The 144,179-nt window shown below is 36.2% G+C and overlaps 11 protein-coding genes across 17 annotated transcripts in view; 7 read left to right on the top strand and 4 right to left on the bottom strand.

Moving 5' to 3' along the window:
* ttc39c (tetratricopeptide repeat domain 39C) overlaps window positions 1-143 on the top strand; it is a 17,637-nt gene extending 17,494 nt beyond the window's left edge. The window contains exon 15 of the mRNA XM_058760737.1: window positions 1-143. This exon is cut by the window's left edge and continues 977 nt beyond it. The gene's annotated coding sequence lies outside the window, so the exon portion shown is untranslated.
* A 3,151-nt stretch (window positions 144-3,294) lies between these two features.
* osbpl1a (oxysterol binding protein-like 1A) lies at window positions 3,295-24,216 on the bottom strand. Its single transcript, XM_058761395.1, has 29 exons — window positions 23,862-24,216; window positions 21,231-21,356; window positions 21,060-21,145; window positions 20,869-20,943; window positions 19,482-19,593; window positions 19,308-19,393; window positions 19,067-19,211; window positions 18,787-18,854; window positions 18,556-18,600; window positions 18,363-18,436; window positions 16,834-16,897; window positions 16,627-16,728; window positions 16,423-16,545; window positions 13,089-13,170; window positions 12,893-12,999; window positions 12,383-12,545; window positions 10,654-10,846; window positions 9,144-9,219; window positions 8,895-9,029; window positions 8,248-8,345; window positions 6,908-7,090; window positions 6,588-6,695; window positions 6,408-6,497; window positions 6,204-6,330; window positions 5,970-6,077; window positions 5,299-5,422; window positions 5,065-5,155; window positions 4,652-4,672; window positions 3,295-3,989 (listed from the first exon to the last, which is right to left on the bottom strand). The coding sequence occupies exons 2-29, from the start codon at window positions 21,352-21,354 to the stop codon at window positions 3,887-3,889; spliced, it is 2,913 nt and encodes a 970-aa protein (XP_058617378.1). The 5' UTR covers window positions 21,355-21,356; window positions 23,862-24,216; the 3' UTR covers window positions 3,295-3,886.
* Window positions 24,217-24,465: 249 nt separating this feature from the next.
* On the top strand, window positions 24,466-27,812 carry trmt13 (tRNA methyltransferase 13 homolog). The gene is made up of 11 exons (XM_058761381.1): window positions 24,466-24,607; window positions 24,749-24,798; window positions 25,394-25,460; window positions 25,594-25,653; window positions 25,739-25,808; window positions 25,911-26,017; window positions 26,109-26,276; window positions 26,380-26,452; window positions 26,540-26,614; window positions 26,694-27,099; window positions 27,174-27,812. Exons 1-11 carry the CDS (start codon window positions 24,473-24,475, stop codon window positions 27,376-27,378), a joined length of 1,416 nt encoding a protein of 471 aa, XP_058617364.1. The 5' UTR covers window positions 24,466-24,472; the 3' UTR covers window positions 27,379-27,812.
* lrrc39 (leucine rich repeat containing 39) lies at window positions 27,568-39,631 on the bottom strand. 3 transcript variants are annotated; one of them, XM_058761384.1, is made up of 9 exons: window positions 39,423-39,631; window positions 39,081-39,267; window positions 38,544-38,649; window positions 28,942-29,098; window positions 28,716-28,852; window positions 28,468-28,613; window positions 28,203-28,355; window positions 27,831-27,973; window positions 27,568-27,689 (listed from the first exon to the last, which is right to left on the bottom strand). In XM_058761384.1, exons 2-9 carry the CDS (start codon window positions 39,206-39,208, stop codon window positions 27,619-27,621), a joined length of 1,041 nt encoding a protein of 346 aa, XP_058617367.1. In that variant the 5' UTR covers window positions 39,209-39,267; window positions 39,423-39,631; the 3' UTR covers window positions 27,568-27,618. The 3 variants fall into 3 exon arrangements, with proteins under 3 accessions (XP_058617367.1, XP_058617365.1, XP_058617368.1); XM_058761382.1 differs by having other exon boundaries at window positions 39,081-39,250; window positions 39,423-39,630; XM_058761385.1 differs by lacking the exons at window positions 38,544-38,649; window positions 39,081-39,267; window positions 39,423-39,631 and adding exons at window positions 29,226-29,300; window positions 29,374-33,255.
* Window positions 33,295-37,429, top strand: LOC131530888 (uncharacterized). Its single transcript, XM_058761386.1, has 2 exons — window positions 33,295-35,126; window positions 35,740-37,429. The coding sequence occupies exons 1-2, from the start codon at window positions 34,821-34,823 to the stop codon at window positions 36,133-36,135; spliced, it is 702 nt and encodes a 233-aa protein (XP_058617369.1). The 5' UTR covers window positions 33,295-34,820; the 3' UTR covers window positions 36,136-37,429.
* A 208-nt stretch (window positions 39,632-39,839) lies between the features above and the next one.
* LOC131530889 (dynein light chain Tctex-type 5-A) lies at window positions 39,840-41,716 on the bottom strand. Its single transcript, XM_058761387.1, has 2 exons — window positions 41,709-41,716; window positions 39,840-40,622 (listed from the first exon to the last, which is right to left on the bottom strand). The coding sequence occupies exons 1-2, from the start codon at window positions 41,712-41,714 to the stop codon at window positions 40,110-40,112; spliced, it is 519 nt and encodes a 172-aa protein (XP_058617370.1). The 5' UTR covers window positions 41,715-41,716; the 3' UTR covers window positions 39,840-40,109.
* Window positions 41,717-42,301: 585 nt separating this feature from the next.
* On the bottom strand, window positions 42,302-51,895 carry dbt (dihydrolipoamide branched chain transacylase E2). Its single transcript, XM_058759403.1, has 11 exons — window positions 51,765-51,895; window positions 49,328-49,448; window positions 49,175-49,250; window positions 48,918-49,099; window positions 48,717-48,844; window positions 46,309-46,567; window positions 44,774-44,940; window positions 44,620-44,697; window positions 44,351-44,542; window positions 44,170-44,241; window positions 42,302-42,916 (listed from the first exon to the last, which is right to left on the bottom strand). The coding sequence occupies exons 1-11, from the start codon at window positions 51,813-51,815 to the stop codon at window positions 42,749-42,751; spliced, it is 1,494 nt and encodes a 497-aa protein (XP_058615386.1). The 5' UTR covers window positions 51,816-51,895; the 3' UTR covers window positions 42,302-42,748.
* A 1,211-nt stretch (window positions 51,896-53,106) lies between these two features.
* On the top strand, window positions 53,107-58,864 carry rtca (RNA 3'-terminal phosphate cyclase). The gene is made up of 11 exons (XM_058762235.1): window positions 53,107-53,510; window positions 53,662-53,762; window positions 54,386-54,529; window positions 54,653-54,776; window positions 54,859-54,917; window positions 55,009-55,150; window positions 56,193-56,314; window positions 56,403-56,461; window positions 56,674-56,768; window positions 57,814-57,918; window positions 58,000-58,864. The coding sequence occupies exons 1-11, from the start codon at window positions 53,466-53,468 to the stop codon at window positions 58,096-58,098; spliced, it is 1,095 nt and encodes a 364-aa protein (XP_058618218.1). The 5' UTR covers window positions 53,107-53,465; the 3' UTR covers window positions 58,099-58,864.
* A 9,700-nt stretch (window positions 58,865-68,564) lies between these two features.
* On the top strand, window positions 68,565-120,167 carry cdc14ab (cell division cycle 14Ab). Of its 5 annotated transcripts, XM_058760171.1 has the most exons (17): window positions 68,585-69,209; window positions 70,159-70,249; window positions 70,875-70,950; window positions 73,305-73,352; window positions 75,777-75,869; window positions 80,760-80,839; window positions 87,573-87,639; window positions 92,234-92,296; window positions 92,833-92,920; window positions 94,138-94,368; window positions 95,264-95,402; window positions 96,064-96,217; window positions 100,649-100,749; window positions 103,413-103,460; window positions 108,495-108,629; window positions 112,523-112,892; window positions 117,871-120,167. In XM_058760171.1, exons 1-17 carry the CDS (start codon window positions 69,113-69,115, stop codon window positions 117,898-117,900), a joined length of 1,911 nt encoding a protein of 636 aa, XP_058616154.1. In that variant the 5' UTR covers window positions 68,585-69,112; the 3' UTR covers window positions 117,901-120,167. The 5 variants fall into 5 exon arrangements, with proteins under 5 accessions (XP_058616157.1, XP_058616156.1, XP_058616158.1 ...); XM_058760174.1 differs by lacking the exons at window positions 112,523-112,892; window positions 117,871-120,167 and adding an exon at window positions 108,811-110,158 and having other exon boundaries at window positions 68,565-69,209; XM_058760173.1 differs by lacking the exon at window positions 112,523-112,892 and having other exon boundaries at window positions 68,572-69,209.
* Window positions 120,168-121,869: 1,702 nt separating this feature from the next.
* gpr88 (G protein-coupled receptor 88) lies at window positions 121,870-124,241 on the top strand. The gene has a single exon (XM_058761494.1). It carries the CDS (start codon window positions 122,991-122,993, stop codon window positions 124,035-124,037), a length of 1,047 nt encoding a protein of 348 aa, XP_058617477.1. The 5' UTR covers window positions 121,870-122,990; the 3' UTR covers window positions 124,038-124,241.
* Window positions 124,242-126,277: 2,036 nt separating this feature from the next.
* Window positions 126,278-133,390, top strand: vcam1b (vascular cell adhesion molecule 1b). Its single transcript, XM_058761493.1, has 10 exons — window positions 126,278-126,425; window positions 127,171-127,443; window positions 127,849-128,154; window positions 128,288-128,548; window positions 129,192-129,467; window positions 129,732-130,007; window positions 130,733-131,044; window positions 131,121-131,396; window positions 131,613-131,873; window positions 132,714-133,390. Exons 1-10 carry the CDS (start codon window positions 126,383-126,385, stop codon window positions 132,869-132,871), a joined length of 2,442 nt encoding a protein of 813 aa, XP_058617476.1. The 5' UTR covers window positions 126,278-126,382; the 3' UTR covers window positions 132,872-133,390.
* Window positions 133,391-144,179: the final 10,789 nt, after the last annotated feature.

Below are 144,179 nucleotides of genomic sequence, written 5' to 3'. Positions count from 1 at the left end.
TTTGGAGCCAGTTGTATGAATAATAGATATTTTAAATAAACAAATGTTAATATTTTGAAAGAAAATTCTATATAATAAATATGTAATCATATTTCTTAATTATACAATTATTATTTTAGATATAATTTTCAGTAAAATTATTACATTTTATGATAGACATAGTGGTATTAATAGTGTGTATATATATATATATATATATATATATATATATATATATATATTATACCAGTGGTATTAATAGTATAGTATTTGAAATTATAAAATAAATGTTAATATTTTTAATGAAAATTACATATAAATCATTATTAAGTATTACTTATTAATCACATATTATTATTTAGTATGTATGTGTAAATATATGTGTGTGTGTGTGTGTGTGTATATACATACATACATACACACACACACACACACACACATATATAATATATATATATATATATATATATATATATATATATATATGTGTGTGTGTGTATATATATATGAACAAAAGGTTAAGTTCTGAATTTTGTATTTTTAAAATGTTATATTTTTACTGGAAATCTTATATAAAATATAATATTTGTATTTCTTTGGTTCTTTATTTATAACTACAAAGTACCACTTTTTTTTTTAAGCAAGCCACATTGATCAAATATTGGACGTTGAATCAGTCTGTCACTAGTCAAGTTGAAGACACTTTTGCAGGTTAAACGCATTGCATTCAAGGTTGGCTGTTTTTATTGTATGTATTGCAAAGTTCCATTTTTAACACTAAACCATGTGTTCCCCTTGTAATACGTCAGGGGATATAGAACATATTTCATCTGTTATTCTGTTTATTATGTTCGAGAACAGCAGCATAACTTTGGTTCTCATGTCCTCTGCTGGTCAGCAGATATTTTCTGAAGTGAAAACCATGCACAACTACCTACTGGTCTTCCTCCAGGCCAGAGGAGGTCATTTCATTTTGGACCTTGTTTTTGACGAGCCGTATGTTGTATTTGTTTTTTTGTGCCAGATGTTCTGTAATAATATTTTTGGCCCAGGCTTCTCACTTGTAGACTTTTAACAGCACATCAGTATCTCCTTTTGATAATGTCGCCTCTGAATAACTTGAATTGATTTGAGTTGAGTTGGTGTATATATATCGTGAAATTGTTGTGAAACTTGCACCTTCTTATTTTCTCAGCCCGTAGCTGTAACGTTTATTCACTACTGTACATGATTCCCTCTGGTCTCTCTGTCAGTAACTCCAGAGGCTCAAAACATGTCTTCACTGTGAAACGTGTCAATATTGGATGTTCAGGGTATTTATACCTTGTGAGGACAATAGAATTAGGAAATTTCAATAATAAAATAACGAAACTTGCCATTAAACTTTGTACGTGAGTTCAGTGTGTTTACTGAATTATGATGGTTTGCAGAACTCAGATGGTAAGTTTGATTTTCTGAAGTAAAAGTGAGAGAAAAGAGGAAAAATCTGTCAGAATTTGTCTCAAATGTTGACTTTGTCAACAAATTTAACAAGGTGGATAGGTGGGAATGTTATTTATTTTTTTTTCTAATATATTTTTGATATCTTTCTCTTTTTGCATAAAGACCTAAGAAAGCATGTCATTTAGATAAAATAGTTTTTTTTTTTTTTTTAAACATTTGATGCCAGGGACCCCCATTTATGATGATCCCCTTGCAAAATATCCCCATCCTAAATTAAAGGCAGCTATAAATTTTAAGAATTATTTATACTTGAAAAATGGTACATGTGATATTGTGAAGGACAACATCAATGAAATAATTGGCATTTTATGTTGTCATTATACTACAAGAAATATATATGGAAAAACTGGAAAATATAAAATGATTTTTTTTATAATTATATTAATTTATTTTAACAATTCATTTGTATTGAAGATTTTGCCACAAATATTGGTCCATTTTTCCCCCTGAAATTTTCTGTGGACTTCCAACCCCTTTGATTTAGAGAAGACGACAAAAACAAAAACAAAATATCGGTATGAACAGAAAATATCGGTGATTAAAATAGAATAAAAACTGATAATAATCCTAATTTTATGGAAGAAACAGGGGCATCGCTAGACCTTTAGTTGTGAACCTCAGTAAAAATATTATTGATAAATCCTTAAGTTTCAGTTAATTAGGATTACCATATCGAGCTGATAATAATTTACTCTGATAATATTTCATCAATGAAGTCATTGCGTGTTTTCTCTCAGCTTTTTAGAAGATTTTTGCAACGCCAGATTTGTGAATGAATCACTCATTTGATCTAATAATGGTCCAGCGGGTTTGCAAAATGTTTGATTCATTAGGACAGTTCACTCACGTGCTAAATTGTTTCTCAAAAATAGTCACAGGATATTTTGTAAAAAAAAAAAAAAAAAAACGCGCTGGATGAAGTGGATATTTACCCACAGTCCACTGGAGGAAACAAAACTTGCAAATGTCTATCGTTTGCCAAATAACAAAGTGGCACTTTACTGCGTCTTCAGTTTGTGAAGGACTCTGCAGGTAAAGGTGATTTATTTCCATATATATCTAAAACCTTTATATTCAGAAGGACAAATTTTTAATAATACGACAATCATGTTTTCATTCTGCACTGCTGTTTTACTTGCATGTCTTGTTTTTGTTGTGCTGTGGTAACTCATTCATCTTAACGTTACGGTCGTAAGCGCATGCGTATATTGATCTCTTTAATAAACAGAGACTAGAACCTTCCCTGTTTGGGAAAAATGGGTGAAGGAAAAAGTCCTAAAACGCCCATATTTATAGGTATAAATGAGGGCATCTTACACAATTTATAATGTTCACGTTTATATAAAAATAAATAAATAAATAAAAACAAGATTAAAAACAGTGTTTCTGTCTTGTTTTTGATATAGCATAAATTGTTCATACACCTCTTTTTTAGGTTTTTATTTTTTTTAGATGTAATCTAAATACAATATTTAATGCCTTTTATGCACAGAATTATTCTGCTTATCATCTGTAGGCATTTTGTTAGATAAATCTAGAAAATATACACACAAAAACATGTAACACACACAAAATAAATTGATATGGGGTTAAAAATAGATTGCATGAAGTGATCAGTACAGCTTCATGTTCCTGACCAACTTTATACTTTAAAATAGACGAATAATTAACTCATGATAAATACATAATTAAAATAAGATTGTTATATTATAATATAACAAAAGACATTAGTCAATATATTAGTGACACCAGAGGCATCTATCAAAAAAAAAAAAAACAACATCACCACAGAAAGAGCAGCAGAAACAGACACACTGTCATAATACTGTATTGTATGTGGAGAATATGAACTCTGAATTTTAAAAAGTTAGATTCCAAATGTGTAACAGTCATTTTCACAACCAGTTGTTTTATACCACATTCCATACTCAACACAGTGGGAATGTTCCAACTTAAGAAATGCCAAGTTCACTTTTAAGCCGATGAACTGAAAACTAAACGGACTCAGACTTGAGCCTTGGGGGACACCCAAAATCTACCATTGTTAACAAATCTTTAAAAAAAAAAAAAAACTTTTTCATAAGACTAAAACAAAACCATTATTGCTAATACAGTACACTGATATTACTTTATCAAGCCCAACTTGTGATTATTATCTTCATGATATATCACAATCTGTAGTTCCCAAAACCCTCGACTGCATATATATATATGCATCAAAATATGAAACAGTGTAAAACTAAATTCAGATCAGTGAGTTTAAAATAAAGTTCTCTCTTGAAACAGAATATTATTTATGATATTTGAAATGTTCACCTGGCAAACCAGCCCAGGGTGCATAGTTTTATATTTACGTTACGGGTAGTCTTGATTATACAATTTATCGATGTAAGGTTCCTGTTGGTCAGTAGATGTCCGGTACTTGAGAATAATCACGGTCCCAGTAGCCATTGGAGAACAGCCAGTCCTGAGAGCCGTTGTGTGGATTTGGACCTTGATGAAACCACCTGTTTCAGGCAACAAAAAAAGGTTCAGTTTGGCAAACACGTTAAACATTGATTTATAATGGGATTGTTCTAGTTTTGTCACGTTGAATTTCTTGGGGTCAGTCAAACATGCGTAAAAAAAATTTCGGTGACCCCCATTAGAATCTTATTCTTTGTTGAATAGACTCGGTGGACCATTTGGCTGTAACACTTAAACCAGGTGTAATGTTTCACCCTGCTCTCGCAGTAGAAGGCCAGAGAGCTCTGTTTACATTGTCTTATTCCACATTAAAAATAGATTGTCTAAGGGGGACATAAAAAAAAAAAAAAAACCACATTCCTTTGGTGTTATGTTCCATTTACATGTGACAAAAAGACTGTAGATAAGACATACATTTGGTGTAATACTAGTATTAAAAGTTCTCTCGTTGTTTTCCATCATACGTGATTGAATTTAAGTAGTCTTTAAAAGCTCATAATGGGGAACCCCTTTAAACAAAACAAATGTTTTAATATCATTATGTAGGTGACTACTGTTACAAAAGTTTTCTACCACAAACAACCCATCCTTGTGCTATATTTACAGACTGTGGATAGATCCCAGTAACTCAAGGCAATTAAATTACTATTCCGGAGTGAAACAGTTGAATGCAAAAGACAGCGCAACAAAGCAAGCGTCAAACCTGGGGCACGAGGCGACGTTTCTGCTCACCACAGCAAAGTCACAGGACAGATGATAATGCCAGAAGAAATGAAGGGGAAAATGAGGTTAAATGCAAAGGACAGTGACCACTGAACCAGGACTAAGAGTGCTGTTAAACATCAATGAGTTACTTAAGTAGATAACTGTTAAGCTATGGATGAAAATGGTCTAATAAATAAATGACCAAATTTAGTAAACATAATAGAACTTGTTACGCAGTTAGACATGCGCATCTTAGTTACTAGTTATTTTTACTGGTATTTTCCAACGTTCATGAAAAAAGTACTGTTTGAAAGAGATCTCATATTCATTTATTATGCTTTTTGAGTATTATTGTAGTAACTTTTTGAAAAAGCAAACCGTGAAATGTAAAAATACAAAATAATTCTGCACCTCGTCTTCCACTCATCATCTGACTTAGAGCGGTTCTTACGTGCCGCCCTCTGTTTCTCCTCCAATCTCTTCTTCTCCTCACTGGCCAGGTCTACGGTGTTCAAAACAAAGTTATTCAACCTCTGAATATTTAAATGTAGCTCATTTGTTATAAGTTCTAAGGATATTAAGTAAGGCTTAGAAATATCATCAACAACAACATCAATGGCACCAGCAGTACATGGAAACACATACCGATGTCTCCGTTCTCCATGGCTCGAATGTCCGGCCTCAGTCTGCTGTCCGTTTTCGGGATGACCACTTCAATCTCTTTGTCCAGCTCATTGAGCTGCATTGCGAATGTAGTGAAGTTGTACATCTTTTTATATGCAAATAAAACCAAAATAGAGAAAATTCTGATTTCAAAGGATGCTAAAATCAACAGCATTCGTGGCATATTTTGATTACTACAAAAATAATTTCCAATCATCCTGCGGTTTCTTCCAAAAAAAAAAAGTGGAGGTCATGGTGATGCACTTACAATGAGCCAATTTTTGCAGCATACGATTTCATCAAATTAACTGTAAATGTTTAATTAAAAAAAAAAAAAAAATGTATTACATTACAAATTTATAGAATTCTTTTAAAATTTCTATTAATTTTTCTTTATTATTTGAGCTGTAAAGCTGCAATTTTAGGGTTATGGCATTGTCACTGTTTACAAGTGTAAAATTAGCTATAAAATTGGATATAACTTTAAACGAAAATAGCATTTTTTTTTGTTAACGCTCATTTTGTTCAAGTTTTGTTGCAATAAAATTGATAATCATTTAATTATTTTAACACGCCATTCACTTCCATTGCCTCACTGTAACCCAGATTTTTTCTGGGACAAGATTTCCCAGAGCTCATGTTCTGGAACAGACCTGGGCAGAGTTGACTGGTCTAGGTGCTATTCTCCAGAGCAACTGACTTCCTGGGATCACCTCCAGTGAATCTCCACCTGGTTGAGGTGTTTCTTCTGAGTCTGATGACTGAGAAACACCAAGCAAACTGTTATAAACTGTACAGTGTATCTCTTTCCTTTAGACCTGTCGGACTGGAGCCATTATAATTGACGGGTATCTAGACTAATGTTATATGGAAACTTTCAGAAACACCTGTTTACTGCTTTTCTTGTCTTCTGATGCTTTCTTATCATTCTTCCTGTGAGTTTCAAATGTAGCTGGGTCGACTATGTACATGCACTCCGTCCATTTCCCATAAAGATTGTACACTTTCTTTTTGCTGCATGGAATACACAAATGATCAATGTAAAACAGCAACAGGAAGCCAGGAAGATTTATCACTCTCCAACCGCTGACCTCTTGTCCAGGATGTAGCCTTCAACCTTATGTAATTCTTTCCCAAAAAGGCCACATGGTTTGAAACTTAAACAGCATTTTTCACCAGTTCTGTTGGCAAATATAAATCAAAAGGGAAGCAATTAGTAAAGTTTGTTAAGTTTAACCAGAACTAGTACATTTACAGTGTCTTGTTGACACCTGTGGTTGATGACCTCCACATTGCCATACTGTTCGATCCACAGCTGTCCCACGATGATGTTGTGCACACAACACGTTGGGTTCATCCATGTGTATGCCTCATTATGCCTGCAACGAGTTTATTATTAGACAATGGGTCTCAAACAATGGGAATAAACAGCAAATCTGTGTACTAACATTTTCATAAATCATGATTCACCAATGACTTTCATGCTAAAATGTATTCTAAATTTACGAATAATGGATAGGAACAACTGAAACCACACAAAACAATGTGTGGATATTAATAAAGCGTCTTCACACCAAGAACAGACGCTTACTTGGGAAGTTCTAGAGTGATGATGCCCTTGGGTTCGGCCTCCACACTTTTGCCCCAGAACTTCAGTTTGGGGTAGATGGAGCCATGAAACACAAAGTCCTTCTCCAAACCCTCGGCGTGAAAGGCGCTGACGGGAGGATGGTGGCTCACTTGTTCTGAAATCAGCCGGAAACCAAGATCATCCCTGAAGGTTGAGGAAAAAACATGGTAACTATCCCCAAGAGCACAACACATTGATAGATTGACTGAAAAAGCACATTTGCAATGCTAAATGCTAACAAATTAACATTCAAAAAAGCAAAACATTTCAACTGCTAACATTAACCCTCTGACGCTGTTTGAAAAATTCTATGTGTTTTTTTTTTTTTGTTTAGAAGAAGAATTACTTTATATGAATGGTATGAAACTTGGTAAAGGTTTTGGCATTTGCTATGTGAACATAAAAAAAGTCATGGACATGATTTGAAAAGAAATGAAAAAAGTTGTCACACTTGTAGTGTTCATGGTCAAAAATGACTGCATTGGAAACGAATAGGAAGCGAATGTCATCTAGTGGAAACGTTTGGTACTGCGCACAAACTAAATCCTACTGAAACTTAATTTTTTGAGATATCAACCTCAAATTTGGAACTTGTTTAGATTAAACTTGTATTTTTTTTTCTTTTAGTTTCACTTCAACTTTTTTTTTTTTTTTTTTTTTTTTACAGCCAAAACTAAGTCTGTGCTCCAAAGCATTCAAGATTTCTGACAGTTTATAAGTTGAAAATTTCATTTTCAGGTATATGGCTCAAAAAGTGGTAACAGGTAATAAATAGATCACAACTAATCCATAAATATAATTTTGTACCATAAAATCCTATAAAATATATATATATATATATATATATATATATATATATATATATATATATATATATATATATATATATATAAAACATTCAAACTAATATATAGTACATTCATCTCATTGAAAAACAAAACAAATGTGCCACGAGCAGTACCATAGGGTTAAAGATGCAGTCACATTAGCAAAATTCTAAAGGCAAAAAGGTCCATTGTCAATAGTGTAGCGCTGCATGAAGCACAGCTCACACAGAAGTCGCTTTCAAACCAAACATTTGTTGGTCAACGTGCAATTCACATGGCTGACTTGAATCCGATGCGAAATCTGTGTGGGTAAATCTATTGCCCCTCACATGAAAATCACAATCGGCTGAATTACTATTGAAATGACTGGATTTCGCCTACAAACATTAACCAAACATCAATAAATGTGACCACACCTTAATGCTAACGTCAAGGCTAACAAATTAGCATTCAGCTAGGGTCTGAATCTCTTACCTGACTAACTCGTATGTTTCTCCTAGCAGGGGGTTGAAGGGTTTACCCGTCCTTTCCCACTGAGACGCCACGGCTGATACGGCAAACGCGGCCACACACTGGATAGAAAACACATGTATTCGTTTACTTAGAAAATACACATTAGAAAACGACAGCTTAGACTGGTTTTCACCCAGGCAGCTAAAAGAAGCAATTTGATAGGATTCTGAAATCCTTGAATCCAAGAAATAGCTGTATAAAATGTGTCAAACAGCCTAATAAAAAGTTAATAAAATTGGAAACTTTGGTGCATGGACATCGTAGTTATTTTTAACTACAATAAGTAATAATTATTAATCAGTATATATGGGTTTTTGTCCAATTTCAGGGCAATGTAGGTGATCACCAATATATAGTATGATATAAAATAATAGAACAATTAATGATTTACTAGTATATGAAAGAAAAAAAAACCTACCAAATTTATTAGACATTTATTACTTACAATTTTACAAAATATTTTATAAAAAATGTATTTAACCAAATTGAACAAAAATTTTAAGTCAGAAAATGTGAAAACTGGCCAAAGAGATTTGGCAGATTAATTGGTCATATTTCATAGCTTTTTGGCATGCAAGTGTTTTGTATGTTCATATACTTTTTTTTACCTTCATTCTCTCAATAGAGTCCTCTAAAGCATTGGCCTGATGGATGAGGTACGTGTGCTCCATATATTCTGTTAGTCTTTGTAGAAAGCTCAGCGGCTCATTAAAAATAACAGGCATGGTGATCTTAGACAGCTCCTGAAAGAAAGATGGAATCAATCAACACATGGTGCTAAATTTAGGTGTTTTGACTGAAAAAGACTGAAAAAGTAAAATTGCAAGTGAGAGGTTACATGATAGTAAAAAGCTCACCATCCCAATGCACTTCCTCAGTATGCTCCAGATGCTGAAGTCATTTCTGGAGAACATGGGTGCTGGTAAACTTGTCCTGTGGAATAATTAAAGGTAACTGAGCTGTGCCTTGTCAGCATCTGAAAAATGTCTGTTTACATTGAGAAACCACTAACAAAAAAACGAGCTAGTTGTTTCCATGGAAACCGTTTCTGCTGTTGTCATGCAGACGGAACACGTCTAGACTGGCGTTATCAGTCAGGTAACGGAAGCTTTATATCTTATTCAGCAAAGCAAGGCCAGTGTCCCGATCAGTTTCCAAGTGCTCAAGATACACAGAAACCTGCTCTTTTTATGCTGTACCTGCTGAATGTAAACGCAATAATAAAGAGATGTGGTTACTTGTTGCTTTTTTTGCATTTTATATAGTATTAATATACAAACAGTACATGTATGTATATATATAATATTTTTTTTAAATTATAATAATTGTGTGTGTGTGTGTATATACACTTATTATTTTTAAAATATTTTATATATTAAAAATTAAATACAGTATTTCATATATATACACATACATACACACACAAATATTATATATATATATATATATATATATATATATATATATTTTTTTTTCTTTTTTTTTTTTAAACAGTGCTGTAACGGATTACAAATGACATGTTGAAAATCGTATTAAGTAATGTAATCAAGATTACTCATTTTAGGTATATGAGGTATATTTTAGGTGAATATGTTGTACAATTATTGAAATATTAACGATGAGTTTAATTAATTTAGGGGTTTGACTGACAAAAAGTTTGTGAATTCCTGCATCACGGGAAAAAAAAATAGGGAGAATCAATAAATTATGAATAATTTATTGTCATTGTGTAAATAATTTGTAATCTTGTAATCCATAAAGAAACTGTAATCTGATTATGAGCATTTACTCAAAAATATATATGTTTTATTATATAAAAATATAGATTTATAAAATGAACATCAACTTGCATTTTCTAAATACAGTATTATAAAATACAGTTATCCAGTAAATAAAAACAACTCTCTGTAATTGGCTGCAAAGTCAGTCAACTATTCGTCAACGGGCCGTCAATCAACATGCCGAGCCTTAAAAGTTCAAATTACGGCGTTAAACTCGGCTACCTCATCAATCTTTTACCGTTTCATTATGAGCGCCTCTTCTGGCCTCGGCTCGCTAAATTATTTACCACAAGGTGCAAACCAAAACAAAACAGAGAGAAGTTGCGTCTAAGAAACTAGACAAATAACAACAAAGTGACACTTAAAACCAAACAGAGCTGAATGTTACGTCTGAGACATCATTTATTTTTATACTCGCATGTTTATTTGTACAAGTTTGTTTTTATTTAAAACGCATTGGGAATTTCTAGCTATTTTTAACGTTCAAATTTTCAAAAACGTATTTAACCAATGTTGTTACGCAAGAAATATCTGGCACAAAATAGTTGGTATGCTAGTTTATAGTTTGTGTTTTAGTTATTCCCACCTGTGCTTCCTCACTCCGTTCACTCTGGCCACCTCATCATCGTCCTCTTCATCTCCACGACGGTCTTCCCGGGACATCCTGCCGCTGAGATTACTTGAGATGCTGCAGTAGAGCTCGGACTTGAAGTCCTCTGCGTCTTCGTACGAATGGCCGGCTGTCTCACAACCGCTCAGCGAGGGCTCAGAGTCCGAATCTGCGGCAACAGAGCGCAAACAGACATGGCTTAGAGGGACAATGAGTGGCCGACGGCAACAGGCTCTCACAGGAAACCTGAGCAGGGGATCAGGTGGCGTTTAATGGAACCGCACAGTCGGAAGTGACTGGACACGTCTCTAAGAAAGGTGCCTCATACTTATGAAGCTCATTCTGAAGATTTACTTGTTACTGGAACAGCAATTACACTGCAGGCTCTGATATGGCTGATGAGCTTTACATGGGCTTTTAGTCCGTAATTATACTGTACACCATGGATATCATACGAAAAATGATAATCAGGATGTGATAATCTTAAATTGATATACTTGTAAAACTTAAAAGGTGACATTGTTGAGCCTTGGTGCTCATGTGGGAAACACAGGTTTGAATTTGATCTACAGTATGTGGTTTTCTGATCACATTTTCCGTCTCTCCTCTTAATAATTTTTTTGTCACTCTACTATTTTATTCGATAAAAATAGGGGAAAATGTACATCTGAAAACGTTACAGAGATTTGTAGTGTATATTTTATAATTAAAATGCTACAAGTAAATGTGACATTAACTTTATTCATTTTAACTTATATCTAATGTTTAAATTATACCCTTTCACTTTCTACTACTGTATCTGCACATTAAAAAGGCCAAAGTCCATAAATAAAAAATCAAATAAAAAAGTAAAGTAGAGTAAAGTAAAATAAATTCAAATAAAATATGATATTTGGCAAAATACTTCAGTGTAATTATTCAAAGTGTTCTGGGGTAATTGTCAATAATTATTTATAATGTCATGGCTGATTTTAAAATATTGTACACTTCACACAACTTAAAAACATACACAAGTTTAACTTAAAAGCATTATAAGTTTATAATAATACATACATTGTGCCATCACAACAACGTAAAAGATTTGGAAAAAAAAAAAAGATTTGTGAAAGATGAAATGTTACAACAGTCTTATTAATTTATTTGCGTTTTTAAAGATTAATTTTAAGTAGGCTAAGTGTTAGATGACAAAGTACACTACTGTTATTAAATATTTTTGAAAGACGTCTCTTAAGCTCACATTTATTAAGTAAAAAATACAGTAAAATCAGTAATATTGTGAAATATTATTGCAATTCAAAAGAACTGGTTTCTATTTAAATATATTTTAAAATGTAATTTTCAATGGAAAACAAAATTTTCAGCATCATTACGCTAGTCTTCAGTGTCACATGATCCTTCAGAAATCATTCTAATATGCTGATTTAATAACATTTCTTATTATTACTGTTGACAGTTTTGCTGCTTAATATTTTTGTGGAAACTACATTTTCTTCAGGATTGTTTGAGGAATAGAAAGTTCAAAAGAACAGTATTTATTTGAAATACAAAACCTTTGTAAGATTATAGATGTCTTTACTGTCACTTTTGATCGATTTAATACACCCTTGCTGAATAAAAGTAATTTCAAAGCATTTCAAAAACCGACCCCAAACTTTTGAACTGAAGTGATTGAATGTTTTGCTGTGTTACTCTAAAGCATACGAACCGGACACAGCATCGTAGAACTCGTCTTCGCTGAGGACACTGCGGGGCGACGATCCATTGACCACCGACTGCTCCAGCTCATGATGTTCAGTGGCCAGCGTCTGCAGAGCCTCCGACAGGATTTTATTCTTCTCCACTTCCTGCTCCAGTTTCAAACTGCGTGCCTGAAAAAACAGACACATACTTTAAAATCCACTATATAAAGACATATTTTATACTTTCCATGTATTTGTGATCATTAACTATGATTTTATGAAGTTATTTTGGGGGTTTTAGCCTCTTTATTTAACAAATATAGGAAATGGGGACATAAAATTGTTAGAAGGAGTGATCATGTTGCAGCCAAAGTCGAACCTGTGTAGTCAAAGTGAGCACCGAGGCTATAAAAAAAAAATGTTTTTTTACAAATGCGTTAAACACTGTGCCAGGGCTTAGTTTTTAGCAGGTGCTTATAATAACCTCTTCAAGTAGCTTTATAGCAATGGATGTGTTCAGTGAAATGGGTACATACTCCTTCCTGTTTGGAAAAAAGCCCCAGACACTGGTGCAGTGAGGAGCAGGTTTCACTGGAGGCTTCACAGACCTCCTTCAGCTTCTGAACGACTGTCGCAGGGAATCCTGCAAGAATATAAAAATGCACTGTGGCTTAGCAGATCTGCATATGTGGTTTTGGCCAATCAGATGCAGCGGATGATTTAAGTTCTTACGTTCCGCCAGGCCATCTTCTTTCACCATGGACAGGAGGGCCAACATCTCTGTCTCCAGTCTCTGATGGCATGCCTCGGCCCGCTGCAAAACAAAAGAGGAACAAGAAAACACATAGAAATAAAAAAGGATACTGTGAAAGAGAAAGGCTAAGAGTGTAAGAAAGGGTCAGGGTTAATCAACTTTACCACTTCCTGTGGTTAGACTAGAGCAAAAAGGGAAGTCAGAACTCATTTTCCTTTGAACTGCAGAAATATTTGAGCATGAGACATAACACTGTCTATTTATAGTTCATTTTTATGGTGCATAAAAAGTTGAATAATTTTATAATTTTATTATAATAAAAATGTTTGTCATTAAATAAAATAAATAATTAAAACTTAATTATATTGTATTTTAATTTAATTTATTTTAGTATTCAAGTCATATTAATCGCGAAGATTAATCACAATTAATCGCATCCAAAATAAGTGTTTGTTTACATAATGTGTATATATTTTGCAAAGATTTACATGTATATATTTATATTCATATATATTTAAATTATATTAAAAATAAATTTAATATATAAACATAACATATTTTTCTTAAATATATACACATATATGTGTGTTGTCTCTACAAAGTTTCATGTAGACAGTTGTGCCATTATTTTCAGCAAATAATATTAATATTAATTAAATCATATAATGTAATGTAATATAATGTATTTCTGGTATTTTAGTCCACGTTTTATAAATATTTATGCATGTATGTTTGTATGTATGTATTTTTTCAAACTCTTTTTAATCTTAAATATTCTTTAAAAATGAACAAAAAATAGTTTTCACTGCCAGTATTCATCTTTGTTATCGTTTATGTAAACAATACAACGTTTTTCACCTCATAGATAACACTGTCACATTATCCAAACAACAAAATAAAAAAAATTATTTCAACTTTAATTTTAGGATTACATAGCCTCATTGTCTGTACTTGTAAAATGTTTGTAATATATATTATAAAGTTTTCAATGTATGTTTATACATTGATTACTATAATAATTTCAGGATGCGGGTCACTTCAGGGTCAGAAACATCAGACTGGCATTACATTGGGAAAGGAATAATAACAGGCTGTACCATCTCTGTTATTCTTTTCGCTCTTGCCATGAACATGGTGGTCAAGTCAGCCGAGGTGGAATGCAGAGGGCCCTTAACCAAGTCAGGCGTACGACAGCCCCCTATAAGAGCTTACATGGATGACCTTACCATCACAACGACATCGGTCCCAGGGAGCAGGTGGATCCTAGAAGGACTTGAGAGACTCATTACCTGGGCAAGGATGAGTTTTAAGCCCTCAAAGTCAAGGTCCATGGTGCTGAAGAAGGGGAAAGTGGTTGACAAGTTCCGTTTTTCCATCTCAGGAACTGTCATCCCAACCATCACGGAGCAACCTGTCAAGAGTTTGGGGAAGCTTTTTGACTCCAGCCTGAAAGACTCTGCCGCCATCCAGAAGTCCAACAAAGAACTTGGAGCCTGGCTTACCAAGGTTGACAAGTCCGGTCTGCCTGGTAGATTTAAAGCTTGGATTTACCAGCATTCCATCCTGCCCCGAGTCTTGTGGCCCCTGCTGGTATACGCAGTCCCATTGACAACAGTTGAGTCCCTAGAAAGGAAGATCAGTGGCTTTCTTCGGAAGTGGCTGGGCCTTCCACGCAGTCTTACCAGCGCTGCACTGTATGGGACGAGTAACATCCTGCAGCTGCCCTTCAGTGGCCTCACAGAAGAATTTATGGTGGTACGCACCAAGGGCTCCAGGGACTGCAAGGTGTCATCAGCCGGCATTGAGGTGAGAACAGGAAGGAAATGGAAGGCTGGGAAAGCAGTGGAGGTGGCAGAGTCACGCCTGAGACAAAAGGCATTGGTGGGCACAGTGGCAACAGGCAGAGTTGGCTTGGGCTACTTCCCAAAGACCCTGGTGAGCCAAGCCCGCGGCAAGGAAAGACACCATCTACTTCAGGAAGAGGTCCGAGCAGGTGTGGAGGAAGAGCGAGTGAGTAGGGCGGTGGGACTACGGCAGCAGGGAGCGTGGACTAGGTGGGAGAGTACACTGCAGCGTAGGATCACCTGGGCAAACATCTTGCAGGCAGATTTCTATCGGGTCCGTTTCTTGGTACAAGCTGTCTATGATGTCCTGCCAAGCCCAGCGAACCTCCATGTCTGGGGGAAGAGCGAGACACCTTCCTGCCTTCTTTGCTCTGGAAGAGGCTCTTTAGAACATCTCCTCAGCAGCTGCCCAAAGGCTCTGGCTGATGGTCGCTACCGTTGGCGCCATGACCAGGTGCTTAAGACAATTGCGGAGAGCTTAGCCTCAGCCATCAGCACTAGCAAGCACCATCATGCTCCAAAAAAGGCAGTCCCCTTCATCAAAGCTGGAGAGAAACCCCGGGCGTGCCCACAATTAACAACAGGCCTCCTCCACAAAGCCTCGGACTGGCAGCTGCAGGTCGACCTGGGAAAACAGCTGAGGTTTCCTCAGCACATTGCAACAACAAGCCTCCGCCCAGACATGATAGTTACCTCCGAGGTTTCAAAACAGCTGATCATGCTGGAACTTACAGTTCCCTGGGAAGAGCGGATTGAGGAAGCAAATGAGAGGAAACGTGTTAAGTACCAGGAACTGGTGGAGGAGAACCTTCTGCTGGAGAACCTTCTAAGAGCCTATAGAAGTCGGCTGTAGAGGCTTTGCAGGACGTTCATTTTGCAAAGTCCTCAGTCGTTTGGGCGTTACAGGGGTGGCTAAGAAGAGGGCAATTCAATCTGCAAGCGAAGCCGCAGAGAAGGCCACAAGGTGGCTTTGGATTAAGAGGGCTGATCCGTGGACTGCTACTGGGACGCAAGTCGGGGCTTGATCAACCCCGGCTGGGTCGCCTGGGCGAGGGTGTATGATGTTGCGAGACCCGAAACACCCAATGATCCCAGGGTACATCACTGAGGATGCGTCCCAGGGCATCCATGAGATGTTTCTTGCATAGTATATATATATATACACACACACATATATACACATACACACACACACACGTATATTTTTTTTCTCCAAACATTACAATAAAAATTACATTTTCAAATATGGATTTCTTCAACTTTTTTTTCTGCCAGTATTTGTCTTTGTAATTGTTTTTGTAAATAATACAACCTTTTTCTGCTTATAGATAAATTTGTCACATGATTAACAGCTACATAAAGAAGAAAGGTATTCTTTATGTACCAGTCTTCTTTATGGACCATGTGCATTTTATCAGCTGACGTGATTGTCAAGATACGACTTCAAGATGCAGATATCATTTCTCACCTGAAGGGAGTCAGAAAGCTCATGTACAGACACAACGTTGTCTTCCTCTTCCTCGCTGTCTGGGTCTTGTGAGCAGTAATGAGTGCTGAAGGCTGAATGTTCCTCTATGGCCTCCAGCCACCTCTGAAAAATAACACACATTCACACAAACGTACATAACACACTCCGGTCTGGACTATACAACAGAGCTGAAAGGAATCTCACTTTTCTGGTGGCTTCGGGGCTGTTCTTCTGTGACACTTTAAAATGGTGAACACTGTCGTCAAAGCACTTGATCGTGAAATAGCTTTTATCTTTCGCTTTAATCTGACAGTTGGAAAGAAGAGCAGTTTGGGAAATCCTGTTAACAATCCCACAAAACATGAATCAGCATCTTATTCATTTCTATTCATTTCATCAAATGAATCTTACCATGCACTGTGCTTGTGTTAGCTGTTTGCAACCTTGCCGGTGTGCGTTTGAATCTGCATCTGACCTTGATGAGTTAAAAAAATAATGAAAAGTTACTAAAAAATTACAGTTTCCAAATATTTATTTCTGCAAATTTTGCAAAATAAGTTTTTAAGTAATTTTGGTACCATTATAAAGTATTATATATAATGACCTTGATGAGTTGCACTACAATAAAAACAATTCAAATTTTGCAAAATAAGTCTTTAATTTTAGCAATTTGTTTATCATTAAATTTTATTACATATTATGACCTTGACGGTTTAAAAAAGGATAAAACTTTTTCACATATTTATTTCTTTGAATTTTGCTAAATAATTCTTTAATTTCAGAAATTTTACTGTAATTATATTTTATTATATGAAACGGAGTTAAAAAAGGATGAAATATTACAATAAAAATTAGCTTTCAAAGAAAATACGTTTCTAATTTAAGCAATTTTGCTATCATTAAATTTTATTACATATTATGACCTTGAGTTAATATAAGGATGGAACACTACAATAAAAATGACAGTTTTCAAGTTTTTTTTTTTTTTTTTTTTCAGATTTTGCAAAATTAAGTCTTTTATTTTAGCTAGTTATTTTTTATTACATTTTATTACGTTATGAACTTGAAAAGGATTTAAAAAAGGATAAAACTTTACAATAAAAATTACAGTTTTCACATTTATTTCTTTGAAAGTTTGCTAAATAACTTTCATTTTACTGTAATTATATTTTATTATACGAAATGGAGTTGAAAAAGATGAAATATTACAATAAAAAATAGTTTTCAAAGAAAAATAAGTTTTTAATTTAAGCATTTTTGCTATCATTACATTTTATGAAAATCGCAATGTTTAATCGCAGCATATAATCATTGCAGTAGTGTTCACCGTCTGTTTGATTACGTGTAATTTGTAACTAACTGCATGATTCTTACTGTACATTTCTGCCATAGTCACCACTAATAACCTACTCCTAAATGTAATGTAGAAACTTAATATTTTCTGTAAAGCTGCTTTGCAATGACTGGTATCGTGAAAAGCGCTATACAAATAAACTTGAATTGAATTGAATATAAGGAAGCAACATTACAATAAAAATTACAAATTTCAAATATTTATTTCTTAAAATACTCCAAAATAAGACTTTAATTTCAGAAATTTTGCTATCGTTACATCATCATATATTATGACATTGAAATAAAAAATGATGAAAATGAATTGAAATGATTAAATTAAACTTTGTTTGATTTTCCAAAATGAGTCTTTAAGCAATTTTCCTATCATTACATTTTATTATATATTATGACCTTGATGAGTTGAAAAATATTGTAAATTTACAATTTTACAGTATTTATTTCTTCACATATGAAAACAATTACAATTAAAATTGAAGTTTTAAAATATTTATTTCTGTACATTTTACTATCATTAAATTCTATTATATAATATGATTTTTTTTTAATTAGAGCATCACATTTTTGGAATAGAGGCGGATACTCACTGTTTAGGGTACCATGACAAGACTCCATCCTGAAGCACTACCCAGTAGGAGCGCCAGCCGAAAAACCTTGAACTCTGCAATAAAAATAAAAAAGGAAATTGAAATACAGAATAAAAAACAAATAAAGAAAAAAATAAATAAAAAATTATTTTCAAACATGCATACTATAGTTACAGATTTCGATAAAACATACCTTCCAAAGAGGCCCCTCGAACATTTTAACATGTCGCGTCAAGCCCTACAGAAATCAGTGTTGTAAAAACGAAACAAAATTCAAAAAAAGGCACACCACTGTAAATAGTGTAACATGAGCAATATATCAGTGTTATGATATGATATGGTGATAGACAAGGTTTTTTTTTTTTAAAATACATATATTTGCATAAATTTGTGACATCAGAAATGTCCAGATAAGTTAACCTACTTTCATAACATTTCCAGTAATGATCTGCTTCATTTCTGCATCGTTAGCCAAATCAAAAACAGTCTGATCTGAAAACAAATGAGAAACAAAATGCAAAAATTAACATCAGCATGTTTCAGGCGACCACAATATTTGAGGTCATTCAAATATAAAAAAAAATCATGCACTGTTATTTTGTTCTGTTGTACAGCAAATTGAGAAAATATTGACCTGGCGAAAAACGCAACAGTGTTGAATGCTTTAAAAAAAAAAGAGGCTACAGTAAGGTGGAGCTCATTACCGATTTTGTTCTTGATGTTGGGGTTGGCCTTGTACTGCAGGAGTTTGACGGCACACTGTTTCTGGCCTCTGTAAGCGGCGCAATGCAGTGGTGTGTTTCCCAACAAGTCCGTGCAATTTATGTTCGGGGGTTTCTTCATGTTTAGCTACATGAGGAACAAGAAGATCAGATATTACGGTTTAAAAAAGTAGTTTAGAAACAGTAGAACAACAAAGCCCCTCAAAGTAGTTAGCGAGGTTACCAGTCTTGTGAGGGTAGATATGGCTCCTTCTCGAGCTGCCTCCAGCAGCTGCTCCTCTAGTTTCCTCTCTTCAGTCCTCTCAGCAGCTAGAAGATAAAAATTGAATGGCAATAATTTAGTAATCATTCAGCAGACTTTATCCAAAACGCATTCGGTACGATTTCATGCACTTACCCTCCAACATGCTTTTAATCTCAGCACACTGGGTAATGTCTTTAGGTATCTGGGCCATTCCGTTGATGACAGAAGCGCAAGCGTCGAACTGAAGAAGCAACATTACAACCTCCTAAACAGCAAAATCAGCATTCAGCATTCAGTTAGTATTCAGAGTCCAATCAGTGTTCGGCTTTCAGTATCCAATCAATATTCAGCATGCAGGTGAGTAGTTATGTTTGTGAAAAATGAGGCTGTATACATTAATATGGCTCAGCTGTATACCACTTATGCTAGTGATCGCCTGAAATAAACTGATAAGCCAATGTGCAGAACTGATTTATAATACAATAATAATGATAATAATAATGATAATAATAATAATAATAGAGTAATCAAATAGTATAATTAAAGTGTTTCATAAAATGTAACAAATAAAATAGTATACATTTACAGATTTATGAAAATTAATAAAGATGGAGTTATCTGTTTTTGCAAATAAACTCTTATTATTTATTTATATATATATATATATATATATATATGTGTGTGTGTGTGTGTGTGTATATATATATATATATATATATATATATATATATATATACACAGTCACGGCCAAAAATATCTGCACCCTTGGTAATATGATCAAAGGCTGTGAAAATAAATCTGCATTGTTAATCCTTTTGATCTTTTATTTTAAAAATTCACAAAAATCTAACCTTTCATTGGATAATAAGAATTTAAAATGGGGAAATATCATTATGAAATAAAAATGTATTTTAACATTTGTTAAAATATTATAATCATATATATATTTCTTTCTTTTCTTTTTATTCAATTATAATTTTCTTTTCAAAATTTATTCTAACATTTCTTAAAATATAATTATTAAACTACAATTTAAAATAATACATTATATGTTATTAATATATTAAATAATATATTATTACAATATCTAAAATGCTTTATTAATGTTATTAAAATGTATTCAAATAAAAACTTAATATTGAATTAAATAACATATATTTAATATAGATTAATATATTCAATGTATTATGTATTCAATGTATTTAATCAAATCAAAACGTTACTAATTATTTATTTTTTATTAATTATTTTAATTATTAAATGATAATATACATTTAATAAGAAATTCAAATATATTTTAATATTATAAAATGTCTTAAAATATTATTAATATATTTTTTAAATTAACAGTAAAATCTATCATTTATGATTACTAAAAATCATTTAATTAATAATAATTATCATAACAAAGTTTGCAAAAATCTGTAAATCCAATACTTAAAAACAAAACTTTAGGTAAAAAATGAAAATTCAAACTGTGTATCAGTCTGTCTCAAGCTAATATCTATAGTCTCAGTGCATGAACATATACGATACATACTTTTCTCCCAGTGAATGCTGCTTTATGGAGAGGCGTATCTCCGACATTATTTGGTAAATTGGCATCTGCTCCAGCCTGTAAGATACACAGATGAGCTAAAACTAGACATTAATATACTGAGCACAAATTCTACTCAGAAACACACCAATGTACACATGTATGAGAACATAAAACGCTGAGACGATCAATACCTTCAGTAGGGCCTCAACAACATCCTTGTGTCCAAAGTAGCAGGCCAGATGAAGAGGAGTCCAGCCATGATTAGATTTGCTCTTGCCTGAAACAATGTAATGCTGTTAGAAGTACTCCAATATGTCTAGAAACATACGAATGGTCAATAGAAACCTAATGACGTGTTCTACCCTTGCAGTTGATGTCGATTTTGGCCTCCTCCTTTATCTTGGACATCAAAAGCTTCTGGATCCCTTCTATGTTCCCGTTTCTGGCATCCCTGAGGAACTGCTCCTCTGGATCCAGCTCCTCCATGACTTCACCAACAAAACAAAAAAAGCATTACAAACCAAAAATCAGTCCTGAGTAACAGAGTAAGTGCAGTGTATCTAAAAGGCATTGAATCTTCCAGGAAACAAATGAAGGCGAATTCTTTGAGACATCTGCCATGTGATTTCCTTGTTTAAACTGGAGGAAAACTATGAGCGTCACATGACTCTGCTTTGATTCATTTTCATTTAAAAGCCATGAACAGAGCAGAACCTTTAGAGATGTCATCAGAAATGCCCTTATAATAAAGATCTTGTCAAAAAAGCACCAAAGAAAACCTGACAATATAATAAATCCTTAACAGGTTAACCCTATAAAGCCTAGTGTATCGTATTCGATAAGTTATCAACATGATCAAAACTACATGCCTTCTGCCATGTGACTGATCGTTTATACTTTTTCAGTGAATAAAAGGCCTTTTCTAAAAATGCCCATTCTGAAAACTTCTTTCAGCTCATGATATATGTGTCTTTTTGCGGTGAAATCTTTTCTGATTTTTATATTGTAAGAGAAACTTATATACTGTTAACAGTATTTCAAAATGAACACTCGCTGGACTGAAGCAACTTAGGTTTACCTGATTATCCATTTTAGAAAAATCATGTTAAAATGCGAGTATCGAATATACATCATGTTTTTGAGAAATATTTAATCTCTCAGTCATCTTTGTATTGCATTGAATTATGTTTTTCCCCTCACAATAAATCCTGACAGAGCTTTGATCATATAAAACTAAGCATTTGAATATCACGAAATATATAGTGACAAATGATATTTATTTGTGTTTTAGTGCTGTCAAACGATTAATCGTGATTAATCGCATCCAAAATAAAAGTTTTTGTTTACATAATATATGAAGAGTTCATTTGCAAGAACAGATAACTCCGTTTTTAACAATTTTCAAAAATCATGTTTTTTTCATTATGCAATCCAATTAATCTCAATCAAACTGCAGTTGGGTTATTTTGATTAGGTTAAAGTTAGCTAACTATCACAATAAAAACATGATAACATAATAAAAAACATGATTTTTGAACATTTTAGAGTTATCTGTTTTTGCAAATAAACTCTTCATATGCGTGTATATACTGTGTATATTTATTATGTATATATAAATACACACACATGCATGCATATATTCAAGAAAAATGTTATATTTGTATATAAATATGAATATATACATGTAAATATTTTCAAAATATATACTGTCTGAGTGTGTATTTACATATACATAATAAATATACACAGTAGCCTACACACACACACACACACACACACATATAAACAAAAACTTTTATTTTGGATGCGATTAATCGTTTGACAGCGCTAGATGTAAGTAGTCTGTTATTAAGATCTCGTTGATTTACATTAGCTATCAGAATCTCATCGTACCATTTTGGCCACATAAACCTCAGCAACTACAGCAAATGCAATGTTTTTTTCTCCCTCAAGTATGAGGTCCACATCCTCATAGTGATATGAGCCATAAAAGCCTATGAAAGATACTCAGCGAAAACACATATGAAACTTTTAGATTCTGCCTAAAGTTTCAATAAACTGTTCCACTTCAAAAAACACTGAATATTATTATTTCATATGTCAGGCTTTACAGGGTTAATATGTCGGCCACTGAAGCAACCAAACAGGAAAAATGTCTTGGTATGCAGATTGGCAATGCCACTTTTAACGCAAACCATAAAGCTTTCTCTGTGCTGAATTTAGGTCAGTACGCTAAAAGAAACGTGTAATATATACGTTTAAGAGTCAAACCAGGTCTAAACCACAACTGAACTGAATAAAACAGGTTAGAAATCATGCGCATTAGTGTTTCCAAGACCAGCTGAATGCATCAGATTCCAAAAGCTGTCAATCATTTCCTGGAAAGAACACAAAGTTGTTTGCCTATTAGGCTGTCAATGGCTTGAAGGAGCTTATGGAAGATAAACTCGTAGCGTACAGCAGTAAAGTCGATTTGTACTGTCATGTGACTTTCTGGACCTCTTAAGACTTGATATACAAACTCGTCTGAGCGAAACATCACCGGGATTGTTCAACTTGATCAACCTGTCTTCATCTGATTGCTTCATATCTGTTGGAGGAACTTTCTGGGAACTGACACTTAAAACGATAAAAGTAGCAAACCATTCAGAAAGGTAGGCTATAGAAGATACACTGAATCTTTCAGTTTATTTACATGCGAATACTGGAGACCTTCATCAGGATGTGGGTTTATCACTTAATTAAATGAGAGTTCAGAAATAAAATATGCAAAGCAGGAATAATAAAAATACATAAAACCATCAAATATATAAAACTAATTTATATCATATATAAATTAGTATAATATATACAGTACATATCTCTCTCTTCTTTAACACTAATAAATCATAAAATCCAGATGCACCGCACATGTCAAACATAACTTGAAATGGAAATATATTTGCATAAGTTCTAACTTAAAAAAGAAAAAAATATATATAAAGAAGACTTGCCTGTTTTTAAAAGTTAAAGTATGACTTGAGGTTCGAGACACGCTACCATCCTTGATCCAGAGTCACTCCGCAATAAAAACGTGAATGCATTAATTAACAAAATATATATATCTATGAGCATATATTGTGCTTTATCATAGATTTGACAGAGCATGTGATGCACTCTTCCTGTTTGTGAAACTCACACATGTGAGTCTTTGCTAATAGCGCAAAGCTCTTCGCAAGCATCTTCAGCAAACATCTTACAATCTGTTGTGCAACTCCACACAGACTGCGCGCGTGCTGCCGCTCGCGAAGTCAACGCAAACACAAACTAACATCATACGGCAATATGTAAATAAACAGCTGACTGACAACGCGCATGATTACGATGCACTTCCGGTTTCGATGACAGCCACGATATAAGTGAACTTCTACTGCTACTACTACTATTAATAATAATAATAATTATTATTATTATTATTATTATTATAGTTTTAAGAAACGTTAACGATTATACGGACAAACAAATAAATAAAATGTATTCGTTATTTATTTATTTTTCTCAGCTCTGTTGTTATTATTATGGCTCTTAATTTGAAAGGGCTTGCGGAAGTGAGTGAGTTATCGGTATGGAAGGGTCTGTGGCAGACGGCGTGTTAGCGCCTTTATCTGGACGATGTGCTTTTTATGTAGCAAAAAAGAAACGATACTGCAAGATGATTGTTGGAAGTGGGAAAACCTTCTGCGGGGAACATGCAAATGCTGTATGTGAATGAAAATACGTTATAATGTCAATGTTATGCTGCTCCGAATGGATGCATGCACTACTACTTACCTTGCCCATATTAAAATTAGTTTATTAATAAATTCCTGTTTGCTCAAACTTTGATATAATTTCCTTGTAGGGTGAAGATAGTGAGAAAAAACGAATACCCTGTCCTTTGGACCCCAAACAGTAAGATGTTCACTCTTCTAACAAGTTTGAGAAAGTTGCAGTGTTTAAAAGTGAAGAAGTTCAGTCCAAACTGAATCAAAGAAGAGTTTTCTCGAATATTTTTTATTAAATGAATTAATATGATAATTGACAAATCTGGAAGTGAGTGAATGAATGAATTATGACTGGTGTCAAACTGTTTTTTAGCTACATCAGTTAACTTAAATTGCCTCAGTCAGATAGAAACTATTAACAAAATAGTCATATTTAGCATTTTAAGGACTTTGATATAAATATATGTAATTGTGTTACTTTAAAGACATATTCGGAACCTAAAAAAGGTGTATTTTAAAATTAAACACTGTATCCTTCTGTCATATAGTCAATATGAAATATTGAAGTACGGTCTGAGGTGGTTTTAAAGGTCATGTCGTTTTTAAGAAATCAAATTAAACGTACATTTGTGTTATGAACATTAGTGATAATTTCTGGTTAAAAGTTACATTTGGATTATTCCTAAAACTTATAAACAGTAGAGGTTTGTCCCATGTCTCAGTGGCAGACTTTGAACTTTTATGTTGCTATATTAAAAAAATGTCTCTCCTGTTTTAAATAGCACTGTATATGAAGATAATTTGGCTAAACACCTGAAGAAATGTAACTCTAAGGAGAAACCAAAACCTGTATGTATAAATAACTCCACTTACCCTTATTTTTTGGAGCAATGTTTTTCTATACCAAAAAAAAATCCATGTGGCATAATGCAATGCTTGTTGTGTGAATGACACTGCTATGTTTGATTTGTTTATATATTAGATTTATTATGTGAAAGACATCAATGCTGGTTCTGCAAGTGAAGATGAAACCATAGAGGAGGTGATCGTATTGCTTATGAGAGCATGTATATCTAAATTTCATGGCTTTAAAGAATAGATATGTGCTTAATGATGCATCAATGCAGATAACCATTGCTGAACGATCTAAAGAGGAACTGGATGAGCTGATTGTGAAACTCAAAACTGCACTGAAAGGTATGCCACTGTCACTTGAGTTTTATCACATGACTTAAACCTGGTTATATCATCTTTTTATATAATTATAAGGGGTTCGTACATGTTTACCTGTTCTCTCAGGACTAAATACCAAACTTGTTGAAAACACACTCTCACATTCTGCTCTACATGAGCCTCTAAATGACCCAAAGAATGGAGATTCTGCCTTTAAACACCTCAAGCAACAGGTAAATCACTCCAGATCTGCCAAACCACGCATACTATATAAGTAGTCTTTGTTTATTCTTGTTTTCAAGAAATGTTACCCGGTTTTCACAGGCCTCGATTCTTGGAAACATGGAGGTTTTGGAACTGCTCAGCCCAAACAGATGCTACATAGAGTTTGGAGCAGGGAAGGGAAAACTGTCCCACTGGATTCACATCGCTCTTAAAGCAGCTGAAAATGTCCATTTTTTACTTGTGGAAAGGTCCAGTACTCGCTTTAAGGTGTGGTGTCATTCACCTGAAGATATTCTTTCGTCAAGTACAGGAAAAAATATTGTTCTTTCTACTGGAAAGTAAGGTTACATTTCAATTTCATGTCTTTAAGGTAGATGGCAAGCACAAAAATGCAGACTCAACTTTTGATAGGCTTCAGGTTGATATTCAGCACCTTGATTTACGTGAGTTAGCTTCTTAAACTAGTCCTAATGGTCTTAATCTTAAACTTGATCCTCTCATGAATAAGATTTCTTCTTTGTACTTTTCAGGGAAGGCCCCTCTTCTGAGAGAAAAAGGACTTCCTGTTATTGGTGTTGGGAAGCACCTGTGTGGTGCAGCAACTGGTAGACAAGATTTGAAACTTCATAAAGGTCATTATGGTATCAGTACTACAAGATTGAGTTTTGCAACTTGTCTCCACAGATCTGGCCCTTCGGTGTTTATTTGAGCACAACTGCTCTGATGAAGATGATGAACCTCCAACCAAGCGTGTAAAACTCCATCATAATGAGGGTGCTTGTGATGATATTAAGCCTGTTCCCTCAACCAAAGGCAGGGAAATTGGTAAAAAGCTCATAGTGTCAGGACTGGCTATTGCTCTTTGCTGCCACCACCGTTGCGACTGGAGACACTATGTGGGAAAAGAGTTCTTCAGGCAGAAAGGTCTTGGACCGGAAGAGTTTGCTGCCTTTCAGCGCATGTCGAGCTGGGCCACATGTGGGATGAGAAAATTTGGCTCCAAGATAACAGAAAAACCAAACGAACATAAAACCAATGATGAGGAAGAACATGAGATGAGCGAGGAAGCTTTACCAGATACCCTCAACGGGTGAGTTTTCTGGTGATCAGCCAATACAAATTGCATTAAGATCATGATCTCATTTGTAAATGTTATTCTTGCAGTTTGATGTCAGTTGAAGATCGGGAACAGATCGGACGGCTTTGTAAACGTCTGATTGACCATGGCAGATTGTATTACCTCCAGCAAAAAGGCTTTGAAACCAGCCTGAAATATTACACAAGCAGAGACGTTTCATTGGAGAATGTGTTACTAACTGCCGTTCCCAAAGCCAATCAGAATAGAGATGAATCTCAACAGCCTTCTTAAAACAAACAAACAAGTGCAGGACACATATGCTTCATTTTATTTGATAAATGTTTATGGATTTTTGATTTGAACTCATCCACAAACATTAGTTACAGCATACTAGCAGGAAGCAGCAACTCCAACAAACAGCATATATGACAAGACATTTAAAAGACAAGAAGTGCTCTTCACAGAACTTGACATGATGGACCGGAAGATCAAGCCTAATGGCGGACGAGCAGACAGAAGCCAGCATGCAAGTCACAAAGACGATGCTGTCTCTGACACGCCATCCAACGTCACATTTAGCACTGATGTGAAAGTTTGGGATCCTGCAAGAGACATTTAATGCAAAAGTTGGTCATTAAGAGGCTTTTACGGCTTTAATTTCTTGTCTGTTTTATTTATGCAACATTTTTTAATAAAGTTCTGCTACTGGTTTTGCACGCAATACATATTGAGTATGGCGTAACCTCTTTTCCGGGCCTCTTGGATATAGAAGTGCATGAAGTCACGACCAAACATCTCCCTGTCGTTCTCTTCTTCCTCTACGTCCTCTTTTAAATCAGGAAGCATCACATCGTATGTCAAAGGATTGTCTCGGAAATTCACGAACCTGCAGAATGAGTATTTTAAGCTTTGTAATTGTAGTAATTTGTAAAATGCGCAAGTATGCGGATACAAATGCTTCACTGGTGTTTTGCAACTCAGTCCAAGAAGTATTTGCATTCCCATACTTGCGTGAAATAACTTTCAGGCTTTCCTGTATAATCATTGTTTTGCTTTTAGCTTTTATTGATCCCCAAAGAAGTTCTACAAATTGAACGCAGGACTTTGGTGCTTACCTGAGGTTACTCATGCCCTCCATAAGTGGAGGAATGTCTCGTAGTTTATTTTTGCTCAGAACTAGTGTGTCCAGACTTTGCATGCGACTGATATTGTCTGGCAGGTACTCTAGTTCATTTCTTGGGAGCCACAGGGTGTGAAGTTTCTCCATTCTATATTAAATTGGGACATAAAGTTCATAGACTTTATTACAAAATCTTGGTTCTATTAGTAGTACATTGAAAGAAAAAATTATCCGAAGTTGCTTGTAGTTTAGTTTTTTACCTGTGAATATCTTCTGGCAAACTTTCCAACCTGTTGCTGCCCATGTCTAGCCACTCTAGAGAAGGAAGGTTGACCACACAATCTGGAATGGTGGTGAATTGGTTCATGGAGAGGTCCAAGTGATATAGCTTCTTTAGATTGCTAAACTAAGGAAATTAGATCAAAGCAAGCACAGGTGGTAGGTGTATATATAGAGTTTTAAAGACAAAATATGAAGCGTATATAGACGTGGGCAGTGTTATTGATACCTGAGTAGGCAGCTCATCCAGATCTTCGTTCATTGCAAGTTCCAGTTTCTCCAGATTTTCACAACAGCCAAGTTCTTCTGGTACATGGCTTACTCTGTTATAGCTCAACAATAGCTCTCGTAACCGAGTTAGTTTGCCTGTTATTTAGAAGAGCGTATCTGAGAGTTACTTCAGCTAAAGAAAGTCAAAGTTTGTACAGGTGACATCCATTTTTTTTTTTACTGACCAATCTCTTTGGGAATCTCAGTTACTGAATTACGAGACAAGTCCAAGACTATGAGGCTTTCAAAGCTTGAGATGAACCGTGGGATTTTTTGAAGTCCTATTCGGTGTAACTGCCATTCTTGGATCTGTGAGAGTTGGACCAAAGCTGGAGGAAGAGTCTGCAAACAATGGAAACCAAACACCCAATACAAAAAAAAAAAAAAACTCATTAAAGCCGATAGACCGTTAAATCTGCAAATATGTGAGCAGTTTGATAGATGTTTTTAGCCAATTAAAAGTACTAACTCTTTCTCTTTCAGAAGTCAGGGGTATCCAATCCTGTTCCTGGAGGGCCACCCTCCTGCAGAGTTTAGCTCCAACCTCCATTAAACACACCTGAACCACTTAAAGGATAGTTCACCCAAAAATGAAAATTCTGTCATTAATTACTCACCCTCATGTCGTTCCAAACCCGTAAGGCCTTCGCTCATCTTCGGAGCACAAATTAAGATATTTTGGATTTAATCCGAGAGCTTTCTGATCCTCCCCAAAGTCCCTTTCAAGGAAAGTCCATTCACTCGGCCGCCATATTTGCAACGCCTCTGGGCAGCTTAGACAAGACCAAGTCCTATCTAAATGAATGGGGGAATCCTGAAATCTCAAAAAACTGCTCGCTGAACTCGCGATTAAATTACATATTTAAAATCAGCAATAAAATCTGAAATGAACTGCCCCATGAATGTTATGCTCAAAAAGCTTATTTTTCAGGCTAGACCAGCCAATGCGCATGCGTAGCTCCAACGCGCTTATGACTGTGCATCAGTGTTGCCAACTAATTTTCAGAGAAAGTTGCTAAAGGAAGGTCGATTTGTTGCTAAAAGTCGCTAAATGACGTTATGATGTCATTGCGCAATGACGTCATTGCGTAATTACGACACAAAATTGTGTCACAACATCAAATATTTTATATATGTTAATTTAGATTTGTTTGTAAAATAATATGCATAATATAATATTAAAATATAAATAAAATTAATTTAATTAATTAACATATAAAATATATTTTTTGCTGAGATTTGATGTTGTGACACAATTTTGCGTCCTTATCCATCTTAACATCTCTTCCAAACACTAGCTCTCTCTATTCTAATTCTATTTTATCTATCTGACCCTTTTCTTTATAAAAACAAAAAAACACTTCCTACGTGCACTGCGCTAGGCTAACCAAGACTTGCCATAGCGTTTGCATATCATTGCTCTTTTGTTGGTTATGATTGCTTCTATTGTCCTCATTTGTAAGTCGCTTTGGATAAAAGCGTCTGCTAAATAACTAAATGTAAATAACTGTATTTTAAAGACACTGAATTATTGAACAGCTAGTAAACTAGTAATACTACACATTCTCAACAATTATGCTTTAAGCAGTGTATTAGTAGTTAGTTAGTATGTTACACTCTGGGTTATAATGTTTACTGGGTTATAATGGATAATGTCCTGGAAAATTACCAGTATCTTTTCTGTTTTTCTTAGAGTGTACTAACTGATCAACAATCGCAGGTACAAGCTACTAACAAAGTGTATCATAAACGAACAATTATTAAATTATTATTATCATTGAATTGAACAATTGCAAATAGCAGCTAACTCAATTCACATGATGTGTGTAGTGCTAGGCATCTTTGGTTTCCTCTTTTTGTGGAATTTGGATGGAAAATGTGTGTTTTATTGTCTGAGTCACTTATCAAAAGTTGCTAAAAGTTGCCAAATAAATTTTAAAGGTCACAATTTACATTAGGTGGCCTTAATTACTATGTACTTACATCGAAAAATACGTACAATGTACTTATTGTGTTCATATTGTATTGCAAAACAATACAAAACTGCTACTACTGAGGTGGGATATGGGTAAGGTTAGCGACAGGTTAAGTGGTATGTGTATTTATGGAATGTAATTACATAAAGGTATTATTAACAATATAAGTACAATGTAAGAACATCAAATGATTAATTTAAATGTAAAGTAGTTAAGGGCACCTAATATAAAGTGGGACCATTTTAAAAATTGCTAAATTTGTTGCTAGGTGCTTTTGGAAGAAACAGTTGCTAGGGTAGTGTAAAAAGTTACTAAATTTAGCAACAAAATTGCTAAGTTGGCAACACTGCTGTGCATGCGCATCGGCTGCTCCATGCTGTTACGTACTACTTCCCTAACACATCTACTACGTATGCAAACGTTGATCACACTACAGACAATACAAAACTATAATGGTATAAGAAACAGAAAAGATTAATTCATTGTTTACCTGGGTCTTTAGTCTATGAATAGCTCACCTCACCTCTTATCTGACAAGTCTTCGGGTTTGAGTCGTTCGTTCATCCTCATCCTCAGCCTCATTAACTTAATCAATGCAGTCTGAGCCGGAAAGAGAATTGATTAGTTCATCTCTCGAGTCTTTCGAGTCGTTCGTTCTTTTGTCACGTGACGTGACAGCATTGGATAGATAAATAAATTAATTTACAACTTTGCTTACAAACGGGTGCATAGGTATTATTATTATTATTATTATTTACTCTTACAGTTACATGATGCGTTTCTGGTCTCGAATTGTAGCTTTTTATTTATTACAGTTTATAAATGTGTGAATTTCTGTCATGATGGTTCTTTTCCATAACACTGAATGTGGTAACAAATGTAATAAACTAAAGAGTTGGTTATTATTATTATTATTAAGTCTTTTTCCCTCAGACTGCATAGGTTTAGCTTATGAGGCTGTCACGTGATGAACGAACGACTCAAACCCGAAGACTCGAAACAGGTGAACTAATTCAGTGCAGAACCTATAGGATGTTGCGCATGTGCGACTGAACGAATCGTTCAAGAATGACCCATCACTAATTTCTATAGTCTTTGTCCTTCCATAGACAGCAAGGGTCCTTACACGTTTAAGACCCAGAAACGTACCAAAAACATCGTCAAAGTAGTCCATGTGACATCAGTGTTTCAATCAGAATTGTATAAAGCAAAATTTTTTTATAAAAAAAATTAAATAACGGCTTTATTCAACATTTTCTTCTCTTCCGCTTTTTTTTTTTTTTTTTGTATCTCCTTCCTCTAGCTTTTAAAAAAAAATTTTTATTAATGCATACAATTCAAATACAAACTTTAACGGCACATTTCAACAACTAAACACAAGTTATTAGTGTTGATACAGTAATTTGAAGGAAAAAAGAAGGGTATGGGTCTCATTCTATCAACAAAAACGAGTTTCTGGGCGTTTCTGTCCTTCATGTAATAAAGAGACTTAGCAAATATCTTCAGTTCATTCTTCCATCCGCTTAAGTGAGGCTTAGTTTTTAAATATTTATATCTGTGAATAAAGTGATTGGATAAAATAATTAAGTTATTTATCAAAAAGTCTAGGTTCTTATCTTTCAACAGTACTCCAACTTTAATTGAGACCACAGACAAAGGGTGTATTGATATATGTTTAGAATGAAACCAGTTTTGAAATTCAAGCCAAAAATTCTGTACAAGTTCACATGTTCTACAGTTTCAATGTCCTTCTCACAAAACCCGCATGAATTATTCTCCCAATTAAATTTTTCATGCAAAAAGTTATTAGATGGATAAATATCATTTAGAATTTTGAATGTCACTTCTTTGGCCTTAGGAAGTATTGGATATGCTAAATATCGCTTCTTATTTTCTTTGCCTCTTCTTCACTAAATTCTTGAAGAACATATTTTCTTTTAAGTTGACTGGGGAAGTACACTTTGGATAATACCTTTCTAATAAACTTATTTGTAAACTGTTTGCTCTTTAAATTTGTACCTTCAATACAGAGTGATCTCATTTCTGGTATAGTACTAGAGTACAAAACAAACTGCTGAATCGTTGTTTTCAGGGGTGCCAGGATGGCCTTCATTACTTTGTTGTATTCTCTAATTGAGCATTGTAGATTAAATTTATCACACAACCCTGCTGAAAAAAACAATAGAACCCTGCCCAAAACACAATAGAAAATGTAATGGTTTTAATGGTTATTATGGGAATTGTATTGGTTTTAATGGAAACTATAATGGTGTCTACTGGTATGTGATGGATTCTATTGGTGGGAAGTTAAATCCTATTGTAAAAATGCCCAAAACACACTACAAAAATGAATTTTGTAATGGTTTTACTGGAAAAAGCTAATGGTTTATAATGGTATTTTAATGGAAACCATTAGAATTTCTGTGATGGTTTCTACTGGGCTTCAATCACTATAATATAACAAATTACCAAAATTATCCATCAAATGCGATATTGCCCATATTCCTTTTTCCATCCAAGTCCCTAAAAACAAAGATTTTCAATTACTAATAATATATCTTTTGTTCCACAGGTGTATTATGTGGGGTGAAATTATGTTGAAATATTAAATTCCAATATCTAAGAACCTGCTGGTGGAAATCTGATAGTTTCACATACAATTTTTGTAAATCATAATCGCAGCGCAATAAAAAAATCAATTCCACCCAATTTTCCAAAAATTGCATTGGGGATGTTAAACCAAGGGCCTGTTCCATAAAACAAGTTTACCAAATAAACCAGGCTTATTTCAGTAATTCTGACTTATTTTCACTTGATTTGGTTTCTGAAAGCAAAATTACCGTAGCTCAAGCTCAGTCACTGTGGCAACTTATGCTGGCAAACTAACCTGGTCAGGAGCAGGCTAACTGTCCGGCTAAGCTGAGCTCCTCTAACACTGACCAATAGGAATGCACATACAATTAGTTCACTTTATTATTAGTCTAAAAATAAAAATAGCCTATACAGAAAATACACCTTAAATAATCAAAAAATAGGCTACAACCAACTGTATTTAATGTATTGTGCCCAAAATAGGCTAATGACATTTTAACATAGTTGCTACTTGCGCATTTAGTTGATCAGCAGTTTCTAGCCATGCAGCCTTTCTCTCTGAATTTATGACAGCTGCACCTTTTATGGTTATTAGAACATTAAAACATTGCAATCTAAAATGGCTCTTTAAAGCATTAAAAACACTAAATCAAAAGTTAAAATCACTGATTTAAAAATTAAAATAAATAATAGAAATCAGACTACATTTTAACTGATAAGAGGAACACACATTTAACTCATTTGAGCTAGTATGGCTGTATTAGCCAGCTTACATTTGATTTACAGTTACTGCTATCATAAAAATACACTTATAAGTAGGATTAAAATTCTATGCGTCACATTTAATGTCCAACAACAAATATTTTAGCAGAATGTATATTGTATTCGGAATTCTTGCGCTATTACGTCTGTGTAACGCGCATGCGCGCAGCAGTGCTCGCTAAGCCTCGCCCACTCCTGACAGCAAAATGGATATATTTGCATGACTTTCTAACATTTACAGATGAAAAATATACCTGTGACGTGTCAGTTATACACGGAGGAAAACATAACGTCTCAAATGCATTAAACAACACAAATATTCGCTGTTTGTCACGGTGGATCGATTTGATCCACGATCGACATTAAGGGCTGCTTAAGAATAAGAAAATGCAAATCAAATCATCCCGACTCACTGAACCTGGCTCGAATTAGTGAGATTGTGTGAACTTAAATTGTCGTTTATGAAACCACTTTAGTCCCGATTGATTTGTTAGGTTATTTCAAGTCAGGTTTTGGACTTCAATCCCCGCTTTTCTTAGCGTCTTTTATGGAACAGGCCCCAGAAGGAGTCCTTATGACTAACAAAGGATCCGCTTCTGTTTTGGAGGCGCGTCCACGAGAGCTTTTTTTACCCGGTGCGCCGCGCTTTGTTTACTGTCTGAGGAAGACGCACGCTGTATGCAAGCTATTGCATTCTCCATGGACCGTGTTTTGGTCTTGGTGTAGTCTTTAAAATGGTGCAGAAGTGTGCATTTACCGGATGCCCGAATCGTCGGAAACCAGCGAGACTACGTAAACGTGCAGTACCAACAACAGATGAAAGGCTTTCCTTTCACACTTTCCCAGTAAACGATCCACAGCGACTTCAGCTATGGCTGCTATCTGTTCAGCGATATGTTGATTTACCGCTTGGAAACGTGAGTCAAATGAGATTGTGCAGTGAACATTTTTCACCAGACGACTTCAAACCGGGTCAAGGAAAGATACGACGAAAACTGAAATCAACAGCTGTGCCCAGCCTGTGTTTACTAAACACAAAGGTATGACTGGAAGCAGCATGGGGAGGTCGTCGAGCGTGTTACAGTTACGATACGATAAAAATCATTTTTAAAACTTTGTTTAATGCTTTGCATGACACTGCAAATTACATCCAAAATCACAACACTACAATGAAATGTTTTAGGAGACTCCAAATGATCCATCTCAGTCAGGACCCCCAGTCAGAAGGTCCATATAAGATCAGTCAGGACCCCCAGACAGAATGTCCAGCACAGGACTCTCAGTCAGCAGCTACACTTCCTACCAGTCAGCTTCCAGTAGTAACTGAGAAAGGTGGGAATTTCAACCGCGTGTTTAGCTGGTGTTCCCCAGTCAACCCCAGTGAAACCATATCGCAGCCAAAGTTCTATGCAAGAACCTCAGGATTCGGTGTCAAGACTTCAGTTGGTGCGATCTACTGCAGAGTCAGCTAAAGACATATTTCTATAGTTGCTATCAATCAAATCTGAACTATGTGAGGTTTAAAAAAGTACTATATAATGTATTTATTATTTCACATTCAAATTTGTGTTTGTTCTGTAGTTGTGTTGTAGTTCTGTAATTTGTTCTGTAACTGAAGCACTACACTTTTAATCAGTGTTTTTCTTTATGTAGGATGAGCAAACACTTGCTGAAAACCCATCTGAAGACCTTACTTTGGATGTCAGCATGCTTTTCCTGGATCCTTCATCAGACAAGAAGGACCTCAGTTTTGTTCCACTAAGTTCTACTTCTACATCAACTCCAGCTACAGAGGAAGATGAAGCCAATGATACATACAAAGAAAGAAAATGGATGGTAAATGAGTCGAATTTGATGGAGCTGTTTAGCAGATGCCATCTATGTGGAGCATCGGCCATTGACATTAAAAAAACAACGCTGGGTAGCCTCATTCGTGTTCACTGGGAATGCATAAATGGTCATGAAGGAACGTGGAAGTCGTGCAACGAAACACGAGGAATGCCAGATAACAACCTTCTTGTGGCCAGGGAAGGTTCTAGACCACAGTAACTGGGGGGGGGGGCAGACAGGGGCCACTTGTGCTTTTAGGGGGCACAATTTTTAAATTAATCTTAACCTACTTTAATATTGTTCATTCAGTCATTTTTCACCATGTCATGTATCACTGCAATCTCTAGAAGTAATCTATAACAGTTTCAACTAAAATTAATGTTTCTTCATGTTTCATTTATTTGACAAATAATTTAGTATTGTAGTGTCAGGGGCATCATGCACTCATTTTTGAGGGGGCACAAGTGAGGGCTCTCATGCTTGACACAGCAGCCACAATACCACTGTATAATTGATATAGGCTTATGTCCCAACTGAAAAAAAATCCAATAAAACCATCACAGAAAATTGTAATGGTTTCCACTACAAATACCATTACAAACATTACAAACCATCAACTTTTAACCATTAAAAATATGTTTTGGGACATATTCCATTAGGATTTATTGGTTTTAACAAGCCACCAATAGAAGGCAACCAATTACCAGTAGAGACCAACAGGCACCATTACAGTTTCCAGTAAAACCACAAGTCCCATTATTACCAGTAAAACCATTACTAATTTTGTAATGGTGTCTATTGTTTTGGGGTTTTTTCAGCAGGGGTTTTATTAAATTGTTTAAATTTTTTATTCGATATATCCCCAAAATATATCATGAAATATCTCGATTCTCAAATGTGTAAGTAAATGCGTTTTGCACCTTTATAGATTATGTTAGTTGATCTATAATGGGCGATGGGCAAAGTAGCCTAATACTGTAATCTATTAAGTACCAGATATGGGTGTCATACCATAAAATACTTTTAATATGACTGACTTTGTACTTAATGTGAATTTAATTAAAACATTGTAAGTTACTAATTAGTCTATAACCAGTGTTGGGCTAGTTACTCAAATAATGTAATGTATTACTCATTACTAGTTACTCCTTTCAAAAGTAATATTGTTACTTTACTTATTACTTTCTGGCAACAGTAATTAGTTACACTACTAGTTACATTACTTTTTCTTCACGCCCCACAGAAGTTGTAACTGTGTATCTTCCAGATAAAATTCTTCAAGAATGTTACTAACAACATATTTCTGCCTCATCATTTGACCAAAATCCACATTGGATCGCAGTCAGAAGTTATTATAGTCAGAAGCGAACACAGATTTGAATTTAGCAGCTGGTGATGTTTTTCTTTTTTTATATATATATTGTTTACAATATAAACAATATTTCTTTATCAAAGAAAGAAAAAAACAAAAGCCATAATATGGACTTTTGTAAATGCTGTGATACTGTGATGCTCAGATACTGTGATTTTCTATTCACGTTGCTGATTTCACCATTAACAGCTTATGTTGCTGTATATGGTATCATTGTAATCCTTGACCATCAAAACAGGGGTAGACATCACCTTTTCTGTGTTATCATGTTTGGTTCAGGAGATATAACACAAAATACATAATTTGGTTATGGCAGAAAGTAAAATGGTCGCCATGGCAACCACGAGATGTTTTTCCAATGGCTGCATTTCTGAAAATGTTTAGGGCCACAAACTATACAAGTGTACCAAGTCTCATGCTTTTATGAAAAAGTGAACATTATTTTCACATATCACCTGGACTATTACAGGTTTGGATCGGCATGAGGGTGAGTAATTAATGACAGAATTTTCATTTTTGGGTGAACTATCCCTTTAATCAAGGTCTTCTTCAATAGGTCTGATCGACTTGAAGCTGTGATGTGCAGACTGATTGGTTTACGACATCAAAGTACCACAAGAGCGATTCGAAAGCAAGCAGCCATCTGCCCTCTATAGCTCTCATGCTACTTTGATGTCCTACACTGATCGGTCTGCGCAGCGCTGCTTCAAGTCGAACACACTGTAAATACCTAGGCAGGTGTGTTGGGGTAAGTTGAAGCTAAACTTTGCAGGAACCCCAGAAGCAGGATTGGACACCTTTGCTGTAAGTCCTGCCCCAAACCATATCCTTAGCCCAAGGGGGTCCAGTCCTGTTCTTGGAGGGTCAGTGTCCTGCAGAGTTTAGCTTCAACCCTAGTTAAACACACCTGAAAAGTTGTTTGTTGTTGACTGAAAAGTCAAGGTCTTCAGGAGGTAAATTCTGCAGAAATGTGGCCCTCCAGGAGAAGAATTGGACACCTGTGCCAAGTGTAGGGCTGCCTTTCCCAAAAGCATCATAAGCCTAAGTTGATCGTAGATCCATTGGTGGCATTACTTTGCTTTTGGGAAACGCAGCCTCCATTCATCGCCCCTTTAGGACAAGACCAATATTTGTATTATCAAGTCAATCATGCACCTTCCCCTCTAGATGGCAGAATTGTTTTTTGGGGGTTTTTTTTACTTCTAATTTGAAAGTGGCATCAAATTCACAAAGTACAAGTCACAAAATGCTTTACCTTCCACTCCTCCTTTTCAATCCGCAGGATGATACGTCCTTCCTCTGTCACGACTTTTTCCTTTAGCTTGGCCAAAGTGATTCGATCCTCCCAGGCACCTGCCAACCTATGCCAAAGATTTTGAACCATTCAAAAACTTTCTTTATACTAAATCTGTCTGTAAAGTGGTTCTCATCTGATTGTGCTTCAGAATCCAGATTTTACATTAGACATCAAGTGATGACCCAGCGTGGTACCAAACCCAAAAATGACATTTGATGTAATATGGTTTGTATCTTTTTACTTTGCATAGTTTAGTTCATGGTTTTTAAGTGATGAGCTCATGGCAAACAACTTTCCAAATTGACTAGCTTCTACCAAGGAACAGATTCTTGACCTTTGATGTTTAAAAGTATTGTGCTATCCTAACTATTCATGGTTTTATAATTAGTATTTGCACTTGGAAACCTGCAACCCTTTTTTAGGTCATGACCAACCAGTTGAGAACCATTGCTTTAAAATAAGTCGTCATGCTTCCCATGTCAGTAATGAACGTACCTACCCACTTCTCTCCTGTCTCTCTGCTCACTCTCCTTCTTCAGTTCATCTTTGCTTTTCTTTATCCTGGTTTCCCACAGAGCCTTGATAGAGTTTACCGTCCCACAGCACACCGTGACCCCCGTCATGATGATACAGAGCCCCAAATATCACCTCACACACACAGTATGCTAGGGCAGCAGATAAGCTATTTTACAGGCCAGGAAAACGCATGTGCTGCAGAACTATTAATCTTGTTTTGGTTTGATATGATAGGGCACATTTGAATTAGCACTATGTAGATCATAAGCTGTGATTGACATTGAAGAAACTGTGAGAAAGTTTGAATTAGCTTGTGCTTACCACTCTCATTGGGTCATATTGTCCTTCCAGCACTTGTACCATGTTTTTACTTGGTAAGCTCCCATTTGATATGGAGACGATAGTCACCAATGCTGCACCAATGGTATAATTCCTCTGACAATTTCAATAAGTGTGATCTGTGTTGAAAGAATATGCTTTGAAGTAATTATCCGCTCAGTGTTTGTCACAGGTTTTCCCTCTTGAAGCGTAACTCTGGCCAATGTCTATATTTAACCCGAGACAACACTGAATAGTGTGGTCACATGTTAAAGTTGGCACAAGAGCAGCTGTCCACTTTTGCATACTTTACTACACCAGACATGCATTTAAGAATAGAGCGACATAACCTGATTAACAATGATGCCTAGGACCATTTCAAAACATTGCTGTTAGATATATATTTGAAAATTGTGGCTGCTGCTCTAGTAGAACGTTTTTTAATGTTATAGACTGAAATAAAAAATGGTGTACATTCAATTTTCACTCAAGCTGCTAGTAAATTTGACAATTAGAAACAGAAACAGCAAGTAACACTGAATTAAACATGAAATTCTGAAGCAGAGAAAGACTGAAATAGTATTTTCATTTCATTTTGACATTTAAAATGTTCACATTTTCCAGAGTATTTACTATAACTATACATATGTATAGCTTACTTTACACTTTAATTCCAGTTGATCAGTTACACTACTCTTTATACACTGCAAACAAGATGCAAACAGCAAATAAGGATCTGTTTTTATAGATATATTCAGTGAACGTGTCTGAACTTGGACTCCAGATGGCTCTACTGGAGCAGTTCACCACCGAATCCTTCAGCTGCCCGATGGCCACATAACAGACCAGCTTATATCGATCGTACAGCAGCTTCTTTACAGCTGTCTTAATGCAGTCAGACAGTTCCTTGGAGATGTCTGAGCATGAGCAGCTGTACTCGACAGTCTCCAGTCTTTCATCAACAATGTGTTTGATTATTTCATGAGCTCGGTCAGTGGAGAAGCGTCTTTCTGGGATGGTCTGGCAGTGGATGAGCTGCTCATCTCTTGGTTCCTTCTTAGTTGTCCAGGTTGAGGTGCATCTCCTCGGGATGGGGATCTGTGATGATGTCCTGCTCTTTCTTTGAGGGTCTTCCTTGGACATTTTCCATCTTATGGTACTTTTGCTTTTCTTTTGGGGTCCCTTCCACTGTTTCTCCTCTTTCTTATGTGAATGGATAATTGAATTTGTTACTGCCATTTGTCAAATTGAAAAGTCAATATACAGTATGTATTTGCTTTTTTTATTTGATCAGGAATACAGTAAAAAGTAATATTTTACTGTAAAAAAAAAAAGTTGAATAAATTGTGCTGCTCAATATTTTTGTGGAAACCTTGATACATTTTTCAGGATTCTTTGATAAATAGAAAGTTAAAATGAACTGCATTTATTTGAAATAGAAATATTTTGTAACATTATAAATGTTTTTACTTTCACTTTTGATTCAATTTAATGTGTTCTGAATAAAAGTATCTTAAAAAATTAAAATCTTACTGACCCCAATGCATATTAATTACAGATCAAATAGGTTTTTATTGGTTAATTTGATTGATTTTACTAATAAAAGATTGGATGAAGTCAGATCCTGTTAATTAAAAAAATAAATAATTAAATAATGTTAAATCTTATATCTGCTGTTGTATATACTAACATGTTTTTCTACTAATTTATTTGCACCAAACCTTAAACCATATGTGACCCTGGACCACAAAACCAGTCTTAATTGTAAAGTTTTTGAAATTGAGATTTATACATCATCTGAAAGCTGAATAGATGTATGATGTATGATGTATAGAATGATGTATGGTTTGTTAGGATCAGACAATATTTGGCCGAGATACAACTATTTGGAAATCTGGAATCTGAGGGTGCAAAAAAATCAAAATACTGAGAAAATCACCTTTAAAGTTCTCCAAATGAAGTCCTTAGCAATGCATGTTACTAATCAAAAATGAAGTTTTGATATATTTACAGTAAGAAATTTACTAAATATCTTCATGGATCTTTACTTTAATATCCTAATGATTTTTGGCATAAAAGAAAAATTGATAATTTTGACCCATACAATGTATTTTTGGCTATTGCTACAAATATACCCCAGCGACTTAAGACTGGTTTTATGCTCCAGGGTCACATATATTTATGGTGTAAAGTTACATTTATTTAATCACTTTTAGTCTTATAGTAAACCTAGAACACAATTAATGCTGTTACATTCAAATATTTTTAAGACAACTAAGAAAGTCTTACCTGCATGTTCTTTCTGTACCTAAACCTCTTTTAGTTTGTGCCGAAGTGATGGAGGCACCAGGCTTTAAACATTTAAGCAGAGAAAGAGACACAAGCTCCACCCCCTACTGAAGCTCTGTTTGACTTGTCTAAGGATCATAAATCTTGTAAGATTTACCAGCTGTGCTCATTCTGGCTCCTGGAGTTCAGCCGTGTTTTGAGATGGAATAGTAACACTGCTTACTGTGGAGTATTATCTTTAAATAGCGGTCTGCAAACAGTTCCTCAAATGGATAATTTATTCAAACGCTTTCCTTCGTAATTCACACACTCACACAACAATCCCTCAAGGAAACTCCCATTATTGATGAGTGGCAGAACATTATGCTCCAACAAGAATCATCACACCAGAGAAGATGAGAGGACGAATCAGTACAGATTCCCCACAGCCAGTTTGAATCACATATATTTCCATTACGCTTTAAAAACACTTGACTGGAAAGAATAGCAGCACTGAAAAAAAAAAAAGAAATTATATTTTGCTTCAAGAAAAGTCATTTTTTAGGAATAGCAATATTTTAAAAAGTCACAGTAATAATAATAATTCTACAAAATATAATTTCTTTTTTATTCGATTTTTTCAGGTGACATTTTCATGAGATGAACCCAGACTATTTTTAAATGTTATCCACTAACAAATATCACTTTTAAAAACCCTTGTGCAACGCCATTGGAGATTTTACAGTATGTGGAAAGTTAATTTACAAAAGCATCATGGGTACGTTTTCATATTGCTACAATGAGTTCATATTCTCTAACATTCAACAATACACAATACACTCTGGTAGATGTAACATCTGATGTCAGTAAGGCAACAAGAGGGAAGAATTAAGAAGAAAAACAACAAAACACCAGTTATTAGTTTCATGACGTTGTGAAAATGTTCTTCAGTCATGATAGAAACCAGTGGCTCAAATAGCTCAGTGCCCCAGTAACGAAAAAATCTTTAGTGTCGGGAGACGGAGTCAAACGTCTAGATGTGCTTGGAGGAAGTGTGCTTTCTATTTCAGATCCAGGACCATGGAAGCGGGGTTTTCCAGGTACGATCTCCACAGGTTGGAGAAACGACACATGGTGGCTCCGTCGATGATCCGGTGGTCGGCGGACCAGCTCACGTTCATGATGTGCGCTTTCACTACCTCGCCCTTGTGGTTGAACCGGGGCAGCACCTGTGGAGAACGCAAAAAAGATCAAGTTACTTTAAAAATTGTGCTCCGTTCTCAAATCTAGTGTGCTGCCTGGGTGCCTCTGTAGGCAGCATACTAATTGAAGCAAACTAACAGAAATAAAACCTAATAAGTGACTGATTTGCAAATTTCTATGCAGGCAGCAAGTCTGTGGGTCATGAAAATTACACTGTTCGTAATCTATTCCAATTGAGTTTAGCATTAGCATGTTGCTAAGCCAACTGCACAATACCGTAGCATTCGTTGGAATAGGTAACCCAAACAAATATTGTGTAAAATTAATTAGATTGAACTACTTTCAATCTAAGTAAATAATTATGTAAATTTGTAGGCCATTTTGTATTTTTTTTACATGGACCTTGTTGCAATGCATTATGGGAATGGCTAAGCATACATGTGATTCTGCCTTAGATCTTGGCCAAAATGAAGTGCATCTTAAGCCTGGAATACACTACGCGATTTTTGCCCCAATTTCCCCCCGATTTTACAGTCTGAACAAGTTGACGCTAGTTGAGGAAAGTCGGAGCCAGTCTGCAGATTACAGCTGACGGATTCCACAGAAAATCGCGTGGTGTATGATGGTCACAGACTCCGATTTTTTAGCTTCAGACTTTGATTCTATCCAGTCGGAGGATATCAAACATGTTTGATATTTTCAGCCGATTTTAGAACAGGTATGTTTTCATTTGTCATGCATCTCCTAGCAACAAGGCACACATTTCTGCGTGAGTTTGTTGTGATCGGAACAACTTTAAAGTCTGGTAGTGTATGATCTTCAGTCGTGTAGTGTATGATGCCCAGGTTTCCTTTGTCACTATTTACAAAGTCGGTAAGTGTATGATGCCTAGTGTTTTAAAAATCTGTTCAGATTTTAAAAGTCGTATAGTGTATTCCAGGCTTTAGATGACAACAAAAACCTTTTTTTTTTTAAATAAAAAAGCATGTTGGAGTGTGCGTATGTTCACAAACGTCTACAAAGTACGAAAAGACGTTACGATGCTAGCATGGAAAATCGCATACTTCAGGATGTCGCAAACTAGTACGCCAGTATCAGAACATACTACATCAACGAAAAATTGTATCACTACTTAGCGTAAAATCTTATCTCTGCTGGATACTTAGCAAACCTGTGGAAATTTGTTTTCCGAAATATTTGAGATGCACTAATCCTAATCTTGCACACTACATAGTGCAACTTATATGTAAAATGGAATTTAGCACAAAACTTTACACACCTGGATCTTTCCAAGAGCACCGATGGCAACCTCGGGCGGTAATATGACCGGCTTTGTGTAGGTTCCTCCAATCTGTCAACAAAAACAACAACGTTAATCTTACGTCATTTCCATGCATAGCTATACAATTAGCACTGCATCACGGGAGCAAGCAAAGGTCAACCTGCAGTTCTCAACTTACCGAGCCAATGTTTGAGAGCGTGAACGTTCCCCCCGTGAGGTGAGTGGTCCCCAACTGCCCCACTGATCCCAACGTCTGCAGGCGGTTGAGCTCCACTGCGATTTCAAAGACGCTGAGCATCTGTACGTTCTTGACGTTGGGTACTAGAAGACCTTGATTGGTATCCATCGCCAGTCCAATGTTATGAGCAGCCTGGAGGAGGACGACCATTGGTCAATGATCTACCGCAATTTAATCTGAAATATCTTTATTATAGATGGAAACGTTACCTTATAGGTGATATTTGTGCAGTTTTCATCCAAAGAAGAGTTGAGAATGGGAAAATGGAGGAGACCAAGAGATGCTGCCTGTTTGTGAAGAAGATAGTTATATTAAAACCAGGTTTATTTGGAGTTTTTCTAACCCCACAAATCACTTTTATACCTTGATGAAGAACGGCATGTAGCTGAGCTTCACTCCTCGCGACTCAGCCAGGCCTTTTAGCTCGGAGCGCAACCGGACCAACTGACTCAGATCCACTTCGTCGTTGTAACCAAAGTGAGGGATCTTCAGGGCTGCTGACATAGTCTTAACCATCGCTTTCTGAAAGCCTTAGTTTGAAGAAAAACAAAAAAAAAAAAAACATAAAATTGTGCTGTTCACACTTAATTTCAATTTAGTGTTAGCATGTCGCTAAGCTAACTGCGCAATACTATAGTGTTCATTAAAATACACAAATATTGTGTAAAATTAATTACATTGAAAATTAACCATTATTATAGTAAAAATGTAGTAACTATGTTTTTTGGCGTACTGATCACCATTTGTATAACCACAGTTTTAAACACCATGGTTAAACTATGGTTTTTGCAGCAAAACTATGGTTAATTTGTTGTATCTTGGTTTTATTTGTAGTAAAAAAAAAAAAGTTAATTTTGTAAGGTCACAATGTATTATGTGATTTAGTAAGTGTACAAGTGATTCTGCCGTATTGTGCAGTTCAAAACTGATTTCAATTGTGCTTAATGTTAGCATGTTGCTAAGCTAAATGCGAAATACTGTAGTATGCATTAAAATACATGACACAAAAATTGTGTAAAATTAACTAGTTAATTTATTAATATTTTTCATTACTGAGTGAATAATTAAGTAAAGTCGTCATATTGGCTTTGTCGGTCATTTTGGATTTTATACACTGAACTTGTCGCAATGCATTATGGGACTGGCTAAGCATACATGTGATTCTCTCTAAGAGCCAAAGATTACTGCTTACGTAGTTTTAACCACTGTTTACTGAAAGCCTTTGTAAGAAAAATGTAAATAGCGCTGTTCACAATAGATTTCAAGTGATTTTGAGTTTTATCGCTAACATGTTGCTAAGTTAACATTAAAATGCATAACATTTTATGCCTATTTGATTACATGACATTAACTAACTGCTTGATTTTTACCGTACATTTCTGCCATATGGATATTAACTTGAGATAGTCACCACTGATAAGCTATTACTAAATATAATGTAGAAACTTTAATTTTCTGTAAGGCTGCTTTTGCAACGATTTGCATCATGAAAAGCGCTATACAAATAAACTTGAATTGAATTGAACTGAACACCACAAACAAAAATAGTAAAAAACCTATATTTAACTCTTCTCGTTAGTATTTTTCTGCACAGGGAGAATAATTACGTAAAATCATCATATCGGCTTTGATTACACTGACCTTGCCACAATGCATTATGGGATTGGCTAACCATGCATTTGATTCTAGTCTTAACCATCACCTTCAGAAAAGCTTCATTAAAATAAAAAACTTTAAATTATTAAATTTCGTTAAAAAATTTAATTCTGTCTTAGAGCAAAAAGTTACTGCTGACAAAATCTGAACCATCGCCTTCTGAAAAACTTCGTTAAAAGATTTATATTAAACATTTCAGTGAGTGAATCAACTTACAAATCGAAACACACAAGAAAACAAACCTTTAATGGGTTCAGTGTGGTCTTTGCCTGTGAAAACAGGTTTAGGGATTGCAGGAGTGGGTACACTAGGTGGAGTAATCTTCTCTTTGAGCTTCGCAGCTGGAGCTGAAGGTGCTTCGGCCGCAGGAGGGGGAGGATGAATCTCCTGGAAGGGCGCTGGGGGTAAGATGGCCCCCGTCTGTCTGGCTATGAAGTTCAGGATGTCTTCTTTGAGAATGCGGCCATCTTTTCCAGTGCCGACGACTTCACTTAATTTAATCTGAGAGGAAAAGATTTTAATGCAGATGGACCATTTTTGGGAATTTCGTTGGAGAAACAGCATAAAAATCCTTAGCAGATCCAATTTGCTACACACCTCCCCCTCCCCCTAATAGTGGCCATAGCAACAACTCTAATTTCTCCAACTATGTGATGCTGACAGGCTAGCCATTTATCTAACGCTCTCCAAAGAGGATGTACGACCATCTATATAGAAACAAGCTACATCTCATGACCCTGATTTATAGGGCTACTGAACTGCCTAGCAACTTCCAGTGCTGTGCGAAAGTTTATGACCCCTGATGACAATAGCTAAAGATCACCTCCCACCGCTGCTGACGCCACACTCTGTTTGATTTCTGCAGGCCCCCCTGAAGCATCCTACATTCAAATCTACTTTAAATGACCCTATAATGCTTTGGGTGAAATCGAATATACAGTGGCAAATGATATATAGCAGGGCTTGATTTAATGCCTCAGGATTTGATTTATTTACTTTATATAATTTTTTTTCCATTCATAATGTATTTCTGAGTTTCTGAGAAACGGAATAATGATAATAATATTAAAAATAGTATTACATACATATATTTTCCATTAAATATCCTGTTCAATTGCATCAGATTATAAAAAAAACTTTAAAGCTTTGGTCTTCATGCAAGACACACACACATATATACATATATATATATATATATATATATATATTCACATTATATAGATAAGTATATTTTCATTTTATAATGTGATTCAGTTTTGTTATTGTCAACTAAAACTACTGTATACAGACATTTTTTTAAATTAATAACACAAACAAAGTATATTTTTTATCTAATACGTATATTTTTCTTTTATGATGAAAAGCATTTCTAAGTTAAACAGAATATTCAATGCAAAGGAAATGTTGAGGAAAAAACAACTATAATATAATTTATATAAACTAATATATATGATTATATTATATTTTTATAATATAATTTACGTATAATTACACTTAAATAAAACTAAAAATATTTTTATTTTAACAAAAATAGTTTTATTAAATAAAACTTAACTAAATATAAATTAATTGGCAATATTGACTCACTGAAGCAAAATAAGTACAAAAATCACTAAAACTGAAATTAGAATAAAAAAGCTAAATAAAAATATTTTTAAAAGCAAAAACTAATAAAAATGACAACAGCAAAGAACAAAAACTAAAATTAAAATCAAAACTGCAAGTATAAAAAATAAAGCAAATTCTAAATATTAATAAATGCTATAATAATAATAATATTTAAATACAAAATAACATTGGATGTATATTATAGTTAGATTATACACATAACTGATATATATTAATTATATATCTATATTTAATTTATATTCTTATAGTATACATACATAAACTTACATATACATACATAAAACCTACATAAATATAAATGAAATATATAGTTTAACTATGAAACACATTCAGTGTTTATATACATACACACACACACACACACACACACACACACACACACACACATTTGTGTTGCGATTGCGTGTGTGAATTAATTCTACCTGGCAGTGTCTCTCTACTAGTAGTGAAGCTGTGGGATTTAGTTATTAAGAAATATACGCTAGAACTTTTCAGTTTTCAGTTTCAGTTTTCAAGCTATTTTATTGAGAAATCACAGAACAGTGTTGACAATACATTTCCGCGCTGAACGATTCTGTGCGCGCGATCTGTGCGTGATGTACGTGCTACTGTCTGAAGCCTATGTGTGTGCGTTACAGAGCAGCACTGCATTATATTAGAACAGCGATTAACTTACCTGCACATTAAGCTGTTTAAAACGTGCTTTCTCCTGTTCAATTTCGAGCATCCAGTAATATAATCACACATGTCTTGTGGAGCGCTTTTGGAGTATGCATTTATTTGTCATTTTAACTGTTTGGAAACGGAGCGTAAATGTGGAAATCCTTCAAAGATTTCTTATCCTGTTGCGCCCTCTATAGGACCAGCGACTAGTCGACGTCAAGCTTATATATATATATATATATATATATATATATATATACATATACACATATATACACACATACACATATACATACACACAATTAACTTTAAACCTGTGTTTTTGAAGAAAAGAAAAAAAGACAAATCTGAAACGTACATTGTTCTCCATGGCTAGGCGTCTGACGGCAGGGGTGGCCTGAGTCTTGTGACCTTTGATCTCCTGGTGCGTGTGCTCCTCTTGAGATATGGCTGGTGTCTCCACCACATCCTCCTGAGGCCCCTCCACTGCAAGACCCAGTGAAACACTAAATAACTCAATACAAGGTCAGGTACTTACACAAACACTCTCAACACTGACCTTGACCTGCGTCCGTTTCAATGTCAACGAGAGGTTTGCCTACAAGGGCAATGGAATCGACATCATAGTAGAGTTTGCGAATGATTCCATCGTAACGGCTGGTGATGGTGACAGATGCTTTGTCACTCTGCACTTCACAGATGCTGTCGAACTGAGACACTTTGTCGCCTTCTTTCACATACCTGATGATGAAAGACAGATAATGGCGACCTCTGCTGGTAGATATTTGTAAGTGTCAAAAAAAGAAGTAAACTTACCATTCTTTAACCGTAACTTCCATAATGCCCTCTCCAATATCTGAGAGCTTGAACGGCAAGACTGGTCTTGCTGCAACTGCAATAAGCAGAATAAAGAGATTATAAATGCATTTTACTAGAACACAGACTTTTACTACAAATGTTAAAACTCACCATAGCTTGTACGAAAGAACCGATGCTGTTGTCCAGTGATGAGGGAATATGAGTGGGGGCGGGATACAAAGCAAGCAGCCTGGACCTTCGAGCAGCAGTGTCTGTGCAGGCGAGCAGAGACCTGAACCACACGACACAGAGCAAAAACATGAGTCACCTTTTCAATGTTTGCAACATTTATACTCAATAGAGCAGCACGATCTAAATTACAGCACGCTATACATGGGGAAAAAAATCAAGACAAAAAAGCGCAAATGTCTGAATGAAAACAATAGCTGCCTATGACCAGTTACAATGATTTAATTCCAAATTGTACACACAAACACACACACATATATATAAAATATTAAACTTGTCTGTAAATGTGAAACTACATGAAATAAAGGCTGCGTATAACCGGTTACAAATTTATATATAACATATTTACAGTGGTGTGAAAAAGTGTTTTTTGCATAGTTGTCACACTTAAAAGATTCAGATCATCAAACAAATTTTAATATTACACAAAGATAATGCAAGTAAATACAAAATGCAGTTTTTAAATGATGATTTCATTTATTAAGGGAAAAAAGCTGTCCAAACCTACCTGGCCCTACGTGAAAAATTAATTGCCCCCTCCTATTAAATCATGAAAGAACTGTGATTAACCACATTATTTTAGAAAGCTGAGTTAAATTTCACTAGCCAAACCCAGGCCTGATTACTGCCAGACCTGTTGAATCAAGAAATCACTTAAATAGATCCTGTCTGACATGCCGCGATCTAAAGAAATTCATAAACAGATGAGAAACAAAATAGTTTACATGTATCAGTCTGGAAAGGGTTATAAAGCCATTTCTAAGGCTTTGGGACTCCAGCAAACCATGGTCAGAGCCATTATCCACAAATGGAGAAAACTTGGAACAGTGGTGAACCTTCCCAGGAGTGGCCGGCCTACCAAAATTACTCCAAGAGCACAAAGACGACTCATCCAGGAGGTCATAAAAGAACCCAGAACAACAAAAGCCATTGCTGTCCAAAAACAACACAAAGGCTCGTCTCACATTTGCCAAAAAATATCTTGATTATCCCCAAGACTTGGGCAAATATTCTGTGGACTGATGAGACAAAAGTTGCACTTTTTGGAAAGTGTGTGTCCCGTTACATCTGGCGTAAAACCAACACAGCATTTCATAAAAAGAGCATCATACCAACAGTCAAACATGGTGGTGGTAGTGTGATGGTCTGGGGCTGCTTTGCATCTTCAGAACCTGGATGACTTGCCATAATTGATGGAACCATGAATCCTGCACTCTATCAGAAAATCCTGAAGGAGAATGTCCGGCCATCAGTTTGTGACCTCAAGCTCAAGCGCACTTGGGTTTGTATTTTGTTTTCCCTTCATAATAAAAAACTTAATTTAAAAACTGCATGTTGTGTTTACTTGTGTTATCTTTCATTAATATTTAAATTTGTTTGATGATCTGAAACATTAAAGTGTGACAAACATGCAAAAAAAAAAATCAGGAAGGGGGCCAACACTTTTTCACACCACTGTATTTTATATAAATAAATATTATATGCAAATTGATTTTTTAAAATTAAATATCAATAAATACTGTTTATTAATTCAAACTTGAATATTAATCGAATGTAGACATTTACACTACTAGTAGTCTCGTACATATATTATTATAAAGTAATATAAATATTAGTAATATAAAGTCAAATATTATAATATTACGTCAACTTGAAAAGGCTACATATAACCATTTACACACCCAACACAAACACACACACACATTTAATAAATACATTAATACTATTTATTAATTAAATATTAATAAAACGCAAACATTTACTAGTGTCTATTTAATATATTTTAATCTTTGTAATAATTTTAATATAATATTGTATTATACATAAACATCTATCTATATACAGTATAGATACACTCACACTCAGATAGATAGATAGATAGATAGAAAATGTTAAATATTAAATTTAGAAAGTTTTGTACAAGACTACAGGAAACTACTTTTTTGTACATTTGAAACCACAAATATATATATATACTAAGTATTTTACATATTTTATAAATGTCAATACATACCACTCATTAATTAAATTATTAATAAATTGTAGACATTTACACTAGCCTCATACTATTTACACTAGACATTTACACTGGTCTCATACTTTTGGAGTTTGTTCGCTGTAAACAACAGTTTTTATGCTTGCTTTTAACTGTTTTCTCGGTGTTTACATGTTGGCAGCTATCCACACACATTATGCAGGTCCAGTGCTTCAGCTGCAGGCTGCTAGTTCCTCAGATCCTTCAGCTTTGTAATCGCTTACAAACGCTGATTTGCGCCTACATTGACTCTAAATATCACTCGTGAACGTTAGAAGTCATTGCAATAGTAAGATGCGTGTAAAATGAAAGGTGAAAACATACCAGGCGTCTCATAAACGCGACTGGAGCACGCACAGTGATGACGGTCGCCATCTTTCTCCAGCGAATTGGTGTAACCGGAAATTACGTAACCCACACACCCCGCTCCACGGACCAATCGGAGAGCTTTTTGGTCAAGGGCAAATATTTCAGAGATATTTTAACAGAATATTTCTAAAAAGAATAGCTTTTAATATAATGAATGTAATGATTATTTAAACACATGAATTCCTAACTGAAAAAAATCTAAATAAATAAACATCCAAAGAAAGAAACAAAGGAAAAGGAAAGGAAGAAAAGATTAAAAGATTAAAATTGTTATATACAAAAGTAATAAATATATACTTAGACCTTCAATGTTCTTTTGGTGTCACGTACTAAATGTTTATTCCATAAACATTTAGTTATAAACGGCTTAGTGTATTTTGTGGGTCATTATTTCAAATGACCCAGAAAATACACTAAGCCGTTTTAATTCTATATATTAAAAATATATCTCTTCAGAACTGTTTGAATGAAACATACATGTTATGACACCTCTAAAATGTGTCATAAATATAAGGTTAAATTAGGTTTAAAAAGCATTTTAATGACAAGGGCAAATATTTCAGAGATATTTTAACAGAATATTTCTATAAAAAAGCTTTGAATAGAACAAATAAATAGTATATTTAGTATTATAAATATAATAAATATAATAAATCAACATAAATGATTATTGAATACATATATAAATTATTAACTACTGATGCAATTTATATAAAACAATAATAACATAAATATTATATAAAATAAAAATATTATTATGATTACTTAAATACAAAAATTCCTAACAAATAAATAAATAAATAAAATAATAACCAAAGAAAGAAAGACTTAAAAAGTTAAATACAAAAGTAACATGCTTAGACCTTCAATGTTCGTTCGGTGTCATGTACTAAATGTTTATTCCATATATTTCAAATGACCCACAAAATACACTAAGCCGTTTTAATTCTATATATTAAAAATATATCTCTTCAGAACTGTTTGAATGAAAAATACATGTAATGACACCTCTAAAATGCGTCAAAAAATATAATAAAAATATAGTTGGGTTGGGTTTTTAAAAAATATTTTGATGACAAAGTGCTACTGCTATCAGCTTATCCATCAGTTCATGGTTCATTCCGAATCGGACATGCTCACAAAAAAAACAAACATTCTCGGTTCAACGAGTCAGTTCACTCGAAATCCGATTGGAATGAACCAAGCGGTTTAGTGAACCGGTTCATGTGATTCACTGAAAAGATCCGATTCAATAGAACGATTCGCCAACGAATCGGACATCGCTCTTCTGCGCATGCCCAGGGCTTATCCACCATAGCAGTGTGACTGGCAAGACTAGTTTCCAGAGTGAGATCGCACTGCCAGGAAATTCGCTTAATTATTATTTGTGGTCAAGTCAAATCCATCTTTGTTTATTTAAATCGACCCAACCGCGCACTAAGTTTATTTTGATTTCAGTTGCGAAGAGCAGTTTCCCTAGGGCCAGAGCTTTTGTTGAGAAGTTGGCGTTTATCGCGGCATTGTTTGTGGCCATACGCCGGTTTATATCAACTTTAGTACAGTGTGAAAGTCGCGCTCGGTCTCTTTATTCCCTCACGCGCGTCGCTCTTCACGCGCACGTTGATACATTGTAACAATTTCTCGCTTTTCGCAAAAATGGCCGCAACTACGTTCGAAATGGACGGAAGTGTAATGGAAGGGGTGAGTATTCATTTTCCAGCCTTTTTGTTTAATATTTCCGATTAAAGTTTTAATATTTAACACATTAAAATGGCATCGCCAGAATTAAATTTAGTTGTTGTCGGTTATTACTTAAAAAAAAAAAAAAAAATTTGTATGTTTGTCTTTAAAGGGAGGACAGATTTTAAGAGTGTCTGCGGCGCTGAGTTGCATCCAAGGGGCGTCAATCAAAATAAATAAAATCCGAGCCGGTAGAAGCACACCGGGTTTGAGGTAATGAAGAATTTGTTTTAAACGCACTATATACTCATTTCCGAGGCTTTATGTACATTTATATAGTTATATTTTTATATGTGGAACATCCTCCATTTGCTCCCCCTTTCCTATTCAACAGTGAATCATGAAACAAAGCAAAGTTGGTTTTTGGAGTCTAGTTATTCAATTTACACTTCACTTTTGGAGTCAAGCATATAGATATACGACCATATATTAAGTAAAGAGATTTTAAACAATTGTTTATCCCACAGAAATGCTGTTAAATACTTTTACCATTAATTTTTAATGGGGCCCTTTGTTAGTTGGCACTGAAGCACATGGCTACTTTCCATGTTATCCTTCACTTTTAGCCCTTTAAAAGGTCTGGGTTTTTATTGAAGCTCTTAAGTAACCCATATTTTGCTTTGTTGTGTAAATTTTTTTGCTGTTTTAAATATAAATATAAAGATGCAGCCTATGTGAAAAGTTATTAAAACTCAATCCAGTCTAATGGCCTGTCAGTAAATGGAGCAAATCTGAGCAAATCTTTTAAGTCGAAATGAGATAATTTCGAACTGCGTGTACTTAGTTTTCTCCTCAATTGTTATCCCGACACCCCCCTTCCTGTTCAACGTCACCAGGCCTCAGCATCTGTCAGGTCTCGAGCTGGTGAGGGACATGTGCAACGGCAATCTGGAAGGAGCCACAGTGGGATCCACGGAAATTACGCTCACTCCTGGGAAAATCAAGGGGGGGAATCACATCGCAGACACTCAGACGGCCGGGTAAGTATCGTTTTTAGTCATTTACGTTGCCTTGCTTGTTCCAAACTGTGAAATTATGCTAATTTGTGACAGCATGATAAAGCACTTTTGGCCCTAAGTGTACTTGTGTTGTCCGGAGTGTAGAAGCGTGGGACTGCTGATGCAGGTCTCGCTGCCATGTGCCCTGTTCGCTCAGGGTCCGTCAGAGCTGTGCCTGAAGGGAGGAACCAATGCTGAGATGGCACCTCAGATCGACTACACGTTGAAGGTACGTGTAGACGTATGCTTGCGCACTTGGCAGAGCCATCAGCTGGACATCCTTCTGTTTCTGACGTTCAAATCTTTTTTAGATCTTCAAACCAATCGCGGAGAGATTCGGAGTTCAGTTTGACTGCGATTTGAAAATGAGGTATTTGTGCGCAACTTTGGTTCAGATCTGAATGTAATCATTAAAAGTAAAAGCTAAAACGTTTTCAAAATATTTTTTCCGTCGTAAACAGAGGTTACTATCCTAAGGGAGGTGGTGAGGTGGTGCTCAAGGTGAACCCTGTGAAGGAACTGAGTCCCATCAACATGACCGAGAGAGGAAACATCACCAAGATCTACGGCAGGGCCTTCGTGGCTGGAGTGCTGCCCTTTAAGGTATAAGATTTTTAACTTTTTTTTTTTATTATTGTTAACGTTTTGATTAGCTACACAGTTATCTACACAGTTTTATTGTTGTTAAATGGCCATGGGAAAAAAAATTCTCCCACAATATTTAAAAAAAATGTCTATAGTACGTTGAAACAACAACATACTTAATTTTTTATTACTTCACCACATAATTTTTCTTTTTCATAAGTACCATTGGGGCAAAAAAGTCGTAAGACACAGTGTTTGCTTTTTTTTACTTCTACACGATTTACATTTCTGTTTTTTCAACTAGTCTTGAAAAACAATCCAAAAAAAGCTCAAACATGAACTATTTTTTTTTTTTTTTTGGCTTCTATGCATTTTACATTTTAGGACAATAACCTTCTTCACCACAGCAAGCTTTGTTTTTTACTTTGTATTTTTAATTTTTTTTGTAAAGCCCCTTAAGTTAAATGTTTTTTGTTTTGTTTTTTTGGTGGGGAGAGAATCTCCTAAACCACTGCTTTTTTATTTTATTTGTTAAATAGTTTACGTTTCTTTTTTGTAACTAGCCTTTGAAAAAAAAAAAAAAGCTCTTAAACCACAACATGTTTTTTCTTTTACTTCACTACATAATTAGTGTTTCTTTATTCGCGAACAGTGTTGGACAAAAAGCCCCTCAACGACAACATTATGATTTTGCGTTTTAATTCTCTACATAATTTATGTTTGTAGCCTTAAATGCTCTTAAATCACAACATGCGTTGTTTTTGTTAGTTCACTGCATAATTTACATTTGTTTATCGTAACTAGCCTTGTGGAAAAAAGCTATTAACCAAAACGTGCTTTAATTTTATATACTTACTGAGATAATTTACACTTCTTTCAACACTATCTAGTCCATGAGTGGCCTTGAGAAAGCGGAGTAAACCAAAGCATGCTTTGTTTTTTAGGTTTTAATCAGCATTGTTTGGAAATAGTGGCATTGATGTTTATAAAACACTCCATTTATTTTGCAACTGCTCTTAACTTCCCTATAAACTTTGGTCGAATTGTTCTTGATGCTCAGTTGGCGAAGGACATGTCCACGGCAGCGGTCCGCACTATCAGAAAAGAAATTAAGGATTTGTACATCAACATTCAGTCTTTGCAAGAGAAGGACAAGGCCTGTGGCAATGGCAACGGGATCATGTGAGTACATCCGATCTCAAACCATCCGCCACAGTTGTTCTGTGATTCCATTTTGACTAACGTCTGTATATTTTGTGTCTCCTGGCAGAATAATTGCAGAATCATCCACCGGCTGCATATTTGCAGGATCATCTCTTGGCAAAAAAGGTAAGGCTTGTCTGGCTGCCCAGTCCTGATGAATGAATTCAGTGTCATGGTTTTGGCACTAGAGGGCGATACGTCACAATGAAAAACCTGTTTATTTGTGCTTTGAGTTTCAATGTGGACAAGACAAAGTCAGATTTCCTTTACTACCATGATTCATTCTTAAAATCGCTCTGAATTTAAAATTTCACTCTTTATTTCTGTTTTGTCTTCAGGTGTATATGCTGACAAAGTTGGCATAGAGGCTGCAGAAATGTTGCTAAAAAACATCAGGCAAAATGGTTGCGTGGACGAGTTCTTGCAAGACCAGGTCAGGCGCACAAATACTTGACTTTTCAGTGCAATAAACACGTGTTTTTCTGGAGAGTAATTCTACATTTTATTTAACTTTTTTCCTGTAAGTAGCAATCGCTAACCAAAATTTTATTTTTTTAAAATTTGTATTACGCTTGGCTAAAAACTCAAAACCTCAACATGCCTTTTTTAAATTGTTGCATTATATATATATATATATATATATATATATATATATATATATATATATATATATATATATATATATATATATATATTATTATTATTTTTTTAATGAATAACATTAGACAAAAAGCTCCTTAACCACAATGTGCTTTTTTTTTCTTCACTTCTCTACATAATTTGCTTTTTAACATTGGTGTAACATTTGTTTTTTTGTAGCTAGCTCTTAAACCACAACATGCTTTTTGTTTTACTTTGCCATGTATTTTATGTTTCTTTTAATGTAACTAACGTTGAAAAAAGCTTAACAAAAAGCTTTTTTTAACAAAAAGTTGCTTATTTAGTTTCGTTTTTGAATTTGGCCAGTGGTTATGAAAACATGAATGATCATTTCTTTTAATGCGGTGCGCTGTTAAAATCAGCCAAATCATGTAACGTGAATGTCGTACAGTCTCTTGCTCTTATAAAAAAAAAAACGAGTTGAAAGCGTACCGAGATACTGTTTCTCGAGCGCTTTCCGTGAGCGCGATTCAAGACGGAGTGAAACACAGAGAAATGCGTTTCATCCATTCTTTAATCCAAACACTTCGCACCCCAAACAAACTTGCAACTAGTTGTCAAACGACAACATGCTTTTTGTTTTGCATTACTTCTCTTGTTTTTTTTTGTTTGTTTGTATTGTAACAAGCCTTAAAAAATGCTCTTAAATCACGTTGTTTTACTTTTTTACATAATTTGCATTTTTTTGTGAATAACATCAAAAATCATCAAATCTCCTTAACCACAACACACTTTTTCTTTGGGTTTTTTTTTATTTTTCAGTGCAACATAACAAAAACGTGTTTGTCTGGAAAGTAATAATATGTTTCTTTTCACAGCTTATTATTTTCATGGCCTTGGCGAACGGCACATCCAGAATGCGAACGGGCCCAATCACTCTCCACACACGAACGGCAATCCACGTGGCCGAGCAGCTCACGAACGTAAGTTCAGACCTGGACGCACTTTATAGGCACTTTTGTTTAAAAACTAGCCGACTTTAACTCGTTTTCGTACTTTTACAGGCAAAATTTGTTATACGCAAATCAGAGGATGAGCAAGCTAACAGTGATACCTACATTATCGAGTGCCAAGGAGTGGGTGCTACCAATCCTAACTTGTGAACCCATGGATTTATCGTCGTCCCCAGCCAAGATGAGGAGGACTTGTAGCAGAGACACACTACTACTGTAACTGACTGGATGACGCAAAGATAACTTTATTATCTTTGTTCTTCGCGATTAACGATTAGTTTTTTTTTTGCGCTGACCACCGAGTCTGTCCATATTTGTCCCCTTAAGAAACTTTCGTTGTTACTCAGGGTATTGCCTTACACTGTAAAGAAACGGACACTTTGAACTCTTCACGCAATATTCGCAGAATCCTGACCGTTTTCGGCCAAATTCGCTTTCCGCACGCTAACTCAAGCCTTAAAGTTTCATTAAACCCTTCCGATACTGTTAACGATAACAATAGCTTAACCAATTTGCATGGACGTAGTAAAATACATGTATGTCACTGGTAAATTAGTGCACTGTGTGTACAAGGAGGAAAAAGTTTTTCATCCAAGTTTATGGTTCCATGTAGCTGCTTTGCTTTGTTTTGTTTTTTTTGTTATTTAAGTCGTTTCTGCATTTTTTTTCCGAAATTTAATTCCCATCTTATTCTATTTTCATTGACGTTCTTAGTTAATTTAGTCTTTTTGACTATGAAAATGATTCATACTTAGTCATTATTTCTATTTGTTATTTATAAGATGGAATTTCAGAATTTGGGATTTTTTTTGCGCAATTATTTTTGCGTTTTTTGGCTACATTAGGTGACCATGTTCTTTTGTTATTTGCATTAAATTGTGGAGAAAAAATACAATAAAATGAGAGATAGACATACAATATTTCACCTTGATTCCTTGTTTTTTCCATATAATTGGATGATTTATCTGTATTTAAAGTGACAGTTCATTCAAAAATGAAAATTGTCACTTACTCACCCTCAAGCTGTTCCAAACCTGTGTGAGCTTGTTTCTTCTGTTGAGCACAAAAGAAGATATTTTGAAGAATGATGTGCAACGAGCAGTTAACGGTAGCCATTGACTTCCATAGAATGGAAAAAATACTATGGAAGTCAATGGCTACCGTCAACAGTTTGGTTACTCATACAGGTTTGGAACAACTTGATGGTGAGTAAATGATGACACAATTTTTGGGTGAACTGTCCCTCTTTTAAAATCACACATCCCAGGCTATTCTAATGTAATTCAGACCTTTCGCGTTTATTTGTCTGTCTTAAAGACTCTTATAGGCATGTAAAGCTGTTTTGTGTGTCTTACACCCATATAAGGGGCTACTAAATGACGTACCTAAGTGAAAGCACTTGTCGGGCTTACAATGAAAATCTTCACATTTAGCTCACCCTAGAGACAGCCTACAAGTGTTAGTTGTTGCCGGTCCAACTGGAGTGTCTTCCCTCGGCTCCTTTGTGCTCCAGGCCGGCACAATTACTGCCGGCAGATGCCAGAACAATAGAGGCAGCAGAAGAGAATAGGGGAAGCCATGTGATGATACGTGAATATGCATGGAGTCCTTGGGTCTGGAAAGGGCACATCTACATTGTTAAAAGGAGAAGGCTCCCCTCGGGGGGTGAGGGGTGTGGCTTCTGAAGCGTATTCAGTGGGCTGTCAGTCTTATCATTGGCTGTCTGGTGCATCTGTTGCTGTGGGGAGTAATTAAACACTGGCAAAGCTCAAAAGAAAATCTTTGCATATGGTCTGGATGATCAAACTAATGAATGAATTTTAACATTAGGAGTTTTAAATGAATTCATTTTATATAATGAAATCATTTTATATTTTAAATGAATACATTTATGTATGTATTTTAAATATAATTGTAAAATTGAAATTTACATGTTTTGTTTTAATTTATAAAATGTTGTGTAAAATAAAATTATTTGTTAAAACATTTTAAAAAGCTGCTGACACAAATTAGTATATAAGAAAAACTTTGCTTATGATCTGGATAATCAAACAACTAACATTTCATTCGATTTACATAATTGCATTTTCTATATTATTTTTTACATTAACTTTTTTTATTAGGTTTTTAAGAATTGTAAAATTTAGATTTTTGATGATTTGAAGTTAAGTTGCATTTAAACTGGAATTGATAAAAAATCAATTATTTAAATTATTAATTTTAATAGCATTATTAAAATTAATCAACCTAACACTGGCATTTTTAAAATCAATTTATATAAATGATCAATGTGGTTATAAAAATTTGTTAATTTATGAATTTTAAATAAATTATACATTTATTTTACATTTTGAGATAAATGTTTAACTTTGAATTTGTTTTAAAATTGTAAAAATAATAAAGCAAAATTAATAATATATGTAAAATGTAATATATTAGTATACATGCACATACACACGTACATACAATATGTACACATGTTATATAAATCTCTTTTATTGATAGAACAATAAATATAATAAATATTTAAATAATAATTAAATCTATTTAATCTGTTTATATATTTTAGATTTGGTATTTTGAGGTTAATGTTACAAATAATGTAAGTGTTTATTAATTGTTTAAAGTCAAAAAGAAGTTACTGACCTAAATCTTCCTTGGAAAGGTTGCTATGTAAAAAGGCTTAACATAATCTACAGCCTCGGCATATGGGTTTGTACATGAATCATGCTGTGATGACAATGCTGTGGTCAGAGCTAACTGAACATGAAGTACATAAAGTTTTATGATTTTGCTGTTTGGTGCACAAATATGACATCATAGATAACAACACATTTCTGTGTGACCTATTTTGAAATGCAGCATGAAGATACAGGCAATAATACATCTGTGATGTTCAATGGACCACCACTGACATCATCTTTTGTTTTAGTATTAAACTCTAACAGTGTTTTTAATAACTGCACGCACTTCGCCCCACATTAAATTAGATATGGTGACAACAGATAACACAAGCACACTGGATTTGCAGAAGCATGAAACTCCATGGTGATAAATATATTTTAAACATTGGAGTATAATATTGGGAGCGTTTCAGTCTACACACATAAGATTTGTTATTTACATATAATTTTATGTTGTCAACAAATAAATTAAATATTTTTGTCCAAAGTTAGAAAGACTAACTGAGCCAGTTACTCATATTTTTAATCTAAGTCTTTTATTGAATTCTTTACCTAAAATTTGGAAAGCTGCTTATGTTCTCCCATTGTTTAAAGGTGGTGATCCCTCAGACATGAACAACTATCGTCCCATCTCCAAACTTTCAATTTTGGCCAAGATTCTTGAATCTCAGGTAAATTTACAGTTAACACGGTTTTTATTTGATAACATTTAAACTCAATCTGGTTTTAGAACTGACGGTAAGATTATTAAAAGAGCACCTTTTTACAAGTACTTGGGCATTTGGATTGATGATAAGCTTTTATCTAATCAGGAAGCTAAAACTGAAGCTTGGCTTTTATTTTAGAAATAAATCTAATGCCAAAATGAAACTTGTAGAAGCTACCTTCCTAACTGTGCTTGATTATGGTGATATATTATATATGCATGCGGTCTCTTCTATCTTAACAAGCCTTGATTCGGTATACCGGTATACAATACGTTTTATTACAGATGCAAAATCCTGTACTCATCATTGCATTTTATATGAGATGGTGGGTTGGACATCATTAGCTATACGTAGAAAATAGCACTGGTACATTTTTATCTATAAAGCAATGTTAGGTAAACTTCCAGCTTATCTCTGTACTCTTCTTTGTCTTTGTTCTGGCAATTACCAACTACACTCTTCCATGTGTTCTCTATTTAACATACCTCAAGTTTGTACAGAACTGGGTAAAACTGCTTTTTCATATTATGCACCTTGGGCATGGAATAATTTGCAAAGAGATCTAACACTAGATAAATTTGTGTCTATTGGTGAATTTAAAGGCATCATAAAGAGAGTGGTATTGGAAGCTTGTGATTGTTTTTGTTGAGAGGATATGTTTAAATATTGTTGCAATGTGTACTTGTTGTATTTTAATATTGTCTTACTGTATGGCTGCTACCTTGGCCAGGTCTCTCTTGTAAAAGAGATTTTAAATCTCAATGAGACTTCTTGGTTAAATAAAGGTAAAATAAAATTTAAAAAGGGTCTATTTAGGCCTACATTTTTGAGTTTTCTATGTTAAAACAATATATATATATGTATATATATATATATATATATATATATATATATATATATATATATATATATATATATATATATATCTACATATGTGTATATATGTATATATATATATATATATATATGTGTATATATGTGTGTATATATATATATATATATATATATATATATATATATATATATATATATATATATATACATACATATATACAGTGGGTACGGAAAGTATTCAGACCCCTTAAATTTTTCACTCTTTGTTATATTGCAGCCATTTGCTAAAATCATTTAAGTTCATTTTTTTCTCATTAATGTACACACAGCACCCCATATTGACAGAAAAACACAGAATTGTTGACATTTTGCAGATTTATTAAAAAGAAAAACTGAAATATCACATGGTCCTAAGTATTCAGACCCTTTGCTGTGACACTCATATATTTAACTCAGGTGCTGTCCATTTCTTCTGATCATCCTTGAGATGGTTCTACACCTTCATTTGAGTCCAGCTGTGTTTGATTATACTGATTGGACTTGATTAGGAAAGCCACACGCCTGTCTATATAAGACCTTACAGCTCACAGTGCATGTCAGAGCAAATGAGAATCATGAGGTCAAAGGAACTGCCTGAAGAGCTCAGAGACAGAATTGTGGCAAGGCACAGATCTGGCCAAGGTTACAAAAAATTTCTGCTGCACTTAAGGTTCCTAAGAGCACAGTGGCCTCCATAATCCTTAAATGGAAGGCGTTTGGGACGACCAGAACCCTTCCTAGAGCTGGCCGTCCGCCAAACTGAGCTATCGGGGAGAAGAGCCTTGGTGAGAGAGGTAAAGAAGAACCCAAAGATCACTGTGGCTGAGCTCCAGAGATGCAGTCGGGAGATGGGAGAAAGTTGTAGAAAGTCAACCATCACTGCAGCCCTCCACCAGTCGGGACTTTATGGCAGAGTGGCCCGACGGAAGCCTCTCCTCAGTGCAAGACACATGAAAGCTCACATGGAGTTTGCTAAAAAACACCTGAATAAGATTCTCTGGTCTGATGAGACCAAGATAGAACTTTTGGCCTTAATTCTAAGCGGTATGTGTGGAGAAAACCAGGCACTGCTCATCACCTGTCCAATACAGTCCCAACAGTGAAGCATGGTGGTGGCAGCATCATGCTGTGGGGTGTTTTTCAGCTGCAGGGACAGGACGACTGGTTGCAATCGAGGGAAAGATGAATGCGGCCAAGTACAGGGATATCCTGACGAAAACCTTCTCCAGAGTGCTCAGGACCTCAGACTGGGCAAGGTTTACCTTCCAACAAGACAATGACCCTAAGCACACAGCTAAAATAACGAAGGAGTGGCTTCACAACAACTCCGTGACTGTTCTTGAATGGCCCAGCCAGAGCCCTGACTTAAACCCAATTGAGCATCTCTGGAGAGACCTAAAATGGCTGTCCACCAACGCTACCATCCAACCTGACAGAACTGGAGAGGATCTGCAAGGAGGAATGGCAGAGGATCCCCAAATCCAGGTGTGAAAAACTTGTTGCATCTTTCCCAAAAGACTCATGGCTGTATTAGATCAAAGGGTGCTTCTACTAAATACTGAGCAAAGGGTCTGAATACTTAGGACCATGTGATATTTCAGTTTTTCTTTTTAATAAATCTGCAAAATGTCAACAATTCTGTGTTTTTCTGTCAATATGGGGTGCTGTGTGTACATTAATGAGGGGAAAAAAATGAACTTGAATGATTTTAGCAAATGGCTGCAATATAACAAAGAGTGAAAAATTTAAGGGGGTCTGAATACTGTGTGAGTGTTCTGTATTTGTATTTAAAATGAGTAATTTTTAAATTAATTTGACATTATTTAGGCTTACTATTTACTAATTTATTTACTGTTTTAAATTGTGTGTATATCAAGTCATGGCCAAAAATATCGGCACCCTTGGTAAATTTGATCAAAGAAGGCTGTGGAAATTAAACTGCATTGTTAATCCTTTTGATCTTTTATTTAAATTGTATTTTACTTAAGAATTTAAAATGGGGGGGGGGGAATATCATTATGAAATGTTTTTCTCTAATACACGTTGGCCACAATTAACGGCACCCTTTTATTCAATATTTTTGGAAATCTCCATTTTCCAGTTTAACAGCTCTAAATTTTCTCCTATAATGCCTGATGAGGTTAGAGACACCTGACAAGAGATCAGACACCATTCCTTCATCCAGAATCCCTCCAGACCCTTTAGATTCACAGCTCCATGTTGGTGCTTCTTCTCTTCAGTTCACTTCACTCATTTTCTATAGGGTTCAGGTCAGAGGACTGGAATGGCCAGCAGAAGCTTGGTTTTGTGCTCAGTGACACATTTTTGTGTTGTGTTTGAGGTTTTCCAGGCAGTTTCGTAACCTTTTCTGTTGATTGGAAATTCTTAATTATTGCCCTGATGGTGGAAATGGGAATTTTCACTGCTCTAGCTCTTTTCTTACAGCCACTTCACTAATTTGTGAAGCTCAATTATCTTTTGCTGCACATCAGAAATATATTCTTTGGTTTTTCTCATTGTGATGGATGATTAAGGGAATTTGGGCTTTGTTTTCCCTCCTATTTATATTTCTGTGAAACAGGAAGCCATGGCTGGATAATTTCATGTTCATAATCACCCTGGAGTGCTCAAAATTGTGAATATGAATGGGAATATACTTCAGAGATATTTTACTCGTAAGAATTTCTAGGGGTGCCAATAATTTTGTCCAACGTGTATTTGAGAAAAACATTTATTTCATAATGATATTTCCCCCCATTTTAAATTCTTATTATCCAATGAAAGGTTAGATTTTTGTGAATTGTTTTTAAATAAAAGATCAAAAGGATTAACAATGCAGATTAATTTTCACAGCCGCCTTTGATCATATTTACCAAGGGTGCCGATATTTTTGGCTATGGCTGTGTGTATATATATATATATATATATATATATATAAGTGAAGTGTGTGTATATATAAGAAAATGTATATAAGAAAAGCTTTGTATATACAAAATTGGATCATTCAAATAATTCATTTTATAGATTTAAATCCATATTCTATAAATCTATATTTATTATTTTTCAAAAAGAATCTGTAGGTGAGTGCATTTTGAGCAAATATTGGCTGATTATTTACTGTTTTTAGCATAGTATATATTTAAATATGCCTATTTATTTTATTAAACTAAATAAAATTGAGATGTTGGCTTGCCAACTAGCTAAAATACAACATTTTGTATGATTTATTTGTTTGTTTATTTTATTTAAATAAAATTGTTTTATTATATATTTAGTATACATTTATTTTTTTTATTTGTTTTTTGTTTGTTTTTAAACCAGTGAGCACTGAACAGTGACCTTTTTGGAGGGCTTTTAAAGACTCTATATTGTATCATGGTGTAAGGATCATGTCACTTCTCTTTTTTTAATCTATTTTGACCACTGAGCAAAAAAACTCCAACTTGCAATAAGTCGTCTACGTGACCTCGGTCACCTCTTGTCAGCCGTGTCAATAGCTGACCTCCAAACACACAGTGAAAACACTCATTTTCTCTAGCACTCGTGAAACCTGTAATTTACTTTTCCATGATGTCAGTGCAGCATCTGCTTGTACAGAACCAAAACAATAGCTAGCATGCTCTAAAAAGCATAGATACACTATATGTGACACGATGACAACCTGGAACCATATCCGGAGGAAGAAACGTCACAACAGTGCACTCTGTTCGGAAAAGTAACGCAAGGAACCTTGAAAGTCACACCTTGCCAGGAGTGTAACACGAGCAACATGTGAGGAAACCTGAGCGGGCCGAGTTAACCGGATCCTCCCCGTTCTGTTCCACTGGCACACACTGTCCCCGCAGACCACCGCACATTTTGGTCTAGGGTCCGTTCCAGAGGGTCCCACCAAACCCGGCTCTGCTAAACATCCATGAAGGTATGTCAGACGCTGTATCCTGGAGATCCCAGGAGAACAGCGAATGGAGCCAGCCAGCCACAGCCGTCCACAAGGTCTGGATCGCCTTAGTAGGAGGTAAGATGGACTTTGCTTGAAACTGAATGTTGTTTATATGACTTGGAAGTTGCATGTGATAGCAGTCCTGCTCAGTTTGACTGAAAATGATACCACGGGATGCACTGATGTCTCATACATACATACATACATACATACAATATATTGAAGAGTTCAGATGCAAAAGCCTCTAAGTGCCATCTGAAATTTTCATCTAAAATTAGCATTTTTATCAGGCTCCTATGTTTAGATTCGGTAATTTTACTCTAATGGCAATGTATAGGTCCTTTTCTATGCAATTAAAGTGAAATAACTGAACGTAAATACAGGGGCCTGAAAAAAATGGAAGAAAATTTCAGACGGCACTTCTTCATATATAGAGAGAGAGAGAGAAAGATAGTCCACCCAAAAGTGAAAATTTTAGATTATTTACTTAAATAAATTTAAAAAATATATATTTATATAAATTAATTTGCTTTTGAAAATATTTACAATTTATATGTTCTAATTAATAAAAAATTATGTACAATTATTAAAAATACAAGAAACTACTGTAAAAATAAGAAAATCGTTGCATATGGTCTGGATGATTAAACAAAAAAAAAAAAAAAAAATATATATATATATATTTACATATACATTCATTTATTTGTTATTGTTAAATATTCAATTAAAATGGGTAATTTATAAAAAGGAATTTTTATTGATAAAATATTAATTTGAATTGACACATAAATAGTTATTAACTGTAACAAATATTATAATTTGTAAATGATTGAAATTAATATAATTATTAAAAATATTGTATTATTAAAAATACAAGATACAACTGGCAAAAATAACTATATATAATAAAATCTTTGGATATAGTCAGATCAAACAAACAAAAACTGTGATTATTAAGAATTTTCATTTTACATATTTATTTATTTTGATCAGTTTCATGGGATTTTGATATTACTGTTAAAGTTCGGATTTTTAAAATTGTTAAATAATTACTGTTTTATAATTTTTATTAAATTTAAAACAAAACAAATACAATATTACATAATACAGATATTTTGAAGAACCTTTTTCTCCATACAATGAAGTTCAGTGAATACCAAAATAAATGGACCCCATTGACTCACAAATGAATGTAAGGATGTTTGGAACAACATGAGGATGAATAAATCATAACACAATTTTCTTTCTTTTCTTTTTTGGTTGCAACCAACACCACCCTCCTTTAAGGCTCTACAAGTATGCTAATGAATTAATATCAAAAAGAAGCACAAGCTAGTTCTTCTAGCCAAGGGGCAGCAGGTTCACTGTGTTGTTTACTCATTTGCAGATTATTCAAATCCTATGCGCAATGCACCAAAACATCCTGGTTTGCTTTGTTTGCTGCCTAATCATGTAAAAACAATACAGAAAGATCAGTCTGAGCTGTCATGAAAGGACCTACATTACTAATCTGCTTCATGACGTCCATCTGCTCACGCTGAAGTATTTAGAAGCTGCGGTGACCACGGCGTGACCAGCCTCATACATGATCTCTCCAGCTGCTGCTGTGAATGACCCCAAAAAACAGTCTGCTGCCGGCCGGCCATATTTGAGCTCAGTGTTACAGACTGTCTGACAACTCGTGTGATTGGCTTCACAGATGATACTGTGTGCAATAAAAACAAAGACATATCTGAAAAATAGATGGATAGACGGACAGACAGACAGACAGACAGATGGATGGATGGATGGATGGATGGACGGATAGACGGACATACAGATAGATGGATGGATGGATGGATGGATGGATGGATAGATGGATAGATAGATGGATAGACGGACAGATGGATGGATAGATGGATAGATGGACGGACGGACGGACGGATAGATAGATAGATGGACAGACGGACAGACGGATAGATGGATGGACGGACGGACGGATAGATAGATAGATGGACAGACGGACAGACGGATAGATGGATGGACGGACGGATGGATAGACGGACATACAGACAGATAGATGGACGGATGGACAGACGGATGGATGGATGGATGGATGGACAGACAGATAGATAGATAGATGGACAGACGGATGGATGGATGGACGGATGGACAGATAGATAGATAGATAGATGACAGATGGACAAACAGAAAGAAACACAGACAACAATTTATCCTAATATTCAGTATAATAATTTCCCTTTTTATACAACAATGTACATAGCAAAACAATGGCAATATTCTATTTATCTGTATCTGAATAGACAAAAAAAGTAAAGTAAGGCACTGAGTAAAACAACACAAACATGAATTGATGTTTCTCTCAGAGTAAAACAACTTCTCGTGCTCTGATTGGTCGAGTGAGTGTTAACCCAAGTAACATCCTTCCGTGCCTCTGATTGGACATCTCCACACCACGTGACGTCCCTTTAAGCTCTTTCTTGACTGTCCGCGACCATGGCCAGGGAAAGATTTCCACCTAATGACCAGGGCAGAGTTACCACGCAAAGGATCGCGACTCGTATCTGCTCGGTTTAAAGCGAAAACGGATATATAATACGACGACTGGCGTTTTGACTGCGCACGCGAGAGAGAAAACCCTCCTGTGCTGATCACTCGAGCACTTTTACGCGGGAGTTGGGATGTCGATGTGACGCACCTTGAGTTGTTTTAACAGCTTGGGAAGTTGTAGCTTTTTTTCTTCACCTTTTACGCGTGGAAGAATGCCGCAAGATTCAAGTGCCTTGTTTACACACTTCATTAGGCTTTTCTGCTCTTGAACTACTCGGAATATTTGCGCCATCAGTTCAGAGAGAAGTTGCATCCGTTGAGAGGAAACGGATTTTAAACCAGTAGTAACGTTAAATTAGTTTGTTCTTCTTTTAGAAATACGTTAGCTGCGCCTCGCTCGCGCTCCGTCGATGACTCTCGACAACTTAAAACACTCCGTGATACTCACAACTTTGTTTAAAATGGCTGACGATAATGATTTACTAGGTGCTACGGAGTTTATTAAAGGTGAGTTTACGTTGCTGGGGAGCTTCTGTTTGGCTAACTTTGATTCATTGTGTTATCTCAGCCTGAGACCTGCACCAACTTTTGCTCTGTGTTATTGAACATTTTCTCATCTTATTAAACTTGCAGCAAGTCATTTATTTATTCAAATGTAATTTTGATTTGATTTATTATGTTATTGTCTTAAAAACATTTAATTTATTATAATTTTTGCGTGAAAAAATTGAAATAAAAACTTGTTTTGTATTATTTGTATATAATAACGGGTCCACAGGTAATGCATCAACCCTGTTACCATGATAACTGTCTCTTATTAAAATTTATTTATAAAATTATGTGCAAAACATTGTCATGAAGCCATCACCTCTTTGAGGACAATGTTTTGTCTTTTTAGAAGATCTTAAATGGTCAACCCTGTTAGTCTTGTTTTGTATAGTAAACAGTTGGCTATTGAAAATTGGATATTTGCAGAAATATCAGCATTTATTTTTAATAGTAAACACTTGGTAGTTTAATGACCTCAAGCACATGCGTAGTGATGGATAAACTAACTGTCAACCCTGTTATTTACCTTCATATAATGAATTTTGTGTCACAATGCAGTTTATACTAATGGTGGCACTTCTTTGTGTGATATAATATATATATATATTTTTTTAAAACCCATGTGAATTCATAGATAAGTGGATTAAGATTCGTGGAAAACTTTTTTCTATCTTATGTCAAAATAAAGCAACATACTTGATGCTCCCAATAATGTGGTGCTTCACATTCATATTTTAGTGTATTTAAAGCTACAGTGGGATGAGTCCATTGTTGCAGATGATTAAACCCAAGCCAATAATCCGATGATAAAATCTTATCTCTGAAGAGTATTAATAGTTGTTTTATAACTGTACTGGCTTGTTTAATCAGCCATGTGTAATTGTTTTTCTTTTTTTTTTTTTTCCAGATCGACTCTATTTTGCAACATTGCGGAGTAAGCCGAAAAGCACCGCAAACACGCATTACTTCAGCACGGATGAGGAGTTTGTGTACGAAAAGTGAGTTTTCCCTCCCTCAGTCATCTTTCAGAGCCAAAACCCCCAGCAGGCGGGAAACTGTTCCAAAGCCTATTACATAACTCTTTAATCGAACGCTTCCTTTAGTAAAAGTTGCATTTTTATCTCCAGCATTCCATAATGGACCTGTCAATCATTTGTTTTGAATTTCCGCATGTGGGAAGATTAGAGAAAAATGGAACTAATGTTCTTCGCATCATTCTGACAGATATTTTGAAAGAAAACACTGTTTGAGGCTGACTTCCAACGATAGGTTATGGACTTTTTAGAAGCCTACTCTTATCATAATTGCAAAATACAATGTTCGAATGATGAGCACATGCCATTATGCGAATTTATTGCTTATATTTGAAATGGCAAGAATGAACACAACATACATTCCAAATGAGAACAAGATTTTTTTCTCTTTCTATATAAGTTTAACACCTGAATTGGCTTTATTCCAGGTATTTGGGCCACAGATTGAGGCCTCTGGCAGTCAAAGGCCCCAGGCCCTGGCCCCATTAGCCTGAGCCATTCCATCCATGTTGACTATTTAAATAAATATATAAATTAATGTTTTTACTTATTAAAGAGTAAAGTTTATTGTTGTTGCTTTCTTTTATAGCTTTTATGCCGATTTTGGACCCCTCAATCTCGCTATGCTGTACAGATACTGCTGTAAACTCCTCAAAAAGCTCAAGGTGAGTCAAACACCTGCTCGATTTGTTACGTTCCTCCTGAAGAATGTGCAGTATGTTGCTACACCAATAAAAAAAAAAAAGCTGAGGAATTTGCACTCACACCCCATTGTTGGATATTTTGGGCTGTCTGATGTGCTGACGTTTCCTTTGTTTGTAATATGGGATGGGAATTTAAACTTAATGATACAGCATTGAACTTAAGCTACAGCTAGAAAACATCCCGTTTCGCCCTCACTTTATCAGGCCATCAGCTGGTTTTATGCCACGTCTGCAAGGCAAAATCTTGTGTGCTCATTTTAAATAAAAGCAACTCTGATATAGGAGATATCACGTGCATCTTTAGCCATGTGTCTCCTGTCTTTTTTAGTCTTTGTCTCACCTGTCTTGACATTTTTAATGTGGACCGAGAGTGTCTCCTGGGACTACAGGATGTTTTTGGATCAGGGCCTCCCTGAAGCTCAGCAGTTAAGGCCGTGAAGAGATTTCCTCTTAACAGAATATTCTGGGTTCAGTAAACTTGCAATGTAATGCTGGTTACAACAAAAATTAATTTTCTCTTGTCCCCCATCTTCATTTTAAAAAGTGCATTACCCTGAGAAACGTATAATGGAAGTAAAAGAGGCCAATTTGTAAACAACAAAATACTCAATAAAACACGACTTAAATAATATGAGCTTTTTCAATATAAGATATTAGTGAAAGAATCACTTACTAAGCTTTTCTGTATGAAGTTATATCCAGTTTTACAACTTTGTTGCCATGACAAATCCCTAAAGCATGAAAACTACAATTTAAATGGTTTACATACTCCGTATTAATAAAATAAAGAACTTTGGTAAAATCATAACTATTTCCTTTAATCCACAATTCAATTGGTATGAATACAAACCTTTAACCTGATACCTAGTCATTGAGCTCCGTTTCGTTGTATAAACGTAAGATGGACATCAACTTTATTTTAAATATTTCTAATTTCTCTCTGCCTCTTAAAGTTGAGCGTTAATTCGGTGGTTTGATAACTAGTCATTTAGTAGTCTCTTTTATCCAAATGCTTTTCAGGGACAAGCTTCCCCAAGTGTAACTTGCACAATGGTGCGTCTTGATCACTTTGGGGATTGAACCAGTCACCTTTCGGTTGCCAGCTTTAAACTTATCTGCTAGGCCAAAGTTTCTCTATTGAAGTGTTACTTTCTCTTCCCCCACCATTGTCATGGCATTTACCAGAATGTCAGCAAGGTACAGATTACGATCTACTTCGATCTCAATGCTCCCAGTCTGTTGAGAAAGTGAGTTGCGTGTTATGTCACCGTTCCTGATCTCTTAGGCCTGATCCTTCCTTCTATCAGATGTAACAAATGTTGGGATTAGATGTGACCTTTTTTCTTTCATCCTACCGGATTTTAGCAGCAGCTACTGGCTTTGGCCTTGGCGCGTGGTTCATGCGTGTCCCAAGGATTTATGGAGGGGGATTAGATGTCCGAGTAGTGCTCTGCACACATCAGTTGCGATGGGGGAGGGTTATGGGATCCATCCCAATCCATCAGCTCCCAGATTTTCTTTTTGATTGCCAACTGTTTTGTTTTGTTTACATCCTGTGAAATTATAGCTTTTACTAAGGTTACGCTAACTGCTTTCCAAAACCTATTGAGCTTCCTTTGTTGCTACTCCCTACATAGACAATTACCTTCTAAGGCAGCATTTTATCTGAAATGTAACCTGACAGGTGACTGATTTAGAACACTACATAGGCGCAACTCGGTGTGCCACACAAAATTATACTCGATTGATTCCTGTAGTTTTACGTCAGCGTGTTGCTAACAGCACAAACTTTGTAAACAAGTCTTTTTTTCAATCAGAACTTTATATCATTACTTTTCAAATGAAATAAGTACATTGTACAACGTCTTAGTTTTCTGAACTCGTTATGCATTCTGGGACCTTCTCCACTAATGATACGTATGGTTCTTCCTAATATTTTGGCTAAAGGTTCTTAATAGTGCAATGCAGCCACCTGCCTTTTGGAAAGTATTTTTGCTGTTTAGGTAGGCAGCTCACTTAGTTTTGGAACGAAGCTACAACGTTCCTCTGCTTGAAATGTAGTTGTTGAGATTCATCAGTCTTCAGGAGCATAAAACGGTTAACTTGACACGACTCCAACTTTAGTTTCCAATTAACCTAAATTGAGAGGTCAGCAAAGAGGACCAAACCCAAAGCACACAAGAAGTTTAAAGTGTCCTCGTAGTGATTAATTCTGCTGACATGTCCACTTTCTTAAGCAACTGTGCAAGCGAAAGGAAGGCGTTTGAATAATAATCTACCATTTTATCTTTGTGTTTTGTTCTGTGTTCCTAAAGCTGGCAAGGTGTAGTTCTCTCATGTGTTCATGTTTTGGATTATTGAAGGTAAAGTTCTGTGGTAAAAGCATGTGTTTCCCTCCTAACCACTTACACTATGTCCACACCCATCCAACCACATGCGAATGTCCCCGCCTGTTTGTAATTTACAAGTTGTTGCCATAGAGATGACTTTTTTTATTTTTTTCTAACCTCACCGGTTTGAGCCTGCATGATTGGTTGTAGGCTGGAGGAACCAAACAGCAAGAAGGGAAGCTTGGGTAGTATCTGTTCTAGTATCTGGTTATCATAAGATCAGCTTTCTAGCATTGCTGAGCGGAGCTTTTAAAGCACAATCTGAATAAAAAAAAAAAACACTGTCAATCTTGATTGCTTTTATTTTTAAGCTGAATTAAATTTTTTACAGACTTCTTCCCCTCACTAGGATAACCACCTCCTGCATGTGGATGTTGCTGTTTTACATGACAATTAACTTTGAGTAATTGTTAACATTTTGCTCATTGATTTGCCAATAAAGTAAAAAAAAGGGTTCAACCCTGTTACTTTGACTCAATGAGAAAAGATAATCTGTAGATGGCTAGAGAAAGGAAAGGATATTGAGTTTCCAAACTAGATGACATTCAATATCGTTTTGCTTATCGATTTACCTTGGAAAGATGAACGGGTTCAACCCTGTTATTGTGACTCAATGAGAAAAGATGACCTCTACATGTTCACTTTCCAAATTAGTTGAAATTCAATACTGTTTTGCTTATTGATTCATTTTGGAAAGATAAAATAATTCAACTCTGTTACTAAGACTTTGAGAAAAGAATATTTATTTTAAAAATTAATAGAGGAAAAAAAGGCTAAAGTCTATTTTTAAGAGGTTCTCCTGTAAAAATCTCTCAGCTTAGAGAGCTTTTGGAAAATTCCTTTCTTTAGTTTTGCCTTAGGTATATCTCTTTTTCTTTGGGGGCAGATTGTAGGTAGACGAGTTTGAATCCTCATTTGTTGTGCTGGCAGTTTGTTTCCTCTGTTATCCCACCCCAGCCAAATCTTTACTCTGCGGCATGTGGAGCGGCACAGGAGAACAGATGCTTTGAGGGCTTTTCAGTTCAGCTCGGCTCCGGCACAGATTATGTGCATGAGTTGCCTTTTAGCAGCTACATGCTGTCTCACTTGCGCACACATTTCGGCTCACCTGCAGCACTTCCCTGTGCGTTACTGCAGCAGCTGGGGCTGATGCTAGAACAAATTGATGCTAGTCTCCAAATTCCCTCATGTAAAACACCTTCAGCTGAGTCATCCAGAGCACGCCTCAAGCTAGTTTAAGCACAAAAAGGGTGTTTGTTAGGCGTGTGAAATTGGTTGGTACTAAGATTTTTGTTGATGAGATTCTCATAACCTGTGTCCCAAACATCTAACCAGCCATGTTAACTGTAAATGGGTTTGGAGTGATTTTACATTAACCAAGATTTTAATTTTTAATCAAGATAAACCAACAAGTTAAATGATTGTTGCAGTTCTTTTTTTCTCTTCATGTTAAAATGCTTTAGCAAAAAGCACTGATTGATACATTTTTTTTTTTAAACTTTTTTTTTTTTAGGTAAAATTAGTATTTTTAATCAAACTTTATCCATTTTTTATTGGAGTTCCTTTAAACACCACTGTAATGAAAACCATGATAAGTAAATGATGAATTTTGTTTTCTAATTAAAATTGCATTACTATTAATACAATTTCCAATTTTTGTATAAAAATGCAGTTAATTTTCTATGTTAACGAAAACCAAGTTTAATGATTGATGCAGTTTTATGACATTTATTTGGTTTGTTTAAAATGCTTTTTGACAAAGTTTAACGGTTGGTATAAATTGCATAATATAACAATCTACATTATAATTTCTGAAATTGAAATGCAAATGTTGTACATTTAAAAAAAAAAATGTAATTATTTTTGTTGATTTAAACATGGTGTTCGATTTGATGCTAATTGACTGTATAATGCAACACATTTTGCATTACAATTTCTTTGAAATGCTTTTGAAGCATTTTAAAGAAATTAAAATGCAAATGTTGTTACATTTTAGAAGACAGATTAATAATAAAATTTTGTTGACTAAACTTGGTGTTTGTTAAAATAATAAATAACAAAGTTCAGTGGAAAAAAGTCCATGAATCTCTTTAAAGACTACTTTGTAGTCAATGTAGTTTTTATTTATTTTTATTTTTTCTCAAGTTACAGTTTTGTTTCTTTAATATGCCATTGATGCTGTTTAGTACTTAAATTACAAACCGTTTAATGATTAATGTGCATGTTGTTTTTGCTAAAAACTTATGCAACTTTATGCTATTTGGGTTTCATTTTCAAAAAAAAGGAATAAAAACTACATTGAACAATTCATGTAATCCAAGCTATCCAAAATAAATTGCATATAGAAAAAGTATTCTCGAACTTTGATTGAAATGCATCTGTTTTTTTTTTTTTCAGTCGTTTACACTGACCAGAAAGAGGATTGTGCACTACACCAGCTTTGACCAGCGCAAAAGGGCTAACGCTGCTGTGCTCATTGGTGCTTATGCTGTGAGTATCTCACTTCTGTCTGTTCCTCTGTCTTCCTCTGTCACTCTGTCATTAATTGCTTTCAACGATCTCGAGAATTCACATCCAGGCCGGAATATGTCATGGCTCTGCAAATTAGCCACTCAGCTGTTTCCATTAAAACCAACAATCCGCCCACATCGACAGCAAATTCGTTTGTCATACAAAGTCTTCTCAGATGTTTGCCAGTGTCCTCATTCCAGACTCCCCCTCAGAGATCGCGACAGAGTGCTGACTGACTGGTTCGTCCCCCGCGTTGTGGCGGCACAATAACCAATGTCCTTGACTGGCTCGCGTGCCAGTTTGTCCTGTTCCAGTTGTCCTGCATTCATTCATGTAGACCACAATGTACATAGCGGTCCTTGTGAAATGCTATAGCTGTAGGAGCCATGCCAGCTGATTGCGCCATTGGACATCTCCACTCTTTCTGTTCCTGGTGCTCTTAAGGAAGGACTCCGGTCTAGGCAAATTTATTGATCATATGGCACCGTTGGCTTTGTCAAAGGCACAGGTGCCAGCTGTAATGTGGGTCAGTGTACCATTCTGATAAGCCCTTCTTTTAAATGACTGCCCAGGGTCATGGCACCAATTTTCCCCCCATAATATTCATAGTTTGATCTGAAAATAATCAAGCATGCACATCTACTCAAGTAAATTCAGTTTATATGTGCTGATTTGTACTGACATAACAGCTACTGTCTCACACTATGAGATAAGCGCTGGGAGATAGGGTTGTGCCGATAGATGATAGTATCGACGATAGTCAGAGATATCGCCTGTGGATGATGCCTTTGACGATAGCAAGACGATTATTATTATTATTATTATTATTATTATTATCATCAAGCTAGTAATGCTATCTAATTAATATTAGGGCTAATTTGTTGCATCTTTTTCTGCGTTTTTACAGTGTTGTGCATTATTATAACCAATCACACAATCAGAGGCGTTCAGATGAGCCATCGCTGGAACAGTGTTTTTATAAAGTGCATAAACTCACACTAGGCCGAGCTTGTGATGTTCTTTGCTTGTTTTCTTTAGCTGCTTTTTGAATAACCGAGGAAATGTAAGCATTATAATTAGTAAATTGCGATGTTTCTATTAATTTGTTATCATGTTAAATACAAATTCAGTCATATTAAAAACATTAGGCTGCTTTTAGCCTTACACTGGAGTTGGTTCACTTTCCGGCAATGAAACGAAGTAAATAAATAATTAAATAAATTAGCACGATAATATCGTGTATCGGCGATCTCTCAGGCTGACGATATGAAAATTGAGCATATCGCCCAACACTACTGGGAGATAAGAACGCCTCTTTCCTCATGAATATTGATGAGTCCTAAATGGCAACATGGAAAGGAAGTGGTATGAGAGATGCTTCTCCAGTTTCCTTCAAAGAAGCAATTGTTAAATTACTCCTACTAGAACTGCAATTTCAAATATTAGGGAACTGAAAAGGATGTTAGTGTTATACAATATCAAATTTTTTTTTTACCTGATTCTGGTCTATTCGAACAGGGGGTGATCTGATGTTCCCTTGCTTTTCTTTGGATAAGGGCCATGACGAGTTATAATCTGGCTTTTTGTATAATCTGATTTTGGACTGTGACGCAATGGCTGCGTGCCACCCTAAATCCTGTGCTGGGTGTTTGTAGCTGCGACTCAACTTTCCATTTTTTTGGATGTTTTTGGCTCCCTTATATATTTATTTTGTCTTATTTTGCAAAAAAAAAAAAAATGTATTCAGAACTACCGGTTAAAAGTTTGGAATAATTAAGATTTTTAAATGTTTTTGAAAAATGTTTCTAATGCTCAGCATATTAGAATGATTTCTGAAGGGTCATGTGACACTGAAGACTGGAGTAATGGCTACTGAAAAATCAGCTTTTCATCACAGGAATAAATTATATTTATATTTTCTTTTCAAATACAAAACGGTTATTTTAAGTTTTAATAATATTTCACATTATTACTGTTTTTGCTGTATTTTTGATCAAATAAATGCAGCTTTGGTGAGAATAAGAGATTAATTTGAAAAACATTAGAAAAACCTTAATTATTCCAAACTTTTGACCAGATGCGTACATTAAATCTGACTTTTAAAAAAATATATATTTTTTTTATTTGGATCTGAGTCATTTTTATTTATATATATTTTATATATATTTTACATAGGTCTACATTCATAATAATGATTTATCCATAAAGCTTCACATGCAATTCACAACTCAATTTACAGTTGGGATAAAACAATTTATATGCAAGTATATTTTGGGGAGAAATTGATATAAAACTTTCATGTAATTAAATAATTTGACACTAAGTTTGATGAACTTGAAATTACAGTGTACGTCATTCAAAAGATTGCGAGGGGAAAACCTGAAAAAGAATCTACAGAAAATGTGGGCTGCTTTCATTTTTGTCTTTGCAATTCTAATTATCTTGCAAATATCCCTCAAAGTTGCTGTACTTCCTCAAAATTGGTCCACTAGGAATGGTCACATTTACCCTCCCAGTCTAAATTTAGTTTGAACCTTGATCCCAGTCTTAATTTAGTTGTCTTAAATGGAATCTCATTTTAGCTTCCTTCAAAAACCCAACCTCTGGAGACAGCCATCAAATCTTGCAGATTCTCACCTATAGACTCAATAAAGCGCTCAAGATGAACTTGTTTCAAATCATTCTCTCATATACTACCATAATTTCCAAATTGCATAAAAGCTTGTTTCTGCTCTGCATGGTCTTGCCCATCACTCACTGCATGCATGGATGTGTTTTCAATGTAGTGCTTTTGTCTTTCTGCTCTTGAAGTGAATCTTCTGTAAGTAGGTTTTTATTGATCCAGGCTTGTGTGGGATGTGCTCCTCTGGCAAGCGCAGATGTTTGCTGCTGATCTGCCCTGCAGTAGACGACCCAGTTTTATCATATGAAGGAGGTTATTTGTACTGGTTGAACAGCTGGGCTAAGATCTTCAATCGGAGTCACATGGGACAGTAGGGCGCAACACAAATAAACAAGCGCTGACCCTTCTCACGGGACTGAACTTAATCTGCCGAACTGTTCAGCTAATTGTTTGGCCGGTGCATATTTCATGAGATTGTGCGCACATTATAAAGCTCTGGCCTCCTGCAGAACAGACGCAGCCTTAAAGCAAAAGACGAGCTAGGAGTGGGGTCAAGTGTCAGTTAAAGATTTGTTTAACCAAAAATGAAAATTCTGTTACTTGCGTTGTTTCAAACCTGTATGCTGTTGTTTTTGTAGAACAAAAAATATATTTTGAAGAGCAATTTCCATGCAATTGGCCATTCGCAAAGACCCACCCCCCTTCGTTACTGTTGCTACATCTGACAAGCCATGTCGATCTCACGCCACACATATTCTCACGCAGTGAAAAATACATCGCAAAGAGTAAACTGACAATGTGCCAACGGACAAGAAAAAGCATATTAGTATGAAACAAATTCTAAGCTTACAAATTTAGTCATTTTTAAAGAAATTCAAACAAGTCGTTTTGTTGCGTTTTTTTGATGTGTCGTGACAGATCACTGAAACACCTCAGTTTCAACAACATGTGAGCCGATCGTCTCTTCCACTTTACTACAAAATAAACGTGAATGAAAATCAGAAGGTATCTTGTTTCAACTGCGGGAAGACGGCATTTTTTCAGTTTCAAGTCAACCGGCATTAATCTATTCTGTCTGGTTTGTCTGTCGGACAAAATGGCAGATTTCGTTATGATTTGTCAGATCACCTGTCAGTCAAACTCCTGGCGAAGGGTCAGTTACAATAAATGGGGACTGAGGCTTTCAAGCTTCATAAAAGACGCAAAAACACCAAAAATGCAACATGCATTTGGCGCGGCTCACATACGTTTCTTTTCCGTGTTGGCACCATCCTGCTGCATTCTGACATCAAGCCACAAAAATGTTGAAGGAGTGAACGGAGTTCTTATTATGGAGTCCTTTTCCATGATGTCAAGAGGGACTGATGTGGATGTAGGGAGTAGATGACCGCTAAAACTCGTCGCTTCAGCAAGTCTGTGTGCGACTGCCGCACTGTGCCGTGACAAGTCGTCCCAGCTTGAGAAGGGCCCCATTGTGCTGAGCCACAGCATCTCATCTGTGTGACACATTCTGCCCGAACATCACTTTCCTGAAAGTGCATTTATGTACGGAATAAAGAGGAACACGGACAGACGTGGAGAGGAAAAAGATTGAATAGGGGGTTGGGAAGTAGTGGTGTCCCATTTGTGTACAAATTGTTCTTTCTGGAAGTCAGATTGCGATTTTACAAGAAAAATGTTATGTTATTTTGCATGATTGTCGATTAAAATATTATTTTCATTTTAGCCAGTGAACTCAATTAAAATGATGAAATATTGGGTAAATTTAAAGGATATTTTCATTGACCAAAACCAACGAGTACTGTGTTCAAAGTCTGTTCAGACTGTCATTTTAGTATTATTTAAATACAAATATAGTATTTATTAATATTTTAAGTTGGATTATATTTTTTATTTTTAAATTCAGTTTTCATTATAATTTTAGTTTAGTTTAATTTTATTTAAATTTTAGTTTTAGTAATTTTAGTGTTTGCTTATTTCAGTTTGTTTCCACTGCAACATTTCTAATTTTCATTTATGTTCTTTTTCATTTAATATTTATATTTCATTTTATTTCAGCTTTTTCAATTATTACAATTATTACCAACATTGTTACCAAAATAATTATTTGGCCAACAATTACCAGAAATGATTTTTAATCGTTAACAATAACAGCACTTATGTTAAAGCCTATAGAATTAGTACCTAGCATTCAGGTGCTTTGCTGGTGCACTAATGTCATTTCCTGTTCATGTTTCCCGTCTCAGGTGATTTACCTAAAGAAAACACCAGAGGAAGCCTATAGAGCGCTTATCTCCGGCTCCAATGCCTCATATTTTCCCTTCAGGTAAGACAGCCACCACATATCCACATCTTTTGCAAAATGGAATTTAAAAAAAAGTCTGTTCTTGCCAAACCTTTGATAATATATATTTTGCCTAATTTCTCCCACTTTCCTCTGTCTCTCCCTTGCTTATTGCACACTGCACTCTAATCTGATTTTGCATGAAATATTGTCTCTCCTGTAGCTCACAGGGTTTTTAATGCGATAAACTTCTTTGCCCAGATAAATAAACAAGCAAAGTGGAAAAACAGCACGGACGTTTTGCAAGCCATGAAGCTGACAGGCCAGATAGTTGTTGTCGTGCATCTATATAGTGATGCTCATAATTGCAGCTGGATTAGATTCTCGACATCTCTGGCCTTTAATTTGGGATTACAGCATACGGCTGGGTCAGCACACTCATGTAATCTCTTTTCTTGAGCTGAATTCTTGACTCTGTTCCAAACTGTTGCAAAGGACAGGACACTAAAACCTTTGAGCTGACGGCCATACGCAAGGCTGAGCAGGACATACGTAAGGCCCTTGAGCAGGAGTAAAACCATCTGTGGCAGGTTCTAGACTCAGTGCAGCTGGTGTGTAGTGGTAATCTGCTCTGTCTGATTTGTGAATGGGTAGAGAAAAGGACAATTCTGTTGTGAACGGGTCATCTTGTTGGATAATAGTGTTGCCATTTTAAAATGAGAGTAATAGGTTTTCACTTGTACTTTTATTGTACTTTTTTTATTTTTATTTTTTATTGGAAAGTGTACTGTTGAGATTGAATCACTAGACTGTAGTGGTGACTTGTTAGTAGCATTCCCGTGCAGTGTAATGTTTAAAAGGTGATTAAAATAAATAGGTAGGATTGCAATGGGAGACAGGAAAAAAGAGTTGGAGTCATGGCTTGGTGGTTAGCATGCAAAAAAAACGATAACTTTTCGTGACCATGTAGCACAGCAATGTCATGTGAGCGTGTAACCACAAATTTCTACCGTTTAATCGTGTCTACTGGTATTTTGCTCACCCCTATTTTTATTACATTGTGATGTGTGTGTATATATGGCCTTAAATATTAATTTATTTTAAATATTCATGCACTTTTAAAAATTATTTAAAAAATATTGAGTGTCTTTTAATGAATAACTTTTAATGAATAATTTAATTCATGTATTAAATTTGGTTACATTTGATTTGAATATCAATGATTAAAAACTTTGCAAAGGTGAGAGAGAGAATAGGTTTAAAACAATATTTCAGGTTAAATTCCGCGGAAATTGACTCGTATCTCATTTTTGAGAACAAACTGTAATTTATTCCATAATATTCCTTTTACAGTTTTATTGTGGTCACATGATGATTAATGTGTCTCCAAACTCAGTGTGAGTCTATTTTTCCTGTCATGCTATATGTAAGACAGTTGTGGATTTGTGCTAGTGTGACTGCGGTTTGGTTATTACACCACCCAGTCGCCCTGTTAGATGCCAGCCGTGGTTCCAAGACTCCCCCCTGCGGTTTCTCAAAATGACGAGGAATTCCCATGGAGATATTATTTCATCTCCTAAAACATTGTTCTTCCTCTTTTAAAACCACTCTGTCACAGAAAAATCACAGACACATGGCATTTTCATTACCATGTAGTTAGTATTCCTGGTTAGTCAGTCCTCTTGGTTGTTTGCCACCATCAGATGAGATTTGACCCCTTAGCTCTGTCCTCCCCTATTCACTGACCCAGAAACACAAAAGTCTTAAAGTTCATCCAGGCCAGGCACATTGCTGCATATTCGGTTATGCATGCATATATAATGAGGGACACGAAGAAAGACGAGGTGACCCATGGCCTCATCGAACAGAAGCACTCATTGTTAAAGTGGACTCTCTTTGGCTAATGATTCAGAGCTGTATGCACTGAATAGTGAAGAGGCCTACATTTTCTAAATCTGTGATCTTCAGTGCAGTCCCATGATGCTTTTAACCAAGGGTTTATGAATTTATGGAACGGAGTGTATATCTGTGCTTTCTGAGATGGGCTGTAAGTGCTTCCGGTATAGATTAGTTCTGGCCTCCAAACAATTTGGAAGCATCATTCACTGAATGCAAACAGGAAACAACAGCTTTGTTTTTAAAGTGCTGTTATTAATGCTTTTCCCAAAAGGCTGAAATCCCCCTTTGTTTTTTTTTGTAACACACACTTTCGTGTCATCAAGGGAATTTTTTTTTTTACTCATTGACCGTCATTGGTCTCTGAACCCAGAAGGAATTATGTTACTCATTAGTGGGTTTATTGGTCAACATGTCTATTGTGTGGGCATTAGTTCAAATGCTCTTGTACTTTACGTCTCGTGATTGACCTTTTATCCAACACTTCCTTTTGAGTAATAGTTGAGTCATTCTCAAAAAATATGTTGACTTTCTGACATGCAAAATGCTTGTTTTGAATTAAATTCAGTTTTCCCTTAAAAATGGTTTTAAATATTAGGCTATATATATAATTTATTTAGTGTTTAGTGATATTTAGTACTTATCTTGAGGTGTGCAAAACTATTTTATATAATTAAATAAAATATTTGGTTATGAAATTATGCCTTTCCATAAGGCATTTCTTAAATATTTAATCTTTTTCATCACTGACAAGTCAAGGCACCTACTCATCACAATATTTAGAGACTGGCCTAGTTAATAAAAACCATAACTGCTCCTTGGGCTTGTCTGCACTTGTAGGGAAGCAACTATTTATCTTTGCCAGTTTTAATGTTCAGCGGCATCTAGGTCACCATTATTGTCATTATTGTTGTACCCTGCTTATTGTGTACCTGGCATTGTAAATGTGACAACATTTTAAAAATATGAACTGTACAATTGTTTTATGGTCCTGGTTAGGGCAGAATCTTGATATGTGGCCAAGCAAAGGTTAAACTACTAAGACTCAAGTCCTGAAGGAAACCTGAGTCCTGAGTCTGCTGGTTGTTTAAATCATTCATTGTGAATAAATTCCTCCAGAACGTTTACAAGTCGTGCCTCTTGTGGCACTTCTTTTACTCTGTTTGCTGTTCTGTCCATCTTGAAGGTTAATTGGGCTCTTGTTTCTCCACAAAGATGTGATTGTTAGCAGCGTAGCTGCGCAAGGGAAGAAAAGCACTTTGTCAGTGTGCCCCCCACTTGGCTGCTGTAACCATGCTACTCATGGAGACAAACAGTGCGACATAGTTATGTAATGCTTAGCAATTGGTTAATTCAGAAAGTAAACAGTTGTGTTGTCTATGAGAGGGAAGGGGTCCTGATGGGAAACAATGAATGGGACATACCATTGAATAAAGTGAAGCTCTGTGTGACACCCAGTACGTCACCAGAGGAAGAAATTACAAGATGTTGACTGAGAAGGCATGTATACACTGCAAAAAATGCTTTTCTTACTTGGATTTTTTGTCTTATTTCCAGACAAAATATCTAAAAATGCTGCACCTTTTCCATCACATGTTTTCTTGTTCCAAGAACAGGGCTTGAATGGATTTTAGATGGCTACTTTGAGACTATTTTTAGTAGCTCTACAAAACCTGGGAATGTAAGGTTTTGATCCATCTTGCATAAGCAAAGGCTTGCTATCCAGCCACAATGTCTGCACGTTGATCTTGGTTGCAAAGCAGCATTTTCCCACACCAAGCCTTACTTGGAAATAAACTTACATAACCTACAAGTTTACACCTAATAATGGTATGCACAACATGATCTGAAGTTATTGTCTTCAAGCAATGTATTTTTAGGACGACTTTCGAAGTGACCTGATAGTTCAGATGGTTTGTTGGCAGTGTTATCTATGTTCAAGTGAACCGGTGTGCGTTCTTCAAGTTTGGAGACTGTGCTCTAGTGACCCCGGACAGGGGGCTTCAGTCTGCAGCGGACAATGCAGACCTTGGAATTACTCTCCCATTATGTAAGAACGGGGAAGAATCTTTCTCTGTCTGCCCAAATATTTGGCAGTACTAAGAGCAAAGCAGTGGCAGTCTTCCAGAGGAAGTAAGCAAGTCCTACTCTGCCCTGTATGCGACGAGCTAGTCCAGTTTTTTTTTTTTTTTTTCCCCATCCATTTGAGCCCAACTAATCCAGATATTGCATGATAGAGTAATATAGTCTTCGGGGTCTCTTTGAGAACTCCACACCCAGTCCTATATGTGCAAGGGGGGAGGGTTCACTTCCGAGATTGGGGTTTCTGTTTTTTTAAAGTTTCACTACTGTTTAAAATTTAATCAGACAAACACATGTATTCCTTCCTCATTCGATCACTGGCACATTACATCACCAAGACCTTGCATACAGTCATCTCTTATCTGTTTTTCCACCTATTCTTGGGTCAACTAATAAAAATCCAATCAGAATTCCTCTCTTGGGTTTTCATTGCCCTGTCATTTCTTTCATTCAGCTTTAGGTCGGCTAAGCTGTATCTGTCTCGACAAATTGTTGTGCATTGAAAGCTTTTAGACTTATTAAATCATATTTGAATCATGAAGATACCCAGCCTACCAAGTCTCAGAGGAACTTTGACCCTGTATGATTACAGCATCTACTGCTGTGGCCGTAACTCTGTATCTGCTAAAACAAATCATGTCCGCATCTGTGGTTACGTAACGGTACTAAAGTGCTGCTTGTGGTTTTGGCATCTGTAAGCTTGTTCTGCTTTGCTCCTCTACAGTGCTCGCCCAGGACACACCCTGTGCTTAACAGCTCTGCTTATCCCAGCCTTTTGAACCCAGCCTAAGACCGTAAAGAAGCAGATTTATATGTGACTGCATTGACCAGCCCTCTCTGATACCTTATTTGTTGAAGAAACTAATTGCGGTAGATGCATTCCCAAGAGATACCATTGTTTGACTTGCCACTTATGGTAATGGCTCTTGAGCTTGTAATTGCTTGTTCAGTCAAAACTATCCGTCACGTTGTTTAGTCTAGAGATTTGATTTTTGGGCCGATCGCCGAAAGTTCCAGACCTCACACGGGGCAAAACTAATGTGCCCTTGTGCAAGGCACTTAACCTTTGGTTACTCCATGGGGGACTGTCCTTGCAAGTCACCTTGAATGAAAGCATCTACTGAATGACCAATTTGTAAATTAAAAGTGGACAAAGATGTTCCGTTTTAAATGAGGTTTGTCTAACTCCTGGCCTCCACTCCCGGAGTTGAGACATTACATAATCCTCAGGATGTAAGTCTATAATTGGTGCCAGTAAGCCGCTGTGTTTCTACTGCAAAATCGATTGGCTCAACATTTCTCTGTGCTGTGGGAAGGAAGATGAATGAGCCACTGGCTGGTGGGAAAGTCTCCAGCTGTATCTTCAAACATTTCTTGGATCCTGCTGGCACAGATAATTGTGTGAACAAAAGACATTTTTCTGCAAAGCTCTGTTGGAAACTTGCCTGGGTTTTCTTTTTGTCTACATTTTTTTTAAAGATGACTGTGCTTGTTAATTAGTGTTTTTTTTTTTTTTTTTCATCATATTTGGTGGTGTTATAACCTTGTGGTTAAACATCTGGGCTAGTAACCGGAAGTTGCAAGTTCAAATCCATCAAGTTTTTTCCTTGAGCAAGGCACTTTAACCTCACTTTGTTTCAAGGGGAATATTGAGGAACTTAAAATGGAAACACTGCTTTGAAAACAATTCATTGGTCAGCACTGATAGCCTTGTGGTTAGTGTGCCGACATGTAGCGCAACTGTGCCTTCGACGACCCGAGTTCGATTCCAGACTCGCAATCCTTTGCCGATCCCGCTCCCCTCTCTCTCTTCCCTATGGTTTCCTGTCGTATCTCCATGGTCCTATCAACAATGAAGGCATAAATGCACCAAAAATGTGACAAAAAAAAAAAAAAGAAGAGAAAAATCATTCATTGTACTTTAAAGAAATCAACCTAATAATGGTGGACTTATCAAGTCTAATGATTTTTGTTACCTTGAAGCAGTGGACCAATACACAAGACCTCCATGCCCTCTTCTGGGAGCTATGGGATTGCATATGCGAGTACGTGGTGTTTGTGTGGGTAAATGGAGCCTGATACTTTCCATTGAGGCACGCTGGGAGACTTCTGAAAGGATCCCAGCAGAACACTGACCCACTTTTTATGCAACCCAGTCTGCATCATAAACAGCGAATTAAGCGCATGCATAATGCAAACCTCAATTAAAGTGGACACAAAGAACCTGTTCCTTGACGTGCGTTCAGCAAGGGATGGTGTATTGGCCCCTTTTAGTTTCTGAGGCATTAGGCATTTCATTACAACCCTGGCTTCCCTTGACCCAATGACATCATTTTAGGTACACAAACAAACCTGAATTAAACGTGTTCAAAACATTCTTGTCCATGACATTAATTTCGCCTTGACTTTGTAGATGTAACCCATCGTGTTGCTGGCTTCCTACATGTACACTCTTCAGAGCAAGGTTTTCTTTCTTCACAAACACATGACAAAAGCCAACACAGTCTCGCCTGTCACTTTACTTTCACTCCCACATCCAAACACAAAGGCCCTGACCCAGTTACTTGTATTCATGGGCAGGTAATGGTTTACTCCGTATGAAAGCAGACCACCTGAGAGCAACATTTGAAATCCGTGTCTATGTTCCTGTTTTTTGTGCATAAGATGACTTGATATTCTTGTTTATATTCCTGTGGGTGTTTCTTTTTTTTTTCTTTTTCTTTTTTTTTGTTGTTAGCTTGTATTTTGTGTAAATACACCCATGCAACTTTAACATGCCCTCTCGTTTCTCTTTCAGGGATGCTTCATTTGGGAATTGCACATACAACCTGACGGTTCTCGACTGCTTACAAGGCATTAGGAGGGTGAGATTAATACTGTAGTACTATACAAATGTTTTAACCTCACCCCTGTGTGTGTGTGTGTGTGTGTGTGTGTGTGTGTGTATAATATTTAATAATATATGATTTCACAAAATATAAAATAAAGTATTTACAATATTTCCACAATTAAAATTTGATGAGTAAATGAGCTTTTATTTTCTAATAACTAATGCAAGTTCATCAATTAGCCTACATTAGCAAGAAAGATTTGGGTTTAAGTGGTTCAGCACTCAACCTATACGCACAATCCTGGATTATATTCATAGATACTAATCGACTGCTTAATCATCCAGGAACATTTGTGTCTACGTGTTGGAAAAATTGCTTCAGGCAGGTTATGCTGCTAATGGCTTATATAACACAACAGGTGTCTTCAGTTTGAGCTGCGGGGCAATGAATCTCTCTTCAGCTCTCTATTGTACAGTCCTTCTCTGTCTGCGGGAGTGGGAGTGTGTGAGCTGAAGACATGCATGATGACAGCTTTTTTGTGTCTTTGTTCAAATAGGCAGTCGTTTTGTTTTTTTGTTTTGTTTTTTTGTTTACCTGACTCAAATCCATTTTGTTTTGTATTCTCAATAGCAAAAGTCTACTTTAATTGAACAAACCAGATAATATTTGTTTTGAAATCCAATTACGATCTGACACAATGCCTATACACTACAATCAATACTCACTTTTTAAATGTTTTCAATTTAGACATTTTAAAAACATTTCATAACCTGTATAATCAGTCTTTTGAAGTTTAGAAAGGAAGTTACTCCAGACTTTGTTAAATCAAACATTTTAGCTTAAGAATGTGTTTCTATTCAGTTCTTTTACTTGAAGTTGTCAAACTAGTTGGCAGGTAAATAGTGTTTGTCAGTCGCGTCTATTGTGCAAGTATCTCAGCAACAGCCAAACACATCTGCAGGTATCAATGTGTCTTCAGCTTGATCTGCCAGAAAGACTTGTTAAACACGGACAGCTTACATTCTTGAGTGCATTCCCAAATGCTTGTCGTCATTAAAAAAAAACTTCCCTCACTCTACTTAAACACTCTTTTTAATCAGCCTACGTCAAAGAAAAACAGCAGCATCCTCCGACAGCATACCCATCCCTCCTTTACTATTGTTTATTAGATCACAGCACTCAGGTTTTTAGTAGGAGCGGGCAAGATGGTCAACAAATTGATCGACTAAATTCAGTTTAAGTATTTAAAAAATATTACGATTTTTATTTAAAAAAATGTAAATAAAATTCAAGAATTTTAAAAATATTTAAAAAATTTTTTTTTTTTTTTTTTTAGCTGTAGTGTATTTTTCTGTCTTTAAAACATTCTTTTTCAAATGTTACGTTTTTAAGACTTGGGCCCTCCTGTGCTTTGCTGTTAAGATGGTAGTTGTTGCTTTGAGACAGCCGTATGTGACAGTTTTATCAGTGCCTCCCCTCTGGCTCTAATTAACAGCTTGTTTTAACAGCTCCTTAATTGCATGAGTCACACACGGCATCTGTGAGTGTGATAAACACTGAAACCTGTTAATGATCAAATCACCACTGCTGCCTCTCTCCAAGCTCCTAAAGAGGAGTTAATGCCCGATTTGTCAACATGAGAGCAGTTCTTTTGTTTTTGGGTTTGCCTAATGGTTAAACATCTGGGCTGGTAACCAAAATGTTGTAGGTTCAAACTCCACAGAGAAAAATCTTTTAATATGAAATCCAAATTTACCTCATTTTTATCAGAAGACAGTTGCGAATTTATCTGTTTCTTGTAATTGCGATTTTATATTTTACAATGTGACTTTGTAACTCACAATTTGTGACTTTTTCCATTGCAAATTTGTTTCTTGTAATTACGACTTCAATTCCATATTAGTCACGTTGAATTTTATTTAATTGTGACAAAATTGCTATTTATTTTTATTTTTTTGATTCAAAGTCACATTGTGTAAGATGAAATGACAATTATAGGGAAAACATCGCAAATTATTAGAAATTACAGCTTACAATTGACTGTATCATGCAATATCACAATTTTTGGAATATTCACATTTTTTGACATGAAGCTGCAATTATGAGTAATCAGTTGCAAATTGTCAGAAACAGTCATATGCCACATTGTGAGAGGTATTTGCAATTTCGAGAAACCGTTACTTTTCCTCATAAGTGCGAACTTGTTTCATTTAATGATGATTCATAATTGTGTGTTTCTCGTAATTGTGAACTCACTAATGTAATATTTGGATATGAAGTCCCATTGTGAGATATGGAATCGCAACTGTGGAAAGCGTTGCAAATTGTCCAAAACAATATAGCAGTGAGAAGATTGAATTACGACAAACAATTTATAACTGTTCTCACAATAGTTACCATCTCCAAAAAATGATATTGAGTTCAAGTCAGTTTGTCCAAGATAAGTTTCAATTGAGTAAAATGTTGCAAATTGTAAGAAACTATAGTGTCACATTGTAAGGAAAAAGTCGTAATTAAGATAAACAATTATAACTTCTCGCAATTATGACTATCTCCCACAGTATCACAATTTTTGGATAGTCACATTGTGTGAAAAATAAAGTTGCAATAGGGAAAAAGTTGCGAACTTCAGATGTCACATTGTGAGAAATAGTTGCAATTTCGAGAGAGTTTTTGTTTATGAAAAAAGATGAAGTTGCAATTATGAGGAAAATGCTGGAAATGGTTAGAAACAATGTAGCAATTGTAAAGTGTCACATTGTGAGAAATTTGGGATTACGAAAAGCAATTTTAACTTTTCTCGCAAAAGTGACTATAGCTCGCAATGTTGCAGTTTTGGATAGTCACATTGTAGGAGATGAAAACGCAATTGTAAGGAGTAAGTTGCAAACTGTCAGAAACAATGTAGCAGAGATGTCGCACCGTGAGAAAGTGTCGCAATTACGATAAACATTTACAACTTTACAACTTATTACACATACAGTTTAAAATAAAATCACGTTATGAGGTATTATGTTATTACTCCCTCTAAAACACACCGATAGCCATTTTGAAATTGTTTAGGCTACTTTTTTTGTAAGCTAACCACGTTTTCTTGTTTTAAGCTTTTTACCTGAAGTGACTTCTAATATGCTACTACAGCGACAATCCTGCATCCCAGGGTTAAGTGTCTCGATCAAGGACACAGTGAAGATTGCTGGATTACCAGCCCAGATCTTTAACCACTAGGCTCCACCATTACCATTGCAAGGGTAAAATGAGGAGACTGGAGATTTAGGCCATATTGGCGGTAATTAAGCGCAGCTCATCCACACCGTCCGTTGACACTGCAGAAGAGGATTTCTGCTGTAAGCTCTTCGTCCAGTCAGCAGCGGAGGGGAGGGCTCATTCGATTAAACCTGACCAGGAACGGTTATATAACCACAGCCTGAGAGCGAGACGACTCGCTGTATCAGATGCACACACATCTGTCGCTTTATCCAGATGGAGTAAACAGACACAGCCGCCAGTTGTATGTCTGCACGTGTGGACTTCAGTGTGACTTGTTTGTAAAGTTTTATACCTGAACACTCTCAGCTGATTGGTCCATTAGAGTGATGTAACTTTGCCAGCTTGTGATAATCACTCACCCGCTGTGCCCTCTATCAGCCTTGATTAGGTTTTGACTGACGGGTGCAACCCTGCAGCTCAGGACAGCATGTTTTAAGGTTGGATGGTTGCAGTGACAGTCTCTGTCGTCTGTTTCCGTACTGCTTCTGATAAGTGCACAAAATAAACATAGACTACAATAGTCTCGCCTTATGATAGCCGTCATTTTAAGGACTAGACTAGACTAATCCCACTCTTCAAATATGGTAACTCATGGTCATTCTGAGAGATTTGTCCATGGTTTAAAAAAAAAAAAAAAAATTATTTAATTAGTTATTATAATTATAAAAAAACAACAACATTCTTTTAAACAATAGTATAATAATAATTTATATACACTTTCTTTTATTTATTTTTAGAGAGAGAGAGATCTAGATAGATCTAGATAGATCTAGATAGATATATATATATATATATATATATATAGCTGTAACTACACTGAAACTGAAGAGAACTTAATTTGTCTCTTAATTTTTTTTCCTCTAAATCTGAACACAGATGAGCTAAACATAACAATTAATAGTGACATAATTAAAGAGACCCAATGTCAGTCAATTTTAGTGTTTTTACTGCCTTTTGCATAGCAGAATAAAGTATCAGTACAGTATAAAGTCCAACGCTACTGCCATATCAGGTAAGTGAATAAGAGTCAGCAAAACAAAAACATCACTTTGTACACTTTCAACCAGTTCTGTCAGAGCCAGACATGTCTGTGAAAAGCAGAAACCCGACACTCCATTAGACGTGGCCTTCATCGCTCTCTGCCACGGCTTATCGACTCATGTGCCTTTTCCTTAATCGTCTTCCCCCGCAGCTCTTCACTGAGCACCAGACAGGCCGCTTCAGCCCCATTACACTGACTAATTGGTTAACAGCCAGACGGATAAAGGATTTTTTTGTGACTTTCAGGTGAAATCCACCATACGAATGAACATTTTTGCAGTTAGCATATGACTAATGTTTCTAAACTGTTTTTCAGGCCCTCCAGCACGGATTCTTGAACTTCGAGACGTTCGACGTGAACGAGTACGAACATTACGAGGTAATGATGCCCCCTCGTTATGAAATGTGACATGCTTGCGCTCATTAGGCGAACCAGCATGCAATGTTTTTGCCTAGAATTACATTCATTGCTCCTCAAGCCGGTTACATAATCGTGTTTATTCTACCAGGAACCAAAGACATTTTAACCTAATGATAGTCTCTGCTCGTTCAATTTGATTTAAATCGAACACATCGTGTACAGCTCGCTGAAGTCAACGCGATTATACGTCGCCTACGTGTTATAATCTCGCCTGTTATTTAGACAATCACTGGAACAATTCACGCCAAATGAACATTCAATTGAGTTGTCCTTTAGTGTTATGTAAATTTTTCAGCTTGTGGTAATCCGTCACCCGCTGTGCCCTCTGCTTTGAAGGGGTTACGACAGCACAACTCGCCAATTATAAAACATTCTCCATTGGCTGCAATACAAACCTCCTTGGCTCAATTCTGTTTTTTTTTTCTTTTTCTTGCTCCCTTAATCTTTATTCATTTTCCATCTCTTTTTAATTCTGTTTTTTTTCGTCCTTCCAGCGGGTCGAGAACGGAGATCTGAACTGGATCGTCCCGGGCAAACTTCTCGCTTTCAGTGGGCCGCATCCGAAGAGTAAAATAGAGAACGGTAAGGCTGCTTGCCATCTCATAGCCGAATGTTGAATTAATTTATGCATTTTTCTCAGACATGGTGTTTAATGTAATACACTTATGTGACAGTAGAGGGCACCCTTGTTTAATAAACACAAACATCTCAGATTCACACACACACACACACACACACACACAGAAGTAGAGAGTGCAACATATTAGATATCATGGTTAAAGTAGTTTTTAAGAGCAAATGGTTCAGTAAGGGCTCATAGGGATTTAAGTCCTTATTTTTTTTATTGCACATGTATGGATGTACTTCCTTTTTGTGACAGGTTAATGGGAAAATGTATTGTATATAGAATATATTTTTTATTTTATTATTTCCCATGTTATGTGTAAATATGGGAAATATATTTTAATTATATATATATATATATATATATATATATACACACACACTCTTTTAATTCAAAAATTTAATTTTAAATATAGATATTTAATAAATTTATATAATTATTTTCCATAATTATGTAAATATTGGAATTATTTATTTAATTGAAATTTATTGACATTTTAAATATGCAATTTTAAAGAAATATAGAAGTATTGCTTCCTATATTATTAGATATTTAATTTTATTTATATATATATATATATATATATATATATATATATATATATATATATATATATATATATATATATATATATATATAAATATTACATTTATATTTTAAAACATTCATCAAATTATCTCCCTTATTGTTAATAATAAATATGGATATATGTCATTTAATATAGACTGTCATTTTAAATTAACATATTTAAAAACATATGTGTTGAAGTAATTCCCTATTATATCTTAATATGCAATCTCTCTCTCTCTCTCTCTCTCTCTCTCTCTATATATATATATATATATATATGGTAACACTTTAGTATTGGGACCAGTTCTCACTATTAACTAGTTGCCTGTTAGCATGTTTATTATTAACATATTGGCTGTTTATTAGTACTTATAAAGCACATATTCTGCATGACTATATTCTACATTCCTAATCCTAGCCAATACCTAAAATATTTTACTAACTATTAATAAGCAGCAAATTAGGAGTTTATTGAGCCAAAAGTCATAGTTAATGGTTTGTTATAGTGAGAATTGGACCTTTAAAATAGTGTGACCATACGTATATAGATAAATTGTATGTTATTCATGTTATTTTATGTTATTCCTGCTCTCGTGTGTGGCAGGTTACCCTCTACATGCCCCTGAGGCTTATTTTCCATATTTCCGCAAGCACAACGTCACCACCATAGTACGCCTCAACAAGAAGATCTACGAAGCCAAGCGCTTCACAGATGCCGGTTTCGACCATTACGACCTGTTCTTCGTGGACGGCAGCACGCCCAGCGAAGTCATCACCCGCCGCTTCCTGCACGTCTGCGAGAGCACGGATGGAGCGGTGGCCGTGCACTGCAAGGGTGAGACGCCACTTAAATCAAAGACATGGAAATACAGCCACGCAAATGACAGCGTCGCCTCATTGACCCACTTATTTTACGCAAAAAAAAGGATAATTGTCAAAATGGCTTTGTTTTTATGTAGCATTAAACATTACAATGCTCTGTTCTTGAGGTCAGACTCAAAGCGAACCAAAACGTTCATCAGTGTTATGGTAATGTGGCCTTTAAAGGGATAGTTTACCCAAAAACTAAATATCTGTCATTAATTACTCACCCTCATGTCGTTCCAAACCCGCAAGACCTTCGTTCATCTCCAGAACACAAATTAGGATATTTTTGATGAAATCTGAGAGCTTTCTGACCCTCCATAGACAGCAACACAACTGACACGTTCAAGACCCAGAAAGGTAGTAAGAGCATCAGTAAAATAGTTCATGTGACATCAGTGGTTCAACCGTAATGTTATGAATCTATGAGAATGCTTTTTGTGCGCAAAGAAAAAAAATTAACGACTTTATTCTACGATTTCTTCTCTTCCGTTTCAGTCACGAAAGTACCATGTGCGTCAAAGGCAGAAGAGAAGAAATTGTTGAATAAAGTTATTTTTGTTTTCTTTGCGCACAAAATTATTCTCGTAGCTTCATAACATTACGGTTGAACCACTGATGTCACATGGACTATTTTAACGATGTCCTTGCTATCTTCCTTTTTTTTACGGGTTTGGAATGACATGAGGTTGAGTAGAATTTGAATGATTTTCATTTTTGGGTGAACTAACCATTTAAGATACCTTAGAATTGCACCAATGAGCCCCCAAAAATTTGTTATTAAGAGCAGTTAGTTTTTAATAGATAATTTTACATAATAATACATTCATTTTAAACACCTATGACCTTTTTTCAACCAATCACAGCGGGTTTAGGCCGGACGGGGACTCTGATTGGCTGCTACCTGATGAAGCACTACCGCTTCACGGCTGCCGAAGCCATCGCTTGGATCCGCATCTGCAGACCCGGCTCTATTATTGGACCCCAGCAACATTACCTAGAAGAGTAAGTCCCGAAAATTACCCACAATGCACCAGTTTTGGGCTCTTAACACCTTCCTGAGGCTTTTTTCCTCTTTTTATTGTTCATTACGTTTACATAATTTCGACAAGTGCTCTAAGTTTGGCTCAGAGTCATGTATTGTCAAAAGCGTTAGAGGGTTTTTTGAGAGTGCACTCCTTCGCTAAGCAGATCAGAAAGTTCAGCAGATGTTCCAGATTTGGCTGAATCATCCAACTCTGGCTTGGGAAAAGGAGGGTGCGTTGAGTCTGATTCAGTGTTTGTGTATCAATAAGGCCTTGCGTGCGCCATATAACCAGACCATGGTTCACCTCTGTCATGTTTGAGTTAAAACAGTGCACTGGTCATGTGAAGGTCAGTTGAAGCTAATCTCAAGTGTTTTGTTGGGCTGACACGATGCTGCGGGCCGCAGCAAGAGAATGCCCACCGCGGGACAAATGAATGTTATCTTTAGGCATATTTTCCTCCTTAGGCCATTGTGAGAAGTGTGAGATTCCATTCCTGCGTGCTGGATACAAAGTATCCGTTATCTGGCATTGGCATTGAATGAATGGTCCAGACTTCTTCCCATACGGCTGAATTATTTGTGCAAAACAAGATACACACAGGACATTGATTGGGAACTATACTCTATGTACCTGTACAGGAAGCAGGCGAGTCTCTGGGCGCATGGAGATATTCACCGCTCCAAGCAGCGGCAGTATGAGGACAGATCTGTGCCCCACCTCATCTCCAGTATGGACAACCTCTCCATCAACACCTCCATCTTTAAATCACACAGCTTGGACCGTATGGAGGAGGTGAGGCCTGCTGGGTCGATTTTTATTTTTGTTTTTAATTTAAAATAAGGAATGCACAATATAACAGTACCAGATCAATTATCGGCCAATATTTTAGGTATTTTTAATAGATCACAGTGATTGATAATGGATATTTAATTACTTGCACATTTCCTCTATTTTTTACATTTAGATTTAAATGTACAGTATGAAAACAGCAAAGATTATGTTGTGATACCCAAATTCAACAACTAATGTAGTTTTTAGTGTTCAAATGTTAAATTAGTGCTTAATTTTGTCTAAATAAATAAAATGAAATCAAATGAATTTTATATGCATGAGATGCTCATTGTGGAAATAGACAAAATAATGCAGAATTTTAATGTCGGCAATTTAGCGGTTATTAGCCATGAAACATGAAAATATTTATCACCTGAAAAAATATGTCGGCTAGAATTTAAATATTGTTATTTTAATACTGAATAGTTTCATGTTTTTGAAACCGGACACAGAAAAAGTGTAATATTGAAGAGGGACGTAACTACCGAAAATAAAAATCTAATATAAATAAAATTAATAAATAAATATTTATCGCCTTAGCGATATTGGCCAAAATTTTTATATTGATATTTTACTACTTTAAATCTATTTTATTATTTTTGATTCCTGATGGAGAAAGAGAGCATGATGTTGGAGTTGGTCGTAACTAGGGGTGTGCCATATCATACCGTCCACAATAATACCGGTATAAATTTTTACATGATTTAAAAAAAAAAGTGTCACATCGTGATATCAATGATATAGCGACTTGATGACGTATTTAATAGGGATGCACCGATTGTTCGGCAGCCGAAATTATTCGGCTGAAAATGGCAAAAAGACCAGATAAATTGTACCGAACAATGACGTGACACGATCAAATAGAGGCGTGCACTAATGCAGCAAACATGACGGCAGTGTGGAAACATTTAAAACTGTCCGAGAAAGACGCAAAAATCATTACAAGCACCGACAGCGAGAGACCGTTTAGCACTGCATCGCATGTCTTCCATGAGAAGCGGTGGTTGTGGCTGGTTACTGTATGATGATTAAAATCGCGAAATGGCCTCAAACAATTAAATACACTGCAGAACGTTATGTTTTCTAATACACGCATGAATTGCATTCAAACAGCGCTGCAGGAGCTCACGGCGCTGTCTCGTTAGCCAGGGTTCAAAGTCCAAACCGCGAGGGAAATCTGCGCTGAAACTGTTATTCGTCAGTTGCTCAGTAACACTTTTATGATTTTTTTTACAAGGCATGTGACAATGTGATACGTGCATCTTCCCAAATTAGTAATGGGAATAATTTATAAATCTGCTGCTGTCAACAAAAAGCACTGAGGACTTCCTGCGTGTTTCCGTCAAAATAAAAGCTCCATCAACATTCATAAATATTAGTATTGTAATATTACTGTTGTTCTGTTAAATAAAATAAAAAAAACAATAATAATGATGATAATTACAACCGCTCTATTAATACATTTATTATAATGTTCACACTAGGGATGTCAACGATTAATCGGCGATTGATTAATTGTCGATAAGAGATGCAACCGATTAAAGCTATCGATGGTCGATTAAGCAGTTTAATTTTGGGGTGCGTGCGGCTCATGCGCAAAACACGTGCAAACGGCTGTGAGTGACTGTGAAGGGGCTGGATATTACATGAAAATAATTTACTAATGAACAAACTACGCTTTTAATGTGATCCAAACTTTAAAAGTACATTAAAACAGATACAATACAAAGTTATTTGTTATATACTAGATTTACTCTTCGAATTAAGTAGTCTGTCATCAATGACAGTAGCTCATTGGAAAAGGTTGTTTGCACTAATAAATGCTGCTGCCTGCCAGCTGCAGTCACCAATAAAATGTTGTTCCATATTTTTTTGTGTATCGTCATAAATATCATTATTGCAAATATTCTTGAAATATCGTGATATAATTTTGAGGCTATTTCACCCACCCCTAGTCGTAACCACTATATCCATTGAGTAAAAAAGTATAATATAAAGAAAATAATCACGAAAATATTTAGGAATATCGGTCAGAATTAATAACTGTAATTTAATGCTACTCGACAGTTTAATATTTTCAAAATCTGACACAGAGTATGATGTTGGAGAGGTAACCACTATACATTTAAAATATGATATAAAAATTTAAAATAAAAATGTTTTATGACTTCAATATTGGGTGTAACTTTAATATTAATATTATACTACTAAATTTATTACTTGACTAGTTTATTCATTTTGAAATCTGACTGAGAAGAGTATAACCTTGTGTATACAATGTGTATACAATTATTAGGGTTGTTCCGATTCCGATACTAGTATCGGAAATTCCACCGATACCACAAAAAATTCTGGCATCGGTATCGGCGAGTACTTGAACCCATGTACGATCCGATACCATTTTCTTAAACAAGACCTATAGGGTGTTTCGCAAACGGAAGGCTGGATCCTTCCTAGTTCAGTCCTTCAGAGTCTTGTAGGCTAGACTCCTCATCGGCATATAAACGCTAGAATGAGACGCTCTAGTAAGTGCGCGTGGCTACGTCACATATGTTCCCGCCCTTACCGTCACGGCACAAAAACACTAATAAAACTTGCTTTTGGAAAAAAACCTTTGTATTACAAATCTTTATATTATTTGGCTTTCTATTAATGCAATACAATGAAAAACCGCCATCTATGATCTCCCTGTGGCATAAATTATTGGCAGTTTAGCGTTTAGTAAGTAATTTACACCAAAACAAAAGATAACATGTATCCTTTCATGTCCGAAAACATTATTTTTGTCTTAGATTTCATAATAAATTCAGACAAGCTCAGTACGGACTCGTTTTTCGTCAGTTTATTTTCATGAAATGGAATGGGTACAAAGGATTGTGGGTGATTGAAGGTTGCGGAGGATACATCCCATGCATCCTTCAAATTCAGCTGAAAGAAGGACGCGAAACGAAGGCTGTCTTCCAAGGATCCTTCCGATTGAGATGGCCTTCAGCCGAGATATGCAACCTTTGTAGGATGCAGCCTTCCGTTTGAGAAACACCCATAGTTATGCGCACTAGCTTTGCTTAACGCTGCAAATCGAAATCAATTCTTCGCTGCTCAGAATGAAAACACAGGAAGTTGTGCTGTGTTGCCACAAGCAACCACTATTTAGAGCAGCGAAGAAGAAATACAAACGTGCTAGCACATTGCCAATAAATCACTCGCATATGCGACTAAATAATGTGTAATATTAGCCACTGACTAATAAATGCTCAGATTTTACTCGCCAGTGTGTGAGTTGGAGGCTATGTATAAGTTTAGCACAGATATATTGTCATCCTCCGAACACTGACTGAGCGCTTCAGAGTTTCACTCTCCGTTAAGCGATCTGGACTATTTATCAGTTCATCTGAATGAATGCGCAGCGCACCTGTATTTGGCGTGCCGTAAGCTCTAGTGTGAAGTGCACGACTTGCGTCGCTTTGCTTTTTCCTCACACAGAGAGAGAGAGAGAGAGAGAGAGAGAGAGAGAGAGTCTTACATGTAGCGCATCAATTCTGCATGGTATATAAACGATATTCCTTGTTGTATTTTCCTGTCAAAATAACGGAGTTCCTTTGGAATTCTTCAGCTTTTAAGAACTGCTGGGTTCTCCAGTAGTAGGCGGAGCTAATCATAACGACAATCTCGTTGGCTGGCGCTCACCTATTATCCTCCCTGTTTTGATTTCAGCAAATCATTTTGAGTTTAACGCAAACAACCTGATTAATATTCATGAATCCATCAGCTCGTAAATCCTTAGTGCGTTTTATATTGTTCTTAGTAGAATTCATAGTATGATTATCTTTATCAGTATTACTGATAGTCCCCCATTTTTACAGAAACACTGAATGACCAAAAAAGCACCACCACCAGTCTTAAGTTCAGTTAAAATGACTAATATGTATTCATACATGGTTACCAAGTTTTAATTCTAATTGCTAAAGTTATATCATTAAATAATACTTGATTATCATAATATATTTATAATGCTTGACTGACTGATGTTAAGAGTGTACTTTTAGATATTTAAAAAGATGTGCCATTTTCCAAACATTATATATTATATTTTTTTGTTTACTCGCCAGACTATCTATCTATCTATCTATCTATCTATCTATCTATCTATCTATCTATCAGTCAGTATATGGTGAAGCACACCATAAAATAATTGTATCAATTCATACAGGGCTAGTAGTACATACAGCTGTATAACCAGATACACACCCAGGTATCGGATCAGTACTCGGTATCGGCCGATACCCTGAGCCTAGGTATCGGAATCGGTATCGGGAAGGGAAAAAGGGTATCGGAACATCTCTAACAATTATGAAACCTTTTATATAAACGATGTTCTCTAACTCTCAACAGAACGATTACGCAGAGAACGATCTCTGTATGACGCAAGGAGACAAACTGCGTGCCTTAAAGGGTCGGCGGCAACCGAGGTCTGCGACCACCGGAGCCATAAGGTAAGACGCCATTCCCTTGATCTTCTGAAGGAAAAAACAAATCATTAATCGGTTTAACTATAACGAAGCCTGCAGTAGCGCCCCCTGTGGCCACACTGAGAATGCAATTCATACTTGTTGCATTATAAATTGCGTTCAAAGGCATTTTGTGATGCAGTATTCTATTCTGGGCCTGAATCTCAACCTGGACATAAAAAGCAAAGCAAAGCTGGTCCAAGACCAATATCGCATCTTCTATTCAGGTCTCCATATATGCAACGTAATGAGTCACATTACATAAATGTCACTTCTTTCCTTCCGTTCATGAATGAAGCCTTTTATTACGACTCTTTCAACTTCCATTAGCTTTTAGCTCAGTGAAGAGCTAAATGACGGCAGGCAAAGGTTAGTGTTTCCAGTCCACTCTTAAATGCAATACACTGAGCTGAAATAAATACAAAAGAACACAGCGCTGATGTACCAGGCGCAGAGCTGGTTGGCATAGTAACATGGCGTCTTGGAGAGATGCTTTCCCTGTACCTCAGGATGGGCGAACCCTCGAGAAACATTCTGCTTTCTCCTTTTATATTGCTTGTTTTAAGAGTCCTGAATTTGCATACTATGTAGTGTAGAATTAATAGTGTGTACTGTTTATGTGAAAATAGTATGCAAAACATTAAATTGGTATAACATGACCTTACTTTTTGTGTTAATTCAGCAACTTGCTTCCAGTTTTAAAAATATTTTTTTTCCCCCTGCATTTTTAATCAGCTTGGTACAGACATGTTGTAACATTTGGAAGTCTGCTCAAATGCATTGTACTAAAAATGCATATAGTTTACACGGTGTGCATATTAATTTATTTAAACATTTTTTAAATGCTTGGTTTGAAACATACTGCTTATTGCATGCTATGAAGTGTATATGTATACTGTGCTATTTTTAGAAAAAATTAGTTTGCAAAGTATTTTAAACATGGACTCATTAAAGTAGTTTTTGTATGGCAATTAAAAATTGTGGTTTATATACTGCACAGTTTAGCAATTTAGATTTGTACTAGATAATCTGGGTATGTAATGCATACTTAAAATAAACATTTTGTGCACAGTAAATATATTTTGTTTCATTAACAGATTATTACGTAACATCAACCTTCACATAGGCTATATCAGTAATAATAATACGATGTGCGATTTGACATTGAGTATATTGCAAAAATCAAACAAAAGACACCGTGCACGCATACATTAAGTCGTCAAGTATTAGACTAGTGCACGTGCGAGTGCGTTCTTTCACTGCATGATTCAGTATTAAAATGCATGGAGAATGATCAGAAAATTCAAGATATGGAGGCAGAAAATGTTTATATTTATATCATTTCATATACTTAAACAATATCACACGAAGATCGAGTGCCTTTTTTTTTTTTTTTGCTCCAAAAATCATCATGATTACAAATGTGATTTTATAACAGTTCAATAATTAAGAAGATAATAATTAAGAGACTTACGTTTTAGACACCATATTGCCTGTTTTTGCTCTATTTCACCAACAAAAATAACTCCAAACACAGAACTTTTTTGCGTCTCTGAGCAACATGACGGTGCTTTTTTCGTGAATGAATCAACCGTTTAAATGATTTGGTTCAATCGCAATGGCTCTCTTATTAACAGTGACTTGATGCCACCTACTGGCGGGTTTAATTTCACATTTTAAAGTTTTTTTTTTTTTTTTAAATAACTTCAAATATCAGTATTCAACGTTTTATGTATCAACATTATTTATTCATTTGTAACTGCAGGTTAAAGCATTCCATGTCCCTCAGAGCTGCATTAAACAGTGGGTAAATAGATCTATTCCACTTCAAATGCAGCTTCTGTGTTTCCTCTGCATTGCAAAGATGAATTTTGTGGACACTGATTTCATTTGTTTGGTAACAGCCCAAATGTCGTCTTATACTAATTGACTAAATAAATGTAAGATTTTGACTCAAAAGATGATACACACTTTAAAAAAAAAAAAAAGGCTTTATAAAGGTAAAAATGCCCATAAAAGGTAAAAATCTATTTAAACTTAATTTAATTTAAGTTAAATTTAAAATAAATTTTATGACTGCTGTGAACTGACCACCACACAGAATATGAAAAAACTTTAGGAGTCAGCTGTCCACGGTAGTCCTTAAGATATCAGCACAATAACACACTCAGCAAACTATCGTCTAATTATCGTTATCAACACAGGTTATAACACACAAAGTTGTGTGCAACTAGCATCCTCATGTTACTGCAGAAATATGATTATTCTAGAAATGTCTCTTCTGTACACAAATCATTTGTAAAAGGCAATTAAAAATTGTGGTTTATTGATTTATCATATTATAAACTGAAGATAAAGTTCAGCAGATTGCATTGTGGGATGTAGTATTCCACACAGTGTGCTCTGCTTGTGTACTGCACAGTTTAGCAAATGTAGTAGCTAATCTGGGTAATGAGTACATACTAAAATGTGCACAGTATGCATGCTAAATACTAATTTCTTTCAAAAACAGTATGTAGTACGTATCATTTGGGACACAATCATTAAATTTGGCTCCATTTTCAACTGGTTTTTAGATACAGTGTATGTATTATGTAATCATGCAGTGTGTACTTGAACCCAGTGTCATCTCAATGTTCTTCCAACAGACTCGAGGACATGAAGATACACACTAGGTCTGCATCTCAGCCTCTCAGGTAACTTTTTCTTCCAAGTTTCTCTTTAAAGGCCATAACAGAGGTCATTTACATAAAACGAAGACCTAAAGGTACAGTAGCACAACCACCTGTTTAAAGCTGGAAAATGGTCATGAGGCCTGTTTTTGACGTATGAAATCTTATTTAACCTTTATAAAGGAACTTCATTTAAAAAAATAAATGCTTTGCGTAAGCTGCTGGCTCACTACACTGGCTGTTTTACCTCGGACCTCTCCAAGTTTACAAAAATAGCCCAAGGAACAAACACAGCCTACTTGAGCTTTCCGTTTTACGTACTTCAGCCACTCAAAGACAAATGATACCCCGGCGTATATCTTCATTTTCAGCCCCTCCTTACACACAACGCTAATAAAACAAGATCTTCAAGTACCGCTCGATGAGAACAGGACGCCGCATCCTCGTGTGCATGATGATGTCGTCAATAATTTGAACAGACCCCGTTTTAGCACGTTTAACCCAGATGTAAATGAAACACCCTCTTGTGAGCAAATGCGCAGTTGTTAATTAATTTCCCATGAAGAGCGGCGAGTTGAAGAGGCCTCTCGGACATAACTGGCCCTCCTACTCTTCCTGTCGCAGCTCCTTCTCACAAGAATGAAGGATGAGCTCTTGGCAAATTTGTTTGTTTTGTGTTTAGCTGATGGAGAGCGCAAATGAGCTCAGTTTAATTTTTAACTTTTTTTTTTTTTTTTTTTGTACAGAGTGTTATAGATGAGGAGTAATTTATTAGGTATTATATATTTCAGATTTATATAAAATAGTTTTTTTTAATTAAAAAAATAAAACATTTTATTGTCCAATAAAACACAGAAAAGGTCTATCTTGCAAATTATTATAAAGCATGTGCAAATTACCAATTAACCGGAAACAAAATAAATTACTTCCTTACTATATATATATATATATATATAAGGAGTGTCAATGCTAACGCGTGCAATTAATCAAAAAAATTTAACGCGTTAATATTTTTTTAACGCAGATTAATTGTTTGATAAGGTTTGACCCCAACTTCTTGCCGTCATCGCAGCTCGGAAGGTTATCTATCATTGTGTGATGATGGTACAGCGAACCAGCGTTGCCAGGGTAACGGCACAAGTGGGCTACTTTGAAAATACAGTCGCGGGAAAAATTACAGAGCCGTGGGTTGCGTTTTTTTGGGCTACTTTTTTAATGTACCGCGGCCGCTCAAAGTGTATATAGACACATAAAAATTTAAAAAGATCCTATTACTAATGTGTATTATACTTGGAATGTATCCCTGGCAACTTAAGAACGGAGAGGCGGGTGTAACATCACAAACAACGTGAGTTTCAGCAGAGCACATGTTAAGGCTTTTACACAGCAGAAATAAACATGACAACAGCCACTATAGATTATATAAGATAAGAAAGGTCTGTGTGTGTACATCTGAAATGCTAATTTGTGCAGTGATATAAAAGGCTATAAATAGCATATTTTAACAACAGTAAACGACCAAATTCCACATGTGATCGAAAAAGGAAGTTATTACAAACACTCGAAGTGAGTTCTGAGTAAAAGTGTACTATCTCAGAAATTGTCTTATGAAGCATGATGCTAATGTTAGCTCTAATGCAGCTGCAGAACAGGTCCAATTCTTCTTCATAATGCATTTTGTCATAATACTTCATGTGGTCGCAAGATGTGTACAAAAATGTTTTGTTGTATTTATTTAGAAATACTTTTGATAATAGTTATATATATATATATATATATATAGACAGACATACACACATACACACATACACACACACACACACACACACACACACACACAGTGGGTACGGAAAGTATTCAGACCCCCTTAAATTTTTCACTCTTTGTTATATTGCAGCCATTTGCTAAAATCATTTGTTCATTTTTTTTCCTCAATGTACACACAGCACCCCATATTGACAGAAAAACACAGAATTGTTGACATTTTTATTAAAAAATTTATTAAAAAAGAAAAACTGAAATATCACATGGTCCTAAGTATTCAGACCCTTTTCTGTGACACTCATATATTTAACTCAGGTGCTGTCCATTTCTTCTGATCATGCTTGAGATGGTTCTACACCTTCATTTGAGTCCAGCTGTGTTTGATTATACTGATTGGACTTGATTAGGAAAGCCACACACCTGTCTATATAAGACCTTACAGCTCACAGTGCATGTCAGAGCAAATGAGAATCATGAGGTCAAAGGAACTGCCTGAAGAGCTCAGAGACAGAATTGTGGCAAGGCACAGATCTGGCCAAGGTTACAAAAAAATTTCTGCTTCACTTAAGGTTCCTAAGAGCACAGTGGCCTCCATAATCCTTAAATGGAAGACGTTTGGGACGACCAGAACCCTTCCTAGAGCTGGCCGTCCGGCCAAACTGAGCTATCGGGGAGAAGAGCCTTGGTGAGAGAGGTAAAGAAGAACCCAAAGATCACTGTGGCTGAGCTCCAGAGATGCAGTCGGGAGATGGGAGAAAGTTGTAGAAAGTCAACCATCACTGCAGCCCTCCACCAGTCGGGGCTTTATGGCAGAGTGGCCCGACGGAAGCCTCTCCTCAGTGCAAGACACATGAAAGTCCGCATGGAGTTTGCTAAAAAACACCTGAATAAGATTCTCTGGTCTGATGAGACCAAGATAGAACTTTTTGGCCTTAATTCTAAGCGGTATGTGTGGAGAAAACCAGGCACTGCTCATCACCTGTCCAATACAGTCCCAACAGTGAAGCATGGTGGTGGCAGTATCATGCTGTGGGGGTGTTTTTCAGATGCAGGGACAGGACGACTGGTTGCAATCGAGGGAAAGATGAATGCGGCCAAGTACAGGGATATCCTGGACGAAAACCTTCTCCAGAGTGCTCAGGACCTCAGACTGGGCCGAAGGTTTACCTTCCAACAAGACAATGACCCTAAGCACACAGCTAAAATAACGAAGGAGTGGCTTCACAACAACTCCGTGACTGTTCTTGAATGGCCCAACCAGAGCCCTGACTTAAACCCAATTGAGCATCTCTGGAGAGACCTAAAAATGGCTGTTAACCAACGTTTACCATCCAACCTGACAGAACTGGAGAGGATCTGCAAGGAGGAATGGCAGAGGATCCCCAAATCCAGGTGTGAAAAACTTGTTGCATCTTTCCCAAAAAGACTCATGGCTGTATTCGATCAAAAGCGTGCTTCTACTAAATACTGAGCAAAGGGGTCTGAATACTTAGGACCATGTGATATTTCAGTTTTTCTTTTTTAATAAATCTGCAAAAATGTCAACAATTCTGTGTTTTTCTGTCAATATGGGGTGCTGTGTGTACATTGAGGAAAAAAAATGAACTTGAATGATTTTAGCAAATGGCTGCAATATAACAGAGTGAAAAATTTAAGGGGGTCTGAATACTTTCCATACCCACTGTATATACAGAGAGAAAGAGTGTTCAGAATTTAAAAATTGTATATGAAATGTAATTTTTTTAATTAACTCTAGAGTTCTTCTAAAAACCTGAGCTCTGTATTTGATTTTTTTTTTTTTTTAATTTGAGATTAATTAGTAATTTGCATCAGTCCTTTTTTATTTTTATTCTAAAAAAACATGCTATTGTTAACAAAAACCCTTCATCAAATATCTCTTGTCAGTTATTTCACTGAGATTAAAGAGGAGTGAGTCAAAGTTCCTTCTTTTTCACCCACTCCAAAAACTCCTCTGTGTGGGAGATTGTGATTAGCATTAGGGAGGGCAACCAATAGAGAAAAGAGCACTGAAGAATGAAGACCTGAATAAAAAACTGATACCGAAGCTAAAGAGAAAACTCAATTAGAATTCCTATATGAGCAAAAAGGTTCCATGTATATGGAGCATTTGCACTAATTACTAGACCACAGCGCCATTTGGCTAAATTTCAGTAATTTTGGATCCTCGCCTGTAACTTTCCCCCCCGTTTCTTTTTCCTGTTTTCTTTTTCTTCAAACAAAGACTAAATGTAATGCCCTGGTTCCATTCTTGTACAGAATGTAGCAAAAGGGAGTTCCAGATATTTTTTTATTTTTTACTTTCTCCTAAATGATTCAATTCCCGGCAGATGTGTTTGGCTCTTAGAAATGTTTTTAAGAATGGGAAGTTTCAGTCATTATGAACAGACAGTCTGGCACTTTTCACTGAAGCTGGTATTTGGGAGTGGATTTTGTTGATCAAGTGATATCTTAGTAGTCAGATTTACGGCAGCTGCCCAGATCACAGTATCTTGTTATTCAGTTCTCTTTTAAATAACGTCAGACCTACTTTTGCTTTCTTTTAACTTCAAATGAACAAACTCACCAACTTCCCTTAAATGAAATCTCACTGAAATCTGCCTTGCTTTTACAAATTTATTAAGACCAACCTAGACCTGTGGTATTGAATTTTTAAATGTAATGTTATGCGTGTAATGGAGCTATGGATATAGATTATTAACAAATTACTTTTATTTTTTTAATAATTTAAACACTTTTTGTGAATTGTTTATATTTTTCTGTGAACTGTCTATCTGTTATTTATATCCATTTTGAATAAAAAAACTCAAATATATATAGTAATTTATAATATACAAATAAGTAGTTTATTATTAAATAATTGTTTATGGAAATATTGAATATATTCAGCATTTTTAAATTTATTATATAATATTTTATAATTTTTCAATCAGTTCTACACTGTTCTTTACAGTTAGTATAGGTATGAGTTCAAGTTTTAGTTTAGTTTCATATGTATATAAACCTATAACTTTAATTTATTAATTGGATTTCTCACATAATACATTTGTAGTTTAATTTATAATATACAAATATTAATTATTTTTACAATTTTTTTTTTATATATATTTTTTTTTTTATTGAGCTGTGTGTATATATTTGCGCATGCAATGAAGAAACTGCTGTTAACATTTACATTTTGTCATTATTTTGAATAAGCAATCTGGGTCTGTTTTTAAATTCACTGGGTTTTTGTGTTACCAGCTGATTTAGTTTCTGTGTTTGTGTGTTTTACAGTCGAGTGAAAGCAGCAGCCACTGGCCAGGGCTCCATCTCCCCCCTCAAATCCTCTAAAGTCCCACCATCCTCCTCCGTCTCTGCCTCTGCCAAACGAATTGGCCGCTCTTCATCTTCATCAACCAACCTCAAGAGGTGAGCCTGACCTCCCTCTAATCAGCTTTTCTCCAATCTTCTACACTTTTCATTTCTTTCTTCTCTCTGCTTATTCTCTCACTCGTCTACCTCTTACTCTTTGTTGACTCTTTATTTCCAACTCTTTCGTATAACTTATTCCTTATTTCTTTCTCTCCCCCTCTATTTCATGTCCTCCCAGTTCCCTGGTGGCCTTCTTTCCTCTCTGTGATTACCCTATGCTCTGAAACAGAGAGCCATAAATGCAAGGAACCAAGTTGGTTGCTCCGTGCTGTTGGTTTCAAGCGACTCATTCCCTGCTGTTTATGTAATCAGATATCCAGGGTCATATCACCTACCTACTACTCTATCACTCTCTCCAAACCAGCACCTATCGGGTCACAGCCATGTATTTTTGGACCAAGTGCATACCCACTACTTTCTAGTATTGTTCAAACCATGTTGAAAAGCACTTTTTAACAATCTCTGGACTAGGGCTGGGTGATTTGAACTGTGTGTGTGTATATATATGTTGGTGGGTAATGCATTACAAGTAACGTAATCAGATTACTTTTTCCCCAAATAACTAGTAAAGTAATCCATTACTTTTTAATTTACAAGAAAATATGACTTAATTTTTCAAATAAGTAACGGCAGTTGTTGGTGTCGCTAGCCTTGTGGGCAGTGTACCAGTGCGGACCTTTCCCGATCCTTTTCCCCCTCTCCCTCCCACCTCGTTTCCTGTCAATATATACTTTCCTATCCTAATAAAAAGGCAAAAATTAAAAAAATAAATCTTCCCCCCCCCCAAAAAAAGTAACTGCAGTTACTTCAGTTCAACTGCAGTTTCTTCACTTAAGCAATTAGTTCCTTTTTTTTTTTTAGGGAGTAACACAACATTGTTATGCATTACTTTTAAAAGTAACTTTCCCCAACACTGTGTGTGTGTGTGTGTATCATTGAATAGTTTTCTTTTATATGAACAAATACAAAAATACCTGCTAATAAACAGCAATATTTTACGTAAACATTTTTATATATAAAAAAAATTGCAGTGGTAAAATAGAGAAATAACACTTTTTATATATAAAATTCTGGTTATCTAGTTTATAACGTTATCAAAACATTAGCACAAAAATGTAATTTATACTTTTTTTTTCTTTTTTTTTTTCTCCAGATTCTCTAACAATAGTCTTTAGTCTACTTGTCAGATTGTTCAGGAAACATTCAAAAGTAACTTTCCTGTAACATTTGAAAAATGATAGAATGGAACGTTACCTTAATGTTTACTCGAACGTTCACATAACAAAGAAAAAATAATATATAACAATATTACACAATATATGATGTTATTATTTTTTTTTTAAATACATTTTATTTAAATTGTTTTAATAATTGCATAATTTAATGATTGACTTGGAGAATGCAACTGAATAATTTACTCTTATGTGTAAATATAAAAATACTAGTGCTAGGCAACGATTAATCGAGATTAATTGCATCCAAAATAAAAGTTTTTGTTTATGTAATGTGTGTGCTGTGTATATTTATGTGTGTGTGTGTGTGTGTGTATATATATGTATATATATGTATATATATATATATATATATATATATATATATATATATATATATATATATATATATATATATATATATATATATATACATACACATACATACATACACATACATACATACACATACATACATACACATACATACACATACATACATACACATACATACACACACACACACACACACACACACACACACACAAGACACACACAGTATATATTTTGAAAATATTTACGCATTTACAATGTACATTATATATAAATATATTTACTATATAAACACAACGTTTTCTTAAATTAAATGCATGTATGTGCGTGTATTTTTATATATACAGTGAGGAAAATAAGTATTTGAACACCCTGCTATTTTGCAAGTTCTCCCACTTAGAAATCATGGAGGGTCTGAAATTGTCATCGTAGGTGCATGTCCACTGTGAGAGACATAATCTAAAAAAAAATCCAAAAATCACAATGTATGATTTTTAACTATTTATTTGTATGATACAGCTGCAAATAAGTATTTGAACATCTGTCTATCAGCTAGAATTCTGACCCTCAAAGACCTGTTAGTCTGCCTTTAAAATGTCCACCTCCACTCCATTTATTATCCTAAATTAGATGCACCTGTTTGAGGTCGTCAGCTGCATAAAGACACCTGTCCACCCCATACAATTAGTAAGAATCAACTACTAACATGGTCAAGACCAAAGAGCTGTCCAAAGACACTAGAGACAAAATTGTACACCTCCACAAGGCTGGAAAGGGCTACGGGAAATTGCCAAGCAGCTTGGTGAAAAAGGTCCACTGTTGGAGCAATCATTAGAAAATGGAAGAAGCTAAACATGACTGTCAATCTCCCTCGGACTGGGGCTCCATGCAAGATCTCACCTCGTGGGGTCTCAATGATCCTAAGAAAGGTGAGAAATCAGCCCAGAACTACACGGGAGGAGCTGGTCAATGACCTGAAAAGAGCTGGGACCACCGTTTCCAAGGTTACTGTTGGTAATACACTAAGACGTCATGGTTTGAAATCATGCATGGCACGGAAGGTTCCCCTGCTTAAACCAGCACATGTCCAGGCCCGACTTAAGTTTGCCAATGACCATTTGGATGATCCAGAGGAGTCATGGGAGAAAGTCATGTGGTCAGATGAGACCAAAATAGAACTTTTGGTCATAATTCCACTAAACGTGTTTGGAGGAAGAAGAATGATGAGTACCATCCCAAGAACACCATCCCTACTGTGAAGCATGGGGTGGTAGCATCATCTTTGGGGTGTTTTTCTGCACATGGGACAGGCGACTGCACTGTATTAAGGAGAGGATGACCGGGGCCATGTATTGCGAGATTTTGGGGAACAACCTCCTTCCCTCAGTTAGAGCATTGAAGATGGGTCGAGGCTGGGTCTTCCAACATGACAATGACCGAAGCACACAGCCAGGATAACCAAGGAGTGGCTCTGTAAGAAGCATATCAAGGTTCTGGCGTGTCCTAGCCAGTCTCCAGACCTAAACCCAATAGAGAATCTTTGGAGGGAGCTCAAACTCCGTGTTTCTCAGCGACAGGCCAGAAACCTGACTGATATAGAGAAGATCTGTGTGGAGGAGTGGGCCAAAATCCTCCTGCAGTGTGTGCAAACCTGGTGAAAAACTACAGGAAAGCGTTTGACCTATGTAATTGCAAACAAAGGCTACTGTACCAAATATTAACATTGATTTTCTCAGGTGTTCAAATACTTATTTGCAGCTGTATCATACAAATAAATAGTTAAAAATCATACATTGTGATTTCTGGATTTTTTTTTAGATTATGTCTCTCACAGTGGACATGCACCTACGATGACAATTTCAGACCCTCCATGATTTCTAAGTGGAGAACTTGCAAAATAGCAGGGTGTTCAAATACTTATTTTCCTCACTGTACATAATAAATATACGCAGTACACATACATATTATGTACTCAAAAACTTTTATTTTAGATGCGATTAATCATTGCCCAGCACTAAAAAATACATACTTATAAACAGCAATGTGCCCACATTAATTTACACTTAAATATTTAATGCACTAATCATTTTATGAATTCCATATAAAAAAACAGTATTTAGAATTAGAAAAATTGTCAGTATTGAATAAGTCGCCCAGCTCTACTCCAGGCTGAGTTTGATGTAAACAGCAAAAAATACAGTGTCGTCCAGAATGCATGCAGTTCCTTGTCCCATTATCAGACAGATTTCCATGATTTCCGTGTCCTGCGGTGTAGATATGGGTACGAGTGTGTGTCCTCCCTGTCCTCCACCCTTCATGTGTGTTTCCCTCCCTCCCGTCCTCCAGCACAAGGTTAGCCAGCTCTCTGGGTAACCTGTACGAACCAAATGGCGAAGCCAACAGCTCTGGGAAACCGCCTTCCCCTTCCTTGTTCACTTCCCACCCCGTCCGCATGGGCTACAGCGGCCCTATCGCCACCCACAATTACCACTACGAAGTCAACAACAACAACAGTCAGTATAACAGCACCAGCACCCCGAACAGCAACGGGGTGAGCCTGAGCAGCGGGGCAAAAAGCCTGACCTACAACCTCAACACCAGCCCGAGTGGACCTTCCACCAATGGAAGGCTGGGGGCCAGTGAACAGGGGCACCACAGAAGCCCCCCGACGGGGCTGAGCGGGCTCTCGGCACGATACCTCAGCCGGTCCATTCCTGTAAGTCATGTCTCCTCCCATCAACCCTCCCGAGATAAACACACACCCAGCAGCAGCATTTCAGAAAATTTACCATGGTGATGGTCGGTTTCTGCCAAAATGCCATAGTTACAAATATGTCAAACAATATGGCTTAATAAAAAAGTATGGCTAGTGGAGGATGGCGAATTTAATAAATTAAATAAAAAAAGGTTAAATGTAATGATTTATGGTTACAGTTATTATGTATAATCTAATTAATAAAAATGTATTTAAGTTAATGCTTGATTTATGAGCCTAAATAAAATGAACACTTATTCACCAAATATTTACTGAAAAATATGAAAATTAAAAATTAATTAATTTTCAGTGTAATTTTTAAATGCATAATTATTTTAACTTGTATTTTAACTTTATTATAATGAATAAAGACTTATTAATATCATTAATAAATATCAAATGTCCACAAGTCAGATTTTGGAAATCAATTGCAAACACATGACTATATTTCTAATTCTGGAGTCATCTTGAACTGCTCAAACAAGATTCCTTATTTATTATCTTTTACAGTCATATCAGTGGTTTTTCAGTGGAAACTGTGGTTACCATGGTACATTTTTCTAGGAGAGACTTTTTTTTATTAATTTTTTTAACTTCTTCCTGATCTAACACATGCTCATTTGCAATCTTGTCTTTTTTTTGTTTAGATTTTCCTAACAGATTCTTTTAAACGCTTATCTTGAGCATGTTGCATGTGCGCAGTTTTTAGCAATTACACACTCACGTGCATGTCTTTCACTTCTACGGCCGTCACATCTCACTCTGTGTAGCGTCTGTCTCTAGTGTGTTCTCATAAAGCTCTCACTCAGATGATCTAATATTTACCTAATTACCATTGTCAAGTGAGCTTTAATCCGAGTGGTCAGGATGAGACTAATTTTTCCGTTTTGAGCTAATCCATCGCCTTTTAACTCTGTGAGTGCATCCCACGCTGATGCTCCGAGGAAAAGAAAATGAACACTAAATAAACAAATATTAAAAAGCCTGAGCAGGGATAATATAGTTGAATACGGTGGCAGGCTGTTAGCTTTAGTCTGGTTTGGCAGTAACATGTCTACTAACAAGTACTAATGGCACCTCAATGCTGCTGTTTGATGCAAAGGGAGTGGTGTACGCTGCAAAAAATGCTACAATATTTAGTATTTGTTTGAATCCATCAAACAAATGGTCCCTCGCTTCAAGTAGTTCTGTACTTCCTGTCATCTTCGCCTTGAAACCTTAGGGTTGATTCGTTTTTTGGTTAAACTGTTAATACCAGAAACCACCTTTGTTTACTTCAATATTTGTTTGTTATTCCACGTCCAAAAACTTTAAATTCCTCCATGTGTTTCCTGTGAATCAGTCCTTGACTCTGCCTGTTTTAATTTTAACATAATTACACCTTTTATTAGAATTATTTTGATTGGAAAAGGATGTCGTCGAACAGGTCTAGGGTTATAAGAAACGCTTGATCAATGCAATGAAAATGCATTGTAGTATTGCATGACCTGAGGGCGCTCAGGCCGGACGGAAAAGTCGTGAGCTTAATTTTAGTGGTCTAAAGTGTTGTTCTTGGACCATCTCCAGACTGCTTGGTTGTCCTGTTGGAGGGAGTTTGGTAGTTCCCCTTACAGTTTCCTGTTAGTTCCTTTTGTCCATTGTGAGTCAGGGATTTTTTTATGCATATGTCACTGTACATGTTAATCATGTGATTTCACAACTCTCTAGGCTTTCTAGACTTTCTCCTGTTTGTGATTGATTGATTGGCTCATATCTTCCCCGTTCCGGAGTGTAGTGTGCTATCTTTGTTCAGAATATCACGACGCCTACACATGTAGCACGAGTGACTCAAAGTTTTGCTGCAGTGATGATAAATATCACTCGCTCTGTTAAACGTTCATCCTCAAAGGGCGTTCAGCTGACGGCGTTTGCAGACGCCACCTTCACACTCATTACAGTCAAGATGTAATCCGTTTTCTTATTGCAAAAAATAGCATAAATTAGCATAAGGTTTCTGATTTCGCAGCATTGTCATGTTGTTGGACTTTAAACGCAACTCTCATTAAAAATGACTTTTTTTAGAATGTTCTGCACTTTAGAATTCTGTGGAATTAATTTAAACATGGTATGTGTTAAATGGAGCGGCTTGAATTATATTTTTAGGTATCTGAAAGCATGATCAAATTTGTTAAATTAAATGATATTTAATAAATGCACATCTGTAGCTTGTGTAGAACTTTTGTGGGGCTTCCTGTGAAATTCTGGCACGTTTGCCTAGATATTCCAATCGGATGTTCAAACCGTGTTAAGTAGCCATATGCGCAATGTTTTACAATTTTGAGTGAATGCAGTTCTGTGTTGTTAGAACGTTGATCAAACGTTTGAAAGTGGATGACACAAAAAACAGTTTTCTGTTGCTTTGTTTGTTAGGTGTTTTATGTGTAGGTGATATGAATAAACAAAACACTTTATTTTAGTGCTTATAATGAATTTACAAACTAATCTAAAAAAAAAGGTTGCTTTAGCAACAGAGCTAGGTAGTAACTGATTACATGTAATCTGTATTATGTAATCTGATTCCAAATTTAATTACTTGTAATTAGATTTGATTACATCCTAAAAATACTCGTAATCAGAGTTTTGTTACCTTTTTTTGTTGATTTACATATTCACAAAATATCAATAAATTATTCATGATAGCAATTAATTAGTCATAGCAATAAATTATTCTGGTGCTTTTTGTAAATTAATCATGAAGTGTTACATTTGCATGTCCATGGCTCTTTGACGTTATTTAGTGGTCACATGACATGCGCGTAAACAATTAAATATAAAATTATACAACGAGATACTTCCCGGGTTGCATACGTAATAAACCCATAAATTTGCATCAACCCCTCCCTCCGGAACATGCAAAAAAGGGGGCAAGGCCATGTTCTGCGGCTTTGTCGAAGAGGAAGAGTTATAGTGGAGAGTTGTAGCCATGCCGTCGAAACGGTGTTATTTTCACCCAGCTGTCAGGTCTTCTGTGTTCGGGCTTCCTACAGATGCTGTAGTTCGTCAACAATGGTTAAAATTTATGTTTGATTATGTTCCTGACAATTACAATCTTAATTTAGCTCTCTGTGCTGCGCATTTTACGGAAGACAGCTTCCAGAATCAAGAGAGTTCAATGCAGGATTCACACAAACTATTACTAAAACATGGAGCAGTTCCAACTTTAAAAACAGCAGTTGGCAGACGTTAGAGGCAGCAGTTGTTGGGCCACAACCTGTAAGTAAGATTTCATAATTTTAAATGTATTTGCATGTATAATTTCAGACGTAATATTTTAGTTTTATCAAGGACGTAAACAAATGCCAACGCTGGCTTTAGTAGCCAGTTAGTTAAATGCTATTTCGTGTGTCTATGACAAACACGTACAAACATTTTGGACCCGAATTTGTAATTATGTACTAATTTTGTAAATGTATTTTCCATGTATACTTTGACGTAATTTTTCGATTTGATCAAGAACGTAAACACAAGCCAATGCTGTTTGGTTATAGTAGCCAGTTAGTTCGATGCTATTTTGTGTGTATAAGACAAACACAAACTTCAAAAAATGATATGTAATCACAACAGCAAACTTCCGTTCAGAAACGTTTTGTAAGAGCCGTGCTTGCGGAAGTTCTGCTTGACTCTCTTCATTACCGCTTTCTGGGTCTGATTCTGGCTCAGACTGATACGGAAATATTGACACCATTATTTACATTTGACCGCAGCACATGCAACTGTCGCCCGTAAAGGTGATGGGCGTGAAGTTTCCAGACAATGTGCAGTACGGAGTTGAGCCAATCACAACACACCGGCCCAACTAACCAATCTGAGCCCATTGCCTGTTTCTGAGGGAGTGGTTTCAGAGAATCAGGAAGTCAACCAGTCGTTAAAATGACAGAGGAGAAAGCGGCTTACAATAAAGGTGAAATATATGAAAAATAAGGCGTTTTTTAACAAACGAAACACGAAGACATGTTATATCGCACCCCATAAACACAATCAAGCAAAGAAAAAAAGCAGTAAACCACCCCTTTAAAGCATTTGAAAACAGACAACAAAATAAAACGGTGCTTTCTGTTGCTTTGTTTGGTGCTTTGTGTAGGCAATGATTTGAATAAACCAAAACCATTTCATGGCACACATAATGAATGTACAGTACGAATTAATCAGAAAATGTTGCTTTAGCATGAGTTGTCTACTTAAATTATTTTTGAAGTTGTCATCAGTTTTCGAAATGTTAACAACTAAGCCATTCGTCTCATGCTTTGTGTATGCAATAATATAATGAATAACAATTTTTGTGATCGCTCAATGTACGAACTAATCTGAAAAAAGTAGATTTTGTGAGGGTTGCTTCTACTCAAAATTGGCTCTCTTTGTACAGATTTCTTACTGTAAAAGCGTCCATTTTCAAAATCTTTACAACCAAGCACAAATTCAAATATTCGGGAAAGAGAAGTTCAAACAATGTTAAGTAGCTGTGTGCGCAAAGTTTAAGATTTTGAATAAATGCGAATTTGCTGTTACTAGAACGTTGATCAAATGTTTGTAAACGGATGACACAAAATAGAATAAAATGCCTTCTCTTGCTTCCCGTTTGTCTGCTGTACACATTTTTTCGTTCCCCCCTGCTGTGGTGCAATTATAAATAATTATCATTCAGCTATGCATGTACACCTGTGTCTTTTAACCTAATTGGCTTTTTTCTGCACAAAGTCACACACATTTAATGCTAATTTATTTCCTCTCTAAGCTTTGACTTTTTATTCTCATATCACCCTCATTTACATCAGCGAGGGCTGTTATAGATAGAAATGTCTCAGTTTGGCTTTTTAGACTATTATTTAACTACCCTCTGCCATGTAATTTTCTGTAATTACGTTCAGCATCATCTTCTGTTTTTTTTCCCCCTCTTTTGCAGTCCCTTCAGTCTGAGTATGTTCAGTACTAAAGCCGCCACCTTCCGCTAACCCCCGTCCCGTGCTGCTGGCCTGGTTCCGACCCGTGACACCTTCACTGTGACCACCGATTTGCTGACGACTTGTGGTAAAAGAGGAACGAAGCTGAAAGGAAATGCTTTGAGACTGAACTGTCAGCCTCATGGTATGATACGTCCTGTTACAACAGGGCTGATCTGGAATCTGCTGCATGCTGTTAAACGACACGAACTTGCCTTGGCCGTCCTTTCAAAATTATTATTATTATTATTTTTATTTTTATTTTTAAAGACATACTCTCCATGTATGAATTTACATAGTTAAATATTTTTAGAGAATGAATTTTGTACTATTTTTGTCCTATTTTATCTATAATTCTTAATGCTCGATGACAAGGTTTGTTGATATTTGTGTTTCTTTGGATTAGGGAATTTGTTCTGACTTAAATATCACGTTTTTGTCTCCCGAGTAACATATCAAGTGCGAGGTCTATATTTGAAAGGTGCAAAATGGTTTGACAGCAACGTGTCACCTTCAAAGGGATTTTCAGCCCACGAAAGCCATAAAGAGTGTGTGTTTTCTTCATTTGGGGTCTAAGGTTGGTTTGTCTCCACGCAACGGTGGACGGCTAATGAGAACACGACCAATTTGCAAGCAAACTTATTTTTCTCTGGAAAATGGAGAGCTTTGTTTGTTCAATGTGAGTAACAGGGTGGACTGCTTTTCTTTTTTCCTAGCCATTGTGACATCATAATGTGCATTATTATTAAACTAATACAGATCTGAGCTTGCATGCATTTCAAGAGCACCAAGGGCTGTTGAAAACACAACCGTCAACACTTCACTTTTCAGGAGTGTTCATTTCACCAGCACATCTGTGATATAACAATCTCAGAATGTAGGGTTGTTCGTTGTAACATGCACCGTTTTTGCATAAAGTAGCTCAAACTACTTTAAATATACATTAATGAAAATGAATATAAACATAATTAATCGCAAACTCTATTACAATAGATGAGCTTTTGTGTAGGCGATGATATGCATAATCAAACCCTTTATGTTAGTGCACATAATGAATGTACAAACTAATCCGAAAAAGGTTGTTCCAGTGTTTGTCTCTCAAATTTGGTAATTTTAGAATGTTTACAATCGAGAGCAAATAATTTATCGTACAGTGTTTTTAAAGGTGACCAGCAGGGTTCAAGCTAAAACCTTTCGATTTTTTTTACTTTACATAAAAATTAAACACAGTCAGCCTCATGCTATTCCATACTTGACCTTATTTCTTCTGTGAAACACAAAACAAAATTTTGCGTGATTCACAGAGCTCTGTTTAAGGACTGGGATTGTTGAGCTTAAAAATGAAAGCACCATAGAAGTACTGCAAGTTGTCAATTCTGTGATCAGATGTCTTCAATTATAATTACACAGATTTTTATTTATTTTTTAAATTCAAATTTAATAAAAAAAATTAATCCCATCAAAACACGTTGCTCCAGATTTGACGTCAATGTCAAGATGTTTACGATCATGATATCAAATCTGGCGCAAAATATTAAAAAAAACAAACAAATTAAATGAAATCGTAGATCTACAGCAGAGGGGAAGCTTACTGCAAATTGCAATGTACATTTCTTTTTGTTTGTTACGCAAAGCAATCATACACATTTGGTAAACTTCGGTATCGTATTTCTTATGAAAATAGCAGAAAGTACTTATGGTGCACCTTTGGACCTCAGCAGCCTTAATTTTATTGAATGGAAAAGAGCAGCGTGAACATTCTTCTGAATATCATCTTTTGTGTTCCACAGAGGAAAGTCATTGAGCTTGATATTAGCTGGGTAAATTATGACCATTTTCATTTTGGAGTTAAACTAACCTATGAGTTTCTTTTTTGAACAAATACTCCAGTACAAGTTTATGCAATTATAACTTGATTGACTGTTCTGTATCTGTTAGTCCTGTAGCACTCTGTACATTCCAGATGGTGTTATGAATTATGTGTATATATATGTTTTGGGAGAATCTTATTTGATTGAAGTATTCTACCTCTTTGACACATACATGATGTAAACTACTCTCTTGCTTATAAAAATATAAATATATATATATTTTTGGAGCAGTGTGTAAAGAAAATCTAACAATGTTAGAGCAGTGTTTGCTTTTCATAAACATACCGAATGGACATTAAAATACAAAGTAGTGGGTTGTACATTATTCTTTTACAATGTAAACACGATTTCAAAGACCAGAAAACAATAAAAAGACTAATTTTGCTTTAGCTTGTTCGTTTTCTTTCATAATTTCTCTCAAGTGCAGATTTCCAATTAGTCTTCTACAGTAAGTGCTGTGCAGATTGTTATTCTGTGACAAAAATACCGCTTTTAACAGCTCCAAAAAAGTATTCTCTCTCTCCCTGACAACCAACAAAATGTGAACTGCAAAATCGCCACACATTTGTGAACTAAAGTCTCATTTTGAGTCTATCTGGCAGCAAGCGTCGGGCCGTGGGCGTTTGGAGACAGCTGTGAAAATGGCTGCTATTCGAGTGACTGTTCACAGACATGAATTCGGTAAGTATTTCAAAATGTCACTAAGTTCTACACAATTTGGTGCTTTTATCTGTCGTGAATTTCCTCTTCTACCCACTTTTATAAAACTGTTTTGTAGGCCCAAAATGTTCTACTAAGAACTAATAAGATGGTTAATTTACGGTAACATTATAGCTGTTGTAGGTGTAATATTATATTTAATTGAAATTATGGTTTCGTGTTTTCCCGAGCCCTTTCATTCAGCTTATCATAGTATAATGTCTGTCTTTGAATACACATTAAACTCAACGATCAACTCGAAGCAAATAGCAGGTTTCAAGACTGCTGCCTGCTGCACTCTTTATAATAATAGTGCTTAAGTATCTTTGAAATGGTTCTGGAAAGGCAGCTTGACATGTCAAAACTGTCACAGTTCTTACTAACCTATACTTGATTTGAGCACTTGAGAATGGATGAAGAAAATGCTCACGCTGCTCCTTTTTAAGGACAAATAAAAAACTCGAAAGTGCGCGGTTCCGCCAATAATTCAGTTGTATCCAGTACTATGCACTGATTCTGTTTAAGCTACAGCTCAAATCAAAGATGTTTTTAGTGAATCAAAAACATACACCGAGATCTGTGCAGTTTGATTCCTGTACAAATGAATGACTCTTGTCAAGAATACCATAAGGGACTTTGCTCTTATGAGTCTGTCTTTTTTTTATGAATCTGAAACATACAGCACGACCATTGTTTGTCCGATTGCTAAATGTGCTGATTTTTGTTTAATCAATTAAAATGGTTAGTGGTGTTCGATTTCTGAACGATTCACTGATGCTTATGAGCCAGTTCTTTTTAGTGAATCAAAAACATTGTCAACACTGTCAGTTTTCTTAAAGGGATAGTTCACCCAAAAATGAAAATTCTGTCATTAATTACTCACCCTCATGTTGTTCCAAACCCGTAAGACCTTCGTTCATCATCTAAACACAAATTAAGATTTTTGATAAAATCCGAGAGCTCTCTGAACCTCCCACAGGCAGTAAGGTTACTACCACGATCAACGCACAGAAACGCAGCAAGGACATCGATAAAATAGTCCATGTGACATGGTGCCATTGCTTACATGAAGAAGTAAGCGCATGCGTCGTGATACTCTATAATGGCGGCACGACACAGCATACAGGATGAGGAGGAGGAGAATTGTTGAATTAAGTCATTTTTGTTTTCTTTGTGCACAAAGTATTCTCGTAGCTTCGTAAAATTACGTTTGAACCACTGATGTCAAATGGACTATTTTAACGATGTCCTTACCAACTTTCTGGGCCTTGAACGTAGTAGTTGTGTTGCTGTCTATGGAGGGTCAGAAACCTCTCGGATTTCATCAAAAATATCATACTTTGTGTTCCGAAGATGAACGAAGGTCTTACAGGTTTGGACCAACATGAGGGTGAGTAATTCATGACAGAATTCAATTTATGAAGCAGTGTTTTTCAGTGAATCAAAAACATACAACATGATCAGTGTCGTCTGGTTCTCGAATTTACAAATAACTCCTATAAGGCAGTACTATTGGCTACAATTAAATCATATGACGAGTGAATTGTGTTTTAGTGAATTTCTTTTTCGATTTCCACTGAATGAATCATACTCCTTTTTTTTTGGTTAATCAAAATCACACTGCATGACCAGTGGTAGTCTGATTCCCAGACAAATTACTCTAAGAGCTAGTTATTTTTAGCGATCAGTGTAGTCCAATTCCCGACAAGTCGCATTACGTGGTTATTTTTAGTGAATCAAAAACACATAGCATGTCCATTGGTTGTCTGATTCTCGATTGAATGACTCTTATGAGCCAGGTTTGTTAGTAAATCAGAAACACACAACGCAGTCAATGTAGTCCGATTCCTGACGAATAAATCGCATCCGTGTGTAGTCTAATTCGCCAATGAACGAGCCAATTATTTTTAATAAATTTAAATCATACATAGTCTTTTTGCTCTGGTTCTTCAAAAGCAATTATAAATCAGAGTGGGTGTACAATATCTCCATTCCTCATGAACTTTCATTGTATGAAAAGGAGCAGCGTGAACATTCTGCAAAACATCTCTTTTTTGAGTTCTACAGAAGAATGAAAGTTCTACAGGTTTAAAACCACATGAAGATGAGTAAATGGTGCCAGAATTTCCACAATCATAGCAAACTAATATTAAGTTCTTGATTCAATTGACTCAGAATACATGCAACTCCCTTCCTCGCGTTCCTAAAGGTTCTCAGTGGGGAGCCCATTATATGATGCTCTATTGATTATCACAGGCTCAATCCATTATGAATAATTACTTGCCTTCATAGTGATTGTGCTCCCTGGGAATAATGAACAACACGTGAGAATGCAGCGTGGGCTCCTGTTGATCTCACGCCTCTCGTACTCACACACACACACACACACACACACATATATAAACCTCGATTCTCCACCGCAGCATCGCCAAAGGGAGCTGCGCTCTCTCACGCACTCGTTCCTCTCACAATGTGAGATGCGATGAGATGACATTATCCGCACATCTCCCATCATGCCAAACGACACAGACGTGCCGCTGTCGGCGTGCGCTCTGGGACGCAGCTCGCGCATCTCCCTCGCTACGGTCTACTCCTTCATGTGTGTTCTGGGAACCGTCCTCAACCTCCTGGTGATCTATTTGGTGGTGACGTTCAAGAAGCTCCGCACAGCCAGTAATGCGTTTATCGTGAACGGTTGCGTGGCGGATCTGCTGGTTTGTGCTTTCTGGATGCCCCACGAAGCAGTGGTCACCTCCACTGGGACTTTTTTGGTGATCGGCTACCAGGCGTTCAAAGAAGCGCTGCTGTTTCTGGGAATCACCGTGTCGCTGCTCTCCCACTCGCTTATTGCGGTCAACAGGTACGTTTTGATCACCAAAACCCCTGCTGTGTATCAAAGCCTATATCAGAAGAGAAACACCGAATGGATGATCGCAGGATCGTGGTTGATCTCCATGGGCTCCTTGTTCCCGTGGATCTCGTCCTTTCGGTATCCACCTGAAAGGTGTCGGGATGCTGAAGATGCTTCGTTCACGAAGGGAACATCGGTGTCTGTTTTATCCAGTCGGTTTGCTACTGGTACACTTGCGTTTACTATCATCGGACAGACTTTGGTTGTGGTGTACTGCTACTTTAAAATCTTCCGCCGAGTGCAAATAAGTGTGAAAAGAGTCAGTATTTTGAACTTCCAAATTGTGAACAACCTTCCTTATTCGTTCCCAAGAAAGGACAAGCGACTCGGCTTTTACGTTCTCGCAGTGTGCTTTATTTTTATTGTTACGACCGAGCCGATTTTTTGGGTTCTCGTTGCGGGACTCTTCGCCCCTGTGTCCGTGGTGCTTTGGACGTCAACGTGGATTGTGTTCTGCACTATATTCGTGTCCAATCCCTTTCTGTACACCTGGAAGAACGAGGAGTTTCGTAAATCCTTCAGGTCTGTGATGAGAGGAGACTTCTTGCGGGGATCCACAGTTGGAGTCGAGCCCATCACCATCAATGCTATTTCTCACATCTTCCCCAGACAAAACAGCCGCAGGGCATTTCTGGGTGAGATGAACTGAGCTAGAGCTGCGAAAGCTTACGATTAGTACTGTGGCCAAATTTCGCTCGTGCCTGTCCAAGATGCTTCTACAATCTGCTGGTGATTTTTCAGTCACGATGAGCTGCATGTGTTTTGTAAAGATTTTGTAACCTTTTTTTCTTGTGGAAGTTGAAGTGTGAAGTGTTTTTTGCACAACTGTGAAGGCTTCACTGCCATTTTTTTAAATGAGAAATATTTATGAATGTTCAAATAAATCATAAAAATCTCAACTTGTTGTTTCTCATCTTTATTTTTTAAATAATTTTTATATAAAATTAATATTATGATTTAATATTACTTTATTTAACAGTTATTTTAAAGTGTTTTAAAATAGTTTTATTTTGAATGAATATTTATACTGTATTAATATTATAAAATGCTTGTTTATTTAGCAGTGCATTTTATTTAATATATAAAATGCTTATTTAATAGTGTATTTTGTTTAATGTCAATTATATTCATATTTTGAATGAATATTCATAAAGTAGATTAATAATATATAAAATGCTTAATTTTTAAAAAGTGCATTTTTATAAGTTTGTTAATTATATTAATAGATTTTATTTTGAATTAATATTCAGTTTAATAATAATATTATATGAAATGCTTAGTTTATTTAACTATTTTATTTAACATTTAAAATAGCAATTACTAATATATATTATTTTGAATGAATATACATAAAGCGTATACAGTTATGTAAAATGCTTAATATTTAATAGTGCATTTTATTTTAAGAGCCTGTTTAAATGTCAATTATAAATATTTAACTTCGAATTAATGTACATAAAGGGCATTAATAGTTATATAAAATGTTTAATATTTCATTTAATAGTGCCTTTTATTAAACATCATGCTTAAAAAGTAGTTAATATATTTTATTTGGAATTAATTAGTGCTGTCAAATGATTAATTGTGATTAATCGCATCCAAAATAAAAGTTTTGTTTACATAAATCTTTGTGTACTGATTATATTTATGTATATATAAATACACACACATACAATATGTATATGTATATATATATATATATATATATATATATGTATATGTATATATGTATTATTTTATATTATATATAAATATATTTAATATATAAACATAAAAATTTTCTTAAATATATAGCCTACATGCATATTTGTATTTATATATACATAATAAATATACACAGTACACTCATATATTATGTAAACAAAAACTTTTATTTTGGATGCGATTAATCACGATTAATCATTTGACAGTACTAGAATTAATATTCATAGTGTATTAGTAATTTGTATCAAAGCTTAACATTTAATAGTACTTTTTATTTAACAGCTTGTTTAAATGTCAATTATATTACTATATTTTATATATTTACACATCAAGATAGCATGTCATTTTTGTTTATTTAGTAAAAAAAAAGGATAAAAAATATTAATATAATTAAGGAAAATTAAGTATTTTTTATTAAATTTTTTTTAGATTTTCAGCACCAATTAAATAGCCAAAATCTCTTATGTTTCTTTTCTTTTCAATTACAATGTTATACATTTTAATCGGTGCAAGAACATCTGTGATGTAGCAAAGTTCAGTGGAGAGAATGGGATTTTTGAACCCTGTTGACACAGTGATAAAAAGTTACATCCAGCCACATCCGCACTTAAACACTCGCTTACATAACAAGACTCTATTGTTAAAACCTGAGCAAGCATCTGTGCGAGTGTCCTGAAAGATGTCACTGATTTATTGGCTCAAAATAAAATGGTACAAGTGGAAAGCAGCATTATAAAACATAATTCCCTATGAAAACATAATACAATACTTTTATAATTGTAATTACATAGGGAAATCTTTTAATTACACATTTGCATAAATTAATAAAATATATTCAAATGGATAAATTAACTTCTAAGAAGTAATTAAAACCCCTTTAAAATAAATCAATTAGGCTACATGAATCACCACAGCCTCTACCTCTGTGATTTTAACTGCTTCTTGTAGATTCAGTATTTCTGGGAAAATAATTTAACTGCCCAAGCTGTAAACATTGGCAGTTCTTTTTAATATGAAATCAGTCACTGGTAGTTCATAAAGGAAACCTTATCTTCAAAGTGTATACAAAGTAATTTCCTGTAATTGGGAAGAACCCCTTCAGGACAGCAGAGGGAGCCTTTTGAGGACGGAGAACACAAAGCGTTTAGGCCTGGGGAATTCCTCCATGGTTTATTTGGAGTACCAAGGAGGTGGGTTACAATCCCACCCCTTTCTCCTATAAATGAGATCCAGAGCTGAATGAAAGAAAGCACATGAACTCAGTTTGAATGTTCTTCAGAAGTGGACAGCATGGATTCAGCTTTACTGTTGACTTTGCTTCTGCCAGTTGCAGGTAAGTTTATAAATTTACTTTAGGCTTTCTTGCATATGTCAGGATTTTAACTACGTATGCTAAGTAACCTGAATATTTTAACATATTTTAGAGTCTTACCATCTGCTCTTCTTGTAGGCATTGCAGCTTAAGGGTTATAGTTAACTATAACTAACCTAAAATAAAACCATTAAAACCTTTTTTTTTTTTTTTGGTTACTTAAAATATGTTAACTGAAATAAAATATATTTTAGCTAACTGCCAAAGCAACATTTTCATTTAAATTTTGCTTAACTAAAATTGAACTAAAAAGTATATAGACATATTTCAATAAAACAAAAAACTTCCAGAAATGAAAAAATCACAACAAAATGACTAAAACTTTAACAAAAATTGAAACGAAAACAGAATATTAAAAAACATACATGCAGATTTGAGCATTATAAAACATCTTTATACAAGACTAACATAACCGCATATGCAAATTATTTGATATGTTTGTATTTACATAATTGTGCATTATAATGTTTCCTCTTTAGTCAGTTGCTTTGTAAATGTGTGCATTTTTAGTTACACAGAAATTCTACTAATGTAATATTTTAACTACTTTATTTAATATTGTGAGCATTATAAAACAAGATTCTCTTTTATGATTTAATTACATATTATACATAATTTGCACAATTATTTTAAATCATCATTATTTAAAAAATAAGACTTACTGATGAGTTAGTGATGAACTAATGGGCAATGTTCTCTTAAATAGTTGTTTCCCACGTATTGGACCTGCCGTCTCAAGTTCTGTTCAAAGTGGGCGAGAGGAGAGAGTTGACTTGCAGCATGTCTTCTTGCCCGGAGAAGGTGAAGTTTTTTTGGACCACATTAGAAGACAGACCGTTATTCACCACTACTGATTCACGGGACAAAGAATCTGTGATGGTCTTTGACAAAGTGACGAAGAATCACGAAAACACCATACTGTGTAGAGCAATCTGTGGAAAGGAGACAAAACAGGCCACAGCAAAGATTCAAGTTTATTGTGAGTTCCTTGTATGTTCTCAGTTTCAATAAAACTTTAGTAGGCTTCTTAATGCACTGTTAGCGGAGACCGGGGTAAGTTGTCAAACATTTTACTCCAGTAAATATTTCTTAAAGTATGTTTAACACTGGATTACCTTAAATTATAGATTAATTAATGGATTTACAGCAATTATGACTCAAATTAATTCATGAGAAAGCAAATATGTAAAAGGTAACCATTGTTTTTGCCAATTTGTGTAATTAGAGATCCAAAACCTGAGATATGTGAAGCAGGCCCCGGTCTCTTTTATTTATTTATTTTTTTAATGCTATATAAGAATCACGTAAGCATGAAATATCTAAACTCGTTTTATAGTATATTTTTGCTTGTTGACTAATATTTAAATCTTGGAATCCATTTCAGCTTTTCCAGGAAACCCAGTTATATCCGGATATGATAGCTTGAAACTAGGCGAGAAAAACGTCTTGCGCTGTGAAGTATCTTCTATACACCCTTCGGAGTTTCTTAAAGTGCAGTGGCTGTATGGAGACAAAGTTCTTCATAATGATGAGGGAGAAGCCGAAAGAGATGCACAATCGTTTCTGTTTACATACACACCTTCTAATGAGGATGATGGAAATGTAATAACATGCAGAGCATCACTCCATGTGCTTGGTATGCCAGCTGATGAGATGACCAAGGAAACTTCTGTACACATGACAGTTCTCTGTAAGCTATACTTGCATACTGTATATTAACATTGATTATTTTTTAATTAAACCCAAAATGGATGTGGGAATTATACTTCCTCTCTTAAGAAGATGACCCCTGTGATCATTAGTTTTTCCCATTGCTTTCACAGCTGCACCGCATAATGTTGAAGTATCTGGAGTGACCGCCGTCCCACTGGGATCCAGTTTAACTTTGACCTGTGAGGCCGAGGGCAAGCCAAAGCCTGCATTTACATGGATGGCTCTTAAACCAGATGGCCGGTTTGTGGAAATGGGAAAGCATCAAGATCTCTTCATGCAAGACGTGTCTTTATCGGATGCTGGTACTTACCAGTGTGTCGTTAGCAATAACTTGGGAAGTCAAAATGCCAGCGTTTCAGTAGTCGTTCAAGGTTAGTGGTTCATTTAAAGGCATAGTTCAGCCAAAGATGAAAATTCTGTCATTAATTACTGGCCTTCATGTCTCCTCCAAACCTGTAAGACCTTTGTTCATCTTCAAAACACAAATTAAGATATTTTTGATGAAACCTGAGAGCTTTCTGACCGTGCATACTAGACAGCAACGCAACTGACACGTTCAAGGAAAGGTAGTAAGGGAAGACAGGAAAGAGAAGAAATTGTTGAATAAAGTCGTTATTTTTGTTTTCTTTGTGCACAAAAAGTATTCTCGTAACTTACAGTTGAACCACTGATGTGACTATTTTAATTACGTCTATACTACCTTTCTGGGCCTTGAATGTGGTAGTAACGTTGCTGTCTATGGAGGGTCAGAAAGCTTTTGGATCTCATCAAAAATATCTTAATTTGTGTTCTGGAGATGAACGAAGGTCTTGTAGGTTTGGAACGACATGAGGGTGAGTTAAACTATCCCTTTAATTCTTTAAACGTCTAATTTCGGTGAGAGCCAATAGCCTAGATGGCAGCACTCCAACCCAAGTTCGATCTATATAAAGGCAAAACTGCCAAAAAAACATAAGTCTAATTTCGAAACATTGTTTTGCTCCCAATTAAACAAATTATTGAATTTCTTGGCAGCACCTCCTATGGATACCCTCATTGTAGCAAGTCCACAATCCATTCTGAAGGAAGGAGACTATGTGAGCATTTCCTGCAATTCCAGCGGTGTTCCAGTGACACAAGTGGTGCTCAGCAGGACAGTGAACGGTGTAAAAACAGAGCTAACGTCTAGTGAAGAGGCTGAAATATCAGTTACCATCGATCCCGTCAAGCTGGCCGACTCTGGCATGTATGTGTGTGAGGCTTTCAATGATTATGGCAGTCAGGAGACCACTCTCAATCTAACTGTTGAAGGTAAGACCTTGAACGTCTGGGAACATATAGTGGATATTGTTAGTACAAAGATTGGTCCGTTGAGTGCATTTACAGTGTGGGTTGTAATAGTGTATAAAACAGAAAGGCAGAATCATTTGTAGTCTTTTATCTCTTAAAGATACTCTGAGAGTGATGAGTAACACTTACACAGATTATGGTTCCTCATCTTAAATATGAGCTTGAAGTGCTTTGCAAATTCAGTTTGAGGCACCAACTCAAAATTTGTCTTTTTTTCCCTCACAGCTCATTTGCTAGAAGTGGCGCTACAACCGGAAGGCGAGGTTGTGTTGGAGAAAGGCTCTGGCCTGGTCCTCTCCTGTCAGGCATCAGGTTGTCCTCAACCCAAGTTCTCCTGGAAGAATCTTTCAAATATGACGATCCTCAGGCGATTTAAGACAGATGGCTTCCGGTCCCAGCTGGTTTTCGATATAGTAGAGTTGGAAGACGAGGGAACTTACCTTTGTGAGGTCACATGTGGCTCGATCAAAAAGTCCAAACAGACAGAAGTAAAGGTGTTTTGTAAGTATCATGAAAGGTTTACCATCCAGTCTCGAATTTACATAAAAATTGTTTGTAATGGGTAATGGTCCTCAAGCATTATACTGGTCCTCATCTCCGAACCTCGAGATCCATTTTCCTGCAGATTTTAGCTCCAACCCTACACAAAAACACACCTCAACAAGCTAATCAAGGTCTTCATGATTAGTACAAAGTTGCAGGTAGACGTGTTTATTCCAGGTTGTAGCTAAACTCTGCAAGAAAGTGGATCTCAAGGATCCTTCCCTTTAACGTCTCAGAGTTTAAGTTGCAATTAACCAACTGTTTAAAAGTGAGTCATCTGTGATGAGTAATTCAGTCTCTTGAAATCTCTTTGTGGAAAGTTTTAAAAATAGCTCTCTTTGACATTGATTTGATGCAGGAAATGAAGCATTTATTATATGTTCCAGAATGAGAATGAACAAAGACTTGAGAGGTTATCAAAATGGATAATGTTGTCAAGATTTAATACTCCTCTGATAGAAACATTATTGCTTTTGAGGCCATAGAGACTTCCTTAAATTGTTCTGTCGCTCTCGGCGGAAAACAGCTTCTAGAATGTGCGAGGGAGTGCTTTGTTTACATTACATGTTGTACTACATATCGTCTGTCATCATTCAAGGGTCTTCTTAATCTTGTTGTGTTTATTAATCGGTGTGTACTTAGACTTGAAAATTCTTAGATGTTCCATTTTCTTCTCTTATCAGCATTTCCAACAAGTCCTGTCATGAAAAATTCTGGACCTTCTCTGGTGGGAGAGATGATGAAATTGACCTGCACTGCTCAGGAAGTTTTCCCGGCAAACCTTTTCCAAATCCTGTGGATGGATGGAGAGCGAGAAATGCATTTGGAAACTGGGTCATTTTCAAGTGGTACAATAAATCTGACTTCAGTGTATTCTTACCGCGTAAACACTGAAGACCAGGACAAACGCATTACCTGCAAAGTTTTGCTGGAAATGCATGGTGTGCCAGCTGCTCAAGCAGTAAAGACGGCATCTACTACACTGTCCGTTCACTGTAAGTCAAGGTATTTCTTTGTTTCTTTTAAATATGAATTTGCCTTGGGTTTTTAAACATTATGTTCCTTTTACAGATCCCCCGAGAGCAACCACGATTACTGTGAGCCCACTGACGGAGTTGAAGGAAGGAAAATCCGTGAGCATTTCTTGCCTTTCCGACAGCTTTCCAGTGGGGCGTACGGTGCTGAGCAGGGTGATGGATGGCGTACAAACAGAGCTAATGACCAGTGATGGGCTTGAAACATTGTTTACCATCCCTTCGGTCGAGCTGGATGACTCTGGCGTCTATGTTTGTGAAACTTCTAATATGTATGGAAGCCGCAACAATAGTGTGGAGATTACCGTGAAAGGTAAGTTACTAATAACATCCGGTCAAAATCAATCAGTGGCCACAGTATCAACATATTGTATTGTTTGAAATAAAATGAATTCAATTTTTTAGAGTGCCTTGCTCTCCGTTTTGCCTTGTTCTCCTTTTCAAATAAATTCAGATAAATTGTGTTTTTTCTCTTATTAAGTTGATCCTGTCTAGGCAACTGACAATTATTATGCCTCTCTTATCCCAGCACCACCCAGGAATACAACAGTGGAGATCTTTCCATCCACTGATGTTCAGGAGGGGCAGAATATCACCATCTGTTGTCGCTCCGTGAGCTTCCCTGCTCCTACGGTGGTCCTCAGCAAGCTGGATACCGAGAAAAATGTCTACTCTCTTGATGGTGTATTCCTGCTGATCAACCTCACTTCTAACGATACAGGCCTTTATCAGATCAATGTCACCAATGACCTGGGCTACGAGACTGAGATTTTCAATATTAGTGTGATGGGTGAGTAAAACTGGTCCTATATCATATCAAGTTAATGTATTTCTGAGTACACTGACTACATTTAGTTTGTGAATTAACACCATGTCCTAACCAGACATGACACGACTGGTCATGTAACTTGTTCAAATTGACAAAATCCCAACCAGTCGGAGCATATTTGAGGCTTAATGTACCAGTGGTCCCCAGGTGCGACCAAAATTGAATACTGTGACATTTGACGAGGAACAAACTTGTTATGTGATATCCGGCATCAATTGCGTCGCTTCACTGATCTCTGACATAAGTTGCGTCGCTTCAGTGCCATTCACAATTCCTCTCCCATGGCCTGATGGGATAGTAAAGTGTCCATCAGATGTGCACTTCGTAATCTCGGTGGAAGTAGCTGGTACTTTTCGCCTTCTGTTTTATAAATTGGAATTTTGGAGATATTACTCTTTTCATATTCAGTTTTTATACGCCACATTGAAAGTGACACTGTTGAAAATGAGGCTATGAGGAATAGGCTTACTTCTTTACAATGGCATGTGCTGAATAAAAGTCATAGATCATGTAATTTAGCACAACCTTTTGAGAGGTTTTTGCTTTGACATTTCGTCAGCTGAGCAATCTGTATTTTGATACAATGGTACAAACCATAGAACACACTGTACTTCTATCCCTCACAGTCCCATTTTCTTTCCTGTCAAAAATTTTATATGGTGCTACCCTGAGGTACCATGTCAAAACCCAAAGGTAGATTGACAAAATGTCTCATAGGTTTGTTAGGACATGCAAAAATAATTATTTACAAACATTTTACAGCATATTTTATATTTGCCAATCTCTTTGACTTTATTACAGAGAAAAGAGTCAACCCTTCATTAGGCTGGAATGACTTTCTAGTCCCTGCGCTTTGCCTGGGAGTTGCTGCAGCGCTGCTCTGTGTTGTGGTGTACGTGTGGAGAGCTAGAAAGAAGGGATCATACGACTTTACAAAGTGCAATCTGAGCACTGTGTAGACTGTGTTTACATTCCATAGACTGTTTTGGAAGCAGCTACACTCGGCTGAACTGTCTTGTCAGGGCCCAGGGCCTCCCTAAAGCGACAACTGCAGGTGACTGGATTCATCACCTTGAACATCAGGTGACAATAACCCAGCTGGATGGGAAACTGCATTCTCCACAGCCAGAGACGATCAATGTGACCGTGATTTGCCACGCATCCCCAGAGGAAGGAAATCAACCCGGAGCGGTTTCTTTGTGGTCTTTGTGTTGGGAAGTGTCAGCTGTTTTTGAGGCCACCTTGTCTGTACTTAAAGAAGTGTGAAAGTCTAAGCTTGAAATACAAATGAAAAACTGGGAATTATAGATTTAAACATTTTAGCATTATGAGAAAAAACCCACCAAGTTATGACTGAACTGTTTGGTACATTTTAGATCTGTCTGATGTAAAAAACAAACAAACATGTATTTAATTATGTGTGAAGTTTTGTCAAATGCTTTCATTTTCATATTTATTAAACTAGCTTTGTCATTTGATCTGGGAAAATCCAGGGAAATTTTTTGATTTCCAGGAATCCACAGCGTCTGTTATAGCTTCACTTTCTCTTTTGACGTTTCACTTTTTCTGCAATGTTATGCTTTCCATCCAGCACAATAAAGGTGGGATGATTTGGAAAGGCGTATTCACAAAGCATGTGTACAAGCCAATTCCAACAAGACGGGAACAAGTTGATCAAAACAAGAACTAGCACACCTTCCAAAAATAATACCACTCCACATTTGTGCCTCCATCCTTTCAAGACCAATTAGACCTTCTGAAAAACATCCCTATCTAATTCCCATTTATTTTGGCCTGCAAATTAAGACCAAACGATTCAAAATCGAGTTTCTCACTCCTTTTTTAGTGTCTTATATTGATTTTTTTTTTTTTGTCAGGGTTGCTATAAAAAGCTGTTGCCATGGTGACCATCCAGATGCAATGGGAAAGGGGGGTGGGTGGTGTTTTCATGTTCCACAGGGAAAAGAAGGAGAAGCAAAGGTGCGAATGGAACTGTGTTCTTTCAGAAAAATACAGGGCCACTCACCCATTTCTTTTTTGAACCTCTTCATATTAAATTTAGTACAATCTTTTTGAAGAACCTGCAGTAAACTAATGTTCTTGCTTAAGAAAAATGGCAGTATTTTATCATACTTAATTTATCATACTAATATTTGTCTTTGTTTTGGCACTATTCCTCATAAATATTTCCAAAGAGGCAAGTGTTTGACTAAGTATGAGTAATAATAGTGATGAACAACTAACTGAAATCCTGATTTATAAGCGTGTTTTCTGGGAAAACACTTACCATGTCCTTATGCCTATTGTACTTGAAGTGTTTTTGAACATGGTAATTATGTGAGCATTGTGTGTTGAATGGTGTAAGTGCCATCCTTGTGAACCTACTATCAGAGTAATTGGATGATGGTCAAGACCATTCGTTATCATTCGTGTTTTCAGTGTCTGTTTGCTGACATCTGATTCTTTGAAGTGATTCATCTTATCTAGTTTCTAGTTTTTAGCAGGGCTTCAGACAAAACAAATGCCATTGGCTATAAAAATAAAACATTTAGGACCCATATGACTTTTTTTTTTAGTTGCTAAATTATAGAATTGCTTGGTACAAATGGTTGTTCACACCAGTCTGTAGACTGATGTACTTTGAGTAACAATTCCTGGTTCATTTCGAATCAAAAAACGACTTGCGGAATTCATCAACGGCTCTAAATGATTCACTGACTACGTAAATATGACCCAAACGGATAAGAGTTCAACATATTTATCTCAGTGATTAAAAAGAACTGCTTCATTAGAGTTGTTTGTTCGTGAATCACTGCGTGAAGAAAACACTGGTGCACACTCTAATAATGAGGTGATATTTAAAGATATCTGATATAATTATATGACTAGACATTTTTTCTTGTCGCATTTGGTAATATTTAGCCCTTACGAAAATGAACCATAGTTTTATTGTAGTTAAAGTCTAATAACCATGTTTTTTTGGCAGATTGATTACCATTTGTATAACTGGCCTGCATTTACTACGGACATAAATGATACCTCAAAATATGGTTTGTTTAAAATGGGTCTTAAAAATCCAGCAAAATAATACTTTTAGATCAGTTTAGGTCACAATTTTTTACAACTTTCAATATTTTTATTTTTTAGGAAAGACGTTTCTTCAGCAGAACAAGTATATTGTTAAAGTAAAATCCACTGAATGCACTGTACTTCTATTCCCCACAGTTTTCAATTCTTTAAAAATTAAACATGGCGCAACCTGACTAAAGTGGGCACAGGTGAGAAAACAGAAACAGGTGAGGATCTAATTAACCAATAGGGGAACAGAAGAAACTAGGTCATACATGTGACAGAACGCCCCCTCCCGGAACGGCACGTCCCTGCGCCGACGAAAAGAGTCCAACAGAGGAGGGAGGGAGGGTGGGGGTTCTGGAGGTGGGCGTGGAGCAAGAGGAGGGCAGGCAATGGGAAAGAGGCAAAACCAAAAGTCAGTCCAAGGGGGAGTGGAGGGTGGGAGGAGCCTGAAGCAGGAGAAGCCAGGTGGTTATCCAGAGGCCAGCCAGGATGGCGGCCCACGGCGGAGTCGACGGTGGGAGAAGCCATGGTGGAGAATGGGCCGACGACACCAGGGGGCCGACTGACGGAGACTGCGCTGCTGGAGAAGGAGACCCAGGTGGAACGGGGCAGACGGAGAGCCGGGGCAGAACTGAGGATCCGGAGGGCCAAGGCGGAGCTAAAGGCTCAGGCGACTGAGGCGGAGGCGGGGATCCGGAAGACCGCGGTGGATCCGGTGCGACTGAGGATGCAGGTGGAGCCGGAGGGAAGGAGGAGCCTGACAGAGCCGGAGGAATGGAGTGACGAGGCAAAGCCAGAGGAGTGGAGTCCCGAGGTGGCGGATGGTCGACGACTGACCAAGCAGAGCCGGAGGGACGAGGGAGCCCGGTGGAGCCAGTGGGATGACGGGCAACGGTGGAGACGAGGGAGCTAGGAGCCAAGGTGGAGCCGATGGGTCGGAGGACCGAGGTGTAGTCGAGACTCGGAGGCTGGGAGTGGAGACGGGATCCGGAGGGCCAAGGCGGAGCTAAAGGCTCAGGCGACTGAGGCGGAGGCGGGGATCCGGAAGACCGCGGTGGATCCGGTGCAACTGAGGATGCAGGTGGAGCCGGAGGGAAGGAGGAGCCTGACAGAGCCGGAGGAATGGAGTGACGAGGCAAAGCCAGAGGAGTGGAGTCCCGAGGTGGCGGATGGTCGACGACTGACCAAGCAGAGCCGGAGGGACGAGGGAGCCCGGTGGAGCCAGTGGGATGACGGGCAACGGTGGAGACGAGGGAGCTAGGAGCCGAGGTGGAGCCGATGGGTCGGAGGACCGAGGTGTAGTCGAGACTCGGAGGCTGGGAGTGGAGACGGGATCCGGAGGGCCAAGGCGGAGCTAAAGGCTCAGGCGACTGAGGCGGAGGCGGGGATCCGGAAGACCGCGGTGGATCCGGTGCAACTGAGGATGCAGGTGGAGCCGGAGGGAAGGAGGAGCCTGACAGAGCCGGAGGAATGGAGTGACGAGGCAAAGCCAGAGGAGTGGAGTCCCGAGGTGGCGGATGGTCGACGACTGACCAAGCAGAGCCGGAGGGACGAGGGAGCCCGGTGGAGCCAGTGGGATGACGGGCAACGGTGGAGACGAGGGAGCTAGGAGCCGAGGTGGAGCCGATGGGTCGGAGGACCGAGGTGTAGTCGAGGACTCGGAGGCTGGGAGTGGAGACGGGATCCGCACCTCTGGGCGGAGCTGGAGACTGGAATGCGCGGCGGAGTGGAGCGCATGGCACGCGCTGACTGAGGGTGAGCTGAGGGACTGACAGGCATCAGCGGAGATGGAGGCAAAGAACTGGCTGGCTTGAGAGGAGGCGGGAGAGGGAGGCTGGGAGGGACCAAAGGAGGACTTGAGCTGGACAGAACCAGCGGAGACTCTTGAGGGCGCTCTTGAAGCGCGGACTCTTGGATGTGCTCTGGAAGCGCGGAGGTAGGGAGGCGCCTTCGTGGCGCAGGCACAGGGGGGGTGCTCTTGAAGCGCGGATTCTTGGATGCGCTCTTGAAGCGCGGAGGTAGGGAGGCGCTTTCGTGGCGCAGGCACAGGGGGGGCGCTCTTGAAGCGTGGAGCTGGACAGAACCAGCGGAGACACAGGAGATTCAGGGACACAGGTTTGTACTTCTCCCCACCAGTCAATTAGGTCCATCTGGAAAATTTATCTCAGTTCCTCTTCATATTTCCCAGAAACCAGTTGTAGCTCACCCTCAGTCGTAGGAGTGTGGGCAGGGCTTCCCTCCAAGCCCTCGAGTTCCACCAAAACTCCCTTGGCGACGGATGATGTTGCCGGCTCACGCACTTGGTCAGAGGATGGTAGTGGCTCAGTCGCAGCGGGCTCAGGCTCTCCGTCTGCAGTGGGCTCAGGCAGTATCTCCGTAGATCGGGGTGACGGCTGGCTGGTCTCTGGCAGTGGTGGAGTGGGGCCGGTGGCGATATCATCCTCTACAGGGCCGATGGTGAAAGCTGACTCGTTGTGTATCAGCACCCACTCCACACAAGCGACGAAATCCTCTTTGGGACCGTTCGCTGGTAGGCGTGCCTTACACTGCTCGCTCAGGCTGATGATGTAAAAGACACAGAGCGAGCGGTCTGGGAAGTGGGTAAGGCACGCCAGATCTAAAAAGTCCCTTGTATGGTCCTCCAGCGAACGGTCCAACTGCTTCAGGCACAGGAGTTGGACACCGGGCAGATCCATTCCGGGAGAGGACAAAACAAAACGCAAAAAAATAAATAAACAAAGAAAAACGCTGCTTAAGTACTTAACTGTTTTGGTCTGCTATTCTGTTACGTAACGTATCTGCTAAGGAGGCGCACGACGAGGAGTAGAGAAAACAAAAGTCTTTTATTAATAATCCACAGTAGAATTCCAGGAGCAAGGAGTAGCAAAACGCATAAAGCAAACTCAATAGCAGACAAGGAATGGAGGGAGAACACAGGCTTTAAATAATAAATGTAATCAAGGGGAAAACAGAAACAGGTGAGGATCTAATTAACCAATAGGGGAACAGAAGAAACTAGGTCATACATGTGACAACCACATAGCAGCATGCTAAAACCACTTAAAACACCTTAGCAACTGCCTAGCAATGCCCTAGCAAACACACGCTGTTTAATTTTCCTCTAAAGCACCATTAAAATGAATCACAATATCATTGTTTGCTTGTTTTTTGTTGGCCACTGTAGTGGTCCCTGACAGTTACAGTATGTTTTTTGTACTCTGTTTGCTTAGACAAGGGTAATGAACCACTGCAATGACATTTAACACAAAACACCCTCCAAGGATGAGAAAGATCGATGGTTTATACAGCTTGCGAAACAACCATTATTTTAAAAGCTTTCTTATGAAGAGTTTGTGCAAGACTGTGACACATTCTAACCCCCGGGCCCCTAAAAGCTCCTGCTTATGCAACCCTCCGGTGAAAAAGAACAGCAACAATGATTTGTGCAGACTCCTGTCTTTTTTAATCACTTAAAGACACTGGTATTTCCTGGTTCTCAACTGCTGTGTGGACAATGAACATCTCTAGAGCGCAGCGGCTCTAAACGCCTCCATTCCAGCTTGTTTGTTTGATTGCCGTTTAAAGAAAAACAGAATATTTATGGAGATGAACCCCCTGGTTCAGCAGATGGCGTTTGACCCAGGGTCTCTGCGTACTTGCAGCGCATCCTTTGCCGATATAGCAGATCAGCAGTTTTTTTTTTTTACAATATCACCAGTGCTTTGTCTTTTCCAAGAGATCTGTTGTGTTTTTATTGTTTCCATTATGTATTTGCATTTCTTTGGGCACTGGTACATTATAGATACACACAAACAGATGCAGATAAGCACTAATCTGCACACAGATGCCACACAGGTCTAACTGCGTATTAAATGGAAAATGATCTCTCTGCCAAGAAGAGCAGCCAAGAACAAGAAGAATGTTTCATTTGGCTGGCAAGTTTATCAGTTCCGGTCAGATGAGCATTCTTTTCATCAACAGACTGTTTCATGCGGACTCCCTAAATGTTGCTTTTGAACTTCATGTACTGTAGTTTTGTAAGACAACATCCGCATTGATGCAGTAACATCAGTTTTGTTTGTCAAAACTTGGACTATTTCATGTAAATCTGTCTGGATATCTGACTGTGATTCTGCCATATGCATATAAGAAATGCACATAAAAATGCCTTTGTTACAGTGCAGTACAGGGCTTTCCTGTAGCTCAAATAGTAGAGCATGGCGCTAGCAACGCCAAGATCATGGGTTCGATTCCCAGGGAAAGCAAGAGCTGATAAAATGTAAAAACTGTAACTTGAATGCAATGTAAGTCGCTTTGGATAAAAGCGTCTGCTAAATGCATAAATGTACAGTAGCAACAGTTCATAAATGCAGGTGTTATGAATATAAAAGTAATAAACTGAAATTGTAAAAACCAAGATAAAAATATTTTAAATAAATAGTTTAAATTATAATTTAATAACAGCCTATGACATAAATATCTCCCACTTAAACCATTAGAAAACAGGCAAATCCTATTTTCAAGTAACGCATAAACTAGACTTAATTATGAGTTGAGTGGATTATTACTGAAAATTCTGTGAAATTTAGGGCTCACACACTTTTGAAGGAAGTAGATTTCTTTTGTTCAACACAGCAATTTCGCATGACCAATGGAACCTGATGCGAAATCTGCGTGGGGAAATCATTCAACCGAAAATTCCAATAGCATGGATTCCTATTGAAATGGTTGGATTTGTGCCCGCGAAAATTAATATAACACCAATCCCACTCCTGTTTTTACCTCAACCCCTGGATTTCCTTGATAGAGCGACAAACCCAGCTCGGAACGAAGAACGAAAATTCAGGCAGTCCGACATTAAAAAATAAAATTAAATAGAAAACCTGCTCCTCGCTATACAAAATCACACCGCTCGGCTTATTTTCATGAGGGAAAACACAAACGCTCCGACACTGAAAAAAATAAGAAGTTAAATTTACTTAATTTTTCTTTTGCAAGTTTTTGCACGAATATTTTTAAAGTAAAATTTAAATAAGGAATTAAGTAAAATCTACTTAACTAAGTTATCTAAAATTAGTAAAGGAAATAAGTAAATTTAACGTGGCCAGGTAGAGTTTGATGAGTAATTTCTACTTAATTATTTTAAGTTTACCCTACAATGCTCAAGTACATTTCACTCAGTCACGGTTTGTAAACTTTACTACAACATAGCACTGAAAAAAAAAAATGCCTATAAAGCATGTGGTTAAGTTACAAGCACGTATGTAAGCAAGTAGACTGCTCATTATTCATTTTAAGGTAATGTGTTGATTCAATATAGTTATTAACTGAATGAACACTGAGACCTCAATACTTGGCACATGATACACAATGACGGTGACAATCAGTAAATGGTGTTTGAGTATGAATGGGTCATTTTGAGTAAAAAATGAACTCCAGATGTCAAAAAACAGCAAGTTACTTCACCTAACAACAAAAGCAACCATAAAACAGTGTAAATACATCTCCAAAACAGCAAAAAACTAACTAAAACTAACTAATTAACTATTCATGCCCAAGTGCATGATGGGAACAACGGGATCATGATGTTGATATTTACTTAAAAAATATTTGTAAAAATAACAAAAAATTCCAAGTAAAATATACTTAAATTCAAACTTAAATTGAGTACTAATATTGAATTTACTCTTTTATTTAAATTCTTGCCTGAACTAAATTATTTAACGTAGAAATTACATTTGCTTTTCTGTAGTATTTACTTCACCACAAAATCATTTTTATCAGTGGACTTTCAAAAAGCCTGCGAAACGCCGTGAACAAGCACAAGGGGAGTTCAAACGGCGAAACATCACAGCGTTCTTTTATTAGCCTAAATATCACATGCGGAACACCATTCGGGCAATTAAATTGTGTATGATGCGTGTTTTTGCCGTTATGATTTGAGGTATAATTTATGTATATCACAAATTTAACTTAAGGGCTAGGCTTTTTTTTTTTTAATTCATGATCTCAGATAGGCCTATTAAGAAACAGTAATTAGTAATTCCTGCCTTAATTGCTTCAATAATACAAACTTCACCATAGTTCATGTAATGTAATACTAGTGCACACATCAGTCTAGCCTATATAGATAAGCATGCATGCCTACATATTTACAGGAGTGGTCTATTTTTAATTTCAAAATGACCTTGAAAATCCACTGCTCTCTCTGAGCTCTGGCCCCATTCTTGTGAAACGTGTGTATGTTTTCCACCTCAACACAATAAAAACATCATGTAAATCTTTCCGTTGGCATTTCTTCAAATTTTGTAAGGATATTATGCATAATGCATCTGTGATATAACATGTTATAAACCTCATGTCGTTCCACAGGAAGCAGAGGTTTGCAGACTCTATCAACATGTATTCTGAAACACAGCCTGACCCACAATACGGCTGTGTGACCTTTTATACGGGGTACATCTTGAAGACAGTGATTATGAAGACATACTTGGCGTGAAGCTCGAGTTGCTAACCACAGTACAAACTGTGCTTCAGTTGTTCAGCCACTGTGACGCAATGACCTGAAGACCTGTCTGTCAGAAAAATATTTTTGAGACTTTCTAAGTGGTGTTTGACCCTGTTTATTAATTTTAACCAGAACATTTTGAAAACTTCACAGAGATGAATCATTATTAGAGATGTTTGCTTATATTTAAGGCTACCGACCGACAACAATGTTTGTTCTACACACTTGAATATTTCAAATTATATACTTTAAAAAATTTTTTTTGAGGAGATACTGTTATTTTTCTAACCAATTGGACTTTTGAGTTATTCGATAAACCAGGCAAAAAATCCCATAGACTTGCACTGAAAGAACCACATGACTTTTGAACTAAGCAAACACCAGAAAAAAACAGAACATGTGATAATGACTGTCAAAGGATGACTCACATTTTCTTACAAAAAGGTACAAATCTAGTTTAAAAATGACTGGAAGCTAATCAAAAGTAATGATTTGTGAATTAAAAATAAGACTGAAATACTTTTAAATAACACTTAAAAATTATTAGTTGTTGCTGCATATGCAAAAGAGTCTGTTCAAGTCTGTCCCCTTAAGATGGGAATGTTATTCAAAACACCCCCACACACACACACGTTTTCATGCACCACTGACTCTCACTTTCTGTCTTTTTATCAGATACAACCCGACCAGAACAAACATTCGTACCTTCCTCTTGTTTAATTTGCAGCTAATGTAGCCAAATAGAGGCCTCTCACATTTAATATCTCATGCTGTACCTATAGAGATGGTCCAGTCCAAACTAAGAACTCTGTGAAAAAACCGTGTCCAATCCTTTTGGACATACACATTTTGTCTGACATTTGTGTTCTTAGCTTGCATTCATTTTCTTATGGAAATAAGCAGTTGTAAGATGAGATCGTGACCCCTGGATTTTGGTGAAACTTGGTCAGACTACAAAGTCCTCATGTTTTGGCTTTGTAGACATTTCTAAAGGGCAGTTCACACCAAGTGCTAACTATAACCATGAAGTTTTAATAAAAATAACTCCCTAAAGGCAAATGGTAATGGACAAAATATGAGATGGGAGGGGAAAATATATTTCATTGTTTTTCAGTGCATTCTTTTGCAAAAGTGTTGCATTCCAGTCAAAAGTTCCTGAGAATGTTTCTTTCATTTTTCAAAGCCTTATTGCACTTCCCAGACAAAGTTTTCGTTTGCTCACAAAACCTTTGCGTTTTATCAAGAAAAGTTTTCCTGAGAAATATTGTGTTTGGTCACTAAACTTTTGTTTCCCAGAGAAACTTTGTTCGCTCGCAAAGCTTGAGCATTCCCTCGAGAAATTTAGCATTCGCTCGCAAAACATTTGCATTTTCCCAAGAAACTTAGATTTCAGTCAAAAAACCTTTGCGATTTCATAAGAAACTTTGTGTTTACTCTCAAAACCTTTGCATTTTCCCCAGAATGTTGCTTTGCTTGCAATGCCCTTGTGTTTTCCAGAAAAACTTAGCGTTCAGCTCACAAAACCTTTTATCGCGAAATGTTGCATTTCTTTACAAAACATTTGCGTTTTCCTGAGAAACACAGTGTTCACTCACTAAACTTTTGTTCCCCAGAAAACTTTGCTTTCACATTCCCCTGAGAAATTTAACTGCGGTCAAGCCAGCCACTTTTTTTTTGGTTTGCGCGTCTAATCGCGCACTTACGGTATGGGTGCTGGGAGCGGTCATAACGGATGTAAAGAAGCTGTCATAACGGCGTTTCCTTTGTACTTTTGCTGATATTTTCAATAGCTTGCCGTTCACAGTGACCCAAAATATGTCTACATTAACCATAATTTAACCCTAAAAAGACCATAAAGCGACATCAGAATATGTATTTATTGCTATTTTATTATTTTTATTTAATTACATAAATAATACAATTTCAGGATTTTTTAATGACTTGAACATTGAATTAATGTTTTTAAATATTTTTTTTTTGTACATTAACATTTGTATTGTACATTTATTAATATACATCATTTATCAATGTTACTATATATATATATATATATATATATATATATGTGTGTGTGTGTGTGTGCCTTTCAACTGATACTTGTTTAGAGTGACTATTACTGTATTAATTTTCAAGTTAAATCTACTGTACAATTTCTGTACAAATTAATGGCAAATCACTCCAAATCTCAATGTGCATTCACACATTTTCTCATAAGCACTTACTCGTAAAAAGCTTTCCTTAATAGGTTTGATCTTTCTTCCAATTGATTCCTGTTAACAGTGACCCTGACTATTACTGTAATAATATTCAAATATTTTTACTGTATAGTTTTGGAGAAAATTAATGGCAAAGTCACCCCAAGAATGTGTATCCTGGCACTTTTCAATCACATCCCATTTTCAAACACTCATAAAAACCTTTCCTTTATAGGTTTGCTTGTTTTATCAATTTCTTCCTGTTCACAGTGACCCTGACTATTACTGTAATAATTGCCAAATATTTTTACTGTATAGTTTTAGAGAAAATGCAAGGCAAATTCACCCCAAGCATCTAAGTGCATAAGCACTTTTACACCATGTCCCATTTGCCTTTAATTTTCTCCAAAACTATACAGTAAAAATATTTGGCAATTATTACAGTAATAGTCAGGGTCACTGTGAACAGGAATCAGTTGATAAAACAAG

The sequence above is a fragment of the Onychostoma macrolepis genome, chromosome 22, assembly GCF_012432095.1.
Source record: "Onychostoma macrolepis isolate SWU-2019 chromosome 22, ASM1243209v1, whole genome shotgun sequence".
Classification (NCBI taxonomy): domain Eukaryota; kingdom Metazoa; phylum Chordata; class Actinopteri; order Cypriniformes; family Cyprinidae; genus Onychostoma; species Onychostoma macrolepis.
The sequence above is the reverse complement of the archived record's forward strand: the minus strand, read 5'-3'. Positions and strand labels throughout refer to the sequence as shown.

Excerpts from the sequence above, each read along its gene's own strand:
- cdc14ab (XM_058760171.1), top strand. The coding sequence starts at position 69,113 with ATGACTCTCGACAACTTAAAACACTCCGTGATACTCACAACTTTGTTT. Across the intron at positions 69,210-70,158 it reads TGCTACGGAGTTTATTAAAG|ATCGACTCTATTTTGCAACA; the intron begins GTGAGTTTACGT and ends TTTTTTTTCCAG. Across the intron at positions 100,750-103,412 it reads GCGACCACCGGAGCCATAAG|ACTCGAGGACATGAAGATAC; the intron begins GTAAGACGCCAT and ends TTCTTCCAACAG.
- osbpl1a (XM_058761395.1), bottom strand. The coding sequence starts at position 21,354 with ATGGAGGAGCTGGATCCAGAGGAGCAGTTCCTCAGGGATGCCAGAAAC. Across the intron at positions 21,146-21,230 it reads AATCGACATCAACTGCAAGG|GCAAGAGCAAATCTAATCAT; the intron begins GTAGAACACGTC and ends ACATTGTTTCAG. Across the intron at positions 3,990-4,651 it reads AACGTCGCCTCGTGCCCCAG|GTGGTTTCATCAAGGTCCAA; the intron begins GTTTGACGCTTG and ends TGCCTGAAACAG.
- vcam1b (XM_058761493.1), top strand. The coding sequence starts at position 126,383 with ATGGATTCAGCTTTACTGTTGACTTTGCTTCTGCCAGTTGCAG. Across the intron at positions 128,549-129,191 it reads CGTTTCAGTAGTCGTTCAAG|CACCTCCTATGGATACCCTC; the intron begins GTTAGTGGTTCA and ends ATTTCTTGGCAG. Across the intron at positions 129,468-129,731 it reads TCTCAATCTAACTGTTGAAG|CTCATTTGCTAGAAGTGGCG; the intron begins GTAAGACCTTGA and ends TTTCCCTCACAG.
- trmt13 (XM_058761381.1), top strand. The coding sequence starts at position 24,473 with ATGGAAGGGTCTGTGGCAGACGGCGTGTTAGCGCCTTTATCTGGACGA. Across the intron at positions 24,608-24,748 it reads GCGGGGAACATGCAAATGCT|GGTGAAGATAGTGAGAAAAA; the intron begins GTATGTGAATGA and ends ATTTCCTTGTAG. Across the intron at positions 26,615-26,693 it reads CCTGTGTGGTGCAGCAACTG|ATCTGGCCCTTCGGTGTTTA; the intron begins GTAGACAAGATT and ends TTGTCTCCACAG.
- gpr88 (XM_058761494.1), top strand. The coding sequence starts at position 122,991 with ATGCCAAACGACACAGACGTGCCGCTGTCGGCGTGCGCTCTGGGACGC.
- rtca (XM_058762235.1), top strand. The coding sequence starts at position 53,466 with ATGGCCGCAACTACGTTCGAAATGGACGGAAGTGTAATGGAAGGG. Across the intron at positions 53,511-53,661 it reads ACGGAAGTGTAATGGAAGGG|GGAGGACAGATTTTAAGAGT; the intron begins GTGAGTATTCAT and ends TTGTCTTTAAAG. Across the intron at positions 54,530-54,652 it reads GCAGACACTCAGACGGCCGG|AAGCGTGGGACTGCTGATGC; the intron begins GTAAGTATCGTT and ends TCCGGAGTGTAG.
- LOC131530888 (XM_058761386.1), top strand. The coding sequence starts at position 34,821 with ATGGTGCAGAAGTGTGCATTTACCGGATGCCCGAATCGTCGGAAACCA. Across the intron at positions 35,127-35,739 it reads TGTGTTTACTAAACACAAAG|GATGAGCAAACACTTGCTGA; the intron begins GTATGACTGGAA and ends TTCTTTATGTAG.
- lrrc39 (XM_058761384.1), bottom strand. The coding sequence starts at position 39,208 with ATGACGGGGGTCACGGTGTGCTGTGGGACGGTAAACTCTATCAAGGCT. Across the intron at positions 28,853-28,941 it reads TGAGATTCCCAAAGAGATTG|GCAAACTAACTCGGTTACGA; the intron begins GTCAGTAAAAAA and ends TCTAAATAACAG. Across the intron at positions 27,974-28,202 it reads GAGGGCATGAGTAACCTCAG|GTTCGTGAATTTCCGAGACA; the intron begins GTAAGCACCAAA and ends CTCATTCTGCAG.
- dbt (XM_058759403.1), bottom strand. The coding sequence starts at position 51,815 with ATGGCGACCGTCATCACTGTGCGTGCTCCAGTCGCGTTTATGAGACGC. Across the intron at positions 44,941-46,308 it reads CCACACTGAACCCATTAAAG|GCTTTCAGAAAGCGATGGTT; the intron begins GTTTGTTTTCTT and ends CTTCAAACTAAG. Across the intron at positions 42,917-44,169 it reads GTGCTCTTGGAAAGATCCAG|GTGCTGCCCCGGTTCAACCA; the intron begins GTGTGTAAAGTT and ends CGTTCTCCACAG.